Source organism: Salmo salar, chromosome ssa24 (genome assembly GCF_905237065.1).
Source record: "Salmo salar chromosome ssa24, Ssal_v3.1, whole genome shotgun sequence".
Lineage (NCBI taxonomy): Eukaryota > Metazoa > Chordata > Actinopteri > Salmoniformes > Salmonidae > Salmo > Salmo salar.
The window spans coordinates 1399458-1543636 of NC_059465.1; the positions used below are offsets into that span (position 1 = coordinate 1399458).

The 144179-nt window shown below is 42.6% G+C and overlaps 3 protein-coding genes across 56 annotated transcripts; 2 read left to right on the top strand and 1 right to left on the bottom strand.

The window, feature by feature from the left end:
- Positions 1–3982: 3982 nt before the first annotated feature.
- Positions 3983–98485, top strand: LOC106584897 (calcium/calmodulin-dependent protein kinase type II subunit beta). 50 transcript variants are annotated; one of them, XR_006761843.1, is made up of 25 exons: positions 3983–4355; positions 20486–20580; positions 40696–40755; positions 41011–41052; positions 41576–41630; positions 41982–42047; positions 54817–54889; positions 59451–59553; positions 59728–59811; positions 60056–60150; positions 61170–61292; positions 61553–61636; positions 62016–62058; positions 64660–64752; positions 74018–74055; positions 77417–77449; positions 79610–79687; positions 82368–82412; positions 86215–86260; positions 89809–89895; positions 94442–94588; positions 94938–95119; positions 96215–96290; positions 96436–96530; positions 96784–96938. XR_006761843.1 is itself a non-coding variant. In XM_045707146.1 (23 exons), the coding sequence occupies exons 1-23, from the start codon at positions 4294–4296 to the stop codon at positions 97159–97161; spliced, it is 1650 nt and encodes a 549-aa protein (XP_045563102.1). In that variant the 5' UTR covers positions 3989–4293; the 3' UTR covers positions 97162–98485. The 50 variants fall into 50 exon arrangements, 20 of the variants coding, with proteins under 20 accessions (XP_045563102.1, XP_014026003.1, XP_014026011.1 ...); XR_006761842.1 differs by lacking the exon at positions 54817–54889 and adding an exon at positions 48095–48167 and having other exon boundaries at positions 3984–4355; XR_006761844.1 differs by lacking the exon at positions 54817–54889 and adding an exon at positions 48095–48167 and having other exon boundaries at positions 3984–4355; positions 74021–74055.
- A 9690-nt stretch (positions 98486–108175) lies between these two features.
- On the bottom strand, positions 108176–116639 carry si:dkey-174n20.1 (retinol dehydrogenase 14). Of its 5 annotated transcripts, none has more exons than XM_045706898.1 (4): positions 116337–116639; positions 112673–112915; positions 112058–112360; positions 108176–108636 (listed from the first exon to the last, which is right to left on the bottom strand). In XM_045706898.1, the coding sequence occupies exons 2-4, from the start codon at positions 112869–112871 to the stop codon at positions 108377–108379; spliced, it is 762 nt and encodes a 253-aa protein (XP_045562854.1). In that variant the 5' UTR covers positions 112872–112915; positions 116337–116639; the 3' UTR covers positions 108176–108376. The 5 variants fall into 5 exon arrangements, with proteins under 5 accessions (XP_045562854.1, XP_014026035.2, XP_014026037.1 ...); XM_014170560.2 differs by lacking the exon at positions 116337–116639 and adding an exon at positions 114428–114849; XM_014170562.2 differs by lacking the exon at positions 116337–116639 and adding an exon at positions 114173–114321.
- A 14532-nt stretch (positions 116640–131171) lies between these two features.
- LOC106584881 (sushi domain-containing protein 2) lies at positions 131172–132445 on the top strand. Its single transcript, XM_014170485.2, has 2 exons — positions 131172–131418; positions 132238–132445. The coding sequence occupies exons 1-2, from the start codon at positions 131211–131213 to the stop codon at positions 132387–132389; spliced, it is 360 nt and encodes a 119-aa protein (XP_014025960.2). The 5' UTR covers positions 131172–131210; the 3' UTR covers positions 132390–132445.
- The last annotated feature ends 11734 nt before the right edge of the window (positions 132446–144179 follow it).

Here is a 144179-nt window from a genome sequence, read left to right on the forward strand (position 1 = left end):
AGGTTGCTGGATCAAATCCCCGAGCTGACAAGGTAAAAACATGTCGTTCTTCCCCTCAACAAGGCAGTTAACCCACTGTTCCCCGGAGGCCGTCATTGTAAATAAGAATTTGTTCTTAACTGACTTGCCTAGTTAATTTAAGAATGTTATTACAATTTGATCTAGCTACTGGTATACTCGTACCACCATGGCTGATGTTTGGATGATTTACAGGTGGATCTTGGCAAAAGGGGGCATGAATTGTTGCCATAATTACAATCCAAACCCTACCTTAAATGACGTGGGAAGCACTTAGGTTCCAAACTCTGTTTTAGATGAGACTGACTTTATGAGTAAAATTATCCTATTTACACTTTAGTCAATTTTGACACTAGAATAAATGTTTGACTCATATCGATGCCACACAGGCTGTTTTCGAAGCGATTAGTTGGTTTTCAGGGGAAGTCATTCTTTAACAGAGAAACGTTTTCTGATCACCTGTAATAATCGACTTTTGAGAATATTCCTTTTGTTTAAGTAATATAAAGTTAGGTGGGTTTTCTATTGAGACATCCAACAGGGGGACAGGCTGCACTGAGGGAGGAAGGGAAAGACGATCGCCAGAGATGCAGAACATTCAGGACCAGATCACTAAGCATTTCTGTGGTGAAACAGGAACTCCTGAAACAGTAGGTGCCATTCCTCAAGAGCTACAAACACATCCAGACAAGCTCCAGAGCCCAGTTCACACTGCCAGGTCCTCAGCTGGTCTCAGGAGCGCTGATAGACATGGCCAAACACTTGGGAAACCTGCAGTTCAGAGTCTGGGACAAGATGCAAGGGATCATCAAATATACTCCTGTGAGTATATAACACTGCAAACCCCTGCCTCTCACTGTCTGATGATCTGAGCAGTGTGAAACACCTTACCCCAAAACATGCAGCTCCCTGACAACCCAGAGAGGAACAGGTTTAATGCCCAGGTTCTGGCATCTGAGGGGTTCAGCTGGGAGGTGGTGGGGGACCACCCTCACTGGTATATAGGCGTGGCCGAAGAGTCAATCCACAGGAATGGGGAAGGATTTACAACCTGGACTGTACAACTGAGGAATGGTAACTGTAGATTTCACTCCAAAGAAGACACCCCAGAGGATCAGAGTGCAGCTGGATTATCAGGGGGAGGTGTCCTTCTACAACACCAAACACATGACACATCTACACTCATAAAGACACGTTTACTGAGAGACTGTTCCCATACTTCTCTAATGGAAAGGCTGGTGATGCCAACCACCCTGATATGCAAATCTGTCAACCAGAGGTGTCTGACAGTAAATTCATTTTTCACGCATCATGTTCAAAACATCTATACCTGACTTTGTTGAGCTTCACAATAAATTGTAGATACTTTTGAATGATTTGGAGATGATGTGTGAAAAAATGCTAATATTGGTCTTATGACTTGAATGGGATTTGTGCCACAAATGCTGAAACGTTAGCATGTGGAAATGGTGCCAGTGAAACTAAACCAAAACATGGATTTGCTGTCATACCTTGTCCATAGACTGCTTACAGCAAAAGGAAACCAATTTGTCATTTTGTTATTTGGGTGAACTATCCCTTTAAAGATTGAATCAATACATGGGAAGCCTTTGTATGACAGCTGTCCTGATTTGCATCAAACTGATTTATACAGACATTATTTAACATAAATCAACATCAAACTATATACAGTGAGCTCCAAAAGCATTGGGACAGTGGCACATTTTTTGTTTTGGCTCTGTACTCCAGCATGTTGGATGATACAATGAGGTTAAAGTGCAGACTGTCAGCTTTAATTTGAGGGTATTTTCGTCCATATCGAGTGAACCGTTTAGAAATTACAGCACTTTTTGTACATAGTTCCCCATTTTAGGGGACCAAAAGTATTGGGAATTTCACTTATGTGTATTAAAGTTAAGTATTTGGTCCCATATTCATAGCATGCAATGACTACATCAAGCTTGTGACTCTACAAATTTGTTGGATGCATTTGCTGTTTGTTTTGGTTGTGTTTCAGATTATTTTGGGCCCAATAAAAATGAATGGTAAATATTGTATTGTCACTTTTATTGTAAATAAGAAAGAATATGTTTCTAAACACGTCTACATAAATGTGGACGCTACCATGATTACGGATAATTTTGAATGAATCGTGAGTAATGATGAGTGGCAAAATTAGACGCACAAATATCATAACCCGAAGACATGCTAACATCTCAGCATTACAATCAGAGGTTAGCATATGTGGTGGTGGGGGGTAATGATACTGTATTTCTGCATCTAACTTTCTCACTCATTAGTCACAATTCATTCAGAATGATCTGTAACCATGGTAGCATCCACATTAATGTAGAAGGTTTTAGAAACATTATTCTTATTTACAATAAAAATGAATCAAATGACACAATACATTATTTACCATTCATTTCTAACACTTTCTTTTATTTCATGTTAGCTTGAGACTCATATGGTGAGTGGAGGCTGGCTAACCACAGGGAAAAACAACTTTATAAGAATTTTGTTAGTTTTTCCCCAAAGTTACCCAATTGTGTTTTTCTCTGGGTTGGAATGGACCATGTGGATCATGCAAGTTGTCAAATATAGTAGAGTAGGAGGTTTTCTAAACTCTCTGGTTAAGGTCACTTTGGTTAGAAATGTGACAATAGAATGAAACTGTTCCAGTATTCTATCAAGTCAGACACAGCCCTTAGACCACATCCTGTAACGTGTAAAGGAAGTTATTTGACAGCAACATGATTTACTGTTTAACTGTTGCACACCACAATCACCTGTAGGCTATTCATTGACTGTAAAGACATATCTACAAAATGTTTTATGTGATATTATTTGTTTTAAAATTGCTTCATATTATAGCATGTATTATAAACTGGGTGGTTAGAGCCCTGAATGCTGATTGGCTGACAGCTGTGGTATATCAGACCTTATACCACAGGTATGACAAAACATTTATTTTTACTGCTCTAATTATGTTGATAACCAGTTTATAATAGCAAGAAGGCACCTTGGGGGTTTGTGGTGTATGGCCAATATACCAATTCTAAGAGCTGTGTCCAGGCACTCGTCTGCTTAAGAACAGCCCTTTATAACAAATATTCAGATGAAATATATTGTGCTATTTATCACACTCTACTTTGTGTCAAAGTTTAACAAGGACTCTCTCCTCACAAGTGTCATGATTAAATATATGATCAAGAGCCTCACATACAGCATATCGTTTGGTTATTGTGCTGCCACAGAATGAATTGTGATCAAGGCCTCAAAAAAGCTTCAGAGCTGCGAGAAAATGTCTATATATTATTGAAACAATGTTGCGATTGTTTGTGAGAATGCCAACAGGTGTGGTTCCCGTGGGGGAAAGATTCTATTGGGGAAAGGTTCCCGTGGGGGTTGCCATGGAAGCCAAGAAGGGGAGTGAGGGGTGTGTGTGTGTGTGTGTGTGCGTGCTCAAACACACATGCATGTGGGGGGCTGGGAGAAGAAGTGTGTCCATCTGATGAATGGGCATGTGCCTGAACTCAATTTTATACAGTAATCTCACCCATTCATTTCTAATGATCGGTCATTTTTGACCGGGAACATCACAGGTGTACAAAGGTTAAATAAAACACACAAAATGTAATGAAAATCATCCAAATGTATATTGTGTGTTCAGATGCCCTGTGTGGACAAAGTCATGGAACTTTATGACAATCAGGTTAAACGACCTACATTTTTCAGAGAGAACTTCTAATTCGACGGAACACAGCAGGAGGGTTAACATAATGTATGTATTAGGCTATTGTTTGTACTATTGTCATTACGTTTTATAGCTGTAGTGAAATCTACATTATGCGCCTTACGCAAAACACAAATAACCTAGGTCTTAAATTTGTCCCTATTTGGAAGCACTGGCGCCGCGATTACGTTACCCAGGCACGCAGTTAAACGCAGCGCCCAATCGAGGGCAGCGCTGAGCAGATCGAGCTATAGGGTTTTGGAGCGCTTCGCTTTGCACAGTCGAGTGAACTGGTGAGGAACGATACAGTACACTACAGTAGAAAAATAGTGGGGGAGACGAGAGTAAACAGCCACCTTAGACGCACACCTGCCATCCTTATCAAACCATAACCTATCGGCTGCCGTATAAGGGTGTCTTTGAGTCGCCTGCAGCGCAGAAAGAGTACTCATATTTTGAGAAAAATCTGGCTACATACCGCGCAGGAGGATCATAACAAGCAAAGGAGCAGCCGTGAGAGAAGCACGAGATACGGAGACATGGCTGTGACAACCTGTACACGATTCACGGACGAATTTCAGCTATATGAAGAGCTGGGAAAGTAAGCCTGTTTGTTTTAGTAATTTGCAGTCGCTGACTTGTCATTTGCGTGGGTGTGGATGCGGGTTTGTGTTGTTGCGGTGGTCTTTTTCGGGGTGACAGCGGCGCAAGGCAAGGGTGACAGCTCGCTCAAAATACGCTCTCTTCACACACACACACGAGATTCTTGTTCCCTGCGCTCTTAAAAATATTATGACAGTAGATGGTCAATGTGTCTGAACAAAGCTCTCCATGGGCATTGGGTAATATTGCTTTGGTTGGCGAGCTCTCTCTCCCTGGCTCCCCCCCATCACCCTATCAGCAGGCAACAACCACAGGTAGCGGTCCGGGAGACTGACATGTTGAGCTGTCTATAAATGGGGTGGCTGTTTGGTGTTTTGCTGCGCTGCGACTTTCGAGCAACCCCCGCAGAGAAAAATTTGCAGTTTTATTGCTAATCTCATGCTATTTTACACATTTTTCCATGAGGTTGAGAGAGAATGTTGCTGTTTTAGAGCAAATGTCCTGCTATTCTACACATTTTGCCATGAGGCTTAGAGAAAATGTTGCAGTTTTAAAGCTAATGTCCCAGAATTTTAAATTAATATTTTTAAGCACTTAAAAAAATTGCATGGACCAGAATGACATGCTCCCCCACTACTAATGTTTCTGCAGTGAGGTTTCACCAAATTCAGACAACGATTTTGTAATTTATTTGCAGACAATTGTTGTTTGCAGCTCAAGAAGCAGTACCTTTAGCACCCATTGATGAAGGTATGTTTTTCCCGGGGGACTTTTGTTAACCTTCATACAACCGACTGGGGTCATTTTGACCACAGAGGTATATTTGTCATCATAGCCCAATGGTGGTTTATTAAATTGACTTTGTCAATCAACTTGTTTTTAATCAATTGAACATTCTAAATCATTGTTTAGTGTTTCTGTTAGGGCTGGGAGATATGGAGAAAACATATCATTTTGATGGTATTTGATGTTTTTGAATAGTAAAAGATCTAAATATGCTTTCTGAGTATCTCCTGACCCTATTGTGGCAACACATAAATTATAAGTGATTTCAATGGGTCTTTCTCCATTTCTACTAGAGGTCGGCCGATTAATCGGAATGGCCGATTAATTAGGGACGATTTCAAGTTTTCATAACAATCGGTAATCTGTATTTTTGGACACCGATTTTGGCGATAATTAAAAAATAAAAATAAAATGTATACACCTTTATTTAACTAGGCAAGTCAGTTATGAACACATTCTTATTTTCAATGACGGCCTAGGAACGGTGGTTAACTGCCTTGTTCAGGGGCAGAACAACAGATTTTTACCTTGTCAGCTCGGGGATTCGTTTTTGCAACCTTCTGGTTACTAATCCAACGCTCTAACTACCTGCCTTACATTGCACTCCATGAGGAGCCTGCATGGCAGGCTGACTACCTGTTACGCGAGGGCAGGAAGAAGCCAAGGTCAGTTGCTAGCTAGCATTAAACTTATCTTATAAAAAACAATCAATCTTAACATAATCACTAGTTAACTACACATGGTTGATGATATTACTAGTTTATCTAGCGTGTCCTGCGTTGCATATAATCGATGCGGTGCCAGTTAATTTCTCATTGAATCACAGCCTACTTCGACAAACGGGTGATGATTTAACAAGCGCATTTGCGAGAAAAGCACTGTCGTTGCACCAATGTATCTAACCATAAACATCAATGCCTTTCTTTAAAATCAATACACAAGTATATATTTTTAAACCTGCATATTTAGTTAATATTGCCTGCTAACATGAATTTCTTACAACTAGGGAAATTGTGTCACTTCTCTTGCATTCCGTGCAAGCAGTCAGGGTATATGCAGCAGTTTGGGCCGCCTAGCTCATTGCAAACTGTGTGAAGTCCATTTATTCCTAACAAAGGCCGTAATTAATTATGACATAACATTGAAGGTTGTACAATGTAACAGCAATATTTAGACTTAGGGACTTAGGGATGCCATCCGTTAGATAAAATACGGAACGGTTCCGTATTTCACTGAAAGAATAAACATTTTGTTTTCGAAATGATAGTTTCCGGATTCGACCATTTTAATGACCAAAGGCTCGTATTTCTGTGTGTTATTATGTTATAATTAAGTCTATGATTTGATAGAGCAGTCTGACTGAGCGATGGTAGGCACCAGCAGGCTCGTAAGCATTCTTTCAAACAGCACTTTCATGCGTTTGCCAGCAGCTCTTCGCAATGCTTCAAGCATTGTGCTGCTTATGACTTCAAGCCTATCAACTCCCGAGATTAGGCTGATGTAACCGATGTGAAATGGCTAGCTAGTTAGCGGGGTGCGCGCTAATAGCGTTTCAAACGTCACTCGCTCTGAGACTTGGAGTAGTTTGTTCCCCTTGCTCTGCATGGGTAACGCTGCTTCGAGGGTGGCTGTTGTCGATGTGTTCCTGATTCGAGCCCAGGTAGGAGCGAGGAGAGGGACGGAAGCTATAATATTGAAGACTCATGTTAAAAGCAACCACCAGCTTTCATATGTTCTCATGTTCTGAGCAAGGAACTTTAATGTTAGCTTTTTTACATGGCACATATTGCACTTTTACTTTCTTCTCCAACACTTTGTTTTTGCATTATTTAAACCAAATTGAACATGATTCATTATTAATTTGAGGCTAAATTGATTTTATTGATGTTTTATATTAAGTTAAAATAAGTGTTCATTCAGTATTGTTGTAATTGTCATTATTACAAAGACTTAAAAAAAATTAAAAAAAAATCATAATCGGTCGACCTCTAATTTCTACTGTTCAATCCAACTCCAAACAAAAATAATTTTCAGCATTTTCATACATTTCTGCATTTCCTGCACTTTTGTTATCATTTCCACACTGTACCATGCTGCATGATATGGGCAACAAATCTGTCACTCAAGAAGAGAGCAGTTGCAGGACTACGGAGTCACAAGCACTTTCTTACTTTCTTGACGTTCACTCTGCATGGTCAGATGGATGCAACAATGTTGGTGACATGCTGCTTTCCACAAGCGTTCTATAATTACACTATTAGTGTGTGTGTGTGTGTGTGTGTGTGTGTGTGTGTGTGTGTGTGTGTGTGTGTGTGTGTGTGTGTGTGTGTGTGTGTGTGTGTGTGTGTGTGTGTATCTTACTGTCTGCAAACTACTGTTTGCTAGTTTATTGCTAAAATAATTTGTGTTAGCCGCTAATGGTAATCTATAACGTGCTCATCTCTCTCCTTCTTGAGTGACAGGGTGCAGGGCTTGGTGTGGTTAGCGGAATGCAGCAGCAGGAGGAAGGAGAGAATGACTCAAGTAGCAAACAGAGTAAACTATAAAAACAGACATTATATGCGCTGGAGTTGTGTATCACATTTAACAAACCAAACATTGAAATATCATTATAGAAGGTAAAGTAAAAACTCAAACCAGTCCGTTCATCTATACCGGTATATAGTAAAATACGGTATACCGCCCAGCCCTAGTTTTGGTATCAATATGGACCCCAGCCAAAAACACCCAATTCCACCTATTGTAATTTGATAGATAGGACCTTTTATTTGAATCTACACCTTCTTAATATTAAGTTGAACCCCCTCCCCCCTTTTACCCTCAGAACAGCATCAATTCGTTGGGGTATGGACTCTACACGGTGTTGAAATCAATCCACAGGGAGGCTGGCCCTTGTTGACTCCAGTGCTTCACACAGTTGTGTCAAGTTGGCTGGATGGATGTCCTTTGGGTGGTGGACATTCTTGATACGGGAAACTGTTGAGCGTGAAAACCCCAGTAGCATTGCCGTTCTTGACACACTCAAACTGGTGCGCCTGGGACCTACTACCATTCCCCATTCAAAGGCTTTCAAATATTTTGTCTTGCCCATTCACCCTCTGAATGGTAGAGGCTTAAAAAAAGGCTTACAAATCCTTAACAATCTCCTCCCCTTCATCTACACTGATTGAAGTGGATTTAACAAGTGACATCAATAAGGGATCATATCTTTCACCTGGTCAGTCTGTCATGGAAAAATCTATTCTTTATGTTTTGTATACTCAGTGTATGTTTTTCTGGAGTCATAATACCAGGTTATCCAAACACTCTTAGAAAAAAAGGTGCTATCTAGAACCTAAAACGGTTATTTGGCTGTCCTCATAGGAGAACCCCTTTGAATAACTATTTTTGGTTACAGGTAGAACCCTTTTGGGTTCCATGTAAAACCCTTTGCAGAGAGGGTTCTACATGGAAGCCAAAAGGGTTCTACCATTCCTATTGTTTCACTAGCAGCGACGCTAATTCTGGCTATGGGGTAAGTAAATAAAGAAAACTAAGCTATATCTTTGGTCATTTTCTTTTAGGATCAATGGACGAAATGTTAACAATCTCCTCCCCTTCATCTACACTGATGAAGGGGAGGAATCGTTTTTATCACATAAATATGACAATGTAAATTTAGGACCCCTTTAGGTATAAAAAATATATATAAATCAATTATTTGATTAAAATATTGAATTTGGCCTTTAGTACCAATTCCCATAGAAACACATTGAATAACACATTCATAAATGGCAAAAAAGACAGTCAAAAAAGAAAACATAAGAAATAAGGTTTTGAAGTATCTGTCCTATATCTAGGAGCTATAAGAAAGCTCAGGAATTTAGTTTTTTTAATACACATATTTAACCCCTTTTTTGGGGTGTGCACAAAACTACCTCCATACTTCCATTCATTTTATAAACCGGGTACCAGTAACCTTCAGACGAGTCCCGTGACACTTTTGGGGGGTCGTAGAGCAAAACGGAGACCACCATCGTGTTTGTGAGAGTCTCCCCTTTAGCCATTTTCGTGAGACAAACACTGCTGTAGCTCAACCATCTTCCACCGCAGATGTGGAAGGCCGCCATGTGGTGGATTGAGAAGCAGCCAAAACAAAAAACTGACGGATTGGTTTTATTTTTTTTATTATGTTATTTATATTGACAAATGCGTCAATAGACTCTAGGAGTTATTGCCACACTAAATCCAACATCTAAAGCATGGATGGTGTTGTAAAGCTGTCTATAGTGTATGTCTCCAACCCAGAGAATATAAAGCATTGAGCTACAGTATAAGCCCACTTAAACCTTGTCATAAAGCACAGGAGCTGCATATACCATGTGCAGCCTTTCCCTTCTCTCTCAGGTCCAGCACCTGTGGATTATTTTGGGATGTGCAATTACACAGTTGAAGCTAAATCGTAAACCACCAGACTTGCCTTCCGTAGCTCTAACTGTAGTGCTGCTGTGGGTTGTTACGTAGGCCTGCTGTAGTCATTCCACGAAATTGGAGCCTTTTGAACATGCAAACTTTTTAAGAAATTCACTTTAAAATATGTCTTCATTCAACATTCAGTTGCATGGTGGATATGTTTAGCCTACAGACTTAGAAGAAGAAAAAATATCTCAGGCATTAACCTCTTACATCTAGATGTTCCGCTAGCGGAACACCGCTCCAATATCCAATGATAGGGCGTGGCGCGAATTACAAATTCCTCGAAAATCCGAAAACTTCCATTTTTCAAACATATGACTATTTTACACCATTTTAAAGACAAGACTCTCCTTTATCTAACCACACTGTCCGATTTCAAAAAGGCTTTACAATGAAAGCAAAACATTAGATTATGTCAGGAGAGTATCCAGACAGAAATAATCAGACACCCATTTTTCAAGCTAGCATATAATGTCACAAAAACCAAAACCACAGCTAAATGCAGCACTAACCTTTGATGATCTTCATCAGATGACACTCCTAGGACATTATGTTATACAATACATGTATGTTTTGTTCAATCAAGTTCATTAGCATGTGACGTTCAGAACTAGCATTCCCACCGAACACTTCCGGTGAATTTACTAAATTACTCACGATAAACGTTCACAAAAAACATAACAATTATTTTAAGAATTATAGATACAGAACTCCTTTATGCAATCGCGGTGTCCGATTTTAAAATAGCTTTTCGGTGAAAGCACATTTTGCAATATTCTGAGTAGATAGCCTGGCCATCACAGGCTAGCTATTTTGACACCCACCAAACTCAGATTTACTATAAGAAAAATTGGATTACCTTTGCTGTTCTTCGTCAGAATGCACTCCCAAGACTTCTACAACAAATGTTGGTTTGGTCCCAAATAATCCATAGTTATATCCAAATAGCGGCGTTTTGTTCGTGCGTTCAAGACACTATCCGAAGGGTAACGAAGGGTGACGCACCGGCGCGTATCGTGACAAAGAATTTCTAAATATTCCATTACCGTACTTCGAAGCATGTCAAACGCTGTTTAAAATCAATTTTTATGCGATTTTTCTCGTAAAATAGTGATAATATTCCGACCGGGAGACGTCATTTTCGTTCAAAGACTGAAAATGTAAAATGGACTCTTCACGTGCACGCGTGTAACAGCTGTCTTCAGGAATGGACCAAGGCGCAGCGGGAATGTGGATACTCATAGTTTTTTAATAAACACAAGTAAAGCATCCACAGGGAAAAACAATAAACTCTACTCACGATGACAGGAACAGTTTTGCAGGCACACAACACGCAGTGCAAAAACAACTACCCACAAACACAAAGACAAACACACCCTATTATATAGGACTCCCAATCAAAGGCAACTCAACACACCTGCCTTCAATTGGGAGTCCCATCCCAATTAACTTTACATAGAAAACGAACCTAGAACCTATACCCATAACTAACTAACTAAACATAGAAATACATAAACACAGAGCAGTACCCAAAACCCCCGGAATACATCAATAAAACAACCTACTACCTACACCACCACCCCGAACCATATAAAACAAATACCCTCTGCCACATCCTGACCAAACTCCAACAACAACTAACCCTTAACTGGTCAGGACGTGACAGCGCGCCCCCGTCTCATTGTTCTCAGATCGACCACTATCCAAATACGCTACTGTTTTTCAGCCAGTGACTGCAGAGTCATCATTCAACGTTCTGGTGCCTTCTGAGAGCCTATGGGAGCCTTAGAAACTGTCACATTACAGCAGAGATCCTCTGTTTTCAATAAAGAGGCTAAAGAAGGCCAAGAAATGGTCAGAGAGGGCACTTCCTGTTTGGAATCTTCTCAGTTTTTGGCCTGCAATATGAGTTCTGTTATACTCACACCATTCAAACAGTTTTAGAAACTTTAGGGTGTTTTCTATCCAAATCAAACAATTATATGCATATTCTAGTTTCTGGGCAGGAGTAATAAACAGATTAAATCGGGTACGTTTTTTATCCGGCCGTGAAAATACTGCCCCCTATCCATAACAGGTTAAATCCTGTGAACTAAGAATATTTTATTTGATCTGCACTTGTACAGTACCACAATATATGTCAACCCTCTAACAGACACTTACAGTTGAAGTCGGAAATTTACTAAAACTCGTTTTTCAACCACTCCATAAATTTCTTGTTAACAAACTATAGTTTTAGCACGTCGATTAGGACATCTACTTTGTGCATGACACAAGTAATTTTTCCAACAATTGTTTACAGACAGATTATTTCACTTATAATTCACTGTATCACAATTCCAGTGGGTCAGAAGTTTACATACACTAAGTTGACTGTCTTTAAACAGCTTAAATTCCAGAAAATTATGTCATAGCTGTGGAAGCTTCTGATAGGCTAATTGACATAATTTGAGTCAATTGGAGGTATTTCAAGGCCTCTTTGCTTGACATCATGGGAAAATCAAAAGAAATCAGCCAAGACCTCAGAGAAAAAATTGTAGACCTCCACAAGTCTGGTTCATCCTTGGGAGCAATTTCCAAATGCCTGAAGGTACCACGTTCATCTGTACAAACAATAGTACGCAAGTATAAACACCATGGGACCACGCTGCCGTCATACCACTCAGGAAGGAGACACATTTTTTCTCCTAGAGATGAATGTACTTTGGTGTGAGAAGTGCAAATCAATCCCAGAACAACAGCAAAGGACCTTGTGAAGATGCTGGAGGAAACAGGTACAAAAGTATCTATATCCACAGTAAAACAGGTCCTATATCGACATAACCTGAAAGGCCGCTCAGCAAGGAAGAAGCCACTGCTCCAAAACCGGCATAAAAAAGCCAGACTATGGTTTGCATCTGCACATGGGGACAAAGATTGTACTTTTTGGAGAAATGTCTGATGAAACAAAAATAGAAATGTTTGGCCATAATGACCATCGTTATGTTTGGAGGAAAAAGGGGGAGGCTTGCAAGCCGAAGATCGCCATCCCAACCGTGAAGCACGGGGGTGGCAGTATCATGTTGTTGGGGTGCTTGGCTGCAGGAGGGCCTGGTGCACTTCACAAAATAATGACATTATGAGGAAGGAAAATGATGTGGATATATTGAAGCAACATCTCAAGACATCAGTCAGGAAGTTAAAGCTTGGTCGCAAATGCGTCTTCCAAATGGAAAATGACCCCATGCATATTTCCAAATTTGACACCAAAGTCAAGGTATTGGAGTGGCCATCACCAAGCCCTGACCTCAATCCCAGAGAAAATTTGTGGGCAGAACTGAAAATGCATGTGCGAGCAAGGAGGCCTACAAACCTGACTCCGTTACACCAGCTCTGTCAGGAGGACTGGGCCAAAATTCATCTAACTTATTGTGGGAAACTTGTGGAAGGCTACCCAAAATGTTTGACCCAAGTTATACAATTTAAAGGCAATGCTACCAAATACTAATTGAGTGTATGTAAACTTTTGACCCACTGGGAATGTGATAAAATAAATAAAAGCTGAAATAAATCATTCTCTCTACTATTATTCTGACATTTCACATTCTTAAAATGAGTTGGTGATCCTAACTGACCTAAGACAGGGAATTTTTACTTGGATTAAATGTCAGGAATTGTGAAAAACTGAGTTTAAATGTATTTGGCTAAGGTGTATGTAGCTAAGGTGTATGTAAACTTCTGACTTCAACTGTATGTAACTTCCCAACTATTATTTAAACGCATGTTTGCGATTAAATATTTAAAAAAATATTTGTTTAAGTATGTATCCCTTGTACAATTTAAACTGACATAATGTCAACCTGATAAAGTTACCATTGGTCCTCTAACAGGGTTGACAATTAGAGGTTTTAGGTAAAGATCGGCCATTACTCATGTGGTGAAGAGCATGGGACCACATGGTGTTCATCAAATTAGGAGTTATTTATATGTTCTAGGGCTGGGCGATATGGCAAATAAATTATCCCGACATCTATATATTTTCATTCGATAACGATAATTATCACGATATTAATCAAATCATGTTTAAAAGGTGCATATCTTCTTCAAACTCAAGAATGCCTGAACAAACCGTGGTTAGAGCGTTGGGCCAGTAACCGAAAGGTTGCTAAATCGAATCCCCGAGCTGACAAGGTAAACATCTGTCGTTCTACCCCTGAACAAGGCAGTTAACCCACTGTTCCCCGATAGGCCATCATTGTAAATAAGAAGTTGTTCTTAACTGACTTGCCTAGTTAAATAAAGGTTACATTTTTTTAAATTATGTGAGCTACACATACAATTATACTTGAAGGAAAATTGTTCCATGTTTGCGGCCAGGGAGCACGTACCTGGGGTCAATTAAATTGATAAGCCTCTTGAAACCTTTCTTTTCGACTGTGCTAATTGGTAGCATGTCCTTAGCAATCCAATGCATAATAGCATTTGTGATCTCTTTGTCTTTTCGATGTTTGCTTGTAGTGCATAAACACTCTGTGTTGACTGCTTCGGGCTAACATCCCTAGATTGGCTGGTGCTTGAGGGACGTTTATCAATACCAACGCGCAAACTAAAACTTCCTCCATGTTCCAAAGAGTGATTTTGCTTCAGATGTTGAAAAAGGTTTGTCGTATTACCTGACTTCGTAGCCACCGGTCTAAGGCACAATTTGCACCGAACATTGCTCTGCTTTTTGTCGGACTTCAAAAAGCCAAACCACTTCCAAATTACTGAAACAGTTTAACCCTTTATATCAATAATTTCTTCATTGGGAGCTGCTCCTTCTCCATGGCTATCACTGCCACTGTTTTCGCCTACATCACTCATTTTTTCGTGGTTAGTTGTGGCTACTCTATCACTCGAGGTGCTAAGTGGTTTTTAGTGGGCATATACCTCTCCAGGTGCATATTGTCACTTCTCCACACGCTCCTGCTGCGTCACAGAGGTGAAATGGACTGCTGTACCTAATTAATCTATATCGACATTATCAAAAATGATTCTAAACGTTTTGATATTGTTATTGAGGGAAGTAATTACCTCTAATTATTGATATTGATTTATCGCCCAGCCCTAGTTGATGTGTTTGACCAACACAGTCAATGATGATAAAAAAAATTAAATAGACCAAAAAAAATTGAACTTACTTCATTTCCCACCATACTGTTCAGAAGACCCAAATGATGTAACCTGCTGTGAATCATTTCTCTTGTGGGAATGGTACGTTATTTTAAAGGGGTAAAATGTTTGTGCTAATCACATGAATACAAATAATAATCTTCTGAAATTACTTTGTCGAAACAGCAAAATCACTAGGCCTTTACAATGATGGTGAAATGTAGTAATCTTTGGATTAATTTGACTGAACTCTTCCTAAAAGTGATACAGGGTTGACAGAGGGACATGTCAAAATGCTGAATTTTGGCACTTTATCAACCCTTTATTTAAATAAAAAATCAGATTTATTGAATTCTCCATGTGGACTATATTAAAGTGCACTTAATTTAGTATAACAGATTTTTACTTAAAATATCAAAGGCACTCATTTCGTGGAACGGCCGAGCTGTGATTGTAGTGTTGCTTTTAATTCAATCACTTTTTGACAGCATCCCTTTTGATTTGAACTAAACCTTCCATACATATTAGAAGTGCTTAGAAAGTGACTGTTTGGACCTGAATGCCAAAACATTCAGTTCACCCATTTTGCATACCTCACCATACCATGAGACATTCATGTCTTCATCACTGGAAAAGATAAACGGTTGAGATTGATATTTTTTAAAAGCTTACAAACAGGGTGTCAAACTATTAAAAAATAACATTCATGTCCATTATCTTGTAGCTTTCTAACTGTGTTGCACTGTGTTATGGAATAGGCTAAGTAGGCCTATGCTGTTTCTCTCTTTGGTGTGTTTATGCCTCCCAAAAAGAGACCTGGCCAAGTGTGAACTTTCCAGGCGCAGTTGTTGTTGGTCGTGGTGTCTGTGAGTCTCAAATGTGTGTGTGTGTGTGTGTGTGTGTGTGTGTGTGTGTGTGTGTGTGTTTCAGTGTGTCACTCTCCAGTCGCCATTATATGTAGGGTGTGTGTGTGCTCGTCCATGTGTCTCTACCAGGCCCCATTACGTGCATCGAGTGTGTAGCTTTCTGATTTCCCAGCAGCCTTCAGTCATTCCAGCTATGCGGGGCGAGGTGCAAGTGGCCCAGAAGAGGAGGGGAAAGGCCACATGGCCCCCCTCCCCCTTCACCCCTCCATGCCCCAGTCGGCTGACAAGATAAATCACTTTAACGTCTCTTCAGAGACATACAGTGAAGAAACAGGAAGAAATAAAGAGCACTGTGTTAAGATATTGACTCTGGTAGCTGGGAGCTCTGCCTAGCCCACCTGCACACACAAACCAGCTGTGCTCAAGGCAGGGAAGACATGCAAGGAGTGTGGGCTCCACTCGGTCGTCCTTATGGATGTTGTTGAATTGTTTGTTGAAATATGTGACAACATGAATGTGTGTGTCTGTGAAAGTGTTAATATTCATGTCTGAATAGCTGAAGTTTAACCCTTGCTTTCCCTTTTCCAAACGGTGTAATATTTTCCAAACGGTGTAATATCAGTGATAACGTCAAGCACACTCCTCATTCTCATCGACGGGGCTGCAGTGGAGCAGGTTGAGAGCTTCAAGTTCCTTGGTGTCCACATCACCAACAAACTAACATGGCCCATGCACACCAAGACAGTCGTGAAGAGGGCACAACAAAACCTATTCCCCCTCAGGAGACTGAAAAGATTTGGCATGGGTCCTCAGATCCTCAAAAGGTTCCACAGCTGCACCATCAAGAGCATCTTGACTGGTTGAATCACTGCCTGGTATGGCACTACAGAAGGTAGTGCGGACGGCCCAGTACTTCACTGGGGCCAAGCTTCCTGCCATCCAGGACCTCTATACGGTGTCAGAGGAAGGCCCTAAAAATTGTCAAAGACTCCAGCCACCCTAGTCATAAACTGTTCTCCCTGCTACCGCACAGCAACCGGTACCGGAGCGCCATGTCTAGGTCCAAGAGGCTTCTAAACAGCTTCTACCACAAAGCCATAAGACTCCTGAACATCTAATCAAATGGCTACCCAGACTATTTGCATTGCCCCCCATCTCCCCCTCTTTCACACTGCTGCTATTCTCTGTTGTTATCATCTATGCATAGTCACTTTAATAACTCTACCAACATGTACGTATTACTTCAACTAACCGATGCCCACGCACATTGACTCAGTACCGCTACCCCCTGTATATAGTCTCACTATTGTTATTTTACTGCTGCTCTTTAAATACTTGTTACTTTTATTTCTTATTCTTATCCTTATTTTTTTAAACTGCATTGTTGGTTAGGGGCTCGTAAGTAAGCATTTCACCTGTTGTATTCAGCGCATGTGACTAATAACATTTGATTTGAAGGAGAAAGGAATGTCATGAACTGGTGCAGTTAATACAGTTTGATTTAGTTCAAACTGATAAAGCAAGTATTTGTAACTAAACTGCTCTGATTCTTTTTGAATGTGGATTTTTGTACTTCAGCAATATTGACATGAAAAGAAAGTGTTTGCAAAACAGATTTTGCAGCGGGCATACTTGGTTTAAAAAACAACAACAAACAAAACAACACATGCTTTTGTGTTTTTAACCTTCTCACGTGTCACACTCACACACTGATCTTACAGTGTTTACTGACTTTGTGGTGGGAACCTCAGGGGAACCTATTATCCAGACTCTTATAGTATATTCTATTACCACCATTAGCACGCCACCCAAGGACAGAAGGCAGACACACTGCTGTGCTGGCAGAAAATGTTATTAGAAAATACCCCTTGTATAACATTCAGAGAAACTATGGCTCCTTCATTGCAATGTTAATGTTATACACTGTCATGACGTGCCCTGGGGGGAGGATCATAGCCCCCCCCCCTCTCTCCACAGTTTTATGAGTTTACGACAGGTCATGAATACCTGGTAGAAACTGCCATGCAGTATTGAGAGAGTCTACCAGAACTAAGAGAGACTTGGCCAAACTCCTAAATCCCCAAAATGGGAGAATTAAACAATATTTCCACTTCTGAGAATGTGGGAATGGTCCGTGGACAGATAAGGGACAGTTATGATGGTGATCTCATGAAGGACAGGAAACACACATAACGGTATCTCTTAACCTCTCTGGGCTAGGTGGGACGCCAGTGGAATCCCGTGGCGCGATATTCAAATACCTTAGAAATGCTATTACTTCAATTTCTCAAACATATGACTATTTTACACCATTTTAAAGACAAGACTCTCGTTAATCTAACCACACTGTCCGATTTCAAAAAGGCTTTACAACGAAAGCAAAACATTAGATTATGTCAGCAGAGTACCCAGCCAGAAATAATCAGACACCCATTTTTCAAGCTAGCATATAATGTCACAAAAACCAAAACCACAGCTAAATGCAGCACTAACCTTTGATGATCTTCATCAGATGACAACCCTAGGACATTATGTTATACAATACATGCATGTTTTGTTCAATCAAGTTCATATTTATATCAAAAACCAGCTTTTTACATTAGCATGTGACTAGCATTCCCACCGAACACTTCCGGTGAATTTACTAAATTACTCACGATAAACGTTCACAAAAAACATAACAATTATTTTAAGAATTATAGATACAGAACTCCTTTATGCAATCGCTATGTCCGATTTTAAAATAGCTTTTCGGTGAAAGCACATTTTGCAATATTCTGAGTAGATAGCCCGGCCATCACAGGCTAGCTATTTTGACACCCACCAAGTTTGGTACTCACCAAACTCAGATTTACTATAAGAAAAATTGGATTACCTTTGCTGTTCTTCGTCAGAATGCACTCCCAGGACTTCTACTTCAATAACAAATGTTGGTTTGGTTCCAAATAATCCATAGTTATATCCAAATAGTGGCGTTTTGTTCGTGCGTTCAAGACACTATCCAAAGGGGAAAGAAGGGTGACGCGCCCGGCGCGTTTCGTGACAAAAAAATGCAAAATATTCCATTACCGTACTTCGAAGCATGTCAAACGCTGTTAAAAATCAATTTTTATGCGATTTTTCTCGTAAAAAAGCGATAATATTCCGACCGGGAAACCCTGTTTTCGTTCAAAGACTGAAAATGAAAACATGGAGTCGTCTCGTGCACGCGCGCCCCAGTCTCATTGTTCTCAGATCGACCACTTACCAAATGCGCTACTGTTTTTCAGCCAGAGACTGGAGAGTCATCATTCAACGTTCTGCCGCCTTCTGAGAGCCTATGGGAGCCGTAGAAAATGTCACGTTACAGCAGAGATCTTTTGTTTTGGATAGAGATGACAAAGGCCAAGAAATGGTCAGAGAGGGCGCTTCCTGTTTGGAATCTTCTCAGGTTTTGGCCTGCCATATGAGTTCTGTTATACTCACAGACACCATTCAAACAGTTTTAGAAACTTTGGGGTGTTTTCTATCCAAATCATACAATTATATGCATATTCTAGTTACTGGGCAGGAGTAGTAACCAGATTAAATCGGGTACGTTTTTTATCCGGCCGTGCAAATACTGCCCCCTATCCCCAACAGGTTAAAGTGTACATTTCCCAGCTGTCAGGTTTACATCTAAATATTGTGAAATGTATGTGATTAAACATGAAACTATTTGTGAAAATATGTAATGTGATATTAACCTTCTAAATGAGAGAATGGATTTTCATATAAAGATTAACTAGTCAGTGGCCACACCCCCGTAAACCCAGACATCACATTAGCCGTCATAGAACCACCCCTTCTTCGACAGCGGATAAAACCCACTCCTGAAGAAATTCGCACCAGACTAGAAAACATGCAGCTGACGCGACATGTTGAAGTAGTTGGCACTACAACTCTACCAAAGGACAAGACCATACCACGTGGAGCTTTGGCTACACGGCTGGAAATGGTTAAACTCTGAGACTATCAATCACTACAGAATAAGAGCAAATCTTAGATGTATAATTACTAGTCTGCAGCTAGACATTACGTAAGTCTAGAACGAGAATACAGACAACCGACGAAGCATCTATTCTATGAGAAACATTTCTGAATGGTACTCTGAAGCACCCATTCTAACCACCTACAACCATGAAAGACATTGTGACTTCTGGTAAAGTTAACCAGAGACTCTGATGAACCCTACAGGACAATCGAGGATTTCAACAGAAAAGACAACATCGACAGTAAATATATATACATTGCAATTATTCTCGAATGAGCGGCCGTTCATGCACAAAGGATTAGCAGTTCAATAAATATAATTCTAAACTTTGTGTAGTGAATCCATTTTGTCTTTCCCGCTCTTTCTCAGTCCCCACCCATTTCCTTTGACTACCAAGCCGTCATATCGGCTTAGCCCACTACGGGCTTTTCTATCATTGTTGGTAACTAATATCTACTGTTTGTTTGTGATGCATTTCTGTGATTATTTAGTTAGTTAGTAAATAAATCATTAAGCCAATTTGTATATTGCTGATTCGTTATGGAAACTAGGATTCGTGCAGATAACCAAGAATTTTACTACATTTGGAATGAGACTAATGAGGTAAAGATTAATAATAATTAATAGAAGACTGTACTCGATAAGATATGAAAATATCTGAAGAGTCGATTCGGGAAATAGAGACTATAAAAAAATTATGTGGTGCCCCGACTTCCTAGTTAATTAAAGTTTACATGATTAGCTTAATCACGTAATAATAATTACACCTCGAGAATTGATTTGATAAAATAAGTCTTCACATTTAATGATAGTCCAGACACGTCAACACTATGTAATATGTCTGACCGGATGTTCTGTTCCTTTTGTCTTTGTGTACAGGGGAGCCTTTTCAGTGGTGCGCAGATGTGTCAAGCTGTGTACTGGACAGGAATATGCCGCCAAAATAATCAACACCAAAAAGCTATCTGCAAGAGGTAAGCATTTTTAAGCTCTGTGCTGTCTTTTTTTAATGTTTACATTTAGGTTGCACTGCTGTATCCTACTATCCATGAACCATCTGAATAGGCCATGATCCAGTGTTGCTCAACCTTGGGGGACCCCTATTATTAAAACTATTTACAAACACCTTATATTCATCAGCATTAAAAAGATGTATCCTACAGTACAGTATACTGTATATTGTCATGAAAAAGCATTGGCCTGTATTTCCCACTTGTATTTCCCATTCGTTGTAATGTTAATCAGTATCACACATGTTGGGTAACTGTTTTAGAAAAAGCCAAGGCCAGATGCCATGGCCATGAGATCCACTCAGGGCCTTTAGGTCCACAATGACTGCAGGGTGTGTTTCACGCCTCCAGCTGCACAGTGTAAATCTCCTGCTGCCCTCTCTGCCTCGTAACTGGAGCCCTAAGGCGGCTCTGCCCTGCCAGGTGTCAGAAGACCTGGGTTCAAATACTATTTGAAATCTTTCAAATACTTTTAGCATTTGCATGAGCCTGCCTGTGGTGCCAGATGGACGGAGTTTGCAGTGTTCTTCTACAGCTATTTAATTGGGTCCATTGCACCAGGCAAACTCAATCAAGCACAGCTAAAGTATATGAAATGATTTCAAATAGTATTTGAACCCAGGTCTGACAGACAGATGAGGGCTACTTGTTATTGTGGTGAACAAACATTTCAACAGGTATTAGTGGGGGGGGGGATCCTCCTGGAACTTGAAGAGGCCGGTGTTCTCTCTCTCTCTCTCTCTCTCTCTCTCTCTCTCTCTCTCTCTCTCTCTCTCTCTCTCTCTCTCTCTCTCTCTCTCTCTCTCTCGGCAACTGTCAGACCAGTTTTAGAATGACACAACAGGGACTTGAATCTGGGTCGTTGGGGTCAATTCCACTTTTGACTTTGGGAATTAAAATGGCTGACCCCCACTCAGCTTGACACATTTATTTTGTCCATTTTAAATGGTTGTGTTGCCTCAGGATGATCAGATGTCATAGATCTATTTTGATACAAATTATTAAGTTTGATTTGGAATCTTTTTGGTATTCATTTCCAGGTTGTTATTTATACAGTAGCTGAATTGAAGATACAAGGACTAGTTTATCTCCAATCTTTTTAGGCAACAGTTTGTTTTGAAGGCTCTGGCTGGCTGTCCTTCCACGTAGTGGGCCTGGGGATCTAGGAACACATTAGTGAATGTAATGACATTACTGCCATGACCAGATTATCCAGCCTGCATTACCATAAGGCCCCGGCTAACACTAGTCACGCAGATTGACTTGATGAGACTGTTACACACCAGAAGTTTTAATCAGGGCAGAGAAAAAGGGGGAGAGAGAGTCGAAACAGCAGGTCCAGTCTATGTTTCAACTTGTCAACTTGTCAAAGGAGTAGGCTGTCCTTGTAAATAAGAATTTGTTCTTAACTGATTCCATATGTGTTATTTCATAGTTTTGATGTCTTCACTATTATTCTACAATGTAGAAAATAGTAAAAAATATAGAAAGATTCTGGAATGAGTAGGTGTGTCCAAACTTTTGACTGGTACTTGCTGGAACGGAAAATATAACGCTGTACAACATGACGGTTGGCTGTACAATACTGGGCTATTTAGCTAAAGAATCCCCGCAGGGCACGAGGAAGGAGTAGGATGTCCTTGTAATAAGAATTTGTTCTAGTTAAATAAAGGTTGCACTAAGAGCATAACATTCCTGCACTCTAATTTTCTAATTCTTGTCTAACCAATATCCAAACAGAGATTAAGTGAAAATAAAAATCTCATTGATTTATCAAGACCAGTCCCCATGATTGCCTCAGAGGAGTGTGAAATGGTGATAAAATAGTTGTAGACTTTTGCTTCTAACTTCAATATACTCTTTAAATAAATAAGACCTACACAATTTTTAACAGCACATTACTCAACACTAGTGAGACTCATACTGTAGGCCTACCATAAGCGAAATATTGGTGTTCTCTTTTTCAATGACGTGACTCTCTGCCAATAATTACATTTAGAGGATTGGAGGACTCTAAATTAGTATTTAAGGGGCATTTTCTGTTAGGATCTGTGACAGTATGAGAATATCTAAGGGGCTTTTATATAATTCAAAATTAATGAATATGTCATGGTTGTCGTAGGAAGGAGCGGACCAAAGTGCAGCGTGTGTGTCGTTCCACATTTTATTTTCACTGTGAAACTATGCAATACATACAAATAAACTGAATAACAAAAACAACAAACCGTGACGCAGCGATGAAACATACACTAACTCAAAGACAATCTCCCACAAACCCAGGTGGGAAAAACACCTACTTAAGTATGATCTCCAATTAGAGACAATGAGGACCAGCTGCCTCTAATTGGAGATCATCCCAAACAAAACCCAACATAGAAATACAAAACTAGAACATAACATAGAAAAACTAAACTAGAAAACCCCCCTGTCACACCCTGACCTACTCTACCATAGAAAATAACAGCTTTCTATGGTCAGGTCGTGACATAATAATAATAATAGTAATAATAATCGCTTTGTTTAAAAAGTAACAATATTTTGGAGATTTCGTTTTCATTTAACATAGAGTGAGCGAGAAAAAGGCAACTCTTGAACATGGGGTGAGACATTCTCACTAATTTGTCAATAAAACCAGTTTGTTATTTAGAATTATTTATTTCTGGAGAAACCTAACTTGATTATTTAGCAGATATCACTTGCTTATATTCAGAAGATGATGAGCGATCGGCAAAGGCAATCTGTAATCTGCTGGCATCACGTCACAACATCAACATCACTCTAATTACAGTCAGAAAACAGTTGAAGAAACTTGCGTGGACTTATGGAAAGGCTCGGTAAGAAATGTTTTATATATATATATACACTGCTCAAAAAAATAAAGGGAACACTTAAACAACACATCCTAGATCTGAATGAAAGGAGATGCCCAGCTCGGAGAGGGTGGAGAGGAGGATCTGATGGTTCACGGTATCAAAGGCAGCAGATAGGTCTAGAAGGATGAGAGCAGAGGAGAGAGAGTTAGCTTTAGCAGTGCGGAGAGCCTCCGTGACACAGAGAAGAGCAGTCTCAGTTGAATGCCCAGTCTTGAAACCTGACTGATTAGGATCAAGAAGGTCATTCTGAGAGAGATAGCAAGAGAGCTGGCCAAGGACGGCGCGTTCAAGAGTTTTGGAGAGAAAGGAAAGAAGGGATACTGGTCTGTAGTTGTTGACATCGGAGGGATCGAGTGTAGGTTTTTTCAGAAGGGGTGCAACTCTCGCTCTCTTGAAGACGGAAGGGACGTAGCCAGCGGTCAAGGATGCGTTGATGAGCGAGGTGAGGTAGGGGAGAAGGTCTCTGGAAATGGTCTGGAGAAGAGAGGAGGGGATAGGGTCAAGTGGGCAGGTTGTTGGGCGGCCGGCCGTCACAAGACGCGAGATTTCATCTGGAGAGAGAGGGGAGAAAGAGGTCAAAGCACAGGGTAGGGCAGTGTGAGCAGGACCAGCAGTGTCGTTTGACTTAGCAAACGAGGATCGGATGTCGTCAACCTTCTTTTCAAAATGGTTGACGAAGTCATCCGCAGAGAGGGAGGAGGGGGGAGGGGGAGGAGGATTCAGGAGGGAGGAGAAGGTAGCAAAGAGCTTCCTAGGGTTAGAGGCAGATGCTTGGAGTTTAGAGTGGTAGAAAGTGGCTTTAGCAGCAGAGACAGAAGAGGAAAATGTAGAGAGGAGGGAGTGAAAGGATGCCAGGTCCGCAGGGGAGGCGAGTTTTCCTCCATTTCCGCTCGGCTGCCCGGAGCCCTGTTCTGTGAGCTCGCAGTGAGTCGTCGAGCCACGGAGCAGGAGGGGAGGACCGAGCCGGCCTGGAGGATAGGGGACAGAGGAAATCAAAGGATGCAGAGAGGGAGGAGAGGAGGGTTGAGGAGGCAGAATCAGGAGATAGGTTGGAGAAGGTTTGAGCAGAGGGAAGAGATGATAGGATGGAAGAGGAGAGAGTAGCGGGAGAGAGAGAGCGAAGGTTGGGACGGCGCAATACCATCCGAGTAGGGGGAGAGTGAGAAGTGTTGGATGAGAGCGAGAGGGAAAAGGATACAAGGTAGTGGTCGGAGACTTGGAGGGGAGTTGCAATGAGATTAGTGGAAGAACAGCATCTAGTAAAGATGAGGTCAAGCGTATTGCCTGCCTTGTGAGTAGGGGGGGAAGGTGAGAGGGTGAGGTCGAAAGAGGAGAGGAGTGGAAAGAAGGAGGCAGAGAGGAATGAGTCGAAGGTAGACGTGGGGAGGTTAAAGTCACCCAGAACTGTGAGAGGTGAGCCATCCTCAGGAAAGGAACTTATCAAGGCGTCAAGCTCATTGATGAACTCTCCAAGGGAACCTGGAGGGCGATAAATGATAAGGATGTTAAGCTTGAAAGGGCTGGTAACTGTGACAGCATGGAATTCAAATGAGGAGATAGACAGATGGGTCAGGGGAGAAAGAGAGAATGTCCACTTGGGAGAGATGAGGATTCCAGTGCCACCACCCCGCTGGCTCGATGCTCTAGGGGTATGCGAGAACACGTAGTCAGACGAGGAGAGAGCAGTAGGAGTAGCAGTGTTATCTGTGGTAATCCATGTTTCCGTCAGCGCCAGGAAGTCTAGGGACTGGAGGGTAGCATAGGCTGAGATGAACTCAGCCTTGTTGGCCGCAGACCGGCAGTTCCAGAGGCTGCCGGAGACCTGGAACTCCACGTGGGTCGTGCGCGCTGGGACCACCAGGTTAGAGTGGCAGCGGCCACGCGGTGTGGAGCGTTTGTATGGCCTGTGCAGAGGAGAGAGAACAGGGATAGACAGACACATAGTAGACAAGCTACAGAAGAGGCTACGCTAATGCAAATGAGATTGGAGTGACAAGTGGACTACACGTCTCGAATGTTCAGGAAGTTAAGCTTACGTTGCAAAAATGTTATTGACTAAAATGATACAGTACTGCTGGCTGGTGGAGTAGGCTAGCTAGCAGTGGCTGCGTTGTTGACTTTGAACGTGTAGCTGGCTAGGTAACCTCGGTAGTTTCAGTACTACACCTTGTCATGTTACAAAGCAACTTTGTAGCTAGCTAGCTAACATAACACTAATCAAGACGTTCCTTGTAGTGTATTTAGTTTCAACAATGCTGCTCATCGGTAATAGTTGGCTGGGTTAGGAAAAATGGCGTCGCGGGGGACGGAAATAGCTGGCTAGCTAACCTCGATGGCTATATTGTCTTGGAGTGAGACAGAGATGTACAGTTTGAAGTCGGAGGTTTACATACACCTTAGCCAAATACATTTAAACTCAGTTTTTCACAATTCCTGACATTTAATCATTGTAAAAATTCCCTGTCTTAGGTCAGTTAGGATCACCACTTTATTTTAAGAATGTGAAATGTCAGAATAATAGTAGAGAGAATTATTTATTTCAGCTTTTATTTCTTTAATCACATTCCCAGTGGGTCAGAAGTTTACATACACTCAATTAGTATTTGGTAACATTGCCTTTAAATTGTTTAACTTGGGTCAAACGTTTCGGGTAGTCTTCCACAAGCTTCCAAGAATAATTTGGGTGAAATTTGGCTCATTCCTCCTGACAGAGCTGGTGTAACTGATTCAGGTTTCTAGGCCTCCTTGCTAGCACACGCTTTTTCAGTTCTGCCCACAAATTTTCTCTAGGATTGAGGTCAGGGCTTTCTGATGGCACTCCAGTACCTTGACTTTGTTGTCTTTAAGCCATTTTGCCACAACTATGCTTTGGGGTCATTGTCCATTTGGAAGATCCATTTGTGACCAAGCTTTAACTTCCTGACTGATGTCTTAAGATGTTGCTTCAATATATCCACATATTTTCCTTTCCTCATGATCCAATCTATTTTGTGAAGTGCACCAGTCCCTCCTGCAGCAAAGCACCCCCACAACATGATGATGCTGCCACCCCCGTGCTTCACGGTTGGGATGGTGTTCTTCGGCTTGCAAGCCTCCCCCCTTTTCCTCCAAACATAACAATAGTCATTATGGCCAAACAGTACTATTTTTGTTTCATCAGACCAGAGGACATTTCCCCAAAAAGTACAGTCTTTGTCCCCATGTGCAGATGCAAACCGTAGTCTGGCTTTTTTATGGCAGTTTTGGAGGAGCAGCTTCTTCCTTGCTGAGCGGCCTTTCAGGTTATGCTGATATAGGACTCGTTTTACTGTGGATATAGATACTTTTGTACCTGTTTTCTCCAGCATCTTCACAAAGTCCTTTGCTGTTGTTCTGGGATTGATTTACACTTTTCGCACCAAAGTACGTCTTCTTCCTGAGCGGTATGACGGCTGCGTGGTCCCATGGTGTTTATACTTGTGTACTATTGTTTGTACAGATGAACGTGGGACCTTCAGGCATTTGGAAATTGCTCCCAAGGATGAACCAGACTTGTCGAGGGGGGGTTCACACCTATTAGACAATTCTTTAGTAAAGGTTGAATAGTCTATTGTTAAGCTAATAGCCTATCCTGCACCTTTTCCCCTTTCCACATGTTAAAGATTCCAATTGATAGTGTTTTTAGTCACAATCGGCCCCAACCCCAATTAATACATTTGGGCACAATCGATAGCGTGCTGGACAGGGCTAGAATGTTGAGGGTTCGAAACCTTCTTCCTGCTTGTTTCATTACATTATTATGCCGGTCTCAGAGCAAATATCCTGGATTGTCACTCCCATCTCGTTCCTCGCTCTTTTCCACGCATCATTCAGCACGCTTGTGGGCGTGCTGGCAGGATGGACTGTTTTTTATTCTGTATATATGAATTACAAATCAGCCTTTACTTAAATCCTGTTTCTAGTCTATTAGTTACAATGTGTAATCATTGATGTCCCAGGAGCAAGAGTGGTAAACACTGTTGAAGTGTATAATTGTAATACATACATTCAGACACAGCATCATTCAAATAATGGAGTTTGATACACCTGGAATTGGATATGACTGAAAAAAAACGTACTAAATAGGGATTTTCGTAAATTAACTTTATGACCAAAAAATATACACAGTCGTTTGTCTCTACAGTAACTAACATTTTCCTCTCAGTTGTACATTTTTTTACTTGACTCGTTATGACGTTATAACTACTTACATTTGCTTCCCCCATAATGTTTTGTCAGCCATCTTTGCTGAAGAAAGTCACCACGGACGGGTGGCTGGAGTCAATTTCGTCATTGGAACCACTCGATATGATTGGTCATATAAAAACATTGGGACCCAAATGCATAATGTGTGCTCTAACTCCCCCTTGTGGTGGTCTGGAGCAATGAAGCCCTGACCCTGGGCACCTCTAAGTCCCGCTGTGTAAGCTTGCAACTTTTAAAGGAGGAACCACTGGATTACTTTCGATTACTAGAAAGTGTTTTACTCAATTATTTAGATCAATGGTGAGCTCACCCGTGATGTGATGAATTATAAATAGTAATTGCTATTAGCTAATTCATATTGTGGTTTCTGACAGCCGAGAGTTATCTAAATACATCAATCTTTTCTCAGTTGCACTAGGACTAATGTAGCCTACATTTTCCGGTTGGTTGATTGTGTGTGCTGTCGCTACATCTGTGAATGAATGAACACTGCATACAAAAATAAACTGGTCAGGACATAACTTTGTAAGGACTATGTTTTGTGCAAAATGTTTCTGTGAAAAAACAGTGTGACTAGCTCAAATGCTGACTGTTGAAACCGAACGTCCTAAATAGCGTTCTAATCATACGGGTTTGAGTGTATGCTGCAAGGACCACTGTGGAATCATCACACCCGTTTGTTGATACATGTGAAAAGGTTCATTATAATCCACATAATAATTCACATTTCCTGTTTCTGCAGGGTTATTTTCCTGCTGTAGAAAACTGGCTCAAATTAAGTTTCTACATCTGTATATACAGTGCATTTGGAAAGTATTGAAAGTATTCACGTTTTGTTACGTTACAACCTTATTCGAAAATTTATTAAATAAATAAACATCTTCATCAATATACACACAAAACTCCATAATGACAAAGCCAAACAGTTTTGTAATTTTTTTGCAAATGTTTTAAAAATAAAAAACAGATACCTTATTTACATAACTATTCAGACCCTTTCCTATGAGACTCCAAATTGAGCTCAGGTGCGTCCTGTTTCCATGTATTGTCCTTGAGATGTTTCTACCACTTGATTGGAGTCCACCTGTGGTAAATTCAATTGATTGGACATGATTTGGAAAGGCACATACCTGTCTATATAAGGTCCCACAGTTGACAATGATTGTCAGCTCACAAACCAAGCTGTGCGGTCGAAGGAATTACCCCTAGCGCTCCGAGACAAGATTCTGTCGAGGCACAGATCTGGGGAAGAGTACCAAAACATTTCTGCGGCATTGAAGGTCCCTAAGAACACAGTGGTCTCCATCATTCTTAAATGGAAGAAGTTCGGAACCACCAAGACTTCCTAGAGCTGGCTGCCCGGCCAAACTGAGCAATCAGGGGAGAAGAGCCTTGGTCAGGGAGGTGACCAAGAACCCGATGGTCAATCAGACACAGCTCCAGAGTTCCTCTGTGGAGATGATTGTCCTTCTGCAAGGTTCTCCCATCTCTGCAGCACTCCACCAATCAGGCCATTATGGTAGAGTGGCCAGACGGAAGCCACTCCTCAGTAAAAGGCACATGACAGCCCGTTTGGACTTTGACAAAAGGTACCTAAAGGACTCTCAGGCCATGAGAAACAATATTCTCTGGTTAGCTGAAACCAAGATTGAACTCTTTGGCCTGAATGCCATGCGTCATGTCTGGAGGAAACCAGGCACTGATTATCACCTGGCCAATACCATCCCTACGGTGAAGCACGGTGGTGGCAGCATCATGCTGTGGGATTTTTTTCAGTGGCAGGGACTGGGAGACTTGTCAGGTTTGAGGGAAAGATGAATGGAGCAAAGTACAGAGAGATCCTTGGTGAAAACCTGCTCCAGAGCGCTCAGACATTTACATTTACATTTAAGTCATTTAGCAGATGCTCTTATCCAGAGCGACTTACAAATTGGTGCATTCACCTTATGATATCCAGTGGAACAACCACTTTACAATAGTGCATCTAAATCTTTTAGGGGGGGGGGAGAGGTGGGGTTTCAGGTGTCTCCGGAAGGTGGTGATTGACTCCGCTGTCCTGGCGTCGTGAGGGAGCTTCTTCCACCATAGGGGTGCCAGAGCAGCGAACAGTTTTGACTGGGCTGAGCGGGAACTGTGCTTCCTCAGAGGTAGGGGGGCCAGCAGGCCAGAGGTGGATGAGCGCAGTGCCCTCGTTTGGGTGTAGGGACTGATCAGAGCCTGAAGGTATGGAGGTGCCGTTCCCCTCACGGCTCCGTAGGCAAGCACCATGGTCTTGTAGCGGATGCGAGCTTCAACTGGAAGCCAGTGGAGAGAGCGGAGGAGCGGGGTGACGTGAGAGAACTTGGGAAGGTTGAACACCAGATGGGCTGCGGCGTTCTGGATGAGTTGTAGGGGTTTAATGGCACAGGCAGGGAGCCCAGCCAACAGCGAGTTGCAGTAATCCAGACGGGAGATGACAAGTGCCTGGATTAGGACCTGCGCCGCTTCCTGTGTGGGGCAGGGTCGTACTCTGCGAATGTTGTAGAGCATGAACCTACAGGATCGGGTCACCACCTTGATGTTAGTGGAGAACGACAGGGTGTTGTCCAGGGTCACGCCAAGGTTCTTAGCACTCTGGGAGGAGGACACAATGGAGTTGTCAACCGTGATGGCGAGATCATGGAACGGGCAGTCCTTCCCCGGGAGGAAAAGCAGCTCCGTCTTGCTGAGGTTCAGCTTGAGGTGGTGATCCGTCATCCACACTGATATGTCAGCCAGACATGCAGAGATGCGATTCACCACCTGGTTATCAGAAGGGGGAAAGGAGAAGATTAATTGAGTGTCGTCTGCATAGCAATGATAGGAGAGACCATGTGAGGATATGACAGAGCCAAGTGACTTGGTGTATAGCGAGAATAGGAGAGGGCCTAGAACAGAGCCCTGGGGGACACCAGTGGTGAGAGCACGTGGTGCGGAGACAGATTCTCGCCACGCCACCTGGTAGGAGCGACCTGTCAGGTAGGACGCAATCCAAGCGTGGGCCACACCGGAGATGCCCAACTCGGAGAGGGTGGAGAGGAGGATCTGGTGGTTCACAGTATCAAAGGCAGCAGATAGGTCTAGAAGGATGAGAGCAGAGGAGAGAGAGTTAGCTTTAGCAGTGCGGAGAGCCTCCGTGACACAGAGAAGAGCAGTCTCAGTTGAATGACCAGTCTTGTAACCTGACTGATTTGGATCAAGAAGGTCATTCTGAGAGAGATAGCAAGAGAGCTGGCCAAGGACCTCAGACTGGGGCGAAGGTTCACCTTCCAACAGGACAACGACCCTAAGCACACAGCCAAGACAACACAGGATTGGCTTCGGGCCAGGTCTCTGAATGTTCTTGAGTGGCCCAGCCAGAGCCCGGACTTGAACCCAATCGAACATCTCTGGAGAGACCTGAAAATAGCTGTGCAGTGACACTCCCCATCCAACCTGACAGAGCTTGAGAGGATCTGCAGAGAAGAATGGGAGAAACTCCTCAAATACAGGTGTGCCAAGCATGTAGCGTCATACCCAAGAAGACTTGAGGCTGTAATCGCTGCCAAAGGTGCTTTAACAAAGCACAGAGTAAAGGGTCTGAATAGGTGATTTCTAACCCTGTTTTGCTTTGTCATTATGATGTATTGTGTGTACATTTGGGGGGGGGTACAATTTCATCCATTCTGTAATGTAAAAAAAATTGGAAAAAGTGAAGGGGTCTGAATACTTGCTGAATGCACTGTAGTATGAAAAGAAAGGAAACATTACGTCTAGTTGTGCTGTATTGTACTACTGTGTGTACAAAACCCTCAGAACAGCCTAAATTCCTCTTGGCATGGACTCTATGAGGTGTCGAAAGCATTCCACAGGGATGCTGGCCCATATAGTGCTTCCCACGGTTGTGTCAAGTTGACTGGATGTCCTTTGGTTGGTGGACCATTCTTGAGCGTGAAAAGCCCAGCAGCGTTGCAGTTCTTGACACATTCAAAAACGGGGTAAGTGCTTTAGCAGTGCGCCTGGCACCTTACCCCGTTCAAAGGCACATCAATATTTTGTCTTGCCCATCCACCCTCTGAATGGCACACATCCACAATCCATGTCTCAATTGTCTCAAGTCTTAAAAATCTTTTTTTTTAACCTGTCTCCTCCCCTTACACTGATTTTAAGTGGATTTAACAGGTGACATCAGTAAGGGATCATAGCTTTTGCCTGGATTCACCTGGTCAGTCTATGTCATGGAAAGAGCAGGTGTTCTAAATGGTTTGTATACACAGTGTATATACTCTCTACCTATATGGCAGAAGATAGCTAGCTGTGTGTTATGTATCTACTGTACCTCAATGACCTAGTATTTGAGTCGATGGGATGTAGGCTACAGGCTTAGATCAGTGGTCTCAAACAGCGGTACTAGGACCCCTGGGGGTACTTGGCCTATCCACAGGGGGTACTTGAGAAGACTCATGAGACCATAGGCTTACTGGTAAAATGCACATGAGGGGGTACTTCACGGGTACTGTTCTTGATGTTTCACTACATGGACTTTAGTCAACATATTTCCCATTCAAAGATGCATTTCCTTTTGGTGTAACAAATGGACATGAACATGATTTTGACTTGCCAAATCGTATTTATGTTTTTGTTCAAATCAAATGTTGCAAGATATGATGAAATAGGCAATAGAGTAGGAGGATTTCGAGGAAAAGAGAGTGAGATTGACAGATTAATGTGTGTGTGTGTGTGGGGGGGGGGTGTAGAGATAGAGAAGGCACCCCAGGCACTTGGAAGCTGCGGGCCATGCGTCTGTGCTTCTACATGCCTTTAGCACGGGACTCTCATCTGACACACACACACACACACACACACCCACCCACTCACCCACCCACCCTAATGCTAGCATACTGGACTTCTATTGGATATAGTAGAAGATTCAGCCTGTCCCTTATTCCCTTATTCATGAGTAAGGTGGAAAATATGGTTGCCTTCCATTCCAATACCATGATGAGTCACAGTCATAAACTCTTCTCATAGACACCATTAGGTTAGAACAAACTCAGTCATACATTACAAATGCCATATCTTAATTTGAACCAGTTTCTCACCGCAGGAAAATAATTCTGCAGCAACTGGAACTGTGAATTATTATGTGGATTATAATTCATATACATTTTTTTGTAGGTGCAAATCAAGTCTGGACATGGACGATATATTAGAGATAATATTCGACAATTACTTGAAACAATTGAACATTATGAAACATCGAAGATACCAGGCCTGCTCTTCATAGCAGATTTTGAAAAGGCATTTGATAAAGTACGACTAGAACTTATATATAAATGCCTAGATTACTTTAATTTTAATGAATCTCTTATACAATGGGTTAAAGTTATGTACATCGACCCCAGATGTAAAATAGTGGTAATGGTAAATAATGGTTATTTCTCAGAAAGTATTGAGCTTTTAAGAGGAGTAAAACAAGGCTGTCTGTTGTCTCCATATATATTTATGGCCATTGAAATACTAGCTATTAAAATTAGATCCAACAAGAACATCAAGGGGTTAGAAATCCAGGGGATAAAAACAAAAGTGTCAATGTATGCCGATGACTCTAGTTTTGTCTTAAATCCACAATATGGATCCCTGCAGTCTTGATCACTTTTCTAGCCTCTCTGGATTAAAACCAAATTATGACAAGTGTATCATATTACGTATTGGATCATTAAAAAATAGTGTTTACACTACCTTGTAGTTTACCAATAAAATGGGCGGATGGTGAATTAGACGCACTTGGTAATGATGTCTCAAAAAATATAAATGAACTTACCACAATTAATCGCAATAGTAAGTTAGCAAAAATAGATAAGATTCTGCAACCATGGAGAGGCAAATACTTGTTTATTTATGGGAAAATCACATTGATTAACTCTTTGGTCCTATCACAGTTTACTTGCTTACTAATGGCACTGCCTACTCAAGATAACTCATTTTTTAAATAATATGAGCCAAAAAATATTTCATTTTGTTTGGAATGCTAAGCCAGACAAAATTAAACGTGAATATGAGTTTGGGGGGCTAACGTTTTAAAATATTAAAGCTTTAAACCTCTCACTAAAAGCTTGACTCATACATAAGTTATACTTAAACCTAAAATGGTTCTCCAGTAGATTATTAAGAAAGGCTCATCCTTTGTTCAAAAATGGCCTTTTTGCCTTTATACAGATTACAACTTATCATTTCCGACTAATTGAAAATGACATTTTGTTTAAAGTATCGCCCTTTCTTAAACAAGCCATACAAAGCTGGTTACAATTTCAGTTTTATCCTACAGAAAAGATAGAACAAATGTTATAGTTAAACTCAAATATACTGATTAATAAAAAAACATTCTTTATGCACAAAAAAAAGTATTATATTTGTTAGTGATATTATGAATAGAAACGGAGGAGTTTTATGTCACATATGCAGTTATCGAAAATATATAAGAATATCTGTTCAATCCAAAGTTACAACCATCTGATTGCAGCACTACCACAAAAATGGAGGTGGCAAGTGGAAAAGGGAGAAGGTAGGGAACTTGTTTGCCTGTCATATATTAAAGATACAAATTCGCTGAAAGGAACTGGCATAAATATAAAAATATACCAGTTTCGTTTGAGGACAAAATATTGACCGCTGTGCCATACAGGTTGCAAAATTAATGGGAAGAGATTTTCGATGTACCAATTCCATGGCATTTGGTTTATGAACTGGTACAAAAAACTACACTTGATTCAACACTTAGAGTTTTTCAATGTAAATGATTATATAAAATTGTTGCTGCTATATATATATATATATATATATATATATATATATATATATATATATATATATATATATATATATATATATATATATATAAAGAACTAGTTTTCCTGCTCTATCCACGCTGATTGGTGAAGTAATGTAATGAGCTAAATGTAATTAAAAAAAAAAATGATTTCACAGGTTAAAAAGGAACAGAAAGGAACAATATATACCAGTACTTTTTTGGGGGGTTGAACGAGTTCAGAATTGTATTTCTCTGGTCGGAACAGTGGAATGGAATGAAAAGAATAGTGTTTCTGTTCAGAACGACACAATTGGAAAATAATTTCAGTTACAACCCTTGGTTTAAACTGTCCAGTCTAGCAGACGAACAGTTAATGTCAGCTGCCACATGTCAGGGGTAGTGGGGTGGGGCTGTTGGCACAGCCCGCAGCCAATCCGAGAGCTTGTTTATTGATGTGGAGACTGGGCAGGGTTGCAGGAGGTCAGCTATTGGGCCAATATATTCTCAATGGAAATATGAGACACTGTTTAGGAGATGATAGAGATTGGCAATGAGAGAGTGTGCGTGAGGGTGGTGTGTGTGCTGTTTCCGAATCACCTCCAATACAGTTGCAGTAGGATGACCTGTATTTAGGCCTATTTGTGTCATTATCTGGGTGTAAAATGACTGACTGACTGGGAGAAAATGGCCAAATTGTATCATCTCCCCATATGCTTCTTATGGCTATTGTGTCTTGGCATAATGAAAATGACAAGTGGTCATATTTTGGTTTGGTATTCCTTGAAACCCATGTCAATCTGGTGGAATATGAGATGTGGTGATGTGTTTGATACAAGTGTGTGTTTAATGTATTCCTTTATAGTCTTCTCCTCTTTCTTCTCCTTTCCTCAGTGACATGATGAGTCGCAGATAGTCAGTCTTCCCTCCCACACTCAAGCATGCAAAAACCTCAAACAGAGAGCACCAAAATAATGTTTACACACACTCAATATCATAGACTTACTCACAGTATCAGACATGCATGCCCACACACAGAAACACACACAAATGTATGCACACAAGGGCAAAGTCACACTTTCTGTCTCGCTCTCATTCACTCTCACATGCATATGGACGCATGAACACACACACGTACAGAGTGGAGTTCATCGATCGCTGTGGGGTTTTTGGGCAGCAGCGAGGTCGTTTCTGTGGAATTTCTCACCCAGTGAACACATTGCTCATGCTCTCTTCTCCCCCTCCGTCCCCTCAGGACCCGTCCTCCACCTCCTTCTCTCCTCCTCTCCCTCTCCTCTCATCTCTTATTTACTCTGCTGCATCACAGAAAGGGAAGGCTGGGTGGATATAGGCTAGGCTAGCTGCTTCACAGCTGAACAGAAAACAGCTACAGCTACTATGGTGACAGCGAGGTAGAGATGTACTGGACAAGCCTAGCTTACAGTTGACCGTGGTTTAACCTAAACACACATGGTTCATATAAAATTCAGCTCGCCATGGTATTTGTTTTTTTGGTGTGGAAATCTTGACCCTGCCCAGCACACCTAACCCACACTCTCAATGTACTGTCAGTCCAAAGACTAACCCATCCTGAATGTGACATTAGTCTGACACTTTACTGTATGTCTACTAGGGATGCAACGATAGTGGGCCCACGGTTCGGTATGTATCACGGTTTGTGGGCCACGGTACGGTTTCGGTATCTTTATATTTAAGAAAAGTGTGAGCTTGTATGACTCTCATACAGGGTACAAGTTTGCAACACGTAGCTCTTCATCTCCTTATCCAGTACATAGTGAACCTTCACAGTGATGTAGCTTTGAATTGCTCTGGAGGTCCAGCTATCAGTGGAGAGAGTTAGATAGGGTGTCTGTCAATTCGTTTTCAATTTCTCTCCGTGATGTTTCATAGAGTTTGGGAATTACTTTGCTGCTGACATGTGTGCTGGAGGGGACATTGTAACGCGGTTCAATTTATTTCATCAGGTGACGAAATCCCTAGTCAGTAACCGCCGAATAGGGCTGCAAATCTTTGGCTATGAATACTCCCACTGCTTTCGTTATTTCTTTATGTTTTTCTGAATTTGTCACAAATTGTTGTTGGAAGGCAGCAGCGAGTGATTGTTGTGTTTTCGCTAACGGGTGGACTCTCCTTGCTTCAGCTCCACCTGCAAGGGATACGGCTGGGTGATGGCGACGTAAATGACACATCATTTTAGAAGTGTTTCCACTCGAGTAGCCGACAGTGTCAAAGCAATGCTCGCAGACTGTACTTTGTTTGTTTACGGTCTTCTAACCCTCGTCATCGTATTGAACGCTGAATCCAAAATGTTCCCACATAGCGGGTTTGAAAGACGGCGGTACCTCTTCAAATTAGCTTCTCTCTGTCTCACTAGCTCGCCATTGTCACGTTGGAGCTGAGAATATTTGTTTTTAGTTTCCCCTCTTTTCATGGGGCCCCTTTAGGGAGGTTTCCTACTGAAATGTCATTGCAAATCTTCCATTGGTTGTTTAAGGGGGAGGGGGTTGCGCTCACTGCGGTTCCCACATTTTGAGTAAAGTTTGTCAGCCCTCAGGAGACCCCTAACGGCCTGGGGCCTCAAGCAGTTGCCTGCCAAACCTGTTCACAAGTTGCGTGTATGGTTCTGTGGACCTGAATGTACAACGTGCGTGTAGTCTGCAGCGCAATAAACAAGTTTTGGAAATTCTAGGAAAATGACAGGCATATCGTAATTCCGCGGTTCATGTGTGCGTATTGAACCATAGGGAGCGTACCGAACGGTTCGACAACATACTGTGTACCGTTGCATCCCTAATGTCTACACACAAACACCTGCTGTAGTAACACACACAACACACACAAATAATTATATAATGTATTGGTAATCCTGTGGTCCTCAGTATATCGGGATTTAGGTAGCTGGTTTCCTAACAAGTGTCTCTGTCTGTGGTAGGATCTTAATTTGATCACTCGTTTGTTGCTGCGAATTTTCCTGCATAGCAGGAAATGCAAAATGTCAGGCTTGATTTGCCCTAACAAAAAATGCATCAACCCCTACAAAAAAACTCCTTAAAACTCCTTAATTATAATACACATAATAAATCACATTTCCTGTTGCTGCAGGATTATTTTCCTGCTGTAGAAAACTGGCTTAAATTAAGATCCTACATCTGTATGGGCCATTTTGGAGTAAAACATGGACTATTACGAGACCAGATCTGTCTATTGATTGAACAAGCAGATTGAGTCAATGTCTGTCTGCTACAGGTTTAGCTTTCATCGATTGACAGAAGGTGGTAAAAGACAAAATAAGATCTTCCCTGTCTGAGTGGAAGTGGGCAGTGGGTAGTAGGTACACAGTGAAATTGTATTTTAGCAGTGCTTATGTGAAGAGGCTTTGCTATTGGCAAAGACCAGCTAGAAAGAAAAAGACAATCAAAATAACTTTATTTATGAGTGCTGGCTGTCTTTGGTTGGTTTGTTGCTGGTCGATGGAGAAGCTTTTGGGTACATCTCAACTCTCTTCCTCTCAGAAACTCTTGGATGCATCTCAATAATCTAATACTCTCCTCTTCTGTTTTCCTTAATCTGCACTGATTTGATATGGTGGTTGCCTACACCACCAGCCTACACGAGTTTTCACCTGTCCAGTTCTTTCACACCAATTAGGATGAAGGCAAGGAGACAAGGAGAGAGAGACAGAAACTAAAACAGGAAACGCCCGTGCTCAGGTCTGTTCAACGCTGGTCCGACCAATCTGATTCCACACTTCAAGATTGCTTCGATCACATGGACTGGGATATGTTCCGGATAGCCTCAGACAACAACATTGATGTATACGCTGATTCGGTGAGCGAGTTTATTAGCAAGTGTATCGGTGATGTTGTACCCACGGTGACTATTAAAACCTTCCCCAACCAGAAACCGTGGATTAATGGCAGCATTCGCGCAAAAATGAAAGCGCGAACCACTGCTTTTAATCATGGCAAGGCGACCGGAAACATGACCGAATACAAAGTGTAGCTATTCCCTCCTCAAGGCAATCAAACAAGCTAAGCGTCAGTATAGAGACAAAGTTGAGTCGCAATTCAACGGCTCAGACACGAGACATATGTGGCAGGGTCTAGAGTCAATCACAGATTACAAAAAGAAAACCAGCCCTGTCGTGGACACCGACGTCTTTCTCCCAGACAAACTAAACAACTTCTTTGCTCGCTTTGAGGACAATACAGTGCCACTGACACGGCCCGCTACCAAAACCTGCGGGCTCTCCTTCACCGCAGCCAACGTGAGTAAAACATTTAAATGTGTTAACCCTCGCAAGGCTGCCGGCCCAGATGGCATCCCTAGCCATGTCCTCAGAGCATGCACAGACCAGCTGGCTGGTGTGTTTACGGACATATTCAATCAATCCCTATCCCAGTCTGCTGTTCCCACATGCTTCAAGAGGGCCACCATTGTTCCTGTTCCCAAGAAAGGTAACTGAGCTAAATGACTATCGCCCCGTAGCACTCACTTCCGTCATCATGAAGTGCTTTGAGAGACTAGTCAAGAATCATATCACCTCCGCCCTACCTGACACCCAAGACCCACTCCAATTTGCTTATCGCCCCAATAGGTTCACAGATGACGCAATCGCAATCACACTGCACACTTCCCTAACCCATCTGGACAAGAGGAATACCCATGTAAGAATGCTGTTCATCGATTACAGCTCAGCATTTAACACCATAGTACCCTCCAATCTCGTCATTAAGCTTGAGACCCTGGGTCTCGACCCCGCCCTGTGCAACTGGGTTCTGGACTTCCTGATGGACTTCCTCCAGGTGGTGAGGGTAGGAAACAACATCTCCACCCCGCTGATCCTCAACACTGGGGCCCCACAAGGGTGCGTTCTCAGCCCTCTCCTGTACTCCCTGTTCACCCATGACTGCGTGGTCATGCACGCCTCCAACTCAATCATCTAGTTTGCAGACGAGACTACAGTGGTAGGCTTGATTACCAACAACGACGAGACGGCCTACAGCGAGGAGGTGAGGTCCCTCGAAGTGTGGTGTCAGAAAAATAACCTCACACTCAATGTCAACAAAACAAAAGAGATGATCGTGGACTTCAGGAAACAGCAGAGGGAGCACCCACCCCCCTATTCACATCGACGGGACAGTAGTGGAGAAGGTGGAAAGTTTAAGTTCCTCGGCGTACACATCACGGACAAACTGAAATGGTCCACCCACACAGACAGCGTGGTGAAGAAGGCGCAACATTGTATAAAAGTGATAATGCTCTTGAAGCCGGTGTTTAGAGGATATAGTATATTGGCATATTTTTCCATGCCTAACAACACCCATGGCAATATGTCCTCCAAACATCGATTTCTCGGGCATTATCACTGAATTGGAACTATATCACTTTTTTTTCTCTCCACAGAACATGTTGGTATCCATTTTTTGTTTGTCCAGAGGAAACCAATCTGTCAAAATATGCTAGCTCACGTCTAAATTCTCTTGCTTACCTATTAGCTAAATGTTTATTTTTAACTTTGCTATAATTATATTTGAGGCTCAGGATGTTGTCATGGAAAATATTTATGTTATTTCCAACAACCAATGAGCAACTTCGCCATAAACCCATCTGCATATTGAACGTTGAGATTTCAGAAAAGCCAGTTTATTTTGCAATGACATGGAGTGGAAAGTTAGCTAAAAAGACTGGTACCCAGACTAGAGACATTCAATCCCCTCCTGGATCAAGATCCCCGTTGCCCCAAAAATTTGTGGGGTGCACTTCCGGTAAGACTGTATACCTCGGTATGGTACAGAAACACTATGACGATTTGAACATCTGTTTACCGCCAAACCCTAGTACAGGCTTATGTAACTTTTATGATAATCTCCAACTTGCATTTCATGGCAGTTAGTCAGTCACTAGGCAGTCTATATTTTGTCAACTCCACTCTGTTAGAAATATTTTTATGTCTGTGTCCCTCCCTAGTCCAAGCAACCAGTGGCGCTGTACTAAAGAGATGCTGGCAAACAAGTTGTATCCATTTGTTCTGTTACACTTATGTGCATTTGTGTATTACGCCAAAATAAAGTGTAGTCAATGTATATAACTTTATATTGCATCTGTTACAGTATTCAGGTCTATGTGGGTAAGTGTTTGTTATTTCCTCCTCAGATCACCAGAAGCTAGAGAGAGAGGCCCGTATTTGTCGCCTGCTCAAGCACTCCAACATCGGTGAGTCTTTCTGTAAATAACCAATGAACCAAAGCAATGTCACCTACCTACAGTATGCTGCAATATGCTGCTTCAATCTGCCATTATCAATCTCCAATATATCTATATCTATCTATATACATACATGTATACATATATTCTGTAATATAAAGTTTGCTGATTCAATGAATCTATCATCTATAATGAATCTATATGAATCTCTAAGCCGGCACAAAGTTTTGATATCTACGTCTTGTTTGACTATTCCACATTCAGTACCATGGCGACGGAAGGCTCAGGTTCCTGGGTCTGGCCTCGGTGCGTTTTGATTTATCCTTCCGGCATTATTACTGGCCAAGTATGAATAAAAGGCTTTTTAACGTTTCTACGCGTGGCGTGCGTGAGAGTGCCTTGAGTTTACATTTTGGGGAGTTTTTGCCCCCTAATGCTTTTGCAGTGTTCGCACTACCTGATTGTTCGCACTTCTTCTTGTTGCTTGTTCCAAGTCACTCTTTATCCCCCGTTTTCACAAGAACGTACAACTCTCGGACAGCTACTTTTGTATCAAAGAAGCGCTCTTCCACTGTTTCATTGAGCCTTATACTGTACACTTTAATCCAAATGCCATGATGTGTTTGAAATCAGAAGGCTATTTGGAAAAAGGTTTTACTTGCAATGATCTTGATATGTGGTTGTTTTAGCTATTTTGGTTGAATGCACCGATTGCTGATTGATGCTCTGGATAAGAGTGTCTGCTAAATAACTAAATGTGAATGTATACAGATTTCATTTGACCCCTCCATGGCTTAGTTCTCCCTCTCTTTCTCTCTCTCTCTTTCAGTTCGTCTTCATGACAGTATATCAGAGGAAGGCTTCCACTATCTCCTGTTTGACTTGTAAGTTCTCTCTCTCCTCTCCTTTTTTACAAATGTTTTACCTCTTTACACCTCTGTCATTTGTCTATCCACTCACTAAAACCCCCCTACTCTTTTACACTACTCTCCTCTCTTATACCCTCCCTCCCTCGCTCTCTCCCATGAGATTCCGCCGGTTAACCGTACTAGTTCTAGTTTCCATGGTAACGGCTTGCACTGGGGATGAGCGGATGAGAGAGAGTACGGTTGCCAAGGGTAACGGGAGTCCTGGTGTAGCAAGCCGGCGCGAGAGGGGCTTCAGACCTGACTGAGCGGAATGCTGATGAGCTGCTCTCTGATTGGTTAATGAGCTTGTCTCTGATTTGTTGGCAGGGTGACTGGAGGGGAGCTGTTCGAGGACATCGTAGCCAGAGAGTACTACAGTGAGGCTGATGCCAGGTAAGACTGGCACATACAGTACATGTCTCTCTCCCTCTCTCTTTTTCTTTCGTTCTTCTGCTCTCGCTCTCTCTTTTTCTCAGTTTCTCTCTCTTTTTCTTTCCCTCTTTCCCTCTCTCTTTCTTTCTCTATCGCTTTCTCACTCCATCTCACTTTCTTGTTCTCCTTTCACTATCCCACTCTCCTTTTGCTTCTTCCCTCCTCTTCTACCTTGTTTCTTATCCACACCCTGAATCTCAATACCCCAGTGTTTCGAAAACCAGAGGCGCAACATTGCGAGACTTCCAGGGCCACTTGCGAAGTAGACTCTGCAGACTAGACCAGGGTTTGGGGTTGGCAAGTCAATGGGAGAAGTAAAAAATCTGTACATAGTTGTTAATTTTCTCTTTTTACATTTTTTTTTTTTTTTACAAGTTTTCATTTTCATCAACTTTATATCAAAGGAGTGTTTTTGATTTAACGGCTTGCACATGCGCATTTTGGGGCGACACGACCGTTAGACCCGGTGACATGTTTCTGCACATGAGTTTAGCTAGAGCTAACGCTGCCATGACATCGCCTACAAGTGTGATCAGGGATTTGAGAGGCAGTTTTTCTGCCTATCTTCAAACTGTACTGTCTTTGTCAGTACCTTGAAGCAGCTTCCTATTCTCAGGTCTGACTTGGTTTGATAAGGTGCAAGAGAAGCACTATTATCAAAGGCTCTGGGAAAGAGAAGTGGAATATCATCGCTGTCAGATATCTAGCTCTTTGAGATAAGCAATAATAAGGACATCGGACCAAGGGAAGGAAGCCAGTGGAGAGTATTGAGATTGACCCCATCTGTGTCTCTGTAGCCATACTGTCTAGTCCAGTCAGATATGAGCTATAAGCACTGATCTGGAGACTGATATTAGAACAGTGAAGCTATACACACCCTGTCCTTCTGCAGTCTCTCTCTCTGTGCTTCCTGTATCCTCCTCTCTATCTTTCTCTCTCTCTCTCTTTCTCTCTTTATTTCTCCCTCTTTCGTTGTCTTTCTCATTCTCTTTCACTTTCTCTCACTCATTTTCTCTCCCCTTATCCCACATTCTCTCATTTTCTGTCATCTCTCTCTTCCTTTCACTGACGCAGTGTGGCTACCTCTACAGCTACCCTAGCAGTAATGTAACACTCATATACACACACACCACAGGGCAGGGTGGGGCAAGGTCACTGCCTTATCTCTCCAGTGAGTGTATTCAGCCAGTCTTTCACTCCTGATATTACAACCCACACACAATGGCTGTTTGGAGGAGGCACATCACACACATTGGTTAGTGTGTGAACTGGTAAGGGAGAGTGTGTGTGTGTTTGGACCTGTGTGTGAAAGTTGGGGTGTGTGTGAAACAAAGTATGTGTGAAGACAAGTGTGCATCTGTCTATGCACTGAATGTCAATGTGTGAATATGGAGAAGATGAGAGTAGGTGTGTGTGTCAGTCATCCAGGTCAGCCTTGCCCCCTGTTTCCTAGGAGACCAGCAATAACTGGGCCTTTTAATTAGCTGACATAATTAGTCGCACACAAAAAAATGTATAGCTTAAAATTGTAGATATATTTTTTCTGTCATGTACTGGAGTTGCCATGGCAAAACACAAAACAGGATATTAATTGTTTTCTGGCATTAGACACAAGCAAAATGTTTTCGACGTTGTTAGCTCAATGAATATATGGGCAGTGTGAAGAGTGTGAGGTTTCTCTGTCCTCCGAGAGAGAGGGAGAGTGTGCGAGCGCGCCACAAAATGTAATCAGAAAATTCCCCTCTACTCACTGATTAAAAAGCACTTAAATGTCCCCTTACGGCCTATCTAATAACCACAGACCGTCTCCAATAAACTCACTGAGCTGATCCATAACAGAGCATTATTCCACTCTAGGGTTGCAAAGTCTGCGGAGGTACTGATGGGGGTCTAGGTTTTTTTTTGGGGGGGGGGTATTTTTTTATGCGAACATGTTTTATTTTATAAACCTCCCTAGCTGCAACAGAATACCATTTGTATGTCACTGCGTCCAGTATGAAGGAAGTTGGAGGTAGATCCACGAGCAAATGCTAACTAGCAATGACTGGAAGTGTACAGGAACAGTTAGTCTGCTAGCTATTCCTTGTTCATCCAACTCTGAGGAAGTACATACATGGCTTCATTTCCAAAATCTCAAACTATCCCTTTAATATGGAGGAAATTACAGTCATTGGAGACAATGACATAGTTTTTTCTGTGTAGAGAATTCTTAGGCCAGCCGTTTAAGTGCTAATTTTCGAGATGGAAAAACAGTTTGTCAATGTAAACCACCAAAACCAGAAAGGATATTGAACTATATATATATATACAGTACCAGTCAAAAGTTTGGACACGCCTACTCATTCAAGGGTTTCTCTTTATTTTTACTATTTTCTACATTGTAGAATAATAGTGAAGACCTCAAAACTATGAAATAACACGTGACCGACCGGCTCAAATTGGTCTTATGTAGCATAATTTGAAATTGTGTTTTTTACATTGGATAAAACTAGAGACTCAGAGCTACAAAATGGTATATCATACACTACAGTTGAGGAACAATGGGAAAATAATTATGCTTTGAAAGTTGATAATCTTGTAAACTCACTTTTGAGAAAATGGCCTTTGAATATTTTGGTACTACTACTGGAGAGCCCTTTGTCTACACCCATTCAGCATCGTTCACACCGTCTTAAGTTTTAGCACCAGCTATCTCTTTAAGAGTTGATCCGAGCGTTATGTACTAACAACAGCAGTCAAGCATCCAAGCTAACTTGCCAACTACTTCCAGACACAAATGAGAGAACAGCTCATGGAACATTACTCTCCCTAGCAGAGCTGGTTAGGCTGTTATGTTATCCATAGCGTTGGTGACTGCAACTGCGCTGTCAGACTGTCTGTTCGAAAAATTCAGAGCGTTTTGCGTTGAGTGCACACTGGATGCTCTGGCCGATGAGTAGGGTTAATTCGAACGTTCTGACCTCACAACGGCAATCAAGCACCCAAGCTAACTGGCTAACATTGGCTAGCTTGCTAGCTACTTCCAGACACATAATGAGAGAACACCACACTCTGACCATTTTACTCATCCTAGCAGAGCTGGTTAGGCTGTTTTCATGTTATCCAGAGCATTGGTGACTGTAACTCTGCTGCTGGCAACAATTTAATTCCGATTTTTTTGTCAATGTTTACTGACACCGGCATATTCAACGGGTGTTGAGCGTTCATAAATTCATCAGTTATTCTGTGCTCTGGCACACTCAGACCAGAGTGCTCTGAAATTGGAGTAGATGGCCAGACTGAATTTACGAACGCACCTGAAATGGTTACTTGCATAGTGTTTGTCTTTTGTTAAGACATGTGGCTAGCTAGCAAGGTAAACAATGAACCATAATCCCTACTCATGACATTACTACCCTGCATGAATCTGCAGGTAGCTAACCAACCAGGTTCAATGTTCGCTAGCTAACATTAGGCTATAGCTAGCCAAGCAAATGGCTCTGAGATATGAATAATAAAACCATACACGTAATGTTAGCTAGCGAGCCAGCCAGCTAACATTAGCTAGCTAGCTAACAGCATACTTTAACTTAAATGAAACCACATTCTGTCAATATTAGAAACGTGTAATATCTGAAAATGTAGTTAGCTAGACTATCTTACCCTTATACATCATTCATGGATGGACGCGTCTTCTGTCGGATGCCATGGTTGTCCTTAGTTTGAAGATGTAATCCAGAGACAGGTGTTTTCTCCATCTCCTTAGCTATCATACTCAAATTCCACTGATTTCAAAACTCGGTCCTCCAGAAAGTGGAGAGCAACACTTGCAGTTTTACTACACGATAAAAAATAAAAGCCGCGTTAGACAAGATTACCTAGACATACTGACCAGCTCAAATAGACAGAAGCATTCTATATGGCAGACCAATCCAAACTTATCTCTCAGCATTTCCAGCCCACTCATTATCTCAGCCAATCATGGCTTTTTCTGTGGCTAAACCAACTAGGCTTGTAATTTAAAAATGTTATTCGTATTTACAGATGGCATACAAGTTTGTTATTGAAGGCACATGAAAGTTCACATGTTCGAGAAGGCATTTCTGCCAAAAAAAAAGTTTACATTCAAATGTCTCTCCTGTGAAGTAGTGACCCGTGACATACGCCTAGTTTCCTGAAACGGGTCACATATGGAGTCATGTAGTAACCAAAAAAGTGTTAAACAAATCAAAATATATTTCATATTTGAGATTCTTCAAAGTAGCCATCGTTTGCCTTGATGACAGCTTTGCACACTCTTGGCATTCTACAATGTAGAAAATAGTAAAAATAAAGAAGAACTCTTGAATGAGTCGGTGTGTCCAAACTTTTGACTGGTATTGTATATATTTTATTTTTATACCATCTTTGAGAATCAACAATCAAATTAAAGCTAGACCGTCAGGGAGAATCTGCTTTACAACAGGAACATGTTCTTTACGCTGCCAAGATACCTTTCTAGCTAATAGACCAAGTTAGAGTTTACATTTCCGCTTCACATGAATTGGGAGGTCAAAATAATGACTGTCAACCAGTTACTTCTACTTGCCAGCATCATTCACCTGATGATGATCAGACAAGATGTGATTTTTTTTGGGGGGGTGGGGGTGGGGTCGCTAATATGATGGGGGTTCCTGGGTTGCCTGTTTGTTCCTGTGCAAGAACATTTTGAAATCCCCTGGTATAAAGTACTTTATAAACTGGGTGGTTCGAGCCCTCAATGATGATTTGGCTGATAGCCATGGTATATCAGACCGTATACCACGGGTATGATGAAACTTTTATTTTTACTGCTCTAATTACGTTGGTAACCAGTTTATCATAGCAATAAGGCACCTCGGGGGTTTGTGATATATGGCCAATATACCACGGCTAAGGGCTGTATCCAGGCAATCCACGTTGCGGCGTGCCTAAGAACAGCCCTTAGCCGTGGTATATTGTTACAGATACCTCCAAAAACGACTTAAGTAGTACTTTATTTTAACTTAAGTACTTAAGTGCTTGCCATGTCCACTTATGCGTCTGTGTGTGTCTGCATTTTCGTGTGTGTGTGTGTGTGTGCGTGTGTGTGTGTGTGTCCTCCCACTCAGTATCCATCCTGCAGGCTGTCTTCCTGTTCTGCTATTAGTCACATTATATCCTGCACATTTAACTCCTTCACTGCACGCACACACACACACACACACACACACACACACACACACACACACACACACACACACACACACACACACACACACACACACGAGTGGTAAGGCACATTAACCCCTTCACTGCACACACAATGCAATTTTTTCCATCCACTCGTTGGTTGAAATAACAGTTACACATCAATCCACTGCTCTCCTCTATCTCTCTCTTTCTCATTTTCTATTCTCTGCCTTGTTCACTTTTCTCATGTCAGTCTCTTACTCTCCCTATCTCTCCCTCCTCTCTTGCCCTCTATCATCTCTTATTCCCTCTTTTCTCAAGCTCCATCCCTCCTTTTCTCACCGCTCTCCTCCCGTTCTCTCTCCTCCCTCTCTTCTCTTTCTCTATGTTGTGAGCACATCTGGCTGTGCTGTTGTTGGTAGTCTTGTGTCTCATCATGTTGAAAACGGTTTTGTCTCCTCACCCCTCACTGCATTCATCCACTTCCTCTCCTCATCCCTTCTCTCTCCATCTCCCCTCTCCTCTTCCTATCGCTCTCTCTCTCCATCTCCACCTCCCCTCCCTACTCTTCCTCTACCCTTCTGGCTCCAACATATCTGCCATCTCTCCTCCTCCATTTCTCTGTTCTATCCATCAAATGTGCATTCTTTTTTCACTCTTCAATATTCCGTCCATCTCACTGTTTTACTTGCTTTTCAAAATCATGTTCACCTGCCAATATTTTTCACCTGTCCACATTTCTCCTCCACCCTCCCATCCTCTCTTCTTACACCTTGCCTCCCTCCATCTCTCCCTCTCCTCCATCTCTCCCTCTCCTCCTCTCTGTTTTGTCTTCACAGTCACTGTATCACTCAGATTCTAGACAGTGTTCATCACATTCACCAACATGACATAGTGCACAGGGACCTGAAGGTCAGTATGTGTAGAGACCAGCTGCACTCCTCTTCCTCCCTTCTTCCTCTGCCCGACATCTCCACCCCTTGCACCTCTGCCTGCACTCTCGTCCCCTCCGTCTCAGTCTCCTTGTCTGTTCGTGTGTTTTTCTGTCAGTCGTTCAGTCTGTCAGTCTGTCTGTTGCTGTGTTGGTTCTCGATGTGCTTGTTTATTTTATTCTGAGGTTCCTGCATTTGCCTTTCTATGTTGCTCTTGTTGCACTGACTGTCTGACTTCCCCCTCCATCCTCCTCCCTAAACCTTTGACCCCTCATCCCCCTCCAACCTCCTCAACCCCCTCAACCCGCCACCCCCACCAGTGCACTTGCCCAGCTTCTCAGGTTTCAGCGACCGTTTCTCACTCCCAAGAATGCGTCCCAAATGGCACCGCCTGAAAAACAGCCATCATTCACCTTTTATGGTGACAATAATGCTTTTATTTGCTGTATACTTTGGAAGTATTGGAATTAGGCCAAGACGGTATCTAAATAGCAATGGCGAACTTGATCAAATGTCTTGTTGGCAGAATGTTTTCTTTTGCAGAGACATTTGTTGGATCAGAATGTTTCCAAAAGACAAAAAAAACTATTGCAAATGATTGTGGACCTGTAAACAGATTGTTTGAATTCAATAATGTTTTGTGTTTACTTTTAATCTAACCTAAATATGCTGCACTGCCCGGGAAATCTGAAACGTTGTCTACTCTGAATTTTTTACTACAGTAGTCTACACACTTCAATGAAAATTATCAACTGTCTGTTCACCTGTTAAATTCTACTGTGTTATAAACTGTGCTCCCTTTCTAATACATGGAGCATTAACTTGAAATTATTATAGCTTATCAATAGGCCCAATTAAATGAAAGATGCGCATGGAAATCTGTTGTAATAAGTTATTCTGCAATGGTTATGATATATGTATTATGTTTACAAATGAAGTATTGTCTACTCGAGAAATTTGACGTTACAATATTCCGAGAGAGCCTACAAACGTCAATGGAAAAGGTTCTACTGTTAAACTGCGCTTCGGGATCGGATCGCATAGAGAAAAATACTTGAAATAGCTAATCTATTTACTTCTGTAAAGTGGGTCCAATTAAATGAGAGAAGGGACGAATGGAAACCTAACTTGTTGTATGCCTGGTAGGCTATTTCACAAGTATGAAACCATATCAGTCAGAAAAGGTGAGGAATTTATTCCATGATCATGGAAATGAAATAAATAATAGGAAATAGATTACTATTTAGAATTATTTTCCAATGCAAATATAAAATAAATAGATTTTTGCTCTTCTCACGAATGGCAAATGATTGCATCTTATTATATTTAACTATCAGTTTGTTTGTATGAATAAGAGTGTCAACATATATTTCACATTTGCACAAGGCTACTACTAGGCTACTTTTGCTTTCTTGCAATGCAATATTTCAGCCAGTAGAAACTGTGCGTACGCATGGTCTGAAGTTTGTGGGAGGATAAGCACATTCTCACGTCAAGTTCAGTTTTTATAAATGCCAACTTTTGCATGAAAACTGGCACACGCATGTTTTGGCACATATTTTGTGCCTACGCAGTGTTTATAAATGAGGCCCCCAGGTCTCTAAACCTTACCCTTGTTCACTCTAATCTTCCTTGATTCCCCCTCTCTTCCCCTACTCCTTCTCTCTTCTGCCCCTCCTCCTCCCCCTCCCCTCATCCCCCCCAACCCCACGTTAAGTTGTTGTTTTTGTCCATCGAACCCCTTTTGAATCGCAGGGATGAGAGATCTTTTTCACTTTAGTTTGACAAGGCTAACACAGGGTTACAGATGATAAAAAATGATTTCACATAAAAAAAGTGGTGTGTGATCGAAACAATATTTGATTTATTTTTTATTTAACCTTTATTTAACTAGACAAGTCAGTTAAGAACAAATTCTTATTTATAATGACGGCCTACCAAAAGGCAAAAGGCCTCCTGCGGGGGCGGGGGCTGGATACATTTTTTTTTTTAATTTTTAATATATAAATATAGGACAAAACACACATCACGACAAGAGAGACAACACAGCACACATAAAGATAGACCTAAGACAACAACATACAGTGAGGGAAAAATGTATTTGATCCCCTGCTGATTTTGTACGTTTGCCCACTGACAAAGAAATGATCAGTCTATGATTTTAATGGTGGGTTTATTTGAACAGTGAGAGACAGAATAACAACAAAAAAATCCTGAAAAACGCATGTCAAAAATGTTATACATTTATTTGCATTTTAATGAGGGAAATAAGTATTTGACCCCTCTGCAAAACATGAGTTAGTACTTGGTGGCAAAACCCTTGTTGGCAATCACAGAGGTCAGACGTTTCTTGTAGTTGGCCACCAGGTTTGCACACATCTCAGGAGGGATTTTGTCCCACTCCTCTTTGCAGATCTTCTCCAAGTCATTAAGGTTTCAAGGCTGACGTTTGGCAACTCAAACCTTCAGCTCCCTCCACAGATTTTCTATGGGATTAAGGTCTGGAGACTGGCTAGGCCACTCCAGGACCTTAATGTGCTTCTTCTTGAGCCACTCCTTTGTTGCCTTGGCCCTGTGTTTTGGGTCATTGTCATGCTGGAATACCCATCCACGACCCATTTTCAATGCCCTGGCTGAGGGAAGGAGGTTCTCACCCAATATTTGACAGTACCTGGCCCCGTTCATCGTCCCTTTGATGCGATGAAGTTGTCCTTTCCCCTTAGCAGAAAAACACCCCCAAAGCATAATGTTTCCACCTCCATGTTTGACGGTGGGGATGGTGTTCTTTGGGTCATAGGCAGCATTCCTCCTCCTCTAAACACGGCGAGTTGAGTTGATGCCAAATAGCTCCATTTTGGTCTCATCTGACCACAACACTTTCACCAGTTGTACTCTGAGTCATTCAGATGTTCATTGGCAAACTTCAGACGGGCATGTATATCTGATTGATTGATTGCTTCTGTGGACAGGTGTCTTTTATACAGGTAACAAGCTGAGATTAGGAGCACTCCCTTTAAGAGCCAGAAATCTTTCTGATTGAGAGGGGGTCAAATACTTATTTCCCTCATTAAAATGCAAATAAATTTATAACATTTTTGACATGCGTTTTTCTGGATTTTTTTGTTGTTATTTTGTCTCTCACTGTTCAAATAAACCTACCATTAAAATTATAGACTGATCATTTCTTTGTCAGTGGGCAAACGTACAAAACCAGCAGGGGATCAAATACTTTTTTCCCTCACTGTAGCAAGGCAGCAACATACAACAACACAGCATGGTAGAAACACAACATGACAACAACATGGTAGCAGCACAAAACATGGTACAAACATTATTGGGCACAGACAACAGCACAAAGGGCAGGAAGGTAGAGACAACAATACATCACGCAAAGCGGTCACAACTGTCAGTAAGAGTGTCCATGATTGAGTCTTTGAATGAAGAGATTGAGATAAAACTGTCCAGTTTGAGTGTTTGTTGCATCTCGTTCCAGTCGCTAGCTGCAGCGAACTGAAAAGACGAGCAACCAAGGGATGTGTGTGCTTTGGGGACCTTTAACAGAATGTGACTGGCAGAACGGGTGTTGTATGTGGAGGATGTTGTTTACTATATTCATATGTTATATACTGTACTCTACAGTGTCATATATAACGTCATATATATTGTCTTGGAGTGAGACAGAGATGTACAGTTGAAGTCGGAATTTACATACACCTTAGCCAAATACATTTAAACTCAGTTTTTCACAATTCCTGACATTTAATCCTAGTAAAAATTCCCTGTCTTAGGTCAGTTAGGATCACCACTTTATTTTAAGAATGTGAAATGTCAGAATAATAATTGAGAGAACTATTTATTTCAGATTTTATTTCTTTCATCACATTCCCAATGGGTCAGAAGTTTACATACACTCAATTAGAATTTGGTAGCATTGCCTTTAAATTGTTTAACTTGGGTCAAACGTTTCAGCTAGCCTTCCACAAGCTTCCCACAATAAGTTGGATGAATTTTGGCCCAGTCCTCCTGACAGAGCTGGTGTAACGGAGTCAGGTTTGTAGGCCTCCTTGCTCGCACCAGCTTTTTCAGTTCTGCCCACAAATGTTCTATAGGATTGAGGTCAGGGCTTTGTGATGGCCACTCCAATACCTTGACTTTGGTGTCCTTAAGCCATTTTGCCACAACTTTGGAAGTATGCTTGGGGTCATTGTCCATTTGGAAGACTCATTTGTGACCAAGTTTTAACTTCCTGACTGATGTCTTGAGATGTTGTTTCAATATATCCACATAATTTTCCTTCCTCATGATGCCATCTATTTTGTGAAGTGCACCAGTCCCTCCAGCAGCAAAGCACCCCCACAACATGATGCTGCCACGCCCGTGCTTCACGGTTGGGATGGTGTTCTTCGGCTTGCAAGCCTCCCCCTTTTTCCTCCAAACATAATGATGGTCATTATGGCCAAACTGTTCTATTTTTGTTTCATCAGACCAGAGGACATTTCTCCAAAAAGTACAATCTTCGTCCCCATGTGCAGTTGCAAACCGTAGTCTGGCTTTTTTATGGAGGTTTTGGAGCAGTGGCTTCTTCTTTGCTGAGCGGCCTTACAGGTTATGTCGATATAGGACTCGTTTTACTGTGGATATAGATACTTTTGTTCCTGTTTCCTCCAGCATCTTCACAAGGTCCTTTGCTGTTGTTCTGGGATTGATTTGCACTTTTCGCACAAAAGTACATTCATCTCTAGGAGACAGAACACGGTATGACGGCTGCGTGGTCCCATGGTGTTTATACTTGCGTACTATTGTTTGTACATATGAACGTGGTACCTTCAGGCATTTGTAAATTGCTCCCAAGGATGAACCAGACTTGTCGAGGACTACAATAATTTTTCTGAGGTCTTGGCTGATTTTATTTCGATTTTCCCATGATGTCAAGCAAAGAGGCACTGAGTTTGAAGGTAGGCCTTGAAATACATCCACAGGTACACCTCCAATTGACTCAAATGATGTCAATTAGCGTATCAGAAGCTTCTAAAGCCATGACATAATTTTCTGGAATTTTCCAAGCTGTTTAAAGGCACAGTCAACTTAGTGTATGTAAACTTCTGACCCACTGGAATTGTGATACAGTGAATTATAAGTGAAATAATCTGTCTGTAAGCAATTGTTGGAAAGATTACTTGTGTCATGCACAAAGTAGATGTCCTAACCGACTTGCCAAAACTATAGTCTGTTAACAAGACATTTGTGGAGTGGTTGAAAAACAAGTTTTAATTACTCCAACTTAAGTCTATGTAAACTTCCGACTTCAACTGTAGGTAGATATCTTTGTCTATGTGCATAGACACACACACACACCCCTCCCCCCTACACTCGCAATAACATCTGCTAAACACGTGTATGTGACCAATAAAATTGGATTTGACACACACACGGTGCTGCCTGCGGATGTGACCTGGCTAGTATTTATTCATTGGGAGAAGACTAGGGATCGTAATATATAGCCCTGAACTTTACTGCCAGGCCAGTCCAAGCCAGAGTCAATCAGCTAGCTAGCTCACACCAAGACACTCCCATAATATCCTCTCTTTCCTTCCTTCCCTCTCTCTCTTTCTCAAACTCTATTTCTCCCTTGTTTAAGCTCTAATATTCCTCTCTTTTTGCTCTCTTCTTCTCCTCTTCTTTCTCTCTCTCTCACTTGGTGTCATTATATCTCATAGACAGTATATGATTTCTTTATTGCATTCTGAAAAGGCAATATTCTATGTACTGTATATTTTAGACACAAATAATGATTTACTGCAGTCTATTTCAACACACATCTTCTGCAGATGTCACTGCTAGATAAGTATATTGCATCAATAGATTGAAATAACTACACACTGCAGATCGTTTTACTTAGCGTTGGCTCTTAGAATTAAGTCGTTTTTACTTTTATTTGGCATTTTGCTTGACAGACAAAGAACCCAACCAACCAACCACTGAACCTTTTTTACCCTCCCTTTCCCCCGAAAAACACACACGTACGCACATGTACATGCACGCACACACACGCCTGCATCTCAACACACTCCCTCTCTCTCACACACAGCCCCTCCAACCCAACATGCGTGTGCATGCAGCAGCACACCTCCCTGTGTTGGATCATGATAATATAAATACTACCTATCTATGCACACATGTACCTGGCCTCCTACCATATATCCGTCTCCTCCCCACATAGATACATGTTCATAAATTCTCATACCTTCTCATAAAATCATCATACATTTGATGTTGACTTCTCCTTTTTACTTGAAAGTTGACCATTGATCTTTAATTTATTGGATGGGTGAAGACCAGTTATATGGTGGGAACTCCAGTCCACAAGGCACCACCATATTGCTCACATCTATACAATTATTTTAGATTAGTGGTCACCTAATTGCTAATTGGTAGCTAATCTTTTAGATAATTGGTCACTCTTATTGCCAAACCATTGGGTGATTAAGTTGGCCATGGGTTGGATGAGGCCACAAGAAGGTGTGTCTGTGTGATAGAAGTTGACCCCCCCCCCCCCCATCCCCTGGCCTTTGCACGGGAATGTAGCAATGCTGTTCAGACTAACATGCGCCCCTGGTGTTTGCATGCAGTCATTGCATCCAGCAGATCCTGGAGGCGGTGCTACACTGCCATCAAATGGGCGTGGTGCACCGAGACCTGAAGGTGAGTGACAGGTATCACCTTACTGCCTGTATGTTGTCTCCTGTGTGTGTCCAATGTGTATGTGTGCGTGTGTGTAACTGTTGCCCCTTCAGCGTGTGTCCAGTGTGTGTATAGGTGTGTCTATCCTCTATTTGTGTGTTGGTGTAAGTGACATTTTCCAGCATCACTGTTTGGATTGTAGCTTTAGATAAGTATTTTGTCTCATCTGTTATGCTGTAGCTTGTCAGGCCTACCCATTAGTTTGCATATTAAAAAGCAATCAAAAGCAGTCAGTTGGCCATGGTCAGTCTCCTGTTTTCAGGTCAGATTCTCCACCTACTTTAGCACCGTCTCTCTCTGCACCATGTGTTCTGTGACCTTTGGCCTATCTGGTTATGTCTTGCCAAATGCTGCTCGCTCCCCTATCTCTCTCCTGTTGTTGAAACAGCACCTTTAACCCTTGCCAAATGCAGACCCTCTCTTTCCTGTCCTCTTGTTGAAACAGCACCTCTCCTAGTCTGTGGAGAATGCCGATATGCGTGCTTGTTACGCTAGCTGACTGATGGCTCTTCTATGCTAGGCTAGGCTAGGCTATTGTACATATGAACGTGGTACCTTCAGGCACCACGCTTTGCTTTGCTTTGCTAAACTATACTATGCTATGCTGTACTATGCCAGCCCTCTCTTGGAACAGGGTTTGTTTCTCCTACTCTTCAGCCTAGGCTGCTGTATTACAATTAGCCCCATGTTATTCTGTTTCCCAATAGCCTACAGATTTGTAAATAGCAATCGCTTTGTCCAATTTATTTGTCTCTATGGTGCTTCCAATGGAGTTGTATAGCTTCCAGTGAGACTGTATTTATAGATGAAACTACTGCAACAGAAGCGGTTGCCGTTTACTGAGTCTACTGTGATTGGCTTGCGGTCAGGGCAGTCCTTTCCTGTTCTGTCCTATCCTGTGTATCTGTGTGTATGCTTGGGGGTCTGTGAGCAAGCTTGTGTGTTATTATAACAATTATTCTATTATTCTATAGTCTATGGGCAATTCCACAGTAACAGAGTGATGCTGAGACTCATTTTTCACTTTAAAATGTATGTAAAATAAAAACCAATGATTGCAAAGTTAAATAAACCATAAACCATAAACTCAACTTTTTGCACAAGGACTACTTTGAACAATTTCCGCCATTTTTTTTTTTTTTCCAAAAACACATTTACTTGAACAGTGCAGATGGTGTCAGAATTACGGCACAAACAGAAAACAACACAATTCTGTTACCAAACTTTGTTCTGCACTGTTCTTCAAGGAAATATTTTTTTGTACAATGTTTAATGGAAATTGTTAAAGAGCAACTATCCTTAAAAAACAACTTCTCATTTAGAAAACAGCCTATGTGGCATCGATATGTGTCATACACATTTATTCTACTGTCAATATTGACTACAAAGTGTAAATAGGATAATTTTGGTCATAAAGTCAGTCTCATCCAAAATTGAGTTTTGTGAGACTTGTGGTTGCGACTCCATCCCAATGTAAATTAATGTTGGATTCCATGGAATTGCCCTTTATGCTAATGCCAGTGGCATGCCCAGGCCCCCGGGCTGTGGCAGCATTCCTCTTGAAGTAGTGTTGTGTTTATCAGAACTGTTGTGGCTATTTCTTTATTTAGCGGCCACACCTATCAGGTTACAGTCTGCAGTACTGGGGCAATTCACCTAGTAGGTCATAGTGTGATATGACTGAGGACAACCTCTGAGAGTGTCTGAGTGGTGAGAAGAACACTCCCATGTTGGAAGCGCGAATCAGCAAATAACAAATCAAGTTGGGACCAGCAAACAGTTATGAATAATTGATTAGTGTGAAAAGTAAAGCACGACTACAAAGAAGGCACACTGTTCTGTTGATATGTTTCTTCTAAAGTCCCAAAACAGAGAAATTAGGCTAAATTACTTAACCCAGTCTCTGGTTTCATAATTGGAGTGCCATTTCAATGGAGGCCTGTCTGCATCTCGTCTCTCTCTCCTCTCCTCCACTCCCTCAGAAGGAATCTGAGCAGATAGAGCCATGTCTGGAATGTTGCAACAGATCCCGCTCTGCGAAAGGAAAGATGGAGAAAGAGAGAGGGAGAAAGAGAAAGAGAGAGCTGGGAATCGTTCCATCCCAAACACCCACACACAGGCCCTCACTGCTCTCCAGCGCAGCAATCTCTCACACTCGCATTCCCTCACCTAACCCACTTTATTTAGTGTGTGTGTGTGTGTGTGTGTGTGTGTGTGTGTGTGTGTGTGTGTGTGTGTGTGTGTGTGTGTGTGTGTGTGTGTGTGTGTGTGTGTGTGTGTGTGTGTGTGTGTGTGTGAGGGAGGGAGGGAGGGAGGGAGGGAGGGACCTAGATTTGTGTGTTGCTGCTATTATGCGATGTGCAGAGAAATATGTTTGTCTGTCTCTGTGTCTGTCTGTCTGCGCGTGGTGAATTTCTGTGTGTTTGTGCGCGTGGCCTGGACATTGTGTGTTTGTGCGCGTGGCCTGGACATTGTGTGTTTGTGCGCGTGGCCTGGACATTGTGTGTTTGTGCGCGTGGCCTGGACATTGTGTGTTTGTGCGCGTGGCCTGGACATTGTGTGTTTGTGCGCGTGGCCTGGACATTGTGTGTTTGTGCGCGTGGCCTGGACATTGTGTGTTTGTGCGCGTGGCCTGGACATTGTGTGTTTGTGCGCGTGGCCTGGACATTGTGTGTTTGTGCGCGTGGCCTGGACATTGTGTGTTTGTGCGCGTGGCCTGGACATTGTGTGTTTGTGCGCGTGGCCTGGACATTGTGTGTTTGTGCGCGTGGCCTGGACATTGTGTGTTTGTGCGCGTGGCCTGGACATTGTGTGTTCGGATATTGAAATCTATTTATTGGAACCTTGCGGTTAATCTAAATTCCACCCACAATCATAGCAGGGATTATCCTAGTGCTTGCAGTGTTGGCAAGTTTGAACTTCCTCCATACAAATGAGTAAACCCTGAATCATATGATGTGGTTGAGGGGGAGATGACACCAAGTAAGGTAACCGCCTCAGGATTACAGTTCCTCTCTCGTTCGTTCTCCCTTGCCCTCACTCTCTTTCTCTCTCTTCCCTCTCCTTCGCTCTCTCTTTTGCTGTTTCTCTCTCTCTCCCTTCACTCACTCGCTCTCTTTCTCTTCTATCTCTTTCCCTGTCTCTCTCTTTCACTCTCTTTTTCACTCTTCCTCCTCTCTCTTTTGAGGTCTTTCTTTTCCTCTCCTTCTGTTCTCTCTCACTCGCTCCTCTGCTTCCGAGCAGCACAGAGCCCAAGTTTTGTTGTTATTGCCTCATTTGGGGCGGCGGGTAGCCTAGTGGTTAGAGTTTTGGACTAGTAACCGAAAGGTTGCAAGATCGAATCCCCGAGCTGACAAGGTAAAAATCTGCCGTTCTGCCCCTGAACAAGGCAGTTAACCCACTGTTCCTAGGCCGTCATTGAAAATAAGAATTTGTTCTTAAATGACTTGCCTAGTTAAATAAAGGTAAAATAAAAAATAAAATGCTCAAGTCAGTATTATTATGGCTCCAAACAAGTTAGGAAGAGAGGTAGAGAGAGGAGGGATGAAGGGGAGATGAGGGAGAGCGGGAGAAGAGGGGTAGAGAGGGAGGGTGTAATAATGAGACATAAAGAGGAAGACAGGCTGCAATGACATGAGCTACTGCAATGCAGGGTCAGCACTGACACTGTTAACACAGTGTTTATACCTCACACACTCTCTACAGGCGTGTGTGGGTTTGCGAGGGAAGTAACAGAGAATGTGTGTCTGAGCTAGATAGTGCCTCACTCTCTATCATACAAACTATCTAGGTGAAGTAAATATGCCAGAAGTCATCCTTTATACCAATCCAGTCCCTTCAGATCTGCAAACATCCGAGCGATGGGAACTAAGGGAAGGGAATAGGGTGACACATTTCTATTGTGTAGAGTGATGTTGGGCTACAGTAGGTCTACAGCACAGTAGCCTTGCACACACAGAGAGAGAGAGAGAGAGAGAGAGAGAGAGAGAGAGAGAGAGAGAGAGAGAGAGAGAGAGAGAGAGAGAGAGAGAGAGAGAGAGAGAGAGAGAGAGAGAGAGAGAGAGAGAGAGAGAGAGAGAGAGAGAGAGAGAGAGAGAGAGAGAGAGAGAGAGAGAGAGAGAGAGAGAGAGAGAAAAAGGGGCCAGTGGGGATAGCAGCCCATTATTAGAGTCCCCCTCTGACAGAGAGTAATGAGGCTGCTCTATCTGGGACACAGAGAGAGAGGAGAGGAGGGGCGGGGCACCACCAGCTCCCCACACCACAGCCCAAACCAATATACCCTAAACCACAGCAAACTATAGGTGTTCCAGTGTGTGTGTTTTCATGTGGTACATCTATGTGTTTTTTCTGTTACTGTTTGTGTATGTGTGTAAATAAGCTGCGTGGCCATCCACTGTTACAAACACCACAAGAGTGTTTGGATGTCTGTCTGTCTGTCTTCCGTCTCTCCCCCTCCTCCTTTCTGTTATAGTTCAAAGCAGGAGTAACCTTAGCGCCCCTCTCCTCCCCCTCCTCCCCCTAGCCAGAGAACCTGCTCCTGGCCAGCAAATGCAAGAATGCTGCCGTCAAGCTGGCTGACTTTGGCCTGGCCATCGAGGTACAGGGGGATCAGCAAGCCTGGTTTGGTACGTTCTGACCCTAGATCTGTGGTTCTGACTGTACTACACCAACATGTTTCCAACATTTTATTCATCCCACTAGGGGTAACATGCTAAGCTTGGAGTGAGGAGTTGTTTGTGTTTGTGTGTGCGTGAGTGCGTGCGTGCGTGCGTGTGTGTGTGTGTATTGTCGTGCTGCAGGATTTGCTGGCACACCGGGATACCTGTCCCCTGAGGTTCTGAGAAAGGAGGCATATGGCAAACCTGTGGACATCTGGGCCTGCGGTGAGCATCTCACACATTTACGCATGCACACAGAAACACGCACACACAGAAATTATACACACATGTATACCTTCACACCCAGACACAAATGCTTGGACACAAAAGCAAAGTAAATATTCATAAAAAATGCTGATTCTGTGTTTTTCTCCATCTGTGTGTTTCCCTCTCTCTCCCGTTTTCAATCTCACTCTCTCTCTCTCTTGCGTTCTCTGTCTCTCACGCTCTCTCTGTCTCTCTTTCTCAGGGGTGATTCTGTATATCCTGCTGGTGGGCTACCCTCCCTTCTGGGACGAGGACCAGCACAAACTGTACCAACAGATAAAAGCAGGGGCATACGATGTGAGTTATACAAGATCGGACTAGGCCTGCTCTCCTCTCCATTGCTACCTGCTGTCCTCTCCTATCTTCTCTTGTCTTCTCTCCATTTTCTCTATTCTCCTCATCCCCTCACTCTATTCCTTTTCTCCTTTTCTTTCGCCGTGTCTTCTCTTTCTTTGTCCTTTCCTCGCCTCACTCCCCTCTACTTCTTAACTTTCTCACTCTTACTGCCACACTGCTCTCTGTTTGCTCTCCGGTTCTCTCTTTCTTTCTCTCTTTTGATTTTCCTCTCTTTTTGTACACCTCATCTTACATACTTGACCCTCTCCCTATTTCGGTCGTCCACTCTCTTCCCTGCAGCGCCTCCTTTCTATCTCTCCCCCCGTTTCTTTTTTAGAAGTAACTAAATCACCTCATTAATATTGTAGAGGAGCGAGAAAGTGCCCACAGTACCTTGAGCACATTAGTCCCATTTTTGGAAAGAATCTCATGGAGATTGTCATTGAGCTATGATGACGTTTAACACCCCAAAACCTATTATTAAAAGACACATTGTCCCAGATTGCTTCCTGACAATTTGCCGTCACATCCCAATGTTATATATTTATTTGTTAATACATTATTTATATAGGACATACATTATCTTAGTAAGGATGGTGCGATAGTACACTTTTACACCACATCTATAAACACAGTCTTATATAGAGAGGAGTACCCAGTATATTTACTAAGGGTATTCCGCTGGCTGTATGTCTGCTGGCTTTCTCTTCTGCCTGATACTTAGTTATATAAATGATCATTCAATGTAATTGATTGGCCAGCGAGTGTACTCACCTGGGACCTGTTCAGAGCAGTGGAAAATTTGAAACATTGCTGATTAGAATTGTATTGATTACCACTGTAATACTTTTCAATGATAGAGTATTATATAGACAAATGGAGAGTCCAGAAGCCTAGAACCTGATCAAGCCAGTGTGTGTGTCTGTGTTTGTTTGTGTCTGTGTTTGTGTATGTCTGTGTGTGTGTGTGCCTGTGTGTAGTTTCCCTCCCCAGAGTGGGACACAGTCACTCCAGAGGCTAAGAACCTGATTAACCAGATGTTGACCATCAACCCTGCCAAGAGGATCACCGCCCAGGAGGCCCTCAAACATCCATGGGTCTGCGTAAGTACACATGTCACTGTGTATTGTAATATATCCAGGAGAGATAAACACTCACTCATATACATACACACAAAGACGCAAAGATTTAACTACGTCTCTGTGACTTTTGACTCATGTGACTTACATTTCCTCTGTTTCTTTTCTCTCTCTCTCTCTCTCTCTTTCTCTATTTATCTCTCTTTCTTTCTGTCTTGTCTCTCTCTTTATCCCCCTGTCTCTCTCTCTCTCTCTCTCTCTCTCTCTCTCTCTCTCACACACAGCAACGATCTACAGTGGCATCCATGATGCACAGACAGGAGACCGTGGAGTGCCTGAAGAAATTCAACGCCAGGAGGAAACTCAAGGTCAGTGGATCACTTTGGTATTCTGTGTCTGTTTCAATTCATTTGTGAGTGGTTTTCAGACCTCAAAAGTTTTCTTAAGTCAAGACGATTCCATGCCACTTGTTCTATAGCTACAGCCTGTTATGTAGCTATTTAGCTACATTGATATTGATTATTGCATTGTTGGGTTTAGAGCATGTAAGAAAGGCATTTCACTGTCATTAAAAACTTGAAACTAGCTATATACCTGAATCTCAAATGAACGGAAAAGATTTGCACAATATCATAGTCTGAAGTGTGGCCTGTTGACATGACTCTGTCATATCAAAGCAGTCTTGGGTTGACCATCTCTTCTCTTTTCTCCTTCCCTACCCTTTCCTCTCTTCTTCTCCTCTCTCAGGGGGCCGTTCTCACGGCTATGCTGGTTTCACGGAACTTCTCTGGTAAGTGTTGCATCAACACACACACCTACTCTTTACTTCGTGTGGAACCTGCAAGGGTGTGGGGCTCTGGCTAGAAGTTGCCCTTAGGCACAGAGTCAGGATCAGCTAACCCTCCCTAAAGTCAAGGGGTAAAAGGCCACTGACAAGATGCACACAATGTGGCATCTATTTGGAGATGAGAAGTTGAGTCCAGTAGCAAATGTTGCAAAAATGTGCATTTTCAACAGTATATAACTCATTTTCCTATGCTACACAATCAGCAGTGTGTTGGTCGGTCTGTCTGTCTGTCTGGAAGGTTGGTGCTTCAGTGAACATGAGTCACTCTGATCGGTAACAGCAGGCCTTAACCCTTTCACGCGTGAGTTCCAAATATCTCTAACGGTCGCCCCAGCGTGAGTTTTTTTATGCACGTGATGTTCGAACGTTCTCTCCATTCCAGGATGTGATTGTTACATAAACAACAACACTGAATGGCTCAGAGTGGGAGTGAGAGGTTACGGTGATTGACTGCCTAAACACGCAATTTGTATCAATAAATCACTATCAGAAAATGTTTTGTGTGGTATTATTGATATATTTACTATTTTATTTACGTTTTTCAATTACCCGTGATAAATCATGCGTTCCGATTTTTGCATAAATTGTAAAGGGCGCATAGTATGTGTGTAAAATAATGTTTTGAAGGTTGTACTGATTATGATGAGCTAAGCTAATTCCAGCTTTGTGTATGGAGCCATGTTTGTTGACATACAATGCATTCTGGGTTTCACTTGATCGTCTGTCGGACCAAAGATGCTATAACAAAATGAGGTGAGTAAGGGTTCACTCATTTTTTGAGAACTTCAGGAAGTGAATGTGGGATGTGAATGATGGTAGACCACACCCCTTCAACAACTCATCTTGTCTTCTCTTATTATCTTCGGTTTCTGTGAGGTAAAAAAGCATGGCTGCGCGCTGAAACTAATCGTCGGACTACTTTCGATTTCTAGAAAGTGTTTTACTCAATTATTTTGATCAACGGTGAGCTCACCCGTGATGTGATTAATTGTACATAGTAATTGCTATTAGCTAATTCATAGTGTAGTTTATGTCAGCCGATAGTTAGAAAATATGACCGCTTGTGTTGCGTCAATCTTTCCTCAGCGCTAGGACAAATGTAGCCTACATTTTTCCGGTTAGGATGATTGTGTTATGCTATAGATACTTCTGTGAATATCTGAACATTGCATCCAAAATAATCAGCTCACATTCTGGACATAACTTTGTTAGGACTGTGTTTGTGTAAATAGTTTCTGAAAAAAGTGTGGCCAGCTCAAATTTTGATTGTTGCGTCATTCGAAACTGGCCGTTCTAAATGAGTGTTCTAAATGAGTGTTCTAATCACACGGGGTGTGATCATACGCTTCAGGGACCACTGTAGAACGATCACACCCCGTGTGATTGTACGTGTGAAAGGGTTAAATTGTAAAATGATCTGAGGTCCTCCCCTCGGTTTATCCACACACACACACAAGCACCTACAGACACAAGCACGCACACACACACCTGTGTGCCGAATCCCCACTCCAACACCCTCATCTCCTCAGGAAGAGGAGCCATTATTAGAGTTAGGTCATCCAGGGATGAATCACAGAGAAGAGGTGGATATGAGAGACAGAGAGATGGATGAGGGAGAGCAAGGGGAGACGGGTTGATGGATAAGGTAGAAAGAGGAGAGGAGAATGATGGATGAGGGAAAGGGAGATGTGCGTGAAAAGGAGAGACGAGAGAAAGGGGGAGATACAGATGTAGGATCTTAATTTGATTTCCCTGTTGCTGGAGAACTTTCCTGCAATGCAGGAAATGTAAAACTTGTAGTGTATTTGAGGTTTAAAAAGGCTTCTGAAGTTTGTAATTTCAACTTTGATTTTCCCCTACGAAAAGTGCACCAACCACTACAAAAATGTCCATTAAGTATAGTACACATTAATAATTCACATTTCCTGTTGCTGCAGGATTATTTTCCCGCTGTAGCAAACTGGCTCAAATTAAGATCCTACATCTGTAGATAAGGGAGAGGGTGAAGAAGGCTTAAGAGGTAGAGTAGGATGTGAAAGAGAGAATGAGAGGCGAGATGGGAGGGGGTGTTAGAAGGGATGGAAAGAAAGAGGGGCCGACAAGAGAAGTGAAAGAGAAAGGCTTCAGTATCCTATCTCCTTCTAACCCTTATGAACTGTTCCATTCGGGTATTGGATGATGGTGTTAGATGTATCACTAGGATGTGTTTACTCCTTAACGTCACTTCGCAATGAACTCCATTGATGCTTTATTTCAGTGTGTTGGTGGCAGTGATGTGTACAGTATAGAGGAAAATAACCTACATTGGGAGAACTTGGACAACTTATGTCTTCTGTGTCATGAAGATATTGTGTTTCTCTGCGTGCTCTAGTAATCCGCCTCTCTTTTGGACTAATGAACCATATTTGTTTCCCTCTCTCCATTTCTTCCTTACTTCTCTGCCCTCTTCCCTCTATCCCTCCAACCTCCTCCTCTCCTCTTCCCTTCTCTCTACTATTCCTCCCCTCTTTCTCTGTGGTGACTGTGTGTGTGGGACACTAACAGTCGGCTGTCGCTCCACCGCTCCAATCAGTATCACTGCTGCTGCGGCAGCTGCATCCGCGGCAGCGGGCTCCACCACTGGGCTGGTGGAACAAGGTAGCCTGGCACACCTGGGGGTGCTACCCTCCTCACTCCCTCCCTCTTTCCTTTCCTTTTCTCTTCTCGTCCTCTCTCCTTTCCTCCTAGCATGGGTGTTCAGAGCATGCCACTTCCATCACCACACCTCATTGGCCACCTGGCCTCTTTCTCTCCACTCACGAGCTATTCCTCTTCTCCTGCTCCATCTCTCCATTCCTTCACTGCACATAGCAGCACAGTGGAGCATGCCTGACCCAACAAGACCTGTCCTTCTTATCCCTTTCTGATCTCTCTTTCTCTCTCATTAATTTTCCTTCTAACACACCATTCCATACCGCTTCAATCCCATCTTCATTTGCCTCTTTTCATTTAATACCTCTATTTCCTTCCTTGTTCCCCTGCTCTACCTCTTTCCTCAATTTTTCTCTGTTAATAACACTGGAAAGTTTACCCCCGTCATTTTAAGGATGGAACGGCCCATGTGCTGTCGGTGAATGCTGCATGGGGCACTGGACTGGTGCATGCATTCTAACACAGGGGGTTACAGGGATATGACGCGTGGTTAACACAGTGAAAGATGCAAGGTTGGGGCTTCTCATGAAAAATAGTTTTTATATCTGTAACAATCCAAAGTTTGTGTGTGACATAACAACAGAAGGATTATGGTTTGCCAGTAGTTGAGTGTGTAATTGCACCACAATTGATGAATACAAATCCTTTAGAATAACCACTACACGCTCTAGTGTAGGGAAAGTTTCCATCAGTCTTCTAAGTACATTGTTATTGTTGGTTACTGTACTGTATGTTCAGCAATACTAGCATTGGCTAACTATTCAATTGAATGTTTATACTGTTTATAGCGTAGGGATAGAGCTGATGCAATCAACTTTGCTGTCCTCTCCACTTCCCACTGTCTCCACAAGACTGATCAAATATTGGAACTTCATACTGACCTGTCTGTCTCTCTACATTAGCTCTACTCCTCCTCCACTAGAGAGACAGAGACAGACGCACAGGATCCACAGGATACAGTTAGCCTCTCTAGAGGCAAATAGAAGTTCACTGAAATGTTTCTTCTTATGAAAAACCAAAATGATTCTGACTTGATGCCTTCATCAGGATGCTTACAGACTGGCACCAGACAGACAGACAGACAGGCACAAGACAGGCAGACATATACAGACAGACACAAGACAGACAGACACAAGACAGACAGACAGGCACAAGACAGACAGACATATACAGAATGGCACAAGACAGACTGGCACAAGACAGACAGACATATACAGAGTGGCACAAGACAGACAGACAGACAGACAGACAGACAGACAGACAGACAGACAGACAGACAGACAGACAGACAGACAGACAGACAGACAGACAGACAGACAGACAGACAGACAGACAGACAGACAGACAGACAGACAGACAGACAGACAGACAGACAGACAGACAGACAGACAGACAGGCAAAGGTTTTTACAAATCAGCCTCCATCCTTGCTTCTTCCTGTAGGGCCTGCTATTTACAGGAATGTAAGTGACCATCTTAATTAATGGGTATTAACCAATATGACCCATTGTCTTCTTCTCTTAATCTCTTCCTCCCCTCTTTCCTTCCTTCCTTCTTGCTTCTGTAATTTGTGGCAAGGTAAGGAGCCTTCTTGCTTCCTCTACAGCACGGGTAAGCAACGCTGGTCCTGGAGTGCCAAAGGCACTTCATGTTTTTGATGTAACCGATCTGGAAGACCAAGTGTGTTGAATTTAGTCAATCACTGAACTGGTCAATTAGCTCAGTTGGTCAGGTGTGGTGCCTAGTTGGAACAAAATGCTGAAGTACCTATGGTACTCCAGAAACAGGGTTTCCTACCCCTGCTATACAGGGTTTAAGAACAGCATGACCTTTGGGTTTACAGGTTGGGGCAAAACACCATGGAATTCTACTTTCTCTCTTTTTATGGAATCTATCTGAGCGATCTGAGAGTGAATGTAACTGCAACCAATGATGTATGTAAACACAAAGAGGGCTAAATATTTTTGTCTATGACTACAACTCAGTGGTTGTTCTGCAGCTCAGACCACTTCCATTCTAGAGTCTGTCTAAGCTTTCTGAAAGTGTTCCAGAAGCTTCTATTTATTCAGATAGAAGGCTCTGGTCTGTTCTATAGTGGAAGGAAAAACAATGTCAGTTTATTGGAATAAATGTTGTGTGAAAAATGCTAGGGCAAAAACATCCCTCTTCTCTCTTTCCTCCTCTCTTACTCCTATCCTCTTCCATCCCTCCCTCGCTATCTTTCTCTCTCTGAGACTTCAAACAAGATGTGAGAATGCACTTGACACTGTTATGTCCCTTAATGAAAACATGCCAGTGAGAGGCAGTGGAGGAAAACTCCACACAAATCCTACCGCTCTTGACATTCGAACAGTGCTCTTTGGATAACAGAGCTGGGCCCAGTTTCCCGATAGCAATGGAACTTAGGCTTACGAGTGTTTTAATGATGCATCTTTCCTACAATGGCCGAAAATGTAACGTGTTTCCCAAAACACCACGCAGAGAGAACGTTCGCTAAGTGCGTCGTTGAGGCATGTGTCGATACTGATAGGATCGAAAGAAAGGCAGTGCTGCTCTCGGATCAGCTTTCTCCATTCAAATCTTACCTTAACTTTATAATTATTCCACAATACTGCCGACGGATCAGCTCCTAGAAAGATATCACCTATGGCTGCAAATATGGAGGCGGCTTATTCTAATGCATATCTTATAATAATGCACTAAATGAAGATTTGTGCTCATTGTGCACGGTAGGCTACACATCATGAAATATATTGATGATAAAATGATAGACAGCCAAATAAAACGAAATTGAATGAAAACCGTGATCCAGTCGTCTCGGGTTTTCATTTGAAGCATCATTGTATCATTCACTTGTGTGTAACAATGCAAAGACATTGGTAACATTGTATTTGTTGTCCACTTTGAAGTTATCGGCAGTCACAGAAAGACAGATAAACATTGATTCTATGTTTGACAAAGATCTTCTGTGTATTAGGTGACGCGGTGAAAGGCTTGTGCGTAATGAAGAGAAATCAGAGTCGTGTTGGAGCTAGGAACACAAGCATTTCGCTACACCCGCAATAACATCTGGTAAATATGTGTATGTGACAAATAAAATTACATTTGATTTGATATAACGTGACGTGGTATGGAACGCATCGAACGGTTGAGTCATAGTAATTAGGTTTCTCCAAAACTGCTCTCTGATGCCTCTGATGCTCATTAGTAGCCTACCAAACTTGCTAATGGCCAGTCTCTAATGGCCGGTACTCAGCGCTCTATTGTCCCTCTAATGACTCTGACATCAATGCAAATGCTATTGAAAATCAAATTGAACACTTCATGAGAGCCCTGGCATTCAGAGTTTGCGCGGAATAGGGTCACCTGTTGCGCAGCGAGAGCCAGCTCCTCATAGCTGGTTGATGCATGGAATAAAATGTGTGTTCCTGTTGCGCAACATTTCTATAGGCTTATGCTATGCAATTGCGTGAGAAAACAGATTTGATGGCCTCTATTAAAAAGAGGATCCCATCAGCATTCTATAGGCCTACTATATTTATTTCTCAACTTTCCATATATTAAGCACATTTCTTCTCTTTACAACCAGAGTAGCCTAGCATGAAAAATGAACCGCGGGAAAAGCGTCCTCCATTTGCTATTCAGGTGCATACGGATTATGTCTTTTTTCCCCCTGCCCTTGTTCCGACAGGTGCATGATAATGGCCCATCCTAAATCAAAACTAATTCCGCACATATTGTTTAGTTTATATAAAGACAACATTAAATTGACAATAGTCTGAATGGTGAGAATATTATTACTTGTGAATGAGGAGAATATTATTACTTGTGAATGAGGCCCAGTGCGACTTTTTCAAATCATACTGTAGTCCCATGCATCATGTTGCCTAGACCATAGGCCTATATGTTTTAATAAGGTTTGTATTGCAAATGGCCAAATAACTTAAAAAGTAGCCTATAGGCACAAGACCCCTGGAACATTGTTGGAGAGCCAATAGCCTACAGAGCCTAGTGAAACATCTTCTTATAAGCCCAGCCACTGTGCAATAATGTGTGAAAACAGAGTTTTGACTGGCCAGCTTTCTCACTCAAGGACATTCAGAGACTTTGGTACCTTCATTGATGATTCCAAATCATGTCCAATCAATAGAATTTACCACAGGTGGACTCCAATCAAGTTGTAGAAACATCTCAAGGATGATCAATGGAAACAGGATGCACCTGGGATACATTTTGAGTCTCATAGCAAAGGGTCTGAGTACTTATTTAAATAAGTTAATTCTGTTTTCTTTTATTTTAATGCATTTGCAAAAAAATTCATTAAACCTGTTTTTGCTTTCTCATTATGGGGTATTGTGTGTAGATTAATGAGGGGGAAAATAATTTTATCCATTTTAAAATAAGGCTGTAACGTAATACAATTTCGAAAAAGTAAAGGGGTCTGAATACTTTCCAAATGCACTGTCTATTTTTTTTTCTAAATTCTTTAAAAATTAAGCTCATTAATCCGCTTTACAAACGGTGTAGCCCACCTGGCATATCAAAAACATAATTGCACGTAACCTCCATTCGCTATTCGAGTGCAGGCTACGGATTATTATTTTTATTTTTTGTGGGCCATTCTGAATAAGAAATAAATCCACACGTATATATATATTAGTAGGCTATATGTAAAGACCAAATTAAATTGAGAATCGTCTGTGTAAGAATATTATCAAGTCCTTGTCAAACTGTGAATGAGAAACTGATGAAGTGTGTGCAGTCTGCGCAAGAAACACAGCAGAGCGCTTCCCTTTCATACAACTTTTTTCAAATCATTAGTTGCATCATGCAGGCTTAAAATGTATTAGAAATCAACACATATTTCCATAAAGTTTGTATCCCAACTAAAGTTGCATAAATAACTATGGAGGACCTGGGGCCGGATTCACAAAACCTTCTTAAGAAGAAATTTCTTCTTAACTGGCATTTTTCCCTTAACTATAGACTTAAGAAGAAAGTTAAGCAAAGTTGCTATTCCTCAATAAAGTTATTGGAAATGTTCCTAAGAAAAAAGTTAAGAAGAAATGGGATTCTTGAAAATGATGCTTTAGGATTTCTTCTTGGAAATGTACTTAACTTTAGGACAGCTAAACCCTTGTCTTGAGACGAATGGGTACTTTTGTAACCATTAATGTTTTCTTGCGCCACAGAAACAGTTGGCTGCAGTTATCAAGTCTCCCCAACAGCAACCTTTTCCTGGCTGCTATTTCCTCCACCATCACTTCAAGCTCTTGTTTACTGAAGTTTTTATTGCGCTTTTCTTGGTTATCCATTTTTTGTTTTGATGTACAGTAGCTAACGTTAGTCTGATGGCTGTAATGTGTGAAAAATAATGTTTTTTTGTTTGTGTGTAAAGGGTTCGCCAGCCAACTAAAACATTTGTATTCTCGAGACATTAAGCAAAAAAATAAATGTAATAAAATTGAAATATCAACACTTTATTATAGTGGGCCAAATCCTATCATCCCTGTCACATAGGCTTATTTATTGGTTTCAAGCACGTCACTAATGTCAATGCCACATAAGAAGATATTTACGAAGTTCTTAAGAAAGATATTTATGAAGTTCCTAAGAAAACTATGAATTCCTAAGAACATTTTAAGGAATTGCATTTACTTATCTTTTGAACTTCTTTATTTTTTTTCTCAAGCAGCTTGTTAAATTTTCTCGAAAGTAATGTTTTGTGAATCCGGCCCCTGTTTCTTTGTTAACTGCTCAACACAGAATAGCTGTATGTGCTCATTCCCTCTGAAATAGTTTGGGGAAAAATATCCTTTCTATTTTATTCACCTATATTCAATTGTATTGTTCTTATTGCATAGCCAGATCAGGGCCTGACATAAGGACGACTCTGAATATGCTATTCTGTTCTTCTGAAATTTTCTTCATGTCATAATATTTATTTAGACCTACCTAAAATAATGAATTTATTGTGAAGCTGTGGAGCTTCTCAAAGTAATGTGTTCTTCACCTCAAACGGCAAGCAAAGAAAGTCTGTTTTTACATCCATTGAGAATGACTATAGTTCCTCAATGGATTTTATTTTTCAGCTCTCTCCCTTTCCATAACCACTCAGTGTGAAAGGGAAAAAGATCATGCTCTGCTCCCTTGCACAAAATAGCCTACAGCTGTTTCTGTCGGCTTCATGGCTTTAGGCTATGCTTAGAAGCCAGAGATGCAAAACGTATTTGTTAATTAACGGTCAATTACCGTGAGACCGGCAGTTATTTGCATGACAATAACCGGCTGACAAAATGTCATGACCGCCACAGCCCTAGTTTTGGGAAATATCTCGGAGATTTAATGATGCTCATATGAAGGTTCTAGCGATGAACTTAGCCTTAAGATGCTTTTGGGAAACAGGGCCCATGTGATTATCGTGCTGCCCGATGTACCTAGTAAACTGATGAATTTGCACATTTAGCTATCTGTATGCTGGTAAAAATGAGTTTCTATATCAATTGAGGAAGATGGAAAGAGGAATGGGATACTGTGTAGGAAGGAAGGGGAAAAGCAGAGGAAAGTAAATTGCGAGTGTTGCATTATCCTCTCGTCTTTCATTCTGTCTTCCTTTCCCTCTTCTCTCTCTGTCTCGCTCTCTGTCTCTCTCTCTGTCTCTCTCTCCACACCCACCACCATGTTTTGACTTCTAAAGAGCGGGCTCCCCTGTCTCATCACCATCTCCTCTCCTCTCGTGGCCTCAAACACACTTTGAACAGGCTTCTCCTGCTTGCTTCCAATTCCTCCAAAAATGAGTTTCTCATGGAAGTCAAGCCTCTATTTAAAATTCACTGCAGATTTGTGTGCATTGTGTGTAGAGAGAGAGAGCTAGACAGAGCTACAGAGAGAGAGAGAGGGGAGAGCATGAGCTATATAGAAAGAGCTAAAAAGGAGGAGAGAAGAGAAAAATCCAGAATGCCAGAAATAGTTTTTTATGTAATGCGGTAGTGTTGATGTTGTGATAGGATGTGATTAGACTGTCAATGGGACTCAGGCCTTTAAAAGTAGCCGTGGAGCTGATGATGTCTAGTAGAGTTAGGGGAGTGAGACTGGGACAGTCTTACTCTGACAGGTATAGAGCCCACCTGCTTGACGAGACAATGTCGATTGACAGCAAGGTAAAGGATGCACAAGCGCAGTGAGATGCCACGTGTGCGTGCGTGTGTGTTGGGAGGCAGGGTTGGGTAGGTAACTTTCTAAATGCAGTCCGTTACAGTTACTAGTTACCTGTCCAAAATTGTAATCATTAACGTAACTTTTGGATTACCCAAACTCAATATTGTAATCTGATTACTTCCGGTTACTTTTAGATTACATTGCCCTTCAGAGTCATTAAAAGAAGAAAACAATTTATATTACCAATTGAACAACATTTATTGCAGGATAAATCAATGTTAGAGTGTGCATAGCTGGCCATAAATTGATGTTGCATTTTACTTTATGGGTTGGTTATGTAGGCCTCTTCTAACCCATTGCTTTCTACTATTGATAATACAATTAGGCCATATCTTTACATTAAAAAACAAAGTCTATCAGATTTTCAGTCATTCCAATGAATTGAATGACCCTTGTTCTTCAACTTGGAAATATAGATTAGCCAAATTGTTTTAGCTGAGCATAGCCCAAAAACTAAGGACTTAATAACCTACTCTGTTGTTTATGTTTTGTTGTCATGGAGGACTGATTGGGGTCATTGCTTCGAGTTGAAAAAGAAATGCTGCTCTCATGGAATGGCATGCTTTGAGCACTACCGAAATGTGCTATTTGCGTGTGAAAAAATGAATGCCATATGCTGAATTTGCTATAGGCCTATTGTCCAATTTGTAAGTCGCTCTGGATAAGAGCGTCTGCTAAATGACTTAAATGTAAATGTTTTTTTGTTTTTTTTACGTTTACGTGTGCATGTTTGAGCATGTGACCGTTAGACCGATGGATTTTTTGGGGGAATTGGCACAAATTGGATTTAGAATTACATTTGTGAACAGCCATCCACAACAACCACAAATGCGCTATATAGTGATATTCTTATCACACGTAGGCTACATGCTACATGACTGTCATTTTTACCTCCAAGCGTTTATTCAAATTGGATGTATAATCTTTGGGTGCCGACAGCAGTCGCACCATTGGAATACATAGCTTGGACTATAGCCTACAAAAGCCTATTCCTGCTCTTTTCCCGCGATCCATCAAATGCATTTGGTGTGTCGTCATAGTGGTCTCTGACTTGTGGTCAGACTCACTCAGGCAGAAACAAACTTAAACTTGCGCCTTTTTTCAATGCTGATTTGAATGTCATTGAGAAAACAGAAAGGTGTCATTTTTTTGGCAAACATCCTTTCTGAACTTAAAAGTAATCCTAGAAGTAAGCATCTAGTTTTTCAAAAGTATCCGATTGCAACATTTTCGCTGGTAATGTAATGGATGGAGGACCCATTTTGGACTCTAGCCCTGAAGGGGACCAGGGGGACAAACTCCAGAATCTGTCTCTTTCTCTCCAAAATTCGTTTTCTATCTCTGCCTCATTAACTACTTAACCAGTTCCCTAAAATGAGGTTCTGTTGCCCACGGCAACAACCCACATCAACTCTCGCTGGGCCTAACCCAGGAACAAGCATGTGTGTGTGTCTGTTTCTATTTCATAGGTTCACACGTGTGTGTGTGTGTCCTGGTGAAGTAGTTGGAGAGGATACTGACTGTTGTCTGTATGACATTTCTACTCTCCTCTCCCACCAGGATGTAATGGTTTAGTCCAATAAGGGAATAACACATTGTCCACTCCTAATGTTATTGTCCTACCAACAATGGTACTTAGGAAGCCGTCTATTGTTGTGTTTTAATGAACATTGTGCTCCTCAAGCAGTTTTATACGAGGACCATGAATTTAATCATATCACAGATGACTGCCTTGTCCCCTTGGTACCATAATGCTAGCAATTAATGCCTCTAAGCTCCTACTGTCTTTGATTCTCTTTCACCTCCAGCATTACAATACACAGTCACATTAACTTTCCTATCTTGTCAATAAAAGACCTCAGTTGCCTTCTGTTTGAATTGCAGTCAAATGAACATGACTCCTACAGGTTGATGCCGTTGTCTCTATGTGATCTCTCCTGTGTTCTCGCTGCATCTCTGACCTGCTGTCTCTCTTCTTTTGTTTCCTATTGCAGCAGCCAAAAGTTTGCTCAACAAGAAGGCAGATGTCAAGGTAAGGCCCTGTTCAACTTACACGTCCCTGCTCCAAACCTTCCCTCTTCCTCCTCCTCTTTCTCTTCTCTTAACTTATCAGGGGTTTAGGCCCTGGGGCCGGATTCACAAAACCTTCTTAAGAAGAAATTTCAGTTTCAGTAACAGTTTTTTCCTTAACTATAGACTTATGAAGAAAGTTAAACAAAGTTACTATTCCTCAATAAAGTTCTTGGAAATGTTCTTAATTTTTTCCCTATGTTTCTTCCTGAGAAAAAAGGTAAGAAGATAATAAGGTTTTAGGATTTCTTCTTGGAAATGTACTTAACTTTAGGACAGCTAAACCCTTGTCTTGAGACGAATGGATACTTTTGTAACCATTAATGTTTTTTTGCGCCACAGACACAGTTGACTACCGGATATTTAAATACAGCAAGAAAACAAATTAAACATGCATTATTTAGCTAGCTAGTAATTAACAATATATTACAATATTCTAGAAGTGTTAAATATCTAGCACTATCTCGTCAATTTACAAAGAAGAACTTTGCTAACTTAGCTAACGTTAACGTCGTTAGATATGTTGGCTATAATGTCGTTACGCGTTAGCTAGCTAACATAGCTAACTAACTTACCGGTCGCGCAGTCCCTCTACCACCATCTCTATGATGGACGACACCTTCTCCAGCTGGTCCACATAAATGGTCTCTCAGCTCCCTTCTTCTTAGCAGCCGACTTGATGTCAGAAGACTTCCGTTTTACGGCGTCACTGTCTCTTGCCATACCCCCGATGGCAGAGACAGAATCGGCCACTCTCGCCCATCCTCTCTTTTTGGTCTCTGCAGTTATCAAGTCTCCCCAACAGCAAACTTTTCCTGGCTGCTATTTCCTCCACCATCACTTCAAGCTCTTGTTTGCTTAAGTTTTTATTGCGCTTTCCTTGGTTATCCATTGTTGGTTTTGATATAGCTAGTCTGATGGCTGTAATGTGTGAACCATAACAAAAAATATCCAAATCCTATCATCCCTGTCAAATAGACTTATTTATTGGTTTCAAGCACGTCGCTAATGTCAAGGCCACATCAGCAGATATTTACGAAGTTCTGAAAGGTATTTACAAAGTTCCTAAGAAAACTACAAATTCCTAAGAACATTTTGAGGAATTGCATTTACGAACTATCTTATAAACTTCATATTTATTTTGTTAAGAAACTTTTTACGTTTTTTCGTAAGTCATGTTTTGTGAATCCGGCCCCTGGTTCTTTTCCTCTTCTCTATTCCCTCTCTGGTTGTGGCTATCTTCCCCCCCTCCCTCTCTCTACATCTCTTTCTCTGCTTTTGCTTAGCTTGCGTGTTTCTGTGTAGCTGAAAGTGTCTCTTGCTCAGTGATTCGTGAACGTCCTGTCTTTATGTCAGTGTGTGCTGTGGTGGCTGACTGGTGTGTGTGTGTGTGTGTGTGTGTGTGTGTGAGAGAGAGATGTGGGAGAGAGTGTTGACTCAATTTGCAACCATCACAAAATAGTGGTTTCAAGTGTAGTGTGTGCATCCGTTCATGCCTGTGTCTCCTCACTGCACCCCGTCTTGTCCGCTTTTTTGTCAATTTTATGCCATCTGTCACTCCAGCATTCTTTCTTTCTCTCTTTTTTCCCATCTCATCCCTCTGTTCTTTTTCTTTTCCACCTCCCCCTCTATCACGGTTTCCATTTCCGGCTCACCCCATCTGCTCTTTAACCATTTGAAACCCTCTCCGGCTGGCTGACGAGCCTTAATGAATCTCTGTCACCATCCTCACCCCGTCTCACCTAATGCACCAACACATCCCACGCATTGTGTGTGCGTGTGTGCATGTGTATGTGGGCAGGGGGAAAGGCAGAGCGGATGGAGGTTGGGGAATAGTATGAGCATGTTTGTTCTTGTGAGTATGTAAATTAGGGAGCTTGTGTACTTGTAAGTGTTTGTGTGTGTGTGTGTGTGTGTGTGTGTGTGTGTGTGTGTGTGTGTGTGTGTGTGTGTGTGTGTGTGTGTGTGTGTGTGTGTGTGTGTGTGTGTGTGTGTGTGTGTGTGTGTGTGTGTGTGTTAGTGTTTGTGTGTGTGTGTGTGTTCAGTAGGGAATGTGACACCAGTTCCAGGAATAGACATGAGTCTGAACCCTGGAAACTGACCGGACAGAAATAGACTCTCTCTCAAACACAAACACACAACACACACTTCCCCTGCTCTTCTCTGTGCCGCGCTCATCATTGCCTAGCAACAGACCCCCCCGACACACTCAGCCTAACCGTTTTAAAATATTTAAATTGTGTTTTTCTTTCCTCCCCCCTCTCTTTCTCTCTCTTCGCTCCCGCTCTCATAATTATTTCCCTGGTTGTTTGGCTCCTCTGACCCCTCTCCTTGTCTCCTCTGTTCTTTCTTGTTCTGTAATGCAGAACAGGACAGCACCTGACATTTTCCACCCCAGTCAAACACCAGCTTCAGCCGCATTGTGCTCTCTTCTCTTCTCTTCTGTGCTGTTCTGGCACTAGCTGCTACTGCACTGCTGTGAGGCTGCTGTGTCACATGCCTCCAATAGAGTTCCAGACACTTGTAGAATCTATGCCAAGGTGCAATGAAGCTGTTCTGGTGGCTTGTGGTGGCCCAACGCCCTATTAAGACACTATGTTGGTGTTTCCTTTATTTTGTCAGTTACCTGTAGATTGCAAATGCAGATAGAGGTTATTGTTCTGCTTTTTAATCATAATGGATGCCACTTTTGAATGTGTATTAAATGGATATTTTCCTTCATAATAGATGAGACATAACAATGGTATTCATGAGTTCATCTGACTTTGGGGAAGTAGATAACGGGCTTCATTGCCAAAATCCTGAAGTATCCCTTTAACAAATCAGTCGCATAGCTTCTCTTTGCTACGTAATTGTTTCTCCTTCCTGCTCTTTTCTTAAAGAAAGACTCTTTTCCTTCTTTCCTCATCACAAAAGAATCATTGATGATTTTACTCCCAGTCAGGGCTCCTCCCTAGCTGCTCCCAAACCTTTCTCTTTTTTATTTTCCTTGTATTCCTCATGCCAATCCATCCTCTGTTCCCGTCCTCCGCTTGCGCACCCTCCCCTTTCTTTCTTTCTTTCTTTGTTTCTTTGTTTCTTCCTTGAGAAACCATAGAAGTTACATTTTCTATGTGAGATCCTCTTTTTCCTCTGCTTTCTTGAATGGGTGAAATTGAACTTCTTTATGGTGGTTTTGAGCCTATTGGTCCACCATGCTCACTAACCAGGGTTCTCATTTTATTGGACATGCTCATCCTTCAGTACTTGCCATTCATCTGTTGTCATCCATTATTTCTTTCTCTCCCTCCTATCTTTCGCTCGCCCTCCACCGCCTGGGACAGAAACGTAAGTCCAGCTCCGCTGTGCGGCACATGGTGAGCATGCCATTTTTAACATCCCTGGACCTCCCTCTTTCTCCCTCCCTCTTTCTCCCTCCCTTTTTCCCCACTCCCTCATTCCGCCTCTCCACTTTTCTCCTCGATTCTTCTCTTTCACTCTCCTCATCCACTCCTCTTCCCTCTCTCCACCTCTACTCCCATCTTGAGTTTGCCAGAGTCCTACATGGACCTGCTCCTTATATTTCTTCCCTTTTCCCCATCTTATGAGCTTGGAGTTCAGTTCATCTACCTAACCTAACTTCAACCTCTACCTTTCCCTTCTGAAGAGAAAAGTGTGCTATGTCGCAGCATTATATTCCCAATTGGAGAGGTTAAGCATGGTTTGCCCGGGCCTGGACTGCTATTTGTGTGCCGTTGTCTGTGGATGATCAGAGTGTCCTCAGAGATGTCCCAGTGGAACTCGAACCCTAGACATGAATACACACACACATCTATATGACCTCTCCTCGCCATGCTCTAAGGATCTCAGCTGTGTGCTGTATGCCACACTGCAGCTGGAGAGATGATTGGAATTTGAAAACGGGTTTTACTTAAACGTGTTAGAAAGTATCTCTTTGTATGTGTTTCTGTGTTATGGATGAGCTACTGCATATGAAGATCTGATGGTTGACGAGTGAAGCTTTGTCTGAGCTGTAGAACTGCTTCGGTTGATTTGTGTGAGTGTGTGACTGCTTATGTGTGTTTTGTGGCTATATTTGTATTTGTGTGGATTTTCTATAGATGTTGATTTGTTATCGGTGTCTGTTTGCCAGCCCTGGTGCAATTTTCGCTCACTGATGACTGTGTGTGTTCTCTTGCTCTCTGTTCTTGCTCTCTCACACTCTCTCTGTTCTCTTTCTTTTTCTCTCTGTTCTTTCTCTGTTCTCTTGCTCTCTGTTCTCTCTGTTCTCTCTCTCTCTCTCTGTGTTCTCTCTCTCTGTGTGTTCTCTCTCTCTCTTTCTCTATTCTCCCTCTTTCTCTCTGTTCTCTCTGTCTCTCTCTGTGTCTCTCGCTCTGTATGTCTCTCTCTGTCTGTGTTCTCTCTCTGTCTGTGTTCTCTCTCTCTCTGTTCTCTCTCTCTCTGTTCCCTCACGCTGTTCTCTCACTCTCTCTCTTTCTCTATTCTCCCTCTCTGTCTCTCTCTCTCTCTCTCTCTCTCTCTCTCTCTCTCTGTCTCACTCTCTCTGTGTTCTCTCGCTCTCTCTCTCTCTGTGCTCTCTGTTCTTTCTCTGTTCGCTCACGCTCACTCGCTCTCTCTCTGTTCTCTCGCTCTGTATGTCTCTCTCTGTCTGTGTTCGCTCTCTCTCTCTGTGTTCTCTCTCTCTCTGTTCTCTCTCTGTTCTCGGTCTCTCTCTCTGTTCTCTCTCTCTGTTCCCTCACGCTGTTCTCTCACTCTCTCTCTTTCTCTATTCTCCCTCTCTTTCTCTCTGTCTCTCTCTGTCTCTCTCTGTCTCTCTCTCTCTGTTCGCTGTTCTTTCTCTGTTCTCTCACTCGCTCTCTCTCTGTTCTCTCGCTCTCTCTCTGTTCTCTCGCTCTCTCTCTGTTCTCTTGCTCTCTCTCTCTGTTCTCTCTCTCTCTCTGTTTTCTCTGTTCTCTTGCTCTCTCTCTCTGTTCTCTCTCGCTGTTCTCTCTGTTCTCTCGCGCCCACTCGCTCTCTCTCTGTTCTCTCGCGCTCACTCGCTCTCTCTCTCTCTGCTCTCGTCCTGTTCTCTCGTCCTGTTCTCTCGTTCTCTCTCTGTTCTCTCGCTGTTCTCTCTCTGTTCTCTCGCTCTTTCTGTCTCTGTTCGCTCGCTCTTTCTGTCTCTCTGTTCTCTCGCTCTCTCTCTGTTCTCTTTCTCTCTCTCTCCATGGTTAACACACGGGTAACATCCTGCTTGACCGTCACTGCTGCTCTGTTTCCCTTGATCTCCTGTGATGCTGTATTTTATCTTACATCTTACACACCATGCCAGCTAAAACCATCACTTCTCTCATCATCTGGTCAAACAACGATCAAGGTAGAACAAACGCTCAGTGAAAGATTTCGAATAGTACTTGAACACAGGTCTGTTTGTTTTAACCCCTTCACCACCACGACCCATTCATCACCCATCCACAGTATCTCACCCCACCAGCCACTGTTGTTAACCCTGTGTTGTCTCCCCTCTACCTGCACAGCCCCAGACACCACAGACAAACAGCACCAAAAACAGCATAGTCACCAGCCCTAAAGGAAACGTCCCTACTCCTGTTCTGGTATTTACTTTTAATCCTCCCTCCTCCCTCTGCCCGTCTGTCTGTCGGTCTATCTGTCCGTTTAACCGTCTATCTGTCGTCTGTCTTTTCAGACAGTTTGTCCGTCCCTCCCTCCTTTTCCTCTGTCGGTCTCAGTTGTTTGTTGCCACTTTAGAGCAGCTGTGGTTGGCTAGATGGCTCTTCGTTGTCTCTGTCAAGTGTGTGTCAGATGCTTTCTGTAGGAGAGAAGCCAGAAATGCCAGGTTGTGTCAAAAAGTGCTTCGCTGTTAAAGATTGCCACCGTGTGTTATAGCGATTTGCCAACTGTTGCTTCACTGTAACCAACTGTTACTGTGTGCGTTTCCTTCCATAATGTTGCAGTCTTTGATCATTTTGGTATTTCAACAGGAGAGGAGCAGAGATCTGAGACTGTGGGTGGTTGTTTGTCTCGTCTGACACTCATCTCTCTTCCCTATAGCAGAGATCGACAGAACATTGGTGAACATTATGCCAATAAAACTGCTAGATGGTTGTAAACTACTTGGAGCATGGTGCAACACCAGAGTTTCAATGTGGGTTTGTTTTCCACGTTGGTTAGATATCCTGAATATATTCACTCTTAAATAACCTTGGATAAAAGTGTCTGCTAATTTACCATATATTGCTGAATCACTGCCTCTCCTGTGACTAGTTGTTAGTTTGGGTGGCCTATAGTGAACCATGTGGTGGATCTGCCTGACTACTGGGTGATATGAGGGCACTAGACACTTAACAGGGATCAGGCCAGTTAGAGAAGAGAGCTGGAGAAAAATGGGGGAAAATGACAGGCATTCTACCATACGCAACACCAGCACAACACATGCAGCCATATATCAGCATATTTTTAGGCGCCCTCACATTTGCCCTTTAATGCTTGGTGTTTGTGTGTGTGTGTGTGTGTGGGGGGGGACTTCTGCTAGCGAAGCTCATTATTGTGCTATTTGGTGCTGTAACCTCTTCTATTATACTGCAGTTCCTGTAGTGGATATAGATACTGATACTCTAAGTAAAATCTCACATACTCTCTCTTTTGATGCAGAATATTTCCCCCAAACTTATAGACAATGGTTTAGAGGTACAGAAAGTATAGGTTATCAGTTGTTGTATTTGAAAGCCTCTGGAAAAGACCTAGTTGTTATGCAGTCAGGCTTGTGCATAAAGTATGAGGCAGTGTGAGGTAGACTAGGTTTATGAGTGCCCGGCAGTGATAATAAGCCTTATCCTCTTTAAAATATCACACAAACCCCTCTTCTTTTTTTAAACTGTCAGTCAGTGAGTCCCTCCCTGACTTGTTCTCTCTCTGCTTGTTCCTCAAGCTGTTGCCCCGGGTGACAGTAGTCATGACAATAATGTCATCCTCATGCAGGAGACAGCTGGCTGGTGATTGGTCATCGGAAGGTGTCACATCCTAGGGGGAGCGCTCAGAATGGTGTGGTTGGAAAGTGTGTGCGTGTGTGTCCCTGTGTGTCAAACACGTCTTGTACACAACTGTCAGAATAGAGAGAGAGTGGGAGAGGGAGGGAAAATTAGGTAGACGGGGCAAGAGATGAAAAGAGAGAAAGAGATGACGGGAGAGAGAAACGGAGTGAGATTGAAGAGGAAATAGCATTACAAGGATAGAGTCGTTATCTACTTAGCTGTTTAGATGTTTACAAAAACATCCTTCTAAGGCAGGTTGGGTCCTGTCAGACTGTAATGGTATTTCAGAGTAGCTGTTATTGCATTTACCATGACAGCACTGCAAACTCTTCTGTGCCGCGTAAACACACTCAGTTGCAGACACTGATGTACCCATCCACTACAGTACAACACTTGAATTGTAATGACCTCAGTTCACTCCTCAGTCTCCAGTTTTGGACAAAACCACTGTGCCGACGAACGGCTAAAAGCAGCGGATGACCTCGGTGGGTTAGTGATCACCTGCTGGGTGTCGATGAACGGTGGCGATTAAACATGTAGAATCGTCGGTAAATGCTGGCCAAAGGGAATAGGACGGCCACCCGATGCCTTCGAGTGTTCGTCATACTCTGGAAATTAACCAGCTGTAGCTGCCAAATGTGGTGACTCTATTTCGGGAAAGTTTCCATGAGATTGTGCCCATATTACCAAAATGTTATGTGTCAGATACAGTCCGTTCAAGAGCAAAACTGTAGTTGTGGCTTCTTCATACTGTATGGTTTACTGTACATTATGTGCTTTTGTGGGGCGCAACATTCCTGCAGGGTTTTTGTGACGTTATTGTGTGTGTGTGTGTGTGTGTGTGTGTGTGTGTGGGTGTGTGGGTGTGGGTGTGTAACTGTGTGGCACAGACTTTTCTCTCTGCGTTTCAGCAATGTTTCTCTCCCAAAATTGACTGTTCTCAGCTCATCCACCCCCTCAATATCACTCCAGAAGAATCTTCATCCCTCCTTCACCTCCAGCCTTAACCAGTTTTCTCGCCTTTTGCTTCATCATCATTCTACATACATACCTCTCGCTCTCTTTTTCACACTTTCTCTCTACCTGTTTCCCCTCCCCTCTTTTTCTTTTTTCTACCTCTACCTCTCTCTCGCATCTTTCTGTTTTCATCCTTCCCCATCTCTCTCTTTTTCTCCATCTCTCTCTCGCTCTCTCTCTCCATCTCCCTCCATATCTCTCTCCCTCCATCCCTCTCTTTCTGTAGGAGCCTCAGACCACTGTTATCCATAATCCAGTGGATGGGACTAAGGTACATCCCCCTTCTCCTGTCCTCCCTCTCATTCTCTCTTTGATCTGCTTCCCCCCCGATCCACATCTTTGTGTCTGTGTCATTACAGAGGCGTGTACTGTAGGCTCTGTGTGCCTGTGTTTGTGTGTGTGGGTGTGTGCAATTATGCACTGTTATTTATGTTTTATCCAGCACCCACTTAGCACATCTCTAATAGCGTGTATAATGAGTATGCAGGTGTGTGTGTGTGTGTGTGTTTGCGTGGAGACAATTTCAACACTCTAATGTCAATTGGAAACCAATAGTTTGATTGGTTAAACTTAGATCTTTGAATGTAAAAATGTGCTCAATATTAGTCCATACAGTTCTTCAGGGACTTAAATGTGTTACAGAAGGCGACGGACAGATTTCCAAACAATTTTTTTTATTAACACCTCTCATTCACTAACCTTCAAAGTAAACCGCTATAATTCTATCCCTTTATGATTTATTTATTGAGGTGCAAAGTTACTTTACACTGAGGCAAATTCTTACAGAACTAAATCTGTCCCTGTGTGTGTGTGTGCGTGTGTGCGTGTGTGCGTGTGTGCGTGCGTGCGTGCGTGCGTGCATGCACAGGTTGAATCTACATTGTTCCAACGTTATTTATCAATGTATTCTGTATGTGGAATCTACTTGCAAAATACATTGGATTTGAAAAAAGTAATCAATGTAAACTGTTGTTTTGAGGGTGAAATTTCAACCACAGGATTATGTCATGGTAACCAAATTTCAACATAGACACACACCTTGTATAAAACATGTTGAATTTGTACCTTTAAAACAACGTCAGATCTTCAACGTTACGTCCACTATCAGGAAAAACACTATAGGCTGGGCAGGACCTCCTACTGGAGAATTGATCTATCTACACCTACCCATTGGTCTCCCATCCAGGGTTTTAACCAAGCCCAGCCCAGCTATGATGTTTGACTATTACCAATGTGCTATCGTGAGAGTGATTGTTACGAGATCTCCACTTAAAAACGAAATAGATTCAATGTTGCTTTCGAAGTCATTCCAAATAATAGCTTTTACAGAGCAAATTAAATGTCACCATACTTTATCAATGATGCGATTTAGGTCTATATAGCATTTGCAAAGTCATCAACAGCTATTGTTTCAATTCAACCCAGAATTCAACAAAAAATGGACAATACAATAGGCCTAGGGTTTCAAGCTCTAGTTGATTTAAAATGCAATGATCCTTCGTGATCCTTTTGGTCGTCAACGCATTTGAAGGAGATGTATGTACTGCTTGGATAGTTCCATCTGTACCACTGACTTAGTCTAGCTTTAATTCCAGGTTGTCTACAAATGAATAACTGATATGTTCTCATCACGTCTCCATCTCAACCAGAAATCTTTAAAAAAAGGTTAATTTGATTTAGTCCAGTTTTTGAACTTAGATTTTTGGTTCAGATGGAGACTTTAATCCAACATATCAATGATTAATTTGTAGACAAACTAAAGCCAGACTAAGTCAGTTGCACAGATGGAACTATCCAAGCAGTAGATACAGTACATCTCCTTTAAATGTTGATATTTGGTTGCGTTGACAACCAAACTGAATATAGGTTGTAATCTCATTGATCAATGTCTAAACTAAATATTACCCATGTTGAAATGATGTGGAGTGCCCATTGGAAACAGCCTAATCTTGCAATAGCTCACATTCTGTGAAGTGGAATGAAACATGAGCGCAGCAGTCAGTCGGTCTGCTTGACCAGGCTAGGGTTGACATTGTGAGCTTGTACAGTGTTTGTTTGTAATGTAGGCTATATGTATCAGCTGGTTTCATGACTATTTCCTTATGTCTATCTCTCTATCAATCTGTTTGATCTGTTTGTCAGTGACAGTCTCTTTTCGTGTTCTGTATGTAGCCTGTGCAATAGAGCTATGACTGCATCCCAAATGGCACCCTTTTCACTCTATATAGGGAATAGTGTGCCATTTGTTGCACATCCTATGTCTGGGAGACGGAAGAACAAACACACACTCACACACTCACACTCACACTCACACACACACACACACACACACACACACACACACACACACACACACACACACACACACACACACACACACACACACACACACACACACACACACACACACAGGTGACCTCTTCTCTCTTTCTCACACGACACACACTCAATCACACACTCCTCTGTGGAATTCTCCAGTGTAAAAGTGTTCCAAATGAGGGCCCAGTATCCATATCCTATCATGCTGGGGAATAGACCCATTTAATCCACTAATTGGAAACCAGAGCTCCTTAGGCTTGCATCCCAAATGGCACCCCATTCCCAACATTGTGCACTACTTTTGACCATGGTTCATAGGGCATTGGTCAAAAGTAGTGCACTGTATAGGGAATATGGTGCCATATAGGAAAAAGTCTCACACTTTTCCTCTGGCAGGTCAGGGGAGAGATACAGACACAGCATTTCGCAGAGAGCAACAGTTTAGGCTAGTAGTGTAATGGAAGATAATAGATTGGTGAATGGATGCCAAATTTGATGCCTGCCACATATAATTAATATATCTCTGTGGCCTGCCCTCACATCTCTATCCAGTGGCAGGCTGCACAGACATAGACAGATGACGTGGGAGTGAAGATAGAAATGGAATGACTAAAACGGGTATCCCCATTCAGGTCAATGTTCTGTGATGGGTGGTGATTCTATTTCTATGGGAGTGGAAGTGAACAGAAGGGGCGAATGGTTGGAAGCTGTAGCTGGGAATTCATGTTTCCTCAGGCAAGGCAAGACTATGTTAACACCCATACTCTGGTGGTATTAGAGACACACACACACACACACACACACACACACACACTTAGAGACACACACACACACACACACACACACACACACACACACACACACACACACACACACACACACACACACACACACACACACACACACACACACACACACACACACACACTGATGGGATTAGGCAGCAGGGGGACTGGAAGGTGGATGGGATGAGGGAGGGGGTCAAGCTGAGGTAAAAGGTTAGAGGTTAGATCCTGAAGTGATGCGGCTTGGGTGAGTTTACTGACATGAAACAGGTTCACGCTTTCAGCTAAATGTTTTTGTCAGATGTAATGTCATTTATTGAAGTCAAGGTCTGTTCATTGTGCACTGTGTCTCTGTGAGCCGTCCTGAATACTGTAGGTGTCTCCTACAGTAGGATCTTAATTTGATAACCTTATTGCAGGAGAACTTTCCTGCAATGCAGGACATTTTTTCCTTGTAGTGTATTTGAGGTTTAAAAAGGCTTCTGAAGTTTGTAATTTCTACTTTGACATTTCAGACTTGATTTTTCCTTACGAAAAATCTAGCAACCCCTACAAATATTTTCGTTAGCTATAATCCACATAAAAATTCACATTTCCTGTTGCTGCAGGATTATTTTCCTGCTGTAGCAAACTGGCTCAAATGAAGATCCTACATCTGTATACCTCAATCCTCGTTGGTCCCTCTCAGACAAATATGAGACATTGACTAAACTTACACTCATCCCAAAGGTGTTTGTCTGTCATTTGATTAATTGATTTTAATTAATTGAACGTGGATTTGATTTAACGAAGCAGTAACAAGAGTGGCAATTGAGTTAGAGATTTGCATGTTTTGTGTGTTCTTAAGAAGTGTGTGTTTCAATAGCTGTGTGGGTGTGTGAATGTGTGGGTGCATTTGTGTGCCTGCACGTACGTGTGTGTGTGTCGAGTGTGTTCCTCTCTGATGGTGCTTCTCCCTCCCCTCTGTAGGAGTCATCTGACAGCAGCAACACTGTGGAGGACGAAGATGTCAAAGGTAAGAACTGGAGACCCTAGGAGACAGTAGAGAGACAGGTCAAGGTAGCGTACTGTACCCAGTAGAGTACACAGGAGCTGAGTATAGAGAGAGACAATATAATGTGGGTTGAAATAAGATCTGTGTGGACGTTGTCAGAGTTTGTGTGTATACGTGTCCTTCTGAGCTACTGTACAAAGAGGACCTGCTCAAAGCAGGTTATAAGCCGTGAATGCAGCATTTCATTGTGCGTGAAACCACTGCTAGACCCTGTCGCCAAATCTACACTGGAGTTGCTTACCAAGAAGACAGTGAATGTTCCTGAGTGGTTAACTTACAGTTTTGACTTAAATCTGCTTGAAAACAGAGAACAGAGCCTCATGTCTTGCTCTTCATTGAAATCAGAGGGCTAATATTAATACTATGCATGCCACTCTCTCTTGGCTAAGAGCTGAGGAAAGACTGACTGCATCACTTCTTGGAAATGCCTAGTTGTTTGCATAGTCAACTTACACACAGTACTGACACACACAAAACCCACCAGACATGCCACCAGGGGTCTTTTCACAGTTCCCAGGTCCAGAACAAATTCAAGAAAACGTACAGTATTATACAGAGCCATGAGTGCATCTCATATAGCGCAAGTGAACAGCACACCTGGTTTTAAAAAACAAATAAAGCAACACCTCCCGGCACAACCCCTCTCCCCATGTGACCTACTTGTTGTGTGTATGTACTGACATGTCCAGTATGTGTAACTGATAGATGCACACACACACACTACAGTACATGTAGATTGTCTGTAATGTATTTTTCTTTATGTGTCGGACCCCAGTAAGACAAGCTGTCACCGTTGGCTAATGGGGAAAACTAATATATATATAAATAAAAAAATCTAAAAAAATCTATGAAAGACTTGAACATTTCTGTTTAGCCATGAACCCCAAAACCTTGACAGATCTTGAATAATTTTTTAAAGGAAACATTGGCAAATATTGCACAATCCAAGTATGAAAAGCTCTTAGACTAACTCAAGAAAATCGCTGCCGAAGGTGTTTCTAACATGCATTGACTCAGGTGGGTGAATACTTATCTAGTCAAGGTATATTAGTGTTACATTTTTCATACATTTAATTTTTTTTTAAATAATTCTCACTTTGACATTACAAAGTATTTTGTGTAGATCATTGAATTTTTTTCTCAATTAAATCAACTTTAATCCCTCTTTGTAACACAATAGAATGTGAAGAAATCCAAGGAGGGGGGGGGGGGGGGAATACACACTGTACAGATCTGCCAGTCAGAGCTGGCACTGACAGTGATGTAGTCCCAATGAGGTGTGTATGTGTGTGTCCATGAGCTGAGAACAGTAAGACATCCCTAAAGCAGGTCACTAATGTGGTGGTCCAGTGTGAAGTATTACAGTAGAGGGTTTCCCAACTGGCAGCCCTGCAATATGTTGGACATAAAAGACTGTCAAAACCTCAGGAAACCAGCTCCAAGTGATTTTAATTTAAGAAATCTGTTCCCAAGTATTCCCACACATAATACAGAGACATATGACCGTATACAAATGTAAGCAAGGTTTGAAATGATTATGTTTTAGTCAAATGTTTGAGCTTCTTGCGGTCAATTTGCAATCTACAAATTATTTGTAATTATGTTCCGGCCCCCAGACCATCGTTCAAGAAAAAAAGTTGATGATCCCTGACATATTGAATTGTACCTTCCTTTTATGCTCCAACCCCAACACTCTAACCCCCAAAGTAAGAGTGAGCTGTTTTGTACCGTCCTTCTCTGTGCTACTGCTAGGTATCCAGCTCCCTGCACTAGTAGCCCCCCCCTTAAGCAGGCCAAGGGCACCTTGTGTGTATATTTAGCCTGTGGCAGGAAACAGAGCCGCGTGGAGGAGTTGGAGACACATTACTGTTGCAGCGCCACCTGGGATACATAGCACTAGAGCGCTTATAGATGTACTGTTACTGTAGCGTAAGTCTCACTACTTTAGTCTGATGTGATCATGAAATGAATCTACTCGATTGAGGTGAGAGAGAGTACGGTATGGGAGTTTGGTTGGATTTGTGCTCATGTTTTAATAGGTTATCTGGTTGTGTGTGTTTGGAATTCTTAGATTGTACGGGTGTGTATGTCTGTGTGTGTGTGTGGGTATAATGTATGTGTGTGTTTGTGTGTGTGTTCATGCGTGCTTGCGATTGTGAAGAGACAATGAAGAGTCGACTGGCATGTAAAAGTGAACTGGATTTGCTCATAGTTTATTTTGGGTTGGTGGATTGTTGAACTGTGCAGAATACCTCCTCCTGTACTACAGTACACTATATATCTGTATGGTACGGTATGTTCCTGGTATGTTCATCAGTACTCTCTGAGTAGGAGATCACTTGTTGCTCTTCCTCCTGTCTACTGTATTCAACAGTATTACTGTATTAGACAGTAGACAGATCACTACTCCCAAGCAGTCCGAGGAATGACATTGTGCTGTAGACAGATATGCCTAGCATACAGATGCCGGTATTAATCTGCGTTACTACTATTCCGAATTATCATGGTCTGCGTCCAAACTTACACCCTATTGCCTACATAGTGCCCCGAGCCCTGGTCAAAACATTAAGAACATCTGCTCTTTCCATGACAGACTGACCAGGTGAATCCAGGTGAAAGCTACTATCCCTTTTTGATGTAATTTGTTAAATCCACTTCAATCAGTGTAGATGAATGGGAGGAGACAGGTTAAATAAGGATGTTCAAGCCTTGAGACATGGATTGTGTATGTGTGCCATTCAGAGGTTGAATGGGCAAGACACACTCAACAGTTTCCCCTGTGTTTCAAGAATGGTCCACCAGCCAACGCATTCAACAGCTTGTCGAGTCCATGCTTCAACAAATTGAGGCTGTTCTGAGGGCAAAAGGGAGGGGTGCAACTCAATATTAGGAATGTGTTCCTAATGTTATATACTCAGTGTATAGGGAATAGGGTGGGACACATCCATAGTCATTATCACTGTGACCATAATTATATGGGTGACAGCCTGGCCATTAACTTCCCAATAAACCACATAACCAATTAGGTACCTTATTGACATCTTACCACAACATAGACCTAAGGGGAAATGGAAAAGACATGGGGAGGTGTTTAATTCCTCACACACACACACACACACACACACACACACACACACACACACACACACACACACACACACACACACACACACACACACACACTCACACATACACATTCTGCCTTTAAATTCGTATAATAATACATTTGTTCTACTGATACAGAAAATAAACAGAGCTTGGAAATCATCAGTAGGTTTTTTATCCTTTTGTTTTCCATCCACCTGCTCAAGCTTGTGTTTCTTTCTTTTGTTAATTCATTCTTTCATTCATTCACCCTCTCCTTCTTTTCCCTCTATCTCTTCTCATTAATCTGCCGTCCTGTGTGTGTGTGTGTGTGTGTGTGTGTGTGTGTGTGTGTGTGTGTGTGTGTGTGTGTGTGTGTGTGTGTGTGTGTGTGTGTGTGTGTGTGTGTGTGTGTGTGAGATCAGGGAAGAGTATAGACAGTTCAGTTAAGACCGAGTCCCAGCCTGACACCTTTGCCCCACAGCCCCAGGTCCCCTCGCCCGCTGTGCACTGTAAGTCAGCACACCCCGATGTGCAGTGTGACGCGCACACACACACATACAGAGAGACACATATACCCACTTCCGTATAGACACACAAGACTTAGGGCTAACACAACCCCCCTGTGTGTATACTCACCATCATATCATCTTTTTAGAACACTGAAACCTTGAATGATGAGTGGCTTGACTAGGGTTGAAAAGCTACCGGTAATCTACCGAAGTTACCAGAATCTTTGTTGATTTTGGTCATTAACAGAAAATGCATGGCAATCTATGGTAACTTTGGTAATTTACACTTTAATAACTATTTTAAAAGTATTCATATATATACACTGCTCAAAAAAATAAAGGGAACACTAAAATAACACATCCTAGATCTGAATGAATTAAATAATCTTATTAAATACTTTTTTCTTTACGTAGTTGAATGTACTGACAACAAAATCACACAAAAAGAATCAATGGAAATCCAATTAGTCAACCCATGGAGGTCTGGATTTGGAGTCACACTCAAAATTAAAGTGGAAAACCACACTACAGGCTGATCCAACTTTGATGTAATGTCCTTAAAACAAGTCAAAATGAGGCTCAGTAGTGTGTGTGGCCTCCACGTGCCTGTATGACCTCCCTACAACGCCTGGGCATGCTCCTGATGAGGTGGCGGATGGTCTCCTGAGGGATCTCCTCCCAGACCTGGACTAAAGCATCCGCCAACTCCTGGACAGTCTGTGGTGCAACGTGGCATTGGTGGATGGAGCGAGACATGATGTCCCAGATGTGCTCAATTGGATTCAGGTCTGGGGAACGGGCGGGCCAGTCCATAGCATCAATGCCTTCCTCTTGCAGGAACTGCTGACACACTCCAGCCACATGAGGTCTAGCATTGTCTTGCATTAGGAGGAACCCAGGGCCAACCGCACCAGCATATGGTCTCACAAGGGGTCTAACGATCTCATCTCGGTACCTAATGGCAGTCAGGCTACCTCTGGCGAGCATATGGAGGGCTGTGCGGCCCCCCAAAGAAATGCCACCCCACACCATGACTGACCCACCGCCAAACCGGTCATGCTGGAGGATGTTGCAGGCAGCAGAACGTTCTCCACGGCGTCTCCAGACTGTCACGTCTGTCACGTGCTCAGTGTGAACCTGCTTTCATCTGTGAAGAGCACAGGGCACGGTGTTGGGCTGTAAGCACAACCCCCACCTGTGGACGTCGGACCCTCATACCACCCTCATGGAGTCTGTTTCTGACTGTTTGAGCAGACACATGCACATTTGTGGCCTGCTGGAGGTCATTTTGCAGGGCTCTGGCAGTGCTCCTCCTGCTCCTCCTTGCACAAAGGCGGAGGTAGCGGTCCTGCTGCTGGGTTGTTGCCCTCCTACGGCCTCCTCCACGTCTCCTGATGTACTGGCCTGTCTCCTGGTAGCGCCTCCATGCTCTGGACACTACGCCGACAGACACAGCAAACCTTCTTGCCACAGCTCGCATTGATGTGTCATCCTGGATGAGCTGCACTATCTGAGCCACTTGTGTGGGTTGTAGACTCCGTCTCATGCTACCACTAGAGTGAAAGCACCGCCAGCATTCAAAAGTGACCAAAACATCAGCCAGGAACCATAGGAACTGAGAAGTGGTCTGTGGTTACCACCTGCAGAACCACTCCTTTATTGGGGGTGTCTTGCTAATTGCCTATAATTTCCACCTGTTGTCTATTCCATTTGCACAACAGCATGTGAAATTTATTGTCAATCAGTGTTGCTTCCTAAGTGAACAGTTTGATTTCACAGAAGTGTGATTGACTTGGACTTACATTGTGTTGTTTAAGTGTTCCCTTATATATATATATATATTTCTGTGTCCGTATGTTCTATGAGTTTCTAGTAGATAGACCATGTGCTTCAAGAGAAAATAATGAAATTAAAATAGCATCTAATCAAATAATTAAGTTAATGTAAAAAGCATCTAATCAACATCTTTATTTTCATAATTTTTTTGTCAAAGGGCAGTGGGCCGGATTCAAAACCATTTAGACTCTGGCATACATGTGCACAAAGGCCACACAATGGCATCCTTTAAATTAACTCTGCAACTCTTCCAACTATTTACTTTTTCACAACTGCCGCCAGTTTGACACCAAAACATCAATGACAACAAATATATATTAGTAAAATAAATGTGTGTAAAATATATATACAGACATACATACATACATACATACATACATACATACATATACTGAGCAAAAACATCAACGCAACATGTAAAGTGTTGGTCCCATGTTTCATGAGCTGAAATAAAATATCCCATAATTTTTCCATATGCACAAAAACCTTATTTCTCTCAAATTTTGTGCTCAAATTTGTTTACATCTGTTAGTGAACATTTCTCCTTTGTCAAGATAATCCATCCACCTGACAGGTGTGGCATATCAAGAAGCTGATTAAATTGCATGATCATTACACACCTTGTGCTGGGGACAATAAAAGGCCACTCTAAAATGTGCAGTTTTGTCACACAACACAATGCGACAGATGTCTCAAGTTTTGAGGGAGCGTGCAATTGGCATGCTGACTGAAGGAATGTCCACCAGAACTGTTGCCAGAGAATTTAATGTCCATTTCATAAGCCGCCCTTAACATTTTTTATTCTTGTGAAATCCATTGATTCGTTTTTTATTTCAATTGACTGATTTTCTTATATGAACTGTCACGCAGTAAAATCGTTGAAATTGTTACATGTTACGTTTTATATTTTTGTTCAGTATACTGTATATAAAGGATATTTCATGCAGAAACCTTCATATTAAACACCAATGACATTCACTTTAGGATAATGTTTAACTGCTTTGTCATTCTATTTTTTATTTAACAATTTTTTTTTCACATAATAAGGCCACACAGAGGGCCAGAGATAATAACTGACAACTGTGATCTGAAATACCCAAAAGCCCACTAGATGTCATTTTATAAAATAAAAAAAAACTTGAAAGTTACCAAAATTCTGGTCATTTACTTTGAAAGTTGCCACTAAAATACACTCCCTTTGCAACCCTAGGCTTGTGTGACCCCATATGAGTTTTTTTACTGGAACAAAAAGGGGCTTAGGTGTTGGGCATGTCAGGGAGCGTGGCAATGGGCGGTGCGGCTGAATTTTAGAGAACATTTTAGAGGCCCCCATCTTGGCGGTGTAGAGATTTTTTATAGATGTATTTTTCAAGTCAATTTCCTGCAATTCTACACATTTCTCCATGGAGCTGAGAAATGTTTGCAGTTTTAAAACTACCTTCCTGCAATTCCACACATTTTGCCATAGAGCTGAGAACAAATGTTGCCATTTTAAAGCACATTTCCTGCTATTCTTCATATTCTGCCATGGAGCAAGAGAACATTTTCCTTTTCAAAGCTAATTTCCTGCGATTCTATGCATTTTGCCATGGCTAATGCTGTTTTTAACATAATAACAATTTCAATACTGCAAAAATTATTGTTTTTGTAATTTTTTATTTTCCCTGACTGTCTATCTAATTGTGGTGATTGTTAGTTCTCAAAGATTATATTATTGAAAAAATATATAGGTTGATTATCTTCTCTACATATTTTATTTCTGGTTTATGTCGTTTAACCTTTTACTGCAGTGGGCTAAATCAGGGTAGTCTTAAACAAATCTACTTTGAAGCAGAAGTATACAACTCACACACATGGTTGTGGGCTTAAAAAAAGACACCTGTACCATGTCAGATATAGAGTTGAAATGTATTCAGTTTTGCGTTTTCATCCCAATCAATATTACACTTTATATACATCACAGAACACTGAAATATATCAAAACTTTTCGACATAGAAACACTGGATTTTCGTCCGTTTTTTTAATAACCTTTATTCATTATGAAATAATGAAAAATATTAGTAAAATTCCACCCATGAGGCCAAAGAGGGCACTTTTGGTCATTGGCTGCAGGAAAGGGCTGCGTTTACACTGAAAGTGTTTGTCCATCATGAAAATCCATTTGGACTTAGACGGCCCCAAAAAAACGCTTAGGCGGCCCACCCAAGGATTTCAAAGGCCAATATAAATGTCAAACACAGTCCTGTCCTTAGACTGTTGTGAATAAAGCCTGTATTAGGAAAAGATGACTAGATACACCACACTGTAACATTTAACTCAGTGACTAAAATGAACCTAGCCTAAAAGCATAATTTAGCCTAACCTAGCATACAATAGCTGTCTGTGGCATCCATGTAGAGAGATTTAAAGTGATCTGATCTGATGCATCTCATCACTCACTCCTCCCTCTATCTCCACCCGTCCATCCCCCTCTCCTGTCTTGATTTGGAGCCATCCCTATTCCGCCCACAATGTGTTTGTGTGTGTGGCAGCTCACTGTCTCCCTCGTGTGGACAAATACAGCACAGCAACCTTGCAGCATCATAGTCCCAATGGACGCATGCAGGGATTTTGTTTCTGCTTGTGCTATCCTCATTTATGGCATGCCGTCTTCTGTGTGAATATATTCAGTTTCTTTTTCAGTTCATTCATAATCCCCCCCCTGTCCAGCCACCAAGCTGTCAGACCTGTTTGGCGTTGTACGCAAGGCGTCAGGGCCCATGTCTGACGGGGAAGGGGCCACCAGCACACCTCCACCCCCTCCAGCCAATCCCTCTGTCGCCGCCTCCCCACCCTTGACTCACACCCCCATGCAGCGTAAGTAGACTATAGCAGGACCAGAGTATTTAGACAAGCAGGGCCGCATCAGAAATGGAACCCTGTTCACTCATAAGAGATGGATCTGTGTTTTGAGAGGTCTTCATGAATATGTTTCATATTCTTCCTTCTAAGTCAGTTTGTAATAACTCAATTTCGAATGGAACATGTCCCTTTTCTGGTTATACTTTAAACTTACATTTTTTTATTTCACCGTCATTTAATTTTGTGATTTTTTTTCTACCCCTACACCTTCTCCCTCTTTCTCCTGCTCCTTTGCTCTCTCTCTCTCTCTCTCTCTCTCTCTCTCTCTCTCTCTCTCTCTCTATCCCTCTGTCCCTACGACCAGTGTCCCGTCTTTCAGACCTAGTGAGCAATGTTCGCCGGTCGCCTGCCCCAGCCCCTCCCCCCACCAAACCCGCGCCCCCCGAGGTAGAGGTGGCACCAGCCCCCAGGCCCACCCCCCCTCATCACACCCCACCTCCCCTCCTCCCTCCATGTCCCCCTCCAGCCTCTCCCTCACCTCTCAGAGTGAGTACTGGACATGACCCCTGACCCCAGAGTGTCAGCCAATCAGAAGGCTTTACTCACAGTATGGTATAGTGCATGCATGTAGTGACACCACTCGTGTTTGGTAAGCACTGCAAAGCCCTAACGAGGTTTTCTCTAGCATTATATATCAGGCGAGGCTGGCCTCTTGCCGAGCTCGGTTGGGTAAAAGGGGCCTCTAGGCTTTTTGGTTTGAATAGATTGTTTTGGTGGGTTTGCAGCGTGTTTTGAGTTTTGCTGTAAAAGCCTTTATTTGCTTTAGGGTCTTTGGATCCTACCTAGGGGAAACAAGGAAAACACAACTAACTGTGTGCTGTTTTTTTTCTTGTTGGAAGTGAAAATGGTGAGTTGTGTGGTGTGACATGTAGCAACTAACATTCACTGCAGAGTTGTGCTAGAGTTATCCACTGGTTGTGTTTGTTTGTCGTTTTGGTGTTGGTTACAGGTTTTGTTTTCAATCGCTGTGGTGCATTTTCTAAAATCTTAGTACAAAACTCAGAACTTGTAACGCAAGTCTCATATTCAAAACCTTTTATTGTTCATTCATTTTGTTTGGATACATCTTTCACCGCACAAACATTAATCCAAAATATAAGTTTACTGTGAAATACTATGAGAACATTGATTTCATCACCAAAACACAACATAATGATATCTTCTCAATGTAATGTGAGCATTGCATTGTGAAAAGCAAATACTTTATATGAACATGTATTACAATGCGAAACATGTATTTCTAGATGAAACTCTGATTTAAGTTTGGTGAAAAGGAAACCATATGAATTTGTGTGTTTTACTTATTAAATTGAACATGTGCTTAGAGGTATGAAACAACTGTCTTTTTGATGATCATTGTGAAGGTTGACTACATACTTTTGAAAATTGCACCAAAGTGATTGAAAAAAACTGCAATACAGGATTTGTTGCTTATTATAAGCGTGATCAAGATTTTTGGTTTGTGTGTTTGTGTGTCTGAGGTGGATACTGTGCACATTAACCGCACACAACTAGTTCTCTCCACTGGCGTGTGTGTGTGTGCGTGTGTGTGTGTGACTCTATGCTGTGTTCCTCCTACAGCACGCAAACAAGAGATCATCAAGATCACTGAACAGCTGATCGAGGCTGTCAACAATGGAGACTTCGAGGCATACGCGTGAGTTCATCAGTGTGTGTGTGATGGTTAGAAGAAGGATTTTATGATTGATAGTCATTTTTAGTGTGAGCATGTATCAGAATTTGTGTGTGCGTCCGTGCGTGCCTGTGTGTGTACGACATGAATCCGTGTTTCCTCTCCCCAGTAAGATCTGTGATCCTGGTCTGACCTCCTTTGAACCTGAGGCCCTGGGCAACCTGGTGGAGGGAATGGACTTCCACAGATTCTACTTTGAGAACCGTAAGAACTGCAGAGATGCTTTATATTCTATTGGGGGAAACACATGCACCTAATCCAGCACCAAGGATTGGGGGAGCACCAGAAAGCGATATCATACTGTAGTTTGGGACTCATTTTCTTGAAGGACCTTTTGATCTTTAGATATGGAATGACCGAACCTATTCTCTCAAATCACCATTTTGACTTAGTGTTTTACTTTCTGTGTCCCTTTCTTTACCATTCTCTCCCTCTCTCTCTCCCTCCCTCCCTCCAGTCCTGTCTAAGAACAGTAAGCCTATCCACACCACAATCCTGAATCCCCACGTCCACCTGATTGGAGAGGACGCTGCCTGCATCGCCTACATCCGCCTCACCCAATTCGTTGATGGCCAGGGCCATCCGCGCTCCAGCCAATCAGAGGAGACTAGGGTATGGCACCGCCGGGACGCTAAGTGGCAGAACGTTCACTTCCACTGCTCGGGTGCGCCTGCCGCGCCACTCCAGTGAGGTGTGTAGTACATGTTTGTATCATGTGTGTGTACACACATTTACAGTCATGCACAGACACGCTGTTTTGAAAACTTGTTTTCAGAAATGTAAGATGTGAAATGGAAATGTCTGTTAAATTGTGTCTCCTGTGTTTCAGGAGTAGAATGCCATAGCCACAGCTAACAAGAGTGCTCTGCTGGAGAGAGATAGAGGGAGAGCAAGTCCAGTGTCGGGTGGCTCTGAGTCCGCAGCGCCAGACGTCTCCCACACTAGATACCTAGCATGCATCTCTTCTTTACGACTACCTGTCGCCACCCGCCACTGTACCCACTGACAACCATCTCAACAACCAACCAACCATCCGACAACAATCTATTGTTTTTCCATCAACAACCCCCTTCTCCCCCTCAAGCCCAAACTTTGGACAACTCACGTTTTGCCCCTTTTCTCCAATCCCAACTCCTCCAACCCAACCACTGCCACACCTATGGCCAATATTGGGCTGTGGGTAGGGAGTGTTTCAAGGGGTATGTATGTTGGGGTGTTTTCTTGGCCTCATTGTGCATTTGATTCTTTGTCTTATGTCACATGATGTTCCCTCTTCTTCCTCTTGTGAATCTTCACTTGTGTTGCGTAACACTACACAGGAAATACAGTATGTAAAGTTTTAAGTAAAATCTATTATTATTATGATTATTAATATTACACAATTGAAATTGTATATGTAATTTGTATAATTCAAATGATTGATGCCAGTGGTTTCTAGAGTTGAAGGAAATATTTTGTTTTCTCTATCTTTTTAAGGAAGCATGTTGTTTTTCAGTATTCACAGTGGCTGTTTTCTATTGTGGCTTTTAAGTGACAAAATGGTATTGGCAGTTTTTGTATAAGCTTCTTGTAATTTAATCTATTCTATTATACTAGACCAAAGCTCATGTTTAAGAAAAAAAACTTTTGGGAGGAGGGGGGTGTTTGACGTGGTGTGGAGGAAGCGTGTGTGAACGTTAGAAGTGTGTGCGTGTGTGTGTGTTTCTGTGTGCACGTGCGTGTGTGTATGTGTGTGTGGAACCAAGTACATGGGAGTGTATTAGGTGGCCGGTTTGATCAACTGGTTTGAATTTTCAGCTTTGTAATGTGAATAGCTGGAAATGGGGTTGGCTTGGTTTGGTGTCTTCCGTCGTCCGGTCACAATCAACTGTACGAAACGAGATTCAACAGTAACAGAGGCTTTTATTGTATTTCACATTAATCATGTTTTTGCCTTTTTTGTGTTTATTATTATTAACATATCTCAGAGGATAGACCTACCGGTTCTCTCTTACTCTCTGGTGTTGGCCGTTGGTGTGTGGGAAGGCTCTGTGATCCCCAGTGCTCCCGGTGGTTCGACTAGATATTGCAGTACACTGCACTGCACACACTGCAAATGAGGCCTCTATAGAACTTTACAGCCGCTGTAGAACAAGTGAATAAACAATACCACAGCAGTATTATGCTATAGTGTCCATACATATCAGCTTCACTACTTATTATTCAACATCTTAACTTCTCTAGGGCCAGTGGGACGATTTCGTCCCACCTACGTAACAGCCAGTGGAATCCTGTAGCGCGTTATTCAAATACCTTAGAAATGCTATTACTTCAATTTCTCAAACATATGACTATTTTACACCATTTTAAAGACAAGACTCTCGTTAATCTAACCACACTGTCCGATTTCAAAAAGGCTTTACAACGAAAGCAAAACATTAGATTATGTCAGCAGAGTACCCAGCCAGAAATAATCAGACACCCATTTTTCAAGCTAGCATATAATGTCACATAAACCCAAACCACAGCTAAATGCAGCACTAACCTTTGATGATCTTCATCAGATGACAATCTTAGGACATTATGTTATACAATACATGCATGTTTTGTTCAATCAAGTTCATATTTATATCAAAAACCAGCTTTTTACATTAGCATGTGATGTTCAGAACTAGCATACCCCCCGCAAACTTCCGGTGAATTTACTAAATTACTCACGATAAACGTTCACAAAAAACATAACAATTATTTTAACCTCTATGGGCTAGGTGGGACGCTAGCGTCCCCCCCGTGGTGCACTCCATCAACAGCAGGTGCATTTCAAGAGCGGCAAATTTGAATCCAAATAAATGTCAAAATTCAATTTTTTCAAACATACAACTATTTTACACCCTTTGAAAGATAAACATCTCCTTAATCTAACCACGTTTTACAATTTCAAAAAGGTTTTACGGCGAAAGCATAAATTTAGAGTATGTTAGGACAGTACATTTACAAGAGTTGTGTGTAATGTTTTGTCAATTCAAAGACAGGGTCACCAAAACCATAAAACCAGCTAAAATGATGCACTAACCTTTTACAATCTCCATCAGATGACACTCCTAGGACATTATGTTAGACAATGCATGCATTTTTAGTTCTATCAAGTTCATATTTATATCCAAAAACAGAGTTTTACTATGGCATTGATGTTGAGGAAATCGTTTCCCTCCAATAACCGGCAGTCAAGTCAACACCACAAATTAAATAATTAAAATTAGAAAACATTGGTAAAATATTATATTGTCATTTAAAGAATTATAGATTTACATCTCTTGAACGCAATCAACTTGCCAGATTTAAAAATAACCTTACTGGGAAATCACACTTTGCAATAATCTGAGCACTGCGCCCAGAAAAATACGCGTTGCGATACAGACTAGACGTCATGTTGGGGAGATCTAAAATCGAAAATACTATGTAAATAATCCATTACCTTTGATTCTCTTCATCAGATGTCACTTCCAGGTATCACAGGTCCATAACGAATGTAGTTTTGTTCAAAAAAGCTCATCATTTATGTCCAAAAATCTCCGTCTTGTTAGCACATGATCTAAGCCAGCCGGACTTCTCGTCATGAACGAGGGGAAAAAATATATTTACGTTCGTTCAAACATGTCAAACGTTGTATAGCATAAATCATTAGGGCCTTTTTTAACCAGAACATGAATAATATTCAAGGTGGACGAATGCATACTCTTTTATAACGTATTGGAACGAGGGTACCCAACATGAACTCGCGCGCCAGGTGTCTAATGGGCCATCATCGTTCCATGGCTCTTGTTCGGTCAGATCTCCCTCCAGAAGACTCAAAACACTTTGTAAAGGCTGGTGACATCTAGTGGAAGCAATAGGAAGTGCCAAAATATTCCTCAGCCCCTGTGTTTTTCAATGGGATAGGTTTAAAGGTAATACAACACATCAGGTATCCACTTCCTGTCAGAAAATGTCTCAGGGTTTTGCCTGCCAAATGAGTTCTGTTATACTCACAGACACCATTCAAACAGTTTTCGAAACTTTAGAGTGTTTTCTATCCATATATAATAAGTATATGCATATTCTAGTTACTGGGTAGGATTAGTAACCAGATTAAATCGGGTACATTTTTTTTATCCAGCCGTGCAAATACTGCCCCCTAGCCCTAACAGGTTAAGAATTATAGATACAGAACTCCTCTATGCACTCGCTATGTCCGATTTTAAAATAGCTTTTCGGTGAAAGCACATTTTGCAATATTCTCAGTAGATAGCCCGGCATCACAGGGCTAGCTATTTAGACACCCACCAAGTTTAGCACTCACCAAAATCAGATTTACTTTAAGAAAAATGTTATTACCTTTGCTGTCTTCGTCAGAATGCACTCCCAGGACTTCTACTTCAATAACAAATGTTGGTTTGGTTCAAAATAATCCATAGTTATGTTCAAAATATCCTCTGTTATGTTTGTGCGTTCAAGACACTATCCGAATGGTAAAGAAGGGTGACGTGCACGACGCATTTCGTGACAAAATTTTTCTAAATATTCCATTACCGCACTTCGAAGCATGTCAACCGCTGTTTAAAATCAATTTTGATGCCATTTTTCTCGTAAAAAAGCGATAATATTCCGACCAGGAATCTGTGTTTAGGTTCAAAGACGAAAGTGGCTGGAATTACATCATTCAGCTTTTTCCCGCGTTCTGAGAGCCTATGGGAGCCGTAGGAAGTGTCACGTTACAGCAAAGATCCTCAGTCTTCAATAAACAGAGTCAAGAAACTCAAGGAATGGTCAGAGAGGGCACTTCCTATACAGAATCTTCTCAGGTTTTTGCCTGCCATATGAGTTTTGTTATACTCACAGACACCATTCAAACAGTTTTAGAAACTTTAGGGTGTTTTCTATCCAAAGCCAATAACTATATGCATATTCTAGTTTCTGGGCAGTAGTAATAACCAGATTAAATCGGGTACGTTTTTTATCCGGCCGTGTAAATACTGCCCCCTACCCCCAACAGGTTAAAACAGTTTTGCAGTCCCTTTAAAACAGTACAGTACCTATAACACCTCATCTTTCTGTACAGGGATGCTTTATAGAACCTTTGGTGAGCAGAGATGAAGCCTTACACACTTAAATCCATACTGCGTCACAAGGTGCAACTGTCCATTCTCTCACACGTCAACCTTGAGCCAGTTGCACTCTGAACCTATATCAAATCTGGAAACTGCATCAATACTGAGGTCCTGCATTGCATAGAGCCGTGCCTAGGGCTCCATGCCTGTTTAATATGTTTAGTGCGGTTTAATGGAGAGCTAACAGACAGGCTGTTGGATTGGAGAGATGTGGGCCTGTGCAGTCTGCAGGTAGCAGTGTTTTAGTGGTGAGGTCAAGTAAATGTGTGAGTGTTTACTTTGCATACACCTTGTCCCTCTCTCCTGTGGTCTCTAGTTGTTGCTGCTCATTTTAGAGTGTAGAAATGTGACTGAGGTCTCAGGGTATCCAGAAGACTGTGTATAAGGGGATAGCTCCTGTGTTGGTTTTCCACATGATGGAGAGGAGAGGAGAGGAGAGGAGGAGAGAGAGGCTTTATTTCAGCGGTCCTGTCAGTCCTCTGCCTTCAGTCCACGACTTACTTTTGTTATGATTTTTATGTATATTATATTTTCACATTTGTAATATCATCTTCATTGACTTGTTTTACTATTGCATGTTATTGACTAGTGTTACTACTCATTGTGTTTGTGCCACCGAGAGATGGACAGATGGATTTACATGTTTTAGGAAGAGATGGCTTCACACACCCATGTATATGAAGAAAAATCAGCTCTGGAGTGTTTGGTAATGTTGCAAGCCAACTATATCACAGTTGTTGCATTTCATCAACAAATGGTTTGCGTGTCACATCGTGGACTGTGCAGTCGGGTATCCGATTACTATAATATATTATAGGATGGGGTTAGCTGACATTGTGAGATCTGTCAGGTGTCTGCAACATATAGTCAGCCAGGAAGTTGATCGAAGTTTCACATTGTGGATCTAAGTGAGTGTTTTTTTTTTTTTGCCGTCCTACTACCATAGTTGTTATGCCTGCCTGTGATTGGCTGCCTTTGGAAGTGTCTCATCACTATTGGCCTGACAATTTTGACCATCTCAATGGATAGTGAGGCGGTCAGCCGGTTGGTTAGTCCTCAGGTTTATATTTATTTTATTATTTATTTATTTATTTATTTTATTGGTCAGTTATGTGCTTTTTCTTCAATGCTTTATTTAGTTTTCCCCTCGATATACAGCTCACGTAAATGTTAAATTACTCTCTGTTGCATTGTGATTTGGGGCGGCAGGTAGCCTAGTGGTTAGAGCGTTGGGCCAGTACCCGAAAGGTTGCTGGATTGAATCCCTGAGCTGACAAGGTAAAAATCTGTCGTTCTGCCCCTGAACAAGGCAGTTAACCCACTGTTCCCCGGTAGGCCGTCATAGTAAATAAGAATTTGTTCTTAACTGACTTGCCTAAATAAAGGTTGAATTAAAAAAAATGTAAAGGGAGGTCCTCTTCTAATGTCCCTATAAGTGTTCCTGAGTGATCGAGCTAACCAAACATGTGAACCGACCTCTTCCCCCTTTCCAAAAAAATAAGAAATAGCAGCATGTACAAAGCAGCATGTATTAACTAGCATCTTAGCTGGCATTTCTTTGCATGATAGTCAACAGGACACTAGTTTTGGTGTTAACCCTGATTTGTCTTCTAATTTTTCATTTTCTACTGAATGCTGGTATACTAAACCTTTCTCAATCAATTTTCTGAGCTTTTTAAGTGCATAAAACTATTTTTGTCTCGAGACGACATAACAAAGATAGATGAGAGGCTGACTTTGATAGTGATGATTATGACAAGGATGATGAACATGTAATGATGATTCTATAGCATGCTTTTATATGGAGCTCAATGTTGTCAATCCAGAGTGGCTTACTTTTATACATACAGTAGAGAGAGGATCACCTCTAAACCAGAAGAATTTCCAGTGACTCCTGCTCAGCTGAACTTGCATGGGGGGAAATCCTAACTTCCACTTAAGTACATTTTAGTAGAAAATGGAGTAGGCCTAGATGGGCTCAAAGATGCCCTCTGGTGGATAAAATTAGCATTAACGGCATGCACTGCGACGTACTGAATCCTAGCCACAGCATACTGCACAATATACTGCAGTATGACACAACTTTTAAATGAGGAACCACTGTAAATGGAAGTTGGGATTCAGCCCTTTGAGAGGAACAGCACTCAACAAATACTTACTCAAAAAGGATACATAAAGAACACCTGCAGTTCTTATGTAACCCCACTAGAGAGCACTCTTACATGTAATAAAGTACAACTAGCTGATAGGGGGGCAGATTTGCCTGAGATTGTAAAGGCTGTGGAAGTAACTTTCCAAAAAGCAAACCTTTAAGCAATCAGTTCCAATAGACTTTAGAGGGAAGAACACACTGGACTATGTTTCTTTTAGTTAATTTCGGAAACATTTTAAACAATAGGAATACAAAGTGCATCCATCCAGTGACAAGACCACCTGTACTGACAACACTGAGCTAGTATCTCTCTGTAGTATTTATTTAACTCTTTTCCTAGTCCCTCTGTTTAAAAACTTTATTCAATAATTTCTCTGCAGTTGGGTCTTAGTTTTGTTTTTGTCCGTTTGGGTTTCTTCTGTAGAATATATTTAACCTATATTTCTCTGATTCTTCTGATTATTGTGCTACCCCAATGTGCTACATGTGTTTCTCAAACTTAAGGAAATGTGTTAAGGTGTTATCAATAAAATGACAATTTAAATAAAAATAAGTTAATGATCATCTTAATGATCAGACATCCTCCTTTGCTTTTTATTGATGAGAGGAGAAATCTGTTTACGTTTTTCAATGGTTAATCCAATTGTCACTGTAGTTTGGTCAGGACGTGGCAGAGGGTATTTGTTTTATGTGGTTCAGGGTGGTGTTTTTCTAGAAGGGCATTTGATTTAAGTATTCCAGGGTTTTGTTGGGCACTGTTTGAGATTCATGTATTCTATGTTTAGTCTAGGTAGTCTGTTTCTATGTAGAGTTAATTGGGGTGGACTTCCAATTGAAGGCAGCTGTGTGGTGTTGCCTTTGATTGGAAGTCCTATATTAGTTGGGTGTGTTTGTCTGTGTGTTTGTGGGAGATTGTTCTGTGTTTAGCCTTGTGCCTTACCTGACTGTTTTGTTGATCGTTCGTTCTTTTGTTATTTTGGTGTTCATTTTGAATTTATTAAACGTCAAGATGAGCATAAACATACCTGCTGCATTTTGGTCTCATCACTACGACAACTGTGACAGAATCTCCCACCAAACCAGGACCAAGCAGCAGAGGAAGGAGCAGAGGGAATTTGAGTTGGACTATGGTGAGAGATGGACTTGGGAGGAGATCTTGGAGGGAGAAGGCTCCTACACTTGGGAGGAGATCCAAGCAGGAAAGGATCGCCTTCCATGGGGACAGCTGGTAAGAGAGAGGGAGGAAAGGCGAAAGGCTGGTAAGGACCGGGAACGGTACCGAGGAACACGACTGGCGTTGAAGCACGAGAGGCACCCCCAAGAAATGTTTTGGGGGGGGCACAGGGGTAGTTTGGCTAGGCCAAGGAAGAGCCGGAAGCCAGCTACCCGTGGTTATATGGAGGAGCGTATGAGGTGGAGGGCGCCATGTTTCGCTAAAGAGCGCACTCTCACCCATACGCACGCACAGTCCGGTGCGCGTTATTCCAGCCCCTCGCAGGTGCCGTGCTAGAGTGGACATCCAGCCTGGTAGGAGGATGCCTGCGCAGCGCATCTGGTCGCCGGTACGCCTCCGAGGACCAGGCTACCCAACTCCCGCTCTACGCACGGCTACCATCAGGCCCCTGCACAGCCCATTCCGCCCTGTACAAGCACCCCGCTCGTACAGGGCTACTAGTTCCATCCAGCCAGGATGGGTTGTGCAGGAGGTAAGATCAAGACCGCCTGTGCGCCTCCATAGCCCGGTGTTTCCAGTTCCTGTCTCTCGTGCGGACCCGGAAGTGCGTCAGCCCAGTCCGACTCGTCCTGTTCCCGCTCCCCGCACTAGCCTGGAGGTACATGTTCCCAGTCTGGTACGTCCAGTACCAGCACCACGCACCAGGCTTCAAGTGCGTCATCCCAGTCAAGAGTCGCCAGAGCTGCCCGTCAGTCAGGAGTCGCCAGAGCCGCCCGTCAGTCAGGAGTCGCCAGAGCCGCCCAGACTGCCCGGAGCCGCCCGGAGCCGGCCAGACTGCCCGGAGCCGCCCGGAGCCGGCCAGACTGCCCGGAGCCGCCCGGAGCCGGCCAGACTGCCCGGAGCCGCCAGACTGCCCCGGAGCCCGGGCCGGCCAGACGGCCCGGAGCTGCCGGGGCGGCCAAAGTGTGCGATTTACGAAGAACCAAGGGAGTCGAGCAGCAACCCTGAACTGAGTAAGCCTGACAATCCAGAACTTAAAATGATTAACTGTTTAATTAATGAGTCTGTATACAGGGTGGAGAGGAGGAGGTCTGCCCAGGATCCAGAGCAAGGGGAGTCTGCCTATGGTCCGAGGCTGATCGGGGTCGGCACTCTGGAGGACAATAGGCCGGAGCCTGAACCACCACCTGCATAGGTGGGTTGGGGAGGGGGGGTGTAGCACAAGTGCCGTCGGTGACGGCAGCCACCCTCCCTTCCCTCCCTTTACTTTAGGGGGATTTTTGTTGTTGTTTGGGGTTTTTGTTTTTTCTTGAGGTGCTTCTGGGGTTAGCACCTTTAGGGGGGGGGGGGGTTACTGTCACGCCCTGGCCAGTATAAGGGTTAATTGTCATTGTAGTTTGGTCAGGACGTGGCAGAGGGTATTTGTTTTATGTGGTTCAGGGTGGTGTTTTTCTAGAAGGGCATTTGATTTAAGTATTCCGGGGTTTTGTTGGGCACTGTTTGAGATTCATGTATTCTATGTTTAGTCTAGGTAGTCTGTTTATATGTAGAGTTAATTGGGGTGGACTTCCAATTGAAGGCAGCTGTGTGGTGTTGCCTTTGATTGGAAGTCCTATATTAGTTGGGTGTGTTTGTCTGTGTTTAGCCTTGTGCCTTACCAGACTGTTTTATTGATCGTTCGTTCTTTTGTTGTGTTCATTTTGAATTTATTAAAACGTCAAGATGAGCATACTGCTGCGTTTTGGTCCTCCTTTACCAACGACAACTGTGACACCAATACAGAGATGAGCAAATAATATTACAATAATATAATGTTGACATTTAATATAAAAATATATATATGTCACAAGTGTAACTAGGCTAACAGTTTATACTTTAGATTCATACTTGGTTGATGTAAAGGATGATGATTCATGTTAAATAATATCTGATATTATTCAAATCAGAATATCATATTTGATATTGATTAGTAAAGCATATACAGATAAAGCATAAGGCTACCCATGTATTATTCACTCAATATTTAAAAGTCAATATTTATTTTGAAAATTTTTTTTGAAATAACAAAAACTAATGAGATAAAATCATACAGTATGCACAGAACAGACCTCTGGAGAAATGATTTACAAATACAGACAATCTCAGATCCTCCTTATGTCATCATCTCTCTGTAAACACACACTGTCATTACTCTCCTAGAGTTAAACTTGAACTGATCAGACATTATGCCCTTGTCCTCTTAAGTCCTTTTCAGGGAAATGAGTCTTGTGTAGAAATCTGGTGACTTGTAGTACAAAGCTTATCTATTCCTTTCATGAATCTTCATAACAAACCAGAGGAGGTTGGTGCCACCTTAATTGGGGAGAACGGGACTCGTGGTAATTGTTTTTACATTTTACATTTTAGTCATTTAGCAGACGCTCTTATCCAGAGTGACTTACAGTAGTGAATGCATACATTTCATACATTTAAGTTCATGCATTTTTATTTTTTTTGTACTGACTAATGACTGGAGCAGAATCAGTGGAATGGTATTAAATACATCCAGCACATGGTTTCCAGGCGTTTGATGCCGTTCCATTTGATCTATTCCGGCTGTAATTATGAGCCAGAACAGTTACATGTAGATGACGGAAACCCAGCAGTGCAACATCCCCAGCATGAGAGCAGAGTTACAACCCAACCCTAAAAGCATTACTCTGTGATTCGCTACGCATAAATAAACAGTTCTTCGTGTACATTACCAAAACATAAAAACAAATTCATTAGAAACCAATGCATTAATATTTATCACACACCTCATCGGGACTACATCACTGTCAGACACCTCTAATTGTCAGATCTGTATATAAGGGTAGATAGCGTCACCGGGCTTTCCTATAGAGTATGGGAACAGTTTATCAGTAAACGTGTCTTTATGTGTAGATGTGTGTCATGTCTTTGGGTTCGTAGGACACCTCCCCGCTGTCATAGTTCAGCTGAACACTGATCCTCTGGTGTCTCCTTAGAGGAGGAGTCTTACCGCCTGCCCAATACTCACTGCTCTTCAGCCGTAAAGCCCAGATTCCATACTTTAGGCATACATATAACTCCCATCTTACGGTTGACTGACTCTCTGGCTACACATATAACCCCGTCAGGGTGGTCCCCCACCTCCCAGCTGTGCTTCCTGAGCTGAACCCCTCAGAGCCCAGTTCCTGTCTGGGTTGTCAGGGAAATGCTGCCTTTTGCCTAAATTTCTCACCCTGGTCAGACCATCAGACAGATATAGCCTACATTCAGCAGTGTTGGGTTCCAGAATCACAGGAGTGTATTGGACGCTCCCTTGCATCTTCTCCCAGACTCTGAACTGCAGGTTACCCAGGTGTTTGGCCAGTGAAACATTGCAAGCCAACAGTGTGAGGGAATGTATTTTTTATTTGAGTCATTAATATTTCAACAAACCTGGAAAACACTCCTGGACTGGAAATCCAAAACTGAATATCATACCCCTTAACCATTGTTTTTGTTTAAAAACAACACTAGTAAAACAGAGTGATATTCAGTGAGTATTCCAGGATAAAAATGTCTACAAGCCTTACGAAGCCTTCATCCTTTCTCAGGCCAGTTTGACCAGTCTCTCGCTGGCCTCCCACAGTTTTTTGGCCACACCGGCGTCTCTGGCGAAAGGTCTCAGCGTGGTGGGCTGGCAGTCGGTGAAGTATCCCCCACTGTGCTTGGCAGCCTCGTCCGACACGGCGCAGTAGACCACGGTCTGAGCGCCCATCTCACACGGCACGAAAAACATGAACATGATCACCTGCACCAGCATACGGAACAGGATGGAGTAGTGATCTGTCCAACTGCTCTGAACATAGCCTGGAAAACGGAGGGAGACGTAAGTGTGATGCATAAAATAATTCCCACACACTGATTCTGTTCCCCAAAATGGAGGTATCCAGTAGCTATCCTTGTTTTAAAATGTGTTGTCTTTTCTTTTTTACGTTTTTAATCACTTACCAATTAACAAGAGAGTTGTGCCTCCATTTTCTGAAACCATGTCTGTGTGCATGCCACTGTGAGACAGATAGTAAGCCCATCTCTTCCATCATCCTGGCCATTTCATTATGTGACTATTTGATCTATAGCTATGACTGTATTCGTATAATCTACAGTATACAGACCAGTGTTTCCTCTGAAAATTGTAGTAGCAGAGGGGGGAGTTTATTTTATTTTGTATTATAAATGCTTCAGTATACAGTATGCTGTGCAGATCAGAGAAAAAAAGTTACATCACAATAAATTGACCCATTTTGCTCAATAACTGTCTTTTTTTTAATGCAGTTATTTTCCATTAGCAGCAGGGCTCTAGACAGTTTTTCCAGTGCCAAGTAAGACATGATAGAAATTAGCTATTTCATCTAACATGAATGCATGATAAGATGTTTTATTGTCACGTACACCGGATAGGTGCAGTGAAATGTGTTGGTTTACAGGGTCAGCCATAGTACTACATCTCCCCTGGAGCAAATTAGTGTTAAGTGCCTTGCTCAAGGGCACAACGACAGATTTTTCACCTTGTTGGCTCGGGTATTCGAACCAGCAACCTTTCAGTTACTGGCCCAACGCTCTAACCGCTAGGCTACCTGCCACCATGATGGATATTTTGATGTGCAACATGTCAAAATAGGATTCAGAATTGTCAAGATGTATTTTGCCTCTTTTGAAAATATTATTTGCTCGCAACTTTTTTTGTGCATATTGGCCTAGGCTAATATATGCTACATAAATAACCACCTGAGGATGTAGGAACTCAAAACACATTAGCTAGTTTGCTAACTCTAAATATGATATTATAGCTCATAGACATTTATAATTCAACAGTAAAATGATTGTCCTACAAAAACTTTCCACGGGTAGGCCTATAAGCTACTTTATGTATTCATCGCAAATGGCGAGCTCCGTTCCATTCTGCCAGTGCATCATCTAAATTACATAGGCTACTCCGTTTGTAAGAGTTGAGAAATATGTATACTTACAGAAAGCTGAGATTATCCCCTAAAGCTTGGGCCCCCTCACCAGATAGCATATGAACATGTCATAAGCCATGGCAAAATGTTTAGAATTGTAGGAAATTAGCTTTAAAACAGAAACATTTTCTCTAAGAAGTTAGCTGACTAGGTGAGAAGGGTGAGGGTTGACTAGTGCAGGCAGGTTTAAAAAAAAATAAGTTTTACCTTTTATTTAACTAGGCAAGTCAGTTAAGAACAAATTCTTATTTTCAATGACAGCCTAGGAACAGTGGGTTAACTGCCTTGTTCAGTGGCAGAACAACATGTTTTTACCTTGTCAGCTCGGGGATTCGATATTGCAACCTTTCGGTTACTAGTCCAACGCTCTAACCACAGGCTACCTGCCGCCCCAAAAGGTTGAGACTTTACTAATTAAAGGGTGAGGATGAGGAATGACAAAGTTCCTAATATGTATTCCCTAACAGTGACTGGCACGCTCAGCCTGTCTCTCCAGTGACTAGAGAGCCCTATCGAGGACGGTGTTGTACCCGGACTAAATAACCTGCAGAACGATGTTGTACCAGGACAGATTCAGACCCCTTGACTTTTTCCATATTTTGTTAGGTTACAGCCTTATTCTAGAATGGATTAAATTGTTTTCTCTCCTCACCAATCTACATACAATACATCATAATGACAAAGCAAAAACAGTTTTTTTGTTGTTGAAAAAACGGAAATATCAAATTTAAGTAAGTATTCAGACCCTTTACTCAGTACTTTGTTGCATCACTTTTGGCAGCGATTACAGCCTTAAGTCTTCTTGGGTATGACACAACAAGCTTGGCACACCTGTATTTGGAGAGTTTCACACATTCTTCTCTGCAGTTTCTCTCAAGCTCTGTCAGGTTGGATGAGGAGTGTTGCTGCACAGCTATTTTCAGGTCTCTCCAGAGATGTTTGGTCGGGTTCATGTCCGGGCTCTGGCTGGGCCATTCAAGGACATTCAGAGACTTGTCCCAAAGCCACTCCTGCGTTGTCTGGCTGTGTGCTTAGATTCGTTGTCCTGTTAGAAGGTGTACCTTCACCGTAGGGATGGTGCCAGGTTTACTCCAGACATGACGCTTGGCATTCAGGCCAAAGAGTTCAATCTTGGTTTCTTCAAACCAGAGAATCTTGGTTTCTTCAAACCAGAGAATCTTGTTTCTAATGGCATCAGAGTCCTTTAGGTGCCTTTTGGCAAACTCCAAGCGGGATGTCGTGCAATTTACTGAGGAGTGTCTTCCATCTGGCCACTCTACCATAAAGGCCTGATTTTTTAAAGTGCTGCAGAGATGGTTGTCCTTCTGGAATGCTCTCTAATCTCCACAGAAGAACTCTGAAGCTCTGTCAGAGTAACCATCGGGTTCTTGGTCACCTCCCTGACCAAGTCCCTTCTCCACCGATTGCTCAGTTTGGCCGGGCGGCCAGCTTTAGGAAGAGTCTTGGTGGTTCCAAACTTCTTCCATTTAAGAACGTTTTTGGCACCCTTCCCCAGATCTGTGCCTCGACACAATCCTGTCTCGGAGGCCTATGGACAATTCCTTTGACCTCATGGCTTGGTTTTTGCTCTGACATGCACTGTCAACTGTGGGACCTTACATAGACAGGTGTGTCCCTTTCCAAATCATGTCCAATCAATTGAAATTACCACAGGTGGACTCCAATCAAGTTGTAGAAACATCTCAAGGATGATCTAAGGAAACACGATGCACCTAAGCCCAATTTCGAGTCTCATAGCAAAGGGTCTGAATACTTATGTAAATAAGATATTTGTTGTTTATTTTTAATACATTTGCAAACATTTATAAAAACCTGTTTTTGCTCTGTCATTATGTGGTATTGTGTGTAGATTGATGAGGAACATTTTGTATTTAATCAATTTTAGGTAAGGCTGTAAGGTAACAAAATGTGGAAAAAGTCAAGAGGTCTGAATACTTTTCGAATGCACTGTCTGTACAGAGGAAAAGTGAATGTGCATAACAAAACTGTATTGAAAGTACATTTTGTAGAAATACTATGTTTTTGCAGTGGCAGCAATGATTTTGCCATGGCGCAGGACCACAGCTAAATTAATACATCGGAAACGCTGACACACAGTAATGCATCAAGCCTCACCAGGGTGCACAGCGTAGGTGGTCACCCTTTTCCTCTGTCATCTTGGCCATTAGATTATTTTATATAGTCATAATCTATCATTGTATTAGTGTGACAAATGTAATCTCAGTTTACAGTAGTGCTTCAAGCCTCACCAGGGTGCACAGCATATGCCGTCACTCCTTTGCCCTCCATCATTCTACCCAGCTCCTGGCTGAAGTAGATGTTGGCCAGCTTGCTGCGGCAGTAGGTGAAGAAGGGCAGCAGGTTATAGTTGAGGTCCTGGAAGTCTAACTTCTGGTACTTGTAGTTGGAGCAGGTGAGCGTGACCACGCGGCTGGGGGCCGAATCCTTCAGGCGGCCCAACAGTAGGTTGGTCAACAGGAAGTGGCCGAGGTGGTTCACACCGAAACACATGCTGAAGTTGTCCTCCGTCCAGTCCAGCACGCTGGGCATGGCTGTGAGTGGAGAGGGGAGGTTAGCTAGCAAGATTTCTTAATGTTTGAGTTTACTACCTCTGAATGCCAAAGAGTCTAAGGCAGGTGTGTCAAACTCATTCCATGGAGGGCCTAGTGTCTGCAGGTGTTTCCTTTCAATTAAGACCTAGACAACCAGGTGAGGGGAGTTCCTTACTAATTAGTGACCTAATTCATCAATCAAGTACAAGGGAGGAGTGAAAACCCACAGCCACTCGGCCTTTCGTGGAATGAGTTTGACACCTGTGGTCTAAGGGCTTCTTTATGAGGGTATCACAGACTCCTCTCTCTCACCAGCATTGTTGATGAGGATGTCCAACCTCTTCTCTCTCTGAAGGAAGGTCTTACAGAAGTCTTGTATGGAGCGCATGTTGGCCAAATCCAGCTCCATGTGATGGACGTTAACGTTGTGACCCCTGATCTTGATCTCCCTCACCGCCTTCTCAGCCTTGTCCACGTCACGGCAAGCTATGATGACACGGGCACCTCGCATCGCCAAAGCAACCGCCGTCTCTTTGCCGATGCCAGCATTGCCACCTAAAAGAGACAGGTAGGGAGGGAGAGAATGGATGATGATTATTATTACAAAGCCATAACGTCCAATGATGTACCTCTAATGTACAGCAAATGATGTGAAATAGACTACAGTCTAAAAAACCAAACGGTAATATATGAATGTGAAATAAGAGGATATCATCAATTAAACATCTGAATAAGGGGGGGTGGTAAGGTTGCTAACAGCACTCAGTGACTTTAAAAAATACATTAATCCTCCCTCTGAGAGGGTTTACACTAGATAGCACAGCCACAGTCAAAATTGGCTATATCGTAAAAATTTATAAAAACAAAAATGCGCTTTTTGGTCTTCATTTCAAGTAAGAATTAGGCATAAGGTTAGCAGTGTGGTTAAGGTTAGGGTTATAATTACATTTTAAGAAGAGAAATTGTAGAAAAATAGCAGGGTTTATGCCTTTGTGCCTGCGGTAACTAGTAACAACCCTAAGAGGTGTTACCTGTTTTATTTCATGTTAATAAATCAATTCATGCATCTCTCAACTTCATTGCCAAAATCTCAAACTATTCCTTTAATACGGAGGAAATTACAGTCATTGGAGCCATTTACAGTTTTCTTCTGTATAGAAAATTCTTACGCGGGCCATACAAGTGGTAATTTTCAGGATGGAAAAACAGTTTTGGTGTCAACTTAAACAACCAAAACCAGATAGAAAGCATATTGAACTATACATATTGTTTTACAATACCATCTTTGAGATCTAACAATCAAATAAAAGGTAGACAGTCAGGGAGTATAGAAAATTCCCAAAACAGGGGAAATGCCCAATGATTTTGGTATATTGCTTGAGCAGGCGAACACAGCATTACCCTTGGCAAAATACATAGAATTGCAGAACATTGTCTTTCAGCTCCATGACGAACTGTAATTCCAGGGAATTAGCTTCAAAACTGCGAAATCTTCTCCCAGCTCAATTGAAAAATGTTTAGAATTGCAGAAAATGTGCTTTACAGAAAAATGTCCTCTATGCCACCAAGATATCTTTCTAGTTAATAGACTAACAGTTACCTGTCACTCACAGGAGGTTGGTGGCAACGGCTGGAGAAGAATATTTGAAATGGTAGCAAGTATAGCAAACACATGGTTTCCATGTGTTTGACATCCCATTATCTCCGTTCCAGCCATTATGAACTGTCCACCAATGCGGTCACAATAACAAAACTGTACCAAATCTATTGATTTTACAATGTTTATTACTTCTTATTGCCATCATCATTTACCTGATGAGAAGACACGATTTCAATTGTTTTGCTAATGGGGTTCGACTAGGTGGCGGTCCCTGGGAAAGAAAATCTTGAAAACCTCTGCGCTAACAGACGTACTGCCAGACACTGTGGTTCTGCTATGATTGTAGCTACACTATGTGCGATTGGCGATACGTCTATATAGCTAAAACGGTTCATATCGGCGCATGCGCGGCTACTAGCTAGCCAATTTGCTAGCTAGGTAGCTAGCTATCTATCCTTCTGCCTTACCAGTAATGACAACTGTTTTCCCATCCAGTCTTTTCAAGTCCGTGCAATACCTCCTCATTTTCATCCATTTCAAAATCAAATAGCAAACTAATGAAGTAATAATCGTGAACAAAATATACATTTTTTCAAGCGAGCTGGTTAGCCACATAAAATAATCATGGACGCTCTTCTTGCAAAGACGTCAATGAATGAACTGAAAACTAGCTAGAGGCTAGTAAACTGTAGTTAGCATTCTGGTCGACATCAGACACGATACATCCATGGCGTACATATAAATGATTCGTCTTAGTAACAGTTCATAACGAATTCCCATTTCCCTACCAAACAATAAAATAAAAACTGCTCCAATAACGTATTTCAATATATATTAATAGCCAGTTGCTAGCTCACAGACAATGTGTAAATGCGCATGCGTGGAAACATTCCGCAGTTCAGTTACGCCACAATTTGTTCTCTATGGCATCAAGGACGGAGCTACCTACTAGAGAGGGCTGAATTCCTGTGGGTTTTTCATGCTGCGCGCTGTCAAACAGAAGATTTTGGGATTAAAATATTGTTGTTGTCCCACAGATTATTTGGAAACGGCCGTCTTTCTGCTTTGTATGCGTTAGCCTACCTATTGTATTAAAAGCACATTTTTCGCATTGTTCACACTAGTTTGGTGTGCGAGTTGAAGCGCGTCTATGTGTGTGTGTCTCATTGAAAAATAGTAGACTGCCTACATGTATGGAGTTTCACGTGGCAGTTCAATTAAACATGAAATGTGTCTGTAAATACATATTTGATAATGGAAAGAAGTGAAGGGCGCTCAACCAACGTGAGTCGAGGTGCAATACATTGTTTTTATCATTATTGAAAAGACACAACTCGTGCATAGGATGCGCCTTTCATTTTCAATACCCTAAATATGGATTACCCATTTATTTGTCTCTGCCTGTAAATCGTTCTCCTAAAATGTAGGCTATATCCTATATGCAAAACGTAGCAAGTGTCGCGGTCATCATTCTTGCTGCTTCGAATTCAGTAGCCATAACTGCGATATCACATGCGCGTGTGCATGAGCCGAGAAGCACCGGGAAGTTATCATTCCAAGGAAATGTACTTCCTAAATATGATTAAAGTATAGTTTAGGCTACTACATTGATCACCTATATTTGGTGTGACAGGTAGTCTAGTGGTTAGAGCGTTGGACTAGTAACTGAAAGGTTGCAAGATCGAATCCCTGAGCTGACAAGGTAAAAACCTGTCGTTCTGCCCCTGAACAAGGCTGTTCCTAGGCCGTCATTGAAAATAAGAATTTGTTCTTAACTGACATCTTGAGGACCCCTTCGAGATACAATCCCGTTAAAAGGATTGGTTGGACAACAACCAGTGAGATAGCACGGCGCGAAATTCAAAAGCAAAACATTAGATTATTTTAGGATGGCACTTTAAGCAACAAAAAAAAGCAATTTTCCTAGCACGGATAGCCATCACAAAACCAGATATACAGCTAAAATGAAGCACTAACCTTTGACAATCTTCATCAGATGACACTCCTAGGACATCATGTTAGACAATACATGCATTTTTTGTTCGATCAAATTCATATTTATATCCAAAAACCCAATTTTTACATTGGCGCGTGACGTTCAGAAAATGTTTTCTCCCCATAACTTCCGGTGAATAGGCACATTCATTTACAGAAGAACTCATAAACGTTGACAAAATTTAAAACAAATATTTAAAGAATTAGAGATAATCTACTCCTTTATGCAACCACTTTGTCAGATTTCAAAATAACTTTACGGAAAAAGCACATTGTTCAATATTCTGAGTACAGAACTTAGCCTTCAATGCTAAGCTATACAGTTAGCCTACAACCACGGCTCGACAAATCTCAAAAAATATGTTCGAAATATTTACTTACCTTTGCTGATCTTCGGCGGAATGCACTCGGAAGGGCACCCACTTCCACAAGAAATGTTCAGTTGTTCTGCAAACTCCAAATAAGTCAGTTTTGTTGACCCATCCAGAACACTTTACAATGCCACGTGGTGTGGACGCAAATCCATAGACGAAATGTTCAAAGTTCCATTACCGTTTGTAGAAACACGTCAAAGGATGTTTACAATCAATCCTTTAGGGTATTTTTTAACGTAAAATTGCGATAATTTTACAACCGGGCAATAGGTATTCATCCCAGAAGAAAAATAAAAAACAACGAAGTCACGCACACGCGCGTCACGAGACACCTGTCCTCAGACTGGCCACTGATTGACTGAGCCACAATTTTCTGCCCGGTAACAGGTGACGGATAAAACCAGTTCCTAAAGATTGTTGACAGGAAGAGTTAGGAGGTGCAACGTAAATCCCATGTCATTGTAGTTTTTCAAGGGATTCAAAAGAAAAACTACATTTCTAATTTCTCCCACTTCCTGATTAAATTTTTCTCAGGTTTTTGCCTGAGGGGCAGTATTGGGGGCAGTATTGACACGGCTGGATAAAAAACATACCCGATTTAATCTGGTTACCACTCCTACCCAGTAACTAGAATATGCATATACTTATTACATATGGATAGAAAACACCCTAAATTTTCTAAAACTGTTTGAATGGTGTCTGTGAGTATAACAGAACTCAAATGGCAGGTCAAAACCTGAGAGATTCCTTTACAGGAAGTGGCCTGTCTGACCATTTCTTGAACTTCTTTTCCATCTCTATCATTTACTAAGGATCTCTGCTCTAACGTGACACTTCCCACGTCGTCCATAGGCGCTCAGAGCCCGGGAAAAAACAGAATGTCGTCATTCCAGCCCCAGGCTGAAACACATTATCGCCTTTCTCAAGTGGCCGATCAAGGGACACTGGGCTTATGCGCGTGACCCCGACCGCCCCCGCCTTTGGGATTTTTTCCTCTGTTTGCCGAAAAGGAGATTCCCTGTCGGAATATTATCGCTTTTCTACGAGAAAAATGTCGTAAAAATTGATTTTAAACAGCGGTTGACATGCTTTGAAGTACGGTAATGGAATACTTAGAATTTTTTTGTCACGAATTGCGCCATGCGCGCGACACTTCTTTACTATTTCGGATAGTGTCTGGAACGCACGAACAAAACGCCGCTATTCGGATATAACGATGGATTATTTTGGACCAAACCAATATTTGTTATTGAAGTAGCAGTCCTGGGTGTGCATTCTGACGAAGACAACAAAAGGTAATCAAACTTTTATAATAGTAAATATGATTATGGTGAGTGCTAAACTTGCCGGGTGTCTAAATAGCGAGCCCGTGATGCCTGGGCTATGTACTTAGAATATTGCAAAATGTGCTTTCACCAAAAAGCTATTTTAAAATCGGACATATCGAGTGCATAGAGGAGGTCTGTATCTATAATTCTTAAAATAATTGTTATGCTTTTTGTGAACGTTTATCGTGAGTAATTTAGTAAAATGTTAGCGAATTCCCCGGAAGTTTGCGGGGGTATGCTAGTTCTGAACGTCACATGCTAATGTAAAAAGCTGGTTTTTGATATAAATATGAACTTGATTGAACAAAACATGCATGTATTGTATAACATAATGTCCTAGGGTTGTCATCTGATGAAGATCATCAAAGGTGAGTGCTGCATTTAGCTGTCTTCTGGGTTTTGGTGACATTATATGCTGGCTTGAAAAATGGGTGTCTGATTATTTCTGGCTTGGTACTCTGCTGACATAATCTAATGTTTTGCTTTCGTTGTAAAGCCTTTTTGAAATCGGACAGTGTGGTTAGATTAACGAGAGTCTTGTCTTTAAATGGCTGTAAAATAGTCATATGTTTGAGAAATTGAAGTAATAGGATTTTTAAGGTTTTGAAAATCGCGCCACAGGCTGGCAGTGGCTGTTACGTAGGTGGAACGAATTCGTCCCGCCTAGCCTAGAGAGGTTAAATCTCCATCTTGTGTAACATGTGTTGGTCCGCATATTGGTCCGCTAGGGACCTGTTGTCATTGTATTAAGTTCTAATCAATAACCTAGGGTGTGTGTGGTGTGTGTGTGTGTGTGTGTGTGTGTCTGATGTTATAAATAATCAACTCAATTTGTGTGGTACGGAATGAATAGTGAGACCTGGGTTTGTGCAGATTTAAAGGATTATGCGACGTTCAGAATGAGACTGATATGAGGAAATGATTAACTGCTATAATATCGAGATTCTGATTTATTCTTGAGTTCATTCGGGAAACGGTAACTCATTAACATCTTACATCTAGACGTTCCGCTAGCGGAACACCGGCTCCAATATCCAATGATAGGCGTGGCGCGAATTACAAATTCCTCAAAAATACAAAAACTTCAATTTTTCAAACATATGACTATTTCACAGCATTTTAACCTCTTACATCTAGACATTCCGCTAGCGGAACACCTGCTCCAATATCCAATGATAGGCGTGGCGCGAATGACAAATTCCTCAAAAATACAAAAACTTCAATTTTTCAAACATATGACTATTTCACAGCATTTTAAAGATAAGACTCTCCTTTATCTAACCACACTGTCCGATTTCAAAAAGGCTTTACAACGAAAGCAAAACATTAGATTATGTCAGCAGAGTACCAAGCCAGAAATAATCAGACACCCATTTTTCAAGCTAGCATATAATGTCACAAAAACCCAGAAGACAGCTAAATGCAGCACTAACCTTTGATGATCTTCATCAGATGACAACCCTAGGACATTATGTTATACAATACATGCATGTTTTGTTCAATCAAGTTCATATTTATATCAAAAACCAGCTTTTTACATTAGCATGTGACGTTCAGAACTAGCAACCTTCCGGAGGAATTTGCTAACAATTTACTAAATTACTCACGATAAACGTTCACAAAAAGCATAACAATTATTTTAAGAATTATAGATACAGAACTCCTCTATGCACTCGATATGTCCAATTTTAAAATAGCTTTTTGGTGAAAGCACATTTTGCAATATTCTAAGTACATAGCCCGGCATCACAGGGCTAGCTATTAGGACACCCGGCAAGTTTAGCACTCACCAATATCAGATTTACTATTACAAAAGTTTGATTACCTTTGATGTTCTTCGTCAGAATGCACTCCCAGGACTGCTACTTCAATAACAAATGTTGGTTTGGTCCAAAATAATCCATTGTTATATCCAAATTGCGGCGTTTTGTTCGTGCGTTCCAGACACTATCTGAAAGGGTAAATAAGGGTCGTGCGCATGGCGCAATTCGTGACAAAAAAAATCAAAATATTCCATTACCGTACTTCGAAGCATGTCAACCGCTGTTTAAAATCCATTTTTATGCCATTTTTCTCGTAAAAAAGCGATAATATTCCGACCGGGAATGTCCATTTAGCTAAACAGAGGAAAGTAAACAAAGCTTTCGGTCGACGCGGGCACGAGCCTGAGTCTCACAGTACTGTAACCAGCCACTACCCAAACGCGCTACTTTTTTTCAGCCAGAGCCTGCAAAGCCACGATTCAGCTTTTTACCGCCTTCTGAGACCCTATGGCAGCCGTAGGAAGTGTCACGGGACAGCTAAGATCCTCACTCTTCAATAAACAGAGACAAGAAGAACGACACCTTGTCAGACAGGCCACTTCCTGCATGAAATGTTCTCAGGTTTTTGCCTGCCATATGAGTTCTGTTATACTCACAGACACCATTCAAACAGTTTTAGAAACTTTGGAGTGTTTTCTATCCAAAGCCAATAATTATATGCATATTCTAGTTACTGGGCAGGAGTAGTAACCAGATTAAATCGGGTACGTTTTTTATCCAGCCGTGAAAATACTGCCCCCTAGCCATAACAGGTTAAACAAACTCTTCCCGTGGTGCCCCAGGTAACTAATGAGTTGATTGTTACAGGATTAACTACGAACAGCTCTTCATTCAGTAGCCATGATTGTGTTAAATAGACATGGGCTGGGGCCTCAGACTGTCCTCTGCTTGGGGCCTCCAAATCACTAAGTCCACCCCTGCAAGTAATGTCAGGGCAGTGTGGAGTGGTGCCATTGTTTGCATTTATAAATCAATAAATACATGTTAAATGTTTTACTTTAGTGAACTATCCCTTTAAAAATGCTAACAGTACATATCTGATGTTAGAGAAGCTTCCATTGAAGAATACTCTCAGAGTTCAATTTGATAGTAACTCTCCAACCATGTGATTTAAAACCATAACAAGTTAATAAAAAAATGATGATCAATAACATGAAAGTCTGCACTAAAATTTAACAATACAGCTTAAACTATCATCTTATTATCAATTTATTTTAGCCAATCATCAGTCATCAGTGCAGTACAAGTTGAATGCCGTTCCCTGTATGCATGCTGAAAGTCAGTAGTTAACTTGTTCTTTAAAAAAATTGCATTTTATTTGTTCAAACACAAAAATGAATTGGGTTTTCTGCCCATAATAATTTATAATTTAAGGTGCTCCAAAGTTTTCCCATAGTTTTTATGCCATTTATTTTGTTTTGGTAATATACACTACATTACCAAAAGTATGTAGACACCTGCACGTCGAACATCTCATTCCAAAATCATGGGCATTAATATGGAGTTGGTCCCCCCTTTGCTGCTACAACAGCCTCCAATCTTCTGGGAAGGCTTTTCACTAGATGTTTCAACATTGCTGCGGAGACTTGTTTCCATTTAGCCACGAGCATTATTGAGGTCGGGCACTGATGTAGGCGATTTAGGCCTGGCTCGCAGTCGGCATTCCAATTCATCCCAAAGTTGTTTGATGGGGTTGAGGTCTTGGCTCTGTGCAGGCTAGTCAAGTTCTTCCACACCGATCTCGACAAACCATTTCTGTATGGACCTCGCTTTGTCCACGGGGGCATTCTCATGCTGAAACAGGGCCTTCCCCAAACTGTTGCCACAAAGTTGGAAGCACAAAATTTCCCTTCACTGGAACTAAGGGGCCTAGCCCGAACCATGAAAAACAGCCCCAGACCATTATTTCTCCTCCACCAAACTTTACAGTTGGTGCTATGCATTCGGGCAGGTAGCGTTCTCGTGGCATCCAACAAATCCAGATACGTCCGTAAGACTGCCAGATGATGAAGCGTCATTTATCACTCCAGAGGACCTGTTTCCACTGCTCCAGAATCCAGCAGTGGCGAGCTTTACACCACTCCAGCCGACGCTTGGCATTGTGCATGGTGATCTTAGGATTTTGTGTGGCTGCTCGGCCATGGAAACCCACTTCAAGAAGCTCCCGAAGAACAGTCCTTGTCCTGAGGCAATTTGGTCTCTACAGCCAATGAGAACTGATATTGCTTTGGAGTAAAGCTCTGCATCATTGGTGAAGATACGATCATTACAAGTAAGTGTATTTTACAGATCCGACACTATTGGTATACACTGGTTGAGTGATAACCTGGGTCATGTTACAGGCCTTAATCACAGTAAGAAGCTTCCTCTTGAGAGGACAACTAGATGATAACCAGTCAGTGTGTAGATCGCCAAGAAAATGTATTTCTCTGTTAGCATTAGAGACTTTATCTAATATTACTGACAGTTTGCAATTGGTGGCACGTTAAAATAATAGATGGGTCTCTCTTGAAAAGTATATTTGTATCTCAATGAGACTTAAATAAAGGTTAAATAAAATAACAAGAATAGAAAACTGTATAGGTTGTTATGAGGCAATGCGTATATCATTTAGTTGTGTTAATAAGGGAAGCCGTTTTTAGTCTGGTCTCTCTGTGCATCTCTTCTCAGTTTTTATGTGCTACAGGTGTCATATTGAATAATGTGCTGCTTTATCTCTTCAATACAAAACAAGTGCCAGTGCCAAACTGCTATTTCTCCCTGTAAACAATTCTTCTTCTATTTACTCTACACCCTCCTAGGTGCAGTCCTGGGGGACCCCCATTTTATAATGTTTGACGGCGTGAAGTACACTTTCAATGGGAAAGGAGAATACTACCGTGTTGACTCCCCAGGCAGAGGGCTGAGAATTCAGGGCCGGACAGAGCAGGTGAAACTAGAGAACTGTGAGTTTTCCCTCTGCTGTGAAAGGGCCAGTAGTGTCTATGCACCCTCTCATCCCTAGGGTGGCTAGACTGGCTACATCTCTGTCAGCCTCTCTGTCTCCGTTTCTCTCTGCCTCTGTCTATATCTCTGTTTCAGCCTTTCTATCTTTGTCTCAGTCTTTGTTAAGGTGCTCAGGGATTCAGGCTCATCTCGAAAGATAAATAATTCTGTAATAGTTTGGTGGTTTGATTGTGTTGTAAAGATAATGAATGCATTCAGACCTACATGTGTTTTAATGGTAATTACACCTTTTTACTTCTAAACAAGTTTTAATACATTTTATTCTACAGAGTGCTAGCTAGCTCTTCTTCCCAGAGAGGTGTCATCTCAGTTCATTTTCTCACACACACACACACACACACACACACACACACACACACACACACACACACACACACACACACACACACACTCTCCATGTATTCTCTTTTACACAACAACAGAGCGAAGCAGTCTGGGTCTTGAGATACTTCTGGGAGTGAAAACATTTTGGCGATGTAAAAAACATCTTATTTCCTCTTGCTTGGGATCTGAGGACCCATTGCTCTTAGCTAATCTCTCTGGGGGTCAATCTGAGTCTAGCACAGCTGCTATGAAGCTACGTTGGTTAGGAGCTCCTACAAACCCAATACTTTATATAAAGCCAATCCAAAGCCAAATCAGTGAAGAATGCCAGATGTCAGTGATGTTCAGCTCATTATTTTTGACAGATCAGTAGAACATCTGGATTGGGGCTGATGTTGCTGAGAGCTGTCAAGTTAATATTACATTATATCTTATGTACATTATATTTGAGGTTATGCTATGTGTATGAAATGTAATCCCTTACAGTAGGTTATGTTAAAGTGTGTCCACACTTTAGGCCTACAGTAAAGGCAATTTAGCGTTCAAACAAGTGTCATCTATGGTATCTTAGCCAATATTTTTCTGTGAATATGCTATTCATATGAATCTCTTGGTCCCTTAGCTCAGGGTTTCCCAAACATGGTTTCCCCCATGCATATTATGGTATGTTACTGTAATGTGTCTGTGTGCAGCTGGTGTAGATGAGTCAGGCGCAGGACAGCAGATATGAGTAATGTAAGCAATTTTACTCAACAGTAAATAACAAAACACGTCAATAAATCCCAGGCCACAATTAAGGACCACACTACAATAAACAATCACTCACAAACAAACATGGGGGAACAGAGGGTTAAATAATTAACAAGTAATTGGGGAATTGAAACCAGGTGTGTAAGACAAAGACAAAACAAATGGAAAATGAAAAGTGGATCGGCGATGGCTAGAAGGCCGGTGACGTCGACCGCCGAACGCCGCCCGAACAAGGAGAGAGACCGACTTCGGCGGAAGTCGTGACAGTACCCACCTCCCCCTTGATGCGCGGCTCCAGCAGCGCGCCGACACCGACCTCAGGGACGACCCGGAGGACGAGGCGCAGGGCGATCCAGATGGAGACGGTGGAACTCCCGCAGCAATGAAGGGTCCAAAACATCCTCCACCAGCACCCAGCATCTCTCCTCCGGACCGTACCCCTCCCACTCCACAAGGTACTGAAGGCCCCTCGCCCGACGACTCGAGTCCAGGATGGCTCGAACAGCATGCACCGGGGGCGGAGGGGGGCGGAGGAACCTCCCACACCTCAGACTCCTGGAGTGGACCAGCCACCACCGGCCTGAGGAGAGACACATGGAACGAGGGATTAATACGGTAATCTGGGGGAAGCTGGTACCTGTAGCATACCTCGTTCAGTCTCCTCAGGACTCTGCCCAGGGGATGAACGCCGCCCACTCCCCCGGCCGGTCCTGGCAATATGACCAGCCTATGCTACCCTCCAGTCCCTCGACTTCTTGGCGCTGACGGAAACATGGATTACCACAGAAAACACTGCTACTCCTACTGCTCTCTCCTCGTCTGACCACGTGTTCTCGCACACCCCGAGAGCATCTGGTTAGCGTAGTGGTGGCACTGGAATACTCATCTCTCCCAAGTGGACATTCTCTCTTTCTCCCCTGACCCATCTGTCTATCTCCTCCTTTGAATTCCATGCTGTCACAATCACTAGCCCATTCAAGCTTAACATCCTTACCATTTATCGCCCTCCAGGTTCCCTTGGAGAGTTCATCAATGAGCTTGACGCCTTGATAAGTTCCTTTCCTGAGGATGGCTCACAGTTCTGGGTGACTTCAACCTCCCTACGTCTACCTTTGACTCATTTCTCTCTGCCTCCTTCTTTCCACTCCTCTCCTCTTTTGACCTCACCCTCTCACCGTCCCCCCCTACTCACAAGGCAGGCAATACGCTTGACCTCATCTTCACTAGATGCTGTTCTTCTACTAATCTCACTGCAACTCCCCTCCAAGTCTCCGATCACTACCTTGTATCCTTTTCCCTCTCGCTCTCCTCCAAAACTACTCACTCTGCCCCTACTCAGATGGTATTGCGCCGTCGCAACCTTCGCTCTCTCTCTCCTGCTACTCTCTCCTCTTCCATCCTATCATCTCTTCCCTATGCTCAATCCTTCTCCAACCAATCTCCTGATTCTGCCTCCTCAACCCTCCTCTCCTCCCTTTCTGCATCCTTTGACTCTCTCTGTCCCCTACCCTCCCGACCGGCTCAGTCCTCCCCTCCTGCTCCGTGGCTTGACGACTCATTGCGAGCTCACAGAACAGAGCTCCGGGCAGCCGAGCGGAAATGGAGGAAAACCAGCCTCCCTGCGGACCTGGCATCTTTTCACTCCCTCCTCTCTACATTTTCCTCTGTTTCTGCTGCTAAAGCCACTTTCTACCACTGTAACTTCCAAGCATCTGCCTCTAACCCTAGGAAGCTCTTTGCCACCTTCTCCTGAATCCTCCTCCCCCCCCCCTCTCTGCGGATGACTTCGTCAACCATTTTGAAAAGAAGGTCGACGACATCCGATCCTCGTTTGTTAAGTCAAACGACACCGCTGGTCCTGCTCACATTGCCCTTCCCTATGCTTTGACCTCTTTCTCCTCTCTCTCTCCAGATGAAATCTTGCGTCTTGTGACGGCCGGCCGCCCAACAACCTGCCCGCTTGACCCTATCCCCTCCTCTCTTCTCCAGACCATTTCCGGAGACCTTCTCCCTTACCTCACCTCGCTCATCAACTCATCCTTGACCGCTGGCTACGTCTCTTCCGTCTTCAAGAGAGCGAGAGTTGCACCCCTTCTCAAAAAACCTACACTCGATCCCTCCAATGTCAACAACTACAGACCAGTATCCCTTCTTTCTTTTCTCTCCAAACCTCTTGAACGTGCCGTCCTTGGCCAGCTCTCCTGCTATCTCTCTCAGAATGACCTTCTCGATCCAAATCAGTCAGGTTTCAAGGCTGGTCATTCAACTGAGACTGCTCTTCTCTGTGTCACGGAGGCTCTCCGCACTGCTAAAGCTAACTCTCTCTCCTCTGCTCTCCTCCTTCTAGACCTATCTGCTGCCTTTGATACTGTGAACCATCAGATCCTCCTCTCCACCCTCTCCGAGTTGGGTATCTCCGGCGCGGCTCACTCTTGGATTGCGTCCTACCTGACAGGTCGCTCCTACCAGGTGGTGTGACGAGAATCCGTCTCCGCACCACGTGCTCTCACCACTGGTGTCCCCCAGGGCTCAGTTCTAGGCCCTCTCCTATTCTCGCTATACACCAAGTCACTTGGCTCTGTCATATCCTCACATGGTCTCTCCTATCATTGCTACGCAGACGACACACAATTAATCTTCTCCTTTCCCCCTTCTGATAACCAGGTGGCGAATCGCATCTCTGCATGTCTGGCAGACATATCAGTGTGGATGACGGATCACCACCTCAAGCTGAACCTCGGCAAGACGGAGCTGCTCTTCCTTCCGGGGAAGGACTGCCCTTTCCATGATCTCGCCATCACGGTTGACAACTCCATTGTGTTCTCCTCCCAGAGTGCTAAGAGCCTCGGCGTGACCCTGGACAACACCCTGTCGTTCTCCGCTAACATCAAGGCGGTGACCCGATCCTGTAGGTTCATGCTATACAACATTCGCAGAGTACGACCCTGCCTTACACAGGAAGCGGCGCAGGTCCTAATCCAGGCACTTGTCATCTCCCGTCTGGATTACTGCAACTCCCTGTTGCCGGGGCTCCCTGCCTGTGCCATTAAACCCCTACAACTCATCCAGAACGCCGCAGCCCGTCTGGTGTTCAACCTTCCCAAGTTCTCTCACGTCACCCCGCTCCTCTGCACACTCCACTGGCTTCCAGTTGAAGCTCGCATCTGCTACAAGACCATGGTGCTTGCCTACGGAGCTGTGAGGGGAACGGCCCCTCCGTACCTTCAGGCTCTGATCAGGCCCTACACCCAAACAAGGGCACTGCGTTCATCCACCTCTGGCCTGCTGGCTCCCCTACCTCTGCGGAAGCACAGTTCCCGCTCAGCCCAGTCAAAACTGTTCGCTGCTCTGGCACCCCAAGGACAGGACAGCGGAGTCAATCACCACCTTCCGTAGACACCTGAACTCCACCTTTAAAACCACTTTAAAACCTCTTACATCTAGACGTTCCGCTAGCGGAACACCTGCTCCAATATCCAATGATAGGCGTGACGCGAAATACAAACTCCTCGAAAATCCGAAAACTTCCATTTTTCAAACATATGACAATTTTACACAATTTTAAAGATAAGTCTCTCCTTTATCTAACCACACTATCCGATTTCAAAAAGGCTTTACAGCGAAAACAAAACAGGACTTCTACTTCAATAACAAATGTAGGTTTGGTTCCAAATAATCCATAGTTATATCCAAATAGCGGCGTTTTGTTGTGCGTTCAAGACAGTATCCGAAGGGTAACGAAGGGTGAAGCGCCCGGCGCGTTTGTGACAAAAAATGTCAAAATATTCCATTACCGTACTTCGAAGCATGTCAAACGCTGATAAAAATCAATTTTTATGCAATTTTTCTCGTAAAAAAGCGATAATATTCTGACCGGGAGTCGTTGTTTTCCTTCAAAGACTGAAAATGAAAACATGGAGTCGTCTCGTGCACGCGCGCACCAGTCTCATTGTTCTCAGATCGACCACTTACCAAATGCGCTACTGTTTTTCAGCCATGGCCTGCAAAGTCATCATTCAACGTTCTGGCGCCTTCTGAGAGCCTATGGGAGCGTTAGAAAATGTCACGTTACAGCAGAGATCCCCTGTTTTGGATAGAGATGATCAAGAAGGCCAAGAAATGGTCAGAGAGGGCGCTTCCTGTTTGGAATCTTCTCAGGTTTTGGCCTGCCAAATGAGTTCTGTTATACTCACAAACTTTGGAGTGTTTTCTATCCAAAGCTAATAATTATATGCATATTCTAGTTTCTGGGCAGGAGTAGTAACCAGATTAAATCGGGTACGTTTTTTATCCGGCCGTGAAAATACTGCCCCCTATCCCAAAGAAGTTAAAGGTCTTACTCACATCTGCCAAATTACTGTCACATCTGACGAGCGTCGGAGCCTGTGTAGTACGATTGAATCTTAGTCCTGTACTGATGCTTTTCCTTTTTGATGGTTCGTCTGTGGGCATATCGGGGTTTCTTATAAGCGTCCGGGTTAGAGTCCCACTCCTTGAAAGCGGCAGCTCTACCCTTTAGCTCAGTGAGGATGTTGCCTGTAATCCATGGCTTCTGGTTGGGGTATGTACGTACGGTCACTGTGGGTACGACGTAATCGATGCACTTATTGATGAAGCCAGTGACTGATGTGGTGTACTCCTCAATGCCATCGGAAGAATCCCAGAACATATTCCAGTCTGTGCTAGCAAAACAGTCCTGTAGCTTAGCATCTGCGTAATCTGACCACTTCTTTATTGACCAAATCACTGGTGCTTCCTGCTTTAGTTTTTTTCTTGTAAGCAGGAATCAGGAGGATATAATTATGGTCAGATTTGCCGAATGGAGGGTGAGGGAGAGCTTTGTACGCGTCTCTGTGTGTAGAGTAAAGGTGGTCTAGAGTTTTTTCTTTGTTGAAATTAGGTAAAATGGATTTAAGTTTCCCTGCATTAAAGTCCCCGGCCACTAGGAGCACCGCCTATGTATGAGCGTTTTCCTGTTTGCTTATGGCCTTATACAGCTCATTGAGTGCAGACTTAGTGCCAGCATCGGTTTGTGGTGGTAAATAGACCGCTACGAAAAATTTAGATGAACTCTCTTGGTAAATGGTGTGATCCACAGCTTATCATGAGATACAAAACCTTGAGACTTCCTTCATATTAGATTTCGTGCACCAGCTGTTGTTTACAAATATACACAGACCGCCACCCCTTGTCTTACCGGGTGCATGTGTTCTATCTTGGCGATGCAGCGTAAACCCCGCCAGCTCTATTTTATCCATGTCGTCGTTCAGCCACGACTCTGTAAAACATAAGATATTACAGTTTTTAATGTCCCGTTGGTAGGATATTCGTGATCGTAGCTTATCTATTTTGTTATCCAATGATTGAACGTTGGCTAATAGGGCTAATGGTAGAGGCAGATTACCCACTCGCCGCCGGATCCTTACAAGGCACCCCAACCTACGTCCCGGATGTCTCTTTCTCCTGCAAATCACGGGGATGAGGGCCTTGTCGGGTGTCTAAAGTAAATCCTTCGCGTCCGAATCGTTAAAGATTTTTTTTTCATCCAGTACGAGGTGAGTAATCGCTGTTCTGATATCCAGAAGCTCTTTTCGGTCAAAAGAGACAGTCGCAGAAACATTCTGTACAAAATAATTTACAAATAATGCGGAAAAAACCCACACAATAGCAAAATAGGTTAAGTGTCTGTAAGTGCCATTCACTATCTACAGACAATGCTTCTACAAAATGATAGCAAGGATGGAGTTCGATAACATCTGCAGCTCCACAGTGTGACTTTCACCATTTTGGAATGTAAACAATTCTTCTTCTACAGGGTTTAGCATATTAAACGAACAACACACATCAACACAGGACATTTGCCCCAAAGTGGTCAACAATGGAATTACACAATAGCCTAAAGGAACTCAAACCCAAATACGGGGGCCAGAACACCAAAATTGAGAAAACATAGGCAAAAATTCAGGAAATTTAAAATGTGTTTTCTCAACTTGTCTCATATGTTCATTGAACTATAAATTATTATTTGTGCATCTTTACTAAAAAAGGCTGTGCAACTGGTTACACGCACAGAAACAGTGCTTTTAACATACAATGTTTTAAATGTACATATTTGACACACATGATTACATTGTGCATTTATACAATAATTATTATGTCCTCACCTGAATTGTCATACCCAAGAAGACTTGAGGCTGTAATCGCTGCCAAAGGTGCTTTAATAAAGTACAGAGTAAAGGGTCTGAATACTTATGTAAATGTGATATTTCATTTTTTTTTTTTTTTTTACTATATTTGCAAAAATGTCTACAAACCAAGGGGTTTGAATACTTTCCGAATGCACTGTATGTTGAAAACATTGTATGTTAAAATCACTGTGTGTGTAACTAGTTCCACAGCCTGTTTTAGGTAAGATGCCCAATTTATAATTATTTTTTTCTGGGGGGGGGTGATTTCACATATGAGACAATTTGAGCAAACACATCATTTTAAGTTGACTGAATTTTGGCTTACATTTTCTCAAGTTGAAGCTAAGCACATATTTTTCTTTTAGTTCAGGTATTTTTGGGGGTTCAGGTAATACACGAAAAGTTGAAGAAATAGGCTGTGGAGCCAGTTACCTTATTATAATTACATTAAACTATGAATTATAAACAGCAATTTCTCCAGTTAACTGTTCACTCTCTCTAACTAAAATATTGTCAAGGAAGAAAAGAGAAGTTTTGCACTCCCTCCCTCCCTCCCTCCCTCAGCCCAGCCAACCACCTGTTTAGAGTTAGAGGTCTTCTAAAGGGTTTTAATAGATGACACGAGAGATATCCAGGGCAGGCCATGACCACATGGTGTGAGAGAGTGGGACCAGACTACATGGCAGGAACCCAGTGGTAGCCTGGCCGGCCTGAGCCACAGACACACATCATGATAACATTCCACACAGCCCAGAGAGATGAGGAGAAACGAACAGAGTTTCCCTCATACGCTCAGATGCTCAAATTATTTTACTTCTCATGCACTTGCCCTTGGATCAAAATCTCTTGTTTCAGTTCAGTGTTCCTGATAACACTTTCAGTGAACCATCTGTGTAATGGTTATATATTCATTTACAATATACTGTCTAGTATAATATAGTATTACATTTGGCTTTAATACACACTGTCATAAGGAACCATGAATTCTTATGATAATGCACTATGCCCTTTTGCAATAGGTTTCTGTTCCTTTATAATAGTATTCCATTAATATTTTCTATAAGGAACATATGGGAAGCATTTCATCTAATTAGTCCTTATTTTTCTTTGTCTTGTGGAAACTATGTTAGTGAAACTATGTTAGTGAATGAGTGCATGACCCTGCACCTGTGCAGTTTGTTGCTCAAAACAGGACTTCTTTGTAGTTAAAACTAAGTAAACACCAGATGATGATCCGAGCCAGTATTCATAAAGAGGCTTGTAGGAATGCTGATCTAGGATCAGTTTGACATTTTAGATCATAATGAATAAGATTAAATTGACAGGGGCGTCCTGATCCTAAATCAGTGCTCCTACTGTGAGATGCTTGATAGAGTATGGACCCACGTTCCCCCTGTCTTATTCATTATAATCTGAAAGTCAAAACTGATCCTACATCAGCACTCCTACTCTGATAGGCTTCATGAATACAGCCCCTGATCTTAGATCAGCACTCATTATGAATACGGGTGATGTTGTATTCTCCACAGGGAATCTGTTCACCTTCGGCAATAAGTACCTGTTGGACACATACTACTATGCGAAACACGACCCAGCCTTCGTTCCGGCCTTCTCTGTGTCCGAAGATGCAGCTGATCTTCTGGTTATGGACATGCTGAAGATGTGCTTTGGTGAGGGAGCTCTTTCTTTCTTCCTTCTAATATATATTTTAATTGTGTTTATGTATTCTATTGAGATAGGAAAGGTAGGAGAGATTGACAGTCAGAAGGGCATGGGTTGGATTCAAACCCATGCCGTCTTAATGTTAGCCTATGGTGTACATAGGCATTAACCACCGGACCGCACATGGCATGGGAGCTCTTTCTTTCAAACAGTGTTATATAGGCTGCTTCCTAAATGACACCCTACCCTATTCTCTTTATACCGTACTATTTTCGACCAGGGCCCATAGGACTTAATACAGGTATCACCAAATAGCACCCTATTCCCTTTATAGGGAAGAGCTCCCAAAAATGCTCCCAAAAAAGCCAACTGACATTTACTCTTGAGGTGTTGACTTGTTGCACCCTCGACAACTACTGTGATTATTATCATTTGACCATCTTGGCCATGTTCTGTTATAATCTCCACCCGGCACAGCCAGAAGAGGACTGGCCACCCCTCATAGCCTGGTTCCTCTCTAGGTTTCTTCCTAGGTTTTGGCCTTTCTAGGGAGTTTTTCCTAGCCACCGTGCTTCTACACCTGCATTGCTTGCTGTTTGGGGTTTTAGGCTGGGTTTCTGTACAGCACTTTGAGATATCAGCTGATGTAAGAAGGGCTATATAAATACATTTGATTTGATAGTACACTATATACAGGAATACAGTACTGTTTGGGACGCACCCACAGTTTTCATTATATGACAATCAACAACATTCAAACACGGAATAACATACAACATAACACAATTAAATACTGTTTTACAGTATATTGACATTTTCATTTATAGGTGAGGGGGCCCAGTTCTGCAAATATGACACCCTGACCACCTGTAGTCTGGCTGTGGGCAACGCCACCCTGCAGTCCTTCCAAAGTCACAAGGCACTCAGGCAAGACCTGGAGTCTGGTATGTCACTGAAATTGACATCTCTTTCATTGTGAAATGAATGTTTAAAGAGTTAGAATATCTACTCAGTAACCCCAACACCTTAAACTACAGTCTAGTGAATGTAACCTAATGCTCTTAAAGATGCTGTCTGGGATCTTAAGCACAACAAATGTTTTAACATTGTACGAATTGTATTCGTAACATATCATACAAATATTTTTTGCAGGATGTAACATATCATCCGAAATGGATGACGCTGTACACAATTTGATGATGTAGTACACACAAAAAATAGGGATCCGTTTTTGCTCGTGAGCACCACTGTCAAAACTACTGGCTGAAATTCTACAAAAGTTTGGAAGCATCACTTTAATTGCTAACCTATTTGAATACCATGTATAACAGGAAGCTTGACTAATGCAAGTTGCAACACATTTTCCCCATAGCATAAACAACTGCTCAGCAACTTACGGTAGCTCCTCAAAATGTATATTGTGCTACAGCCATTTCTGCACTGCCAAGAGTGTGCAAAGCTGTCATCAAGGCAAAGGGTGGCGACTTTGAAGAATCTCAAATATAAAATATATTCTGATTTGTTTAACACTTTTTCGGTTGCTACATGATTCCATATGTGTTATTTCATAGTTTTGATATCTTCACTATTATTATACAATGTAGAAAATAGTCAAAATAAAGAAAGGCCCTTGAATGACTTTTGACTGGTACTGTACATCGTAAGATGGTTCTATCAACGATCTTAACGCTACAAACGTCCTGGGAAACAAGGCCCTGACCTCTTAAATAAGTAAGGAGGTATTTTTTTTTAAATTAGTTTGACATAAAAATTTATCACTCGTTATTAGTAGATAACATCCTTCTTTCCCTTAGTCGTGTCCTGTGGTTGGCTGGCCACGCCAAGGTACAGAGAGAAGAGACCCATTACCTAGAGGAGGCGACAGTGAGCTTCTTCTGCAACAGCGGCTACGTCATGTATGGTTCTCTAGAACGAACCTGTCTGTCCAGTGGAGAGTGGACCGGAGAGGAAACCTACTGCGACTCAGGTAGGTCCCTATAGTCCACTAGATAAGCTCTAAAAATGATAAATTTTATGTAAAAGCCTGAAAAACGTCACACTTGTAGAATGTTTTAGGTCCATAGTCAAATGTTATAGAACATGCTAGTTAGGACAGATGTTTCATGCTTTCTACAATGCTTTCCAGACATGTTTTAACCACCAAGTTTTACCTTTAACCCATACCCTAACCTAACTCATAACCCTACTGACATTTGCTATACAAGTGTGCCTCATGACGTCTGCAGGCGAAGTTAGGGCCCTATGATGTCCGTGATGTGGAAAACGTGGACGGAATCGCTGAATTTGGTAATAAAAATGGAAAACTGTGCAATGTTGTGTTGCATCATTACAAATTTACTGTTATATATTTTTAAATTGTTGACTTATTTATTCATTCACATTATTAGACACTTTTTCTTATAATAAAATTTGCGCAAATTGTAAAACACAGAATTCAGAAAAATTTAAACGGATAAAACGGAATTTGGGAAAAAAATTTAACGGATTTCATAGGGCTCTACAAAGTGTCTTGTATACTCTGCTTTTAATAACCCACCTCAGATGTTATGCCTACTTGGTACTACTATATGTGTTGCCTGTTTCACAGTTTGTTTTGTTCAAATCACATGCTTGAGTATTTAAAATAAAAGCCATTGGCAGTGAGTGTGCTGAAATGTTTATTTTACCTTTATTTAACTAGGCAAGTCAGTTGAGAACAAATTCGTATTTTCAATGATGACCTAGGAACAGTGCCTTGTTCAGGGGCAGAACGACAGATTTGTACCTTGTCAGCTCGGGGATTCGATCTTGCAACGCTCTAACCACTAGGCTACGCTGCCGCCCCACCCGCTGGCAACGCTAGTGACTTTCAAAAGCCCATTTAACGTGACTCATTTTACGGTGCATGTACACTAGATAGCGGTAAATTGCAGCGTGTCGCTCTTAGGCCGCCCATTGTGACTCGCTTGTGGGCGTGCTGGCAGCATATGTTTGATTATGCGTCAAGAATTCAGCATAGCAAGTTTATATGAAGGTCTGGTTAGTAAATGGGTACATAGTTCAATAGTAATATCCTCTAAAAGGCTCTGGTGACAAACAAACTTTGCTGCCCTGTTTCCAATTGTCCACATGACTGGGAGAACCTATTCAAGTAAGTAAATACATTTCGAAAATGTAAAAGAAACCTATGTATTATTGGCTAACTAGCTACAGTGGAGGCTAACTCAAATGAGCTAACTCACTATCTAGCCAACTTCACATACTTTGTAGATAGGTAGCTGGTGATATTTAATTCAGTTAACTAGCTAACTTCGTATTAGCTATGTATCTTGATGTATTTATCACTGTAAAAAACAAACTCCAAATGCATTTGTAGGTAGCTAGCTAACAACCATGGAGGAGGGTGAAAGGATAGCAGCCCCAACTGTCAAAGTGAGAGAGTTGGCTATTCAGGATAGGGCAGGTACTTTTGTGTAGTTCCTGTCCCTAGAAGTGAGGACGGAGATAATAGTAACATAATATTCAGTGTGGTGTAATTTGACTATAAGGAAGTCTGTTTCTTGTGAGGTTTTCTGTCCTCAGAGAGAGCTATGAAAGCCTACATGTCTACATATGAAGAGCAGTGGTTCTCAGTCCTGGTCCTGGGGACTCAAAGGGGTGCCCATTTTTGTTTTTGCCTTTAGCACTGCACAGCTGATTCAAATGATCAACTCATCATCAAGCGGTATTTATGTATTAATTTGTGATGCTATCCTTGATACGATCGTGTTATTGCACATATGTGTGCTCATGCATCTATCAATCCAATGTTATCAGGAATATTATATTTTAGTAATCCACAATGACCTGGTGACGTAATAGTCTAATAATTACATTGTCTTCCATATTCCTACAGATACCTTGCAACTGGAGATTCCTTCAAAAATGATTGACTACAGTTATTGTGTAGGGCACTGCAAGGTTGGGTGACCAGGACCATTTTGGACTGCCTCCTGGAGGAATTCAGGTGTATGAAGGCTACCTGTGTCCTACATAACTTCATGAGGATGGACACGAGGACCAGGAGGGGATCTGCAGCTCGCCGTTGTGTGCCAGAGGAGAAGTCTGCTGCTCTGCAGGATGTTTCAAGGCTGGGGTCCAACAACGCAGCAAGAGAGGCAATCTGTGTGAGATCTTCACCTCCTACAATTAGACACCCTATAACCCACACCTACACACTCATGTATCAATCTGATTGATAGATTGTGTTGTGCAGTAAGCAGGCTCAGGTGTATAACTGTCTCCTTCCACTTTCAAAGAATATGCAAGAGGGCCAACCATGAAGAATAGTAAGACACTTCATTATTTTGAGAACTACGATATATTGTTTGTCCTCGTGTCTGTTCATGTTTTTCAGCATAAAGTACTCTGCAGCCACTTAGTGTGGTTTGGACACCAGGTGAGGCCACACGTACAGATTCCTGTTGAACACTGTCCCTTTAACTACCATATTTTCTCAATAACAGTCTCTCTCCTTCACTTCATCCCTCTCTCTTCTCCCTAAATCCTCTAGGTTATATCAGCTGTGTCGGTGAACCCCTCCCGCATCTGAACTGGCTACATAGAGGGTACAGCATGATCAGAGGTGAGAGGTCACTTGGTCAGCTCAACATGAAGTATTATTAAAGAGGTGCTTTACATTGAACTATAGATAGCAGTAGTCCCAGAGTTAATGATCCAAGGTCAGTTTTGCATTTCACCTGATTATTATGATGAGTAACAATGTTAGAATAAAAACTAAAAACACAAAGCAAATTCTCTCTCTCTCTCCATCTGTCTCTCGTCTGCAGTTATGTTTTGATGTGAGAGAGGATGCCAACCCCCAATCCCATCATCGCCACCTCACCCACTTTTATGATGACCTTCGGGCCGACTAGACACTATTATGTAATTGTGATGAACTGAGAATATTTTGGTAGTTCTGATTCATGGATCATATCCCTGCTCCTATGTTCGTATCTCTTTCCATTTCTGTCTTTTACACCTCTCTCGCCACCTCTTTCTTCCTCTGTTTTTATAATGCACAACAGATGTGCATTGAAGTACAGACTGAACTTGCATTAATATTATAATTGTAATATTATAAATACATGCATTTATAACACTTGGATAATGAACTTCTTTCAATGAAGTGTTTCACATTCTCTACTGGTTGAAATTAAGTCTCTCATTTGATGAAATACTACACCTATCCTGTGTTTATCAGATCAATGCAGATGAAGGGCATTAGATATTCAGATTTTAGAGTATTTACATGATGCATAGGAAGTGGTGTACTGTTTATTTTTGAAATTCTATTTCTGTATATATGAATTACAAATCAGTTAATAACTAGTTAAATCCTGTTTCTAGTCTAATAGTTACAATGTGTAACCATTGATGACCCAGGACCAAGATTGGTAAACACTGTTGAAGTGTACAATTGTAATACATACATGCAGACACAGCATCATTGAACGACTGGAATTTGATACTCCTGGTATTGGATATGACTGTAAAATAATCTAAAAGACATTCATACCTGAACTGCACCTTTATTTGCCAAGGTAGAGTACATGATCAGGCTAGATGTACAGGCTACAATGTGAGGATCTAATGCATGGTAATAACTACATGTCTATATACGACTTGCATCCTTGGCACAAAGTTATTATATACTCAATCCATAGGCTTCATTAATGTAATTCAGACTGTTTTTAAATTGATACAACTGGCTATGATAGCTGAGGTTCATAGATAGGTTCTGAACTAATATGTATACCAAACGTTTGGGTCCATACACAGATGGCTAGATAGCTAGCTAGATAGCTTGCTACACATCCATAGGCATACAGGTCTTTTTATCCTCCACTGCACAATAAGCAAGAACATAGCTAGCTACGTTATTTAATCTATCTGCATGGCAAATATTAGGAAAATAAGCTTACAAATGTGTACTTTCAATTTGCAGTAAATGCTTTAGCTAGCTAGATTCTTTACATCCACTGTTTCACAAGACGACAGCCTGGTTTGTTGGTTGTTTCAGGAGTCACTAAAACATTAAACAACCAGAATTACAATTTATCTGGGTAATGTTAGCTAGTCAGCTAATGTAAACTCACTCACTTTTGTACATTGCCTTGGTCCGTACAATTGACCTTATTTTAGCGCCCCAAAAACGTAATACTTCCAGATCAACTGTTTGTGTCGAATTTGAATCGGGTTTTTAGGGCAGTGCTAAAGTTATCTTCAGAAGTAAACAGCGACTTTGAAAGTCATGATTGCTTACAGTGATGACGCAAATAATGACTAGGTATCCCCCCCACTGTCCATTTCTTGTTTTTAAATGATGAGAGAAGTGCTACACCTGGTGGAGAAAGATTGTAAGACAGAAATAATTTCTTTATGCGTGCTGTACGTTACGGCATAACACGTCACGATGTAACGGAGGGTCAGTTTTTTCTACTTTTCTCCAATACTATAGAGCCATTACCATGTCGATCAACGCTTGAATAGAACCGTAGTTCACACCCCAGATTTTGAAGTCAACAGTCTCTACAGTCCCATTAGTTTTCTTTGTAGACTCGTTTGAATGTCGCGGTTGCACACATTTGTACGGAATGGGGTGAGATTACGTTAGCTTGCTAAATCACGATTTTCGTAAATTAAATTTTGATAAAAAATATATACTTAATCGTTTGTCTCTACATTAACTAACATTCCTGTCAACTGTACATTATTTTCATGATTCGTTATGAAGTTATAATCACTTACATTTGCTTCCATCCTAGTATTTTTGTCAGCCACCTTTGCTGAAGAAAGTCTCCAGCCTTGGGTCTCATAGCGTCATATTCGTCATGGGAAACACTCGATATGATTGGTCATCGCCCAGCGGTCGCCACTGGTGATTTGCAGTTGGGAAAAGTTTATCTTTTTCACCGCCTCTCACACCACTTTCCTTCCATTGATATGAATGGGAAGCGGTTAGAAGTAGAGATTCCAGCGACTGACCAACCCAGGCGGTGCTGACCGTACAGTACCGAGTCAATATGCTGGGGTACAAGGTAATTGAGGTACAGTGCCTTCAGGAAGTATTCACACCCCTTGACTTTTTCCAAATTGTGTTGTGTTACAACAGTGGTCACCAACCAGTCGATCGTGATCTCCAAGGCATTTCTAGTCGATCGCCAAACATTGTTGTACACACCCAACGATAAAGCCTTGTGTTCCTATTTTAAGCCTTGTGTTCCTATTTAAAAAAATTTAGTCTCGGGCTGTTGGTTGTACGTGCAGCCATTTCATCTGCCCTGCGTGCCGGGTAGGCAAACTTGCCATTTCATGTGTCTGAAGGTACAAACTCTGCCTTCCCGGTGGGCCTGGAGAGGAAATCAATGCCACCGCTTGCCAATCAGATTGCTCAGATGACCAAGTCTGCAGCAACGTAGGAGGCATAAAAGAAAGCTACGGCAAAATTGATAGGGTGAGATTTCAAAACCATGACTAGAGAGAGACTGTCAACGAATACAGCAAAGAGCTGCTGTTTTTATGAGTGAGTTCATGTTTAAGTTCTTACTCAGCACTGTCAACACTTTGTATTAAACACTTTTGTAACCCATAAAAAAAGCGCTACAAGCAGTGCAGCAGTAATGAATGAGTAGGAAAGTGTATCTATAGGCTTGCGTTGTTATTATTAGCGGCTTGGGTCTTTTGTAATATCAAGGAATATTTCACTTTCTCCATTCATAGGAGTAACAGCATGAATTTGTGCATGAGGCAGAAATAATGCGGTGCGACTCGAGTTTCGCCATCAACTGGAAGACGGTGTCCGTTTTTGGTGTCAGTGAAGGAAAGGGAGAGCGGAGGGATGTTGCGAGACGGACCCTCAGTCTGCTGCTCTCTCCCTCCTCTGAGACTGGCCGTCAGATGTAGGCACAGCCCAGTAAAATAAATCCAGTAAAATAAAAAGCAAATTATTTAAATGTATGCTCACTCAGCTGTGCCTCACAAGTAATACAACAATGGGTATATTACCGGTGTGATCATATAGCCTACCTCAAATGTTGAAATAATTTTAAAAAATGTCCCGAACAACAATGCATTGGCAGGTAAATTCAAGCGATAATGGTAATGTATGGGCCGATAGCTTACTGCACAAACTGTAATGGCTGTCTGTAAGAGGGAACCAAGGTGCAGCAGAGGATGTGTTCATCATTAGAATTTTAATTCAACAAACAAGAGAACACTACAAAATGAACAAAACCGACAGCAAACAGTCCTGTTAGGAAAATATTCTAAACAGAAACAATTACCCACAAAACCCAAAGGAAAAACATGCTCCTTATGTGTGACTCCCAATCAGCAGCAACGAGCTTCAGCTGTGCCTGATTGGGAGCCACACACATGACCCAAAACAAAGAAATACCAAAACATAGAAAAAGGAACATAGCCTGGCCTAACCAAAAAAAAGAACAAAAAACCCCTCTCTATGGCCAGGGCGTTACAGTACCCCCCCCCAAAGGTGAGGACTACGGCCGCAAAACCTGACTCTGAAGGGGAGGGTCCGGGTGGGCCTTCTTACGGCGGCGGCTCAGGTGCGGGACGTGGCCTCTGCTCCACCCTTGACGTCGCCCTCTTAGGTGGCGCACCTGGCCGCGCCGAAGGTCTGGTGGGCGACGCTGACTGCGCCCGGCTGGCGGGCGGCGATGGTTGCGCCCGGCTGGCGGGCGACCCTTGTTGCGCCCGGCGATGGTTGCGCCGGGCTGGCGGGCGATCCTGGCTGCGCCCGGCTGGGGGTGGCGATGGTTGTGCCCGGCTGGCGGGCGACCCTGGCTGCGCCCGGCTGGCGGCCGACCCTGGCTGCGCCCGGCTGGCGGCCGGCGATGGTTGCGCCCGGCTGGCGGGCGACCCTGGTTGCGCCCGGCTGGCGGGAGGCGAAGGTTGCGCCCGGCGATGGTTGCGCCCGGGCTGGCGGGCGATCCTGGCTGCGCCCGGCTGGGGGGTGGCGATGGTTGTGCCCGGCTGGCGGGCGACCCTTGTTGCGCCCGGCGATGGTTGCGCCCGGGCTGGCGGGCGATCCTGGCTGCGCCCGGCTGGCGGGCGACCCTGGCTGCGCCCGGCTGGCGGGCGACCCTGGTTGCGCCCGGCTGGCGGGCGGCGAAGGTTGCGCCCGGCTGGCGGGCGTCCCTGGCGGCGCCCGGCTGGCGGGCGTCCATGGCCCAGGATTTACCAGGCTGGGGAGACATGATGGATGCCTGGCCCTGGGCACAGGACTCACCAGGCTGGGGAGACAGGACAGAGGCCTGGCCCTAGGCGTAGGCACAGGACTCACCGGGCTGGCGGGCGTCCCTGGCCACTCTGGCAGTTCAGGGCAGTCTGGCCACTCTGGCAGTTCAGGGCAGTCTGGCCACTCTGGCAGTTCAGGGCAGTCTGGCCACTCTGGCAGTTCAGGGCAGTCTGGCCACTCTGGCAGTTCAGGGCAGTCTGGCCACTCTGGCAGTTCAGGGCAGTCTGGCCACTCCGGCAGTTCAGGGCAGTCTGGCCACTCCGGCAGTTCAGGGCAGTCTGGCCACTCCGGCAGTTCAGGGCAGTCTGGCCACTCCGGCAGTTCAGGGCAGTCTGGCCACTCCGGCAGTTCAGGGCAGTCTGGCCACTCCGGCAGTTCAGGGCAGTCTGGCCACTCCGGCAGTTCAGGGCAGTCTGGCCACTCTGGCAGTTCAGCGCAGTCTGACCTCTCTGGCGACTGTTGACTGGCGGGCAGCTCTGGCGACTGTTGACTGGCGGGCAGCTCTGGCGACTGTTGACTGGCGGGCAGCTCTGACTGCTCTGGACAGGTGAGACCCACTGGAGGCCTAGTCCTGGGAGGTGGCACAGGACGGACCAGGATGGGGAGACCCACTGGAGGCCTAGTCCTGGGAGGTGGCACAGGATGGACCAGGATGGGGAGACCCACTGGAGGCCTGGTCCTGGGAGGTGGCACAGGATGGACCAGGATGGGGAGACCCACTGGAGGCCTGGTCCGAGGAGGAGGCACAGGATAAACTGGGCTGTGGGGGAGCACTGGAGTTCTGGTACGGACACTCTTTACCCACACTCCAGGCTGAATGCCCACTTTGGCCCGGCACGGGCGGAGAGCAGGCATTGGGCGAACTGGACCCTCCCAGCGCTCTGGAGACACAGTGCGCAACGCCGGCGCAGGATAACCTGGACCGAGGAGGCGCACTGGAGACCAGACGCGCTGAGCTGGCACCATCCGCCCTGGCTCGATGCCTGCACTCGCATGGCACTTGCGGGGGGCTGGTATGTAGCGCACTGGGCTTTGAACGCGCACTGGGGACACCGTGCGCTCCATAGCATAACACGGTGTCTTACCAGTACCACGCTGCTTCCGGTAAGCACGGGGAGTTGGCTTAGGTCTACCACCTGACTCCGCCAATCTCCCCGTGTGCCCCCCCCCCAAAAAATTGTGGGGCTGCCTCCCGTGTCCGTTGCGCTCCCTCTCCTCATACCAGCGCCTCTCAGCTCTCGCCGCCTCGATCTCCCACTGTGGGCGGCGATAATCCCCAGCTTGAGTCCATGGTCCTTTCCCGTCCAGGATTTCCTCCCAAGTCCATGACTCCAGATAGCCTTTCTCCTGGTGCCTCTCCTTGTGCTGCTTCTTCCTCTGCTGCTTGGTCCGTTGTTGGTGGGTAATTCTGTAACGGCTGTCTGTAAGAGGGAACCAAGGTGCAGCAGAGGATGTGTTCATCATTAGAATTTTAATTCAACAAACAAGAGAACACTACAAAATGAACAAAACCGACAGCAAACAGTCCTGTTAGGAAAATATTCTAAACAGAAACAATTACCCACAAAACCCAAAGGAAAAACATGCTCCTTATGTGTGACTCCCAATCAGCAGCAACGAGCTTCAGCTGTGCCTGATTGGGAGCCACACACATGGCCCAAAACAAAGAAATACCAAAACATAGAAAAAGGAACATAGAACGCCCACCCAATGTAACACCCTGGCCTAACCAAAATAAAGAACAAAAAACCCCTCACTATGGCCAGGGCGTTACACAAACCTCATTGCTACAGTACTGTTTTTAATTGCTTATTGTTGCATAGGTTTACATTTTTTAAGTCATGTTAATGATGTCATGTTACTGGATATCATAAGGTGAATGCACCATTTTGTAAGTCGCTCTGGATAAGAGCGTCTGCTAAATGACTTAAATGTAAATGTAATGTAATGTTAATAAAAAAATCAGAGCGGTAGATCTCGGCATGCATTTTGACTCAGAAAGTGATCTTGACTGAGAAAAGGTCATGTTTTTGTCAACAATCTACACAAAATACTCTGTATTGTCAAAGTGTAAGAAAAATTCTGACATTTGTAAAAAAAAATATATATATATTTTTTAAATTAAACACTAATATATTTTGATTAGAAAATTATTCAACCCCCTGAGTCAATACATGTTAGAATCAACTTTGGCAGCGATTACAGCTATGAGTCTTTCTGGGTAAGTCTCTAAGAGCTTTACACACCTGGATTGTACAATATTTGTATATTATTATTAAAAAAATTCTTCAAACTCTATCAAGTTGGTTGTTGATCAAATCAAATCAAATGTATTTATATAGCCCTTCTTACATCAGCTGATATCTCAAAGTGCTGTACAGAAACCCAGCCTAAAACCCCAAACAGCAAGCAATGCAGGTGTAGAAGCACGGTGGCTAGGAAAAACTCCCTAGAAAGGCCAAAACCTAGGAAGAAACCTAGAGAGGAACCAGGCTATGAGGGGTGGCCAGTCCTCTTCTGGCTGTGCCGGGTGGAGATTATAACAGCACATGACCTAGATGTTCAAATGTTCATAAATGACCAGCATGGTCAAATAATAATAATCATAGTAGTTGTCGAGGGTGCAACAAGTCAGTAACACAAGAGTAAGTGTCAGTTGGCTTTTTCATAGCCGCTCTTTGAGAGTATCTCTACCGCTCCTGCTGTCTCTAGAGAGTTGAAAACAGCAGGTCTGGGACAGGTTGCACATCCGGTGAATAGGTCAGGGTTCCAGCAGGTCTGGGACAGCAGGTCTGGGACAGGTAGCACGTCAGGTGAACAGGTCAGGGTTCCATAGCTGCAGGCAGAACAGTTGGAACTGGAGCAGCAGCACGGCCAGGTGAAGTGGGGACAGCAAGGAGTCATCAAGCCAGGTAGTCCTGAGGCATGGTCCTAGGGCTCAGGTCCTCCGAGAGAGAGAAAGAGAAAGAGAGAATTAGAGAGAGCATATTTAAATTCACACAGGACACCGGAAAAGACAAGAGAAATACTCCAGATGAGACAGACTGACCCTAGCCCCCCGACACATAAACTACTGCAGCATAAATACTGGAGGCTGAGACAGGAGGGGTCAGGAGACACTGTGGCCCCATCCGATGAAACCCCCGGACAGGGCCAAACAGGTAGGATATAACCCCACCCACTTTGCCAAAGCACAGCCTCCACACCACTGGAGGGATATCTCCAACCACCAACATACCATCCCGGGACAAGGCCGAGTATAGCCCACAAAGATCTCCGCCACGGCACAGCCCAAGGGGGGGCGCCAACCCAGACAGGAAGACCACGTCAGTGACTCAACCCACTCAAGTGACGCACCCCTTCCAGGGACGGCATGGAAGAACACCAGTAAGCCAGTGACTCAGCCCCCGTAATAGGGGTAGAGGCAGAGAATCCCAGTGGAAAGAGGGGAAACCGGCCAGGCAGAGA

Coding starts and splice junctions, on each gene's coding strand:
- LOC106584881 (XM_014170485.2), top strand. CDS start 131,211: ATGAATACAGCCCCTGATCTTAGATCAGCACTCATTATGAATACGGGT. Junction 131,419..132,237: donor CATGCTGAAGATGTGCTTTG/GTGAGGGAGCTC, acceptor TTTCATTTATAG/GTGAGGGGGCCCAGTTCTGC.
- si:dkey-174n20.1 (XM_014170560.2), bottom strand. CDS start 114,575: ATGTGGCTAACCAGCTCGCTTGAAAAAATGTATATTTTGTTCACGATT. Junction 112,916..114,427: donor GAAAACAGTTGTCATTACTG/GTAAGGCAGAAG, acceptor TGTCTCTTTTAG/GTGGCAATGCTGGCATCGGC. Junction 112,361..112,672: donor CATCCTCATCAACAATGCTG/GTGAGAGAGAGG, acceptor CTCCACTCACAG/CCATGCCCAGCGTGCTGGAC.
- LOC106584897 (XM_014170528.2), top strand. CDS start 4,294: ATGGCTGTGACAACCTGTACACGATTCACGGACGAATTTCAGCTATAT. Junction 40,756..41,010: donor GCTCAAGCACTCCAACATCG/GTGAGTCTTTCT, acceptor TTCCACATTCAG/TACCATGGCGACGGAAGGCT. Junction 61,293..61,552: donor TCAAACATCCATGGGTCTGC/GTAAGTACACAT, acceptor TCTCACACACAG/CAACGATCTACAGTGGCATC.